The sequence below is a fragment of the Centropristis striata genome, chromosome 6 (assembly GCF_030273125.1).
Source record: "Centropristis striata isolate RG_2023a ecotype Rhode Island chromosome 6, C.striata_1.0, whole genome shotgun sequence".
In the NCBI taxonomy this organism is placed as follows: Eukaryota; Metazoa; Chordata; class Actinopteri; order Perciformes; family Serranidae; genus Centropristis; species Centropristis striata.
This window is the reverse complement of record NC_081522.1, coordinates 37224094-37368272: the sequence shown is the minus strand read 5'-3', so window position 1 is coordinate 37368272 and position 144179 is coordinate 37224094. Positions and strand designations below refer to the sequence as shown.

The following is a 144179-nucleotide window of genomic DNA, read 5'->3' as shown; positions in this document are numbered from 1 at the left end:
TTATTTCTCTTGATGATGAAGATTTTTTTTGGTTTTCTGGCACAAAATGGTTAATAAATAGCAACAGAAGCATAATAAATAACAAAAAAACAAAAAATGTGAAATTCTTGGCTGATTCCAATCAATGCAGCACTACTAGAAACTTTAATGATGTTGTGAAATATGAGGACAAATTAACCCTTTTATAGGGCACTCCTGGAAATTAAAAATGTCAACCCTGAAGTGTTATTGGAGGATATTACAAGACTTTTTGCAAAATGTTTCATTTTTATATTGCAAATTGAGGTCAATTGAGTCATTATTATTGATTATTTATTATATTATTCCCACAGCAACCCTAAATTGACAAAAACACATAATCTGCATCCATCACCACTTTATCTTTTACCTTTAAACTATTTATTATCTTTTTAGACTACTATCTACTTACTATGACCAAAAATACAATCATGTAAAAAAATGATTAGACCCTTTTTTTTCTTCAGTTTCTTGTTCATTTTAATGCCTGGTACAACTAAAGGTACATTTGTTTGGATAAATATAATGATAACAACAACAATAGCTCATAAAAGTTTAATTTAAGAGCTGATATTTAGACATTTTTTTATGGTTTTACTGATAATACCCAAAATCATGATCAAGAAAACCATGGAAAATGGCCATGACTGTATATTAATATGTAACTTCTCAGTCTTATCACCAAATTCTTATTTCCTGTCAGTCGAAACATAATCTGTTGAATCATACGCTGTCAGCTTTCGAACTGCAAGTACTAAAGAAATTATGCTTGATGGCAGAAAAAATGCTGTTTTTCTGTAACTGAGTATAATTTTGTGGCGCTGAATAATTTAAAATTCCTCCGTGACGTTTCATCAGGTGTTTCCCCAGAAGTTACAGCAACACGAAGAGTTAAAGTTTATCTGTCTCCACTGACGCCTGACCGAATGAAACGCTCCGTTAACTTAAATAAAATTACACATTTCTGCAGGTTTGAACATTCCTGGAGACAGTTGGGATATTGTAAGAACAGCACAGAAATCTAAAATATATTCTGGTGGTTTTTAACACCGTTTGATGTGTAAAAGTTACTGATAACACTTTTACATGAAGCTCATGCAAAGAAGGGAAACTCTGTCATCAGATAGCTGAAGAACGATTTCAGTTCCTGAAAGTGGCCCACGGGCACCACACACACACACATCCTGTACTTCTGTCTTTGTGGGGACCCCTCATTGGAAACGTGAATTCCCTAGCCCCTTACTGTAACCTTCACCATCACAACTAAATGCCCAACTCCTCACTTCTCAAACATGTCCTCACTCTGTTGGTTAAAAACGTGTTCCGGTCCCCACTATGTAGGGTGTACAAGAATGTAGACACACACATACACACACACATTCTTGTTCTTCTATCTGTGTGAGGACCCCTCGTGCACATGATGCAATAACAAGCTCCTTACCCAAACCACCACACTGTGAAAGTCCTGCATTCAAAACTTACTGCAGTAAAAGTACAAAAGTATCAGCATCAAAATGTAAAAGTACTCGTTTTGCAGATTGTTTTATATATTCCAAATATATTATTGGATTATGATTTTTGATGCATTTATGTAAGCAGCATTTTCATTTTCTCAAGGTAGGACTCTTTTTAACTACCTAATCTGCTGTTATGAGGTTTAATTATATAAGAAAAAGTCTAATTACTTTAAATGTAACGTGTTCTTTGTGTTAAATCTTGACCTTGAGAGTAACTAAAGCTGTAAAAAAAAAAAAATTGCCTCAAAAACGAGTCTAGAAGAAGTATAAAGTTACATAAAATGAAAATACTCAAGTAAAGTAAAGTATTTGAGTAAATGTAGTTAGTTACATTCCACCACTGCCTAAAGCTAATTATAATTTAAGCCTTCAAACAGACCTCAGACCAGCCGAAATGCCTTTATTCTCCAAAAGAGTCCTCACTTTGTGGTTAAAAACTACCAGTCCTCTCTACGTCAGAAGCACCAGATCACACACACACACACACACACACACACACACACACATCTCTCTATGTGCCACATGCTTTATTCAACCTCACACCCACAAACACACAACCTCTTAAAGTTTAACTATTCTTCTCTCTAATGTCTCTCTGACAGTGAAACATTTGCCTGAAAAAACACACAGCAGCCTCTTTTATTGTACCTGTCTCATTAACACACACACACACACACACACACACACACACACACACACACACACACACACACTTGTACTTCTTGTACTTCTAGTGAATTCCCTTGCAAGATTAAAATAAGTTTTGGATTTTTCATTAGTTTTAGTTTTAATTGGGTTGTGAATTTTTCTTCCTCTTCAAATTCAGTTAGTTTTAATGAGTTTTTAGAGTGAGTTTGCTAGTTTTAGTTTAGTGTTTTTTTTTTTTTTTTTTTAAATGCTTTAGTTTTAGTTGAGTTTTGATTAGTTTTAGTGTTGCCTCATCCATCTCCATTATGTATGGGAAAAAGTTGACAAAGACGAAAACGAAGGACATTTTCACTATAATTTTAGTTAGTTTTGTAACCACACAATACAGTTTCAGTTAATTATCATTATCATGTAACCTTTAACCCTTAAAACAAAGTCTGAAATCTCAAAAAAGCCTTTAAAGAAATGAGGAGCGGCCGAAATGTCCTCACTTAGCAAAAATGTCCTCACTCTGTTGTTTAAAAACGTGTTCTGGTCCTCACTATGTTGGAAGTACAAGAATACACACACACACATACACACACGTTCTTGTTTTTCTACCTTTGTGAGGACCCCTCGTGCACATGATGCAATAACAAGCTCCTTACCCAAACTACCACACTGTGAAAGTCCTGCATTCAAAACTTACTGCAGTAAAAGTACAAAAGGATTTTTTAAATATATTCTAAATATATTACTGGATTATTATTTTTTTATGCATTTACATAAGCCATGTTTTAATTTTCTCAAGGTAGGACTCTTCTGCAGAGTTGTGTGTCTCAACCCCCATGGTGTGTGTGTGTGTGGTGCAATCAAATAATTCTTGAGGAATCCAGGAAACATCTCAGAGTCTAAAATTACCTCTAAATTACAGTGGAGTGACTCTGTGAGAGGATGACTAGCAGCAGGACGGCTGGTGTGACGGTGCGGTGCGATAAAAGCGGAGCGTGCTCGTCTCTTGTGACAGTCAAGAGAACGTGGAGCGGTGAGAGCGCCGGGCACATGACACGGAGAACCTAAAAGTCTTTGTTTGGAGGGAATGGCCGCCGGTGAGATGAGTTCAGAGGCTCTAGATGTTTTAAATAATGTGCCTCTTGTTGCGTTAAAGGGCAGTGTAAGTTAAAGTAAGTGTTCTTAGGTGTTCTTAGTTCTTAGTCACTATAATAACTATATCGACTTATCGTTTAATTTATAAAAATGGACACAATAGTTTTTTTTCTGGACTTAATATATTGACTTTTTGTGCTTTTTTGTGTTGTGTTTAAAGTAAAAAAAAAAATTACCTAAAAAAAGACACAAAATGACCAAAAAAGACACAAAATGACTAAAAAAAGACACAAAATGACCATAAAAGACACAAAATGACCAAAAAAAGACACAAAATGACCAAAAAAGACACAAAATGACCAAAAAAGACACAAAATGACTTAAGAAAAGACACAAAATGATCAAAAAAGACACAAAATGGCCAAAATAGACACAAAATGACTTAAAAAAAGACACAAAATGACCAAAAAAAGACACAAAATGACCAAAAAAGACACAAAATAACTATAATAACCTTGCTCGTGACAAGCCAAAGTGTTTGTTTCCCTCACATGTGTGTGTGTGTGTGTGTGTGTGTGTGAGACTCAACCACTGAAATCTGTTCTATCACTTCATGAGCTTACTCTGGTGGAAAAACCAGCCAAAACAACAGGTTTTTTTTAGGTTTTGGTGCCACAGCAGTGATCTGTAAACCCCCTCTACTCGCTGAGCACAAACCACAACATCAAATGTTAACGTTTGGCGTGTCGGCACGCTGTCATGTTTGCTGTGAGTCACTGGTGACGGCGTCAAAACTTCCGTTATGGGCGTATTGTCTTTGAGATTAGTTTCATCCCTGTCCCAACAGCGTTTATTGTTCCATGCTGCAGGACGTTCATTCACATCCTGAGTCCTGCTGTCCCGCCCTGCAGGCTTTTTTCTTTTAAACTTTCTAATATTAATATTCTGCTTCACTGTTCGTTCTGGGAAGAGGCTTTAAACATCAGTCGGCATCAAAACGCCCCTCTGGTTTCCATTGTCTTTAAAAAAAAAAACCCTGGACAGCTTTGATGGCACTCTGAGAAAGCAAACAGTCTGATCAGAGTGCATTTCATCTTCTCCTAAAATAGTTTCTCTTCTCTCCTTACAGTAAATATCTGGTTTATCCTGTCCACACACAGACGTTTCCGCGTCTCTCATGTACGTATGGTGTCAAAACGAGGCGTGGAGGATTTGCATAGATGTAGTAAAGAGCAATGACTCACCATGCAACTAAATAAATATTGCTTAACCCTCTGGAGTCCATCTGTTTATTGAAAATACACATTTTATTTACACTAATATGATATAGGATACATAGGAGCTTTCACCAGTGGTGGAAGAAGTATTCAGATTCCTTACTTAAGTAAAAGTACCAATACCTCACTGTGAAATTACTCCACTACAAGTAAAAGTCCTGCATTCAAAACTTACTTCAGTAAAAGTACAAAAGTATCAGCATCAAAATGTACTTAAAGAATCAAAAGTAAAAGTACTCGTTTTGCAGAATGACCCCACTCAGATTGTTAAATATATTCTCAATATATGATTTGATGATTATTATTGATGCATTTATATAAGCAGCATTTTATTTTCTCAAAGTAGGGCTCATTTTAACTATTTAATATACTTTTATGAGGTCTAATTTAGAAAATGTCACTTTAAACTTTAAACCGATCATGTTTTTCGTGTTAAATCCCGATCTGAAAAGTAACTAAAGCTGCTGGCTAAATGTAGTGGAGTAAAAAGTACAACATTTGCCTCTAAATGTAGTGGAGTAGGAGTATAAAGTTACATAAAATGGAAATACTCAAGTAAAGTACAAGTACCTCAAAATTTTACTTAAGTACAGTACTTGAGTAAATGTACTTGGTTACATTCCACCACTGGCTTTCACAGTGTGCCGTTTATGTTTCTAGACCATTTTTAAAATGTGAATTTTCTTTCTACAATGAAAACTATTACTGTTTTTAATTTACATGCAAATAGACTGTTTTGTAGTTTTAATTTTTTTTATTTTGGTAACACTTTACATCATTTATAAATGGTAAACACAGTTTATTAATGTTTAATCATAATTTATAAACCGTATATAGGCTATTTAGAATGATAAATACATAATTTATTAATGTTTAACTAACATCATCATTCATAAATGACAAATCGATGGTATATTAATGTAAGTTTACTTAACCAATAACAAACAATTAAATTATAATTAATAGTTAATTAATAGTGTTAGTTGCACTCATTTTAACATTTTTAACACCGTATTAAGTATGTTAATGATTTTGAAATGACTCATAAACCTTTAAGAAATTGGTTGAAAACATTTAAAGATTAAAAATGTATAGCACTTTGTAAATGGTTAATAACTAGTCTATAAACCATCTATAAACATCATTTAGTTGTTATTGTAAAGTGTTACCATTATTTTTTCTGCTGTTTTTGTGTGCATAAATGGTAAAAAAAATGAATAACAAATGGTACATTTCCATAGAAACCTGTGTCTTTTGTTTGTATTCTGGGTTCCTGGCAGCTTTATACTTTGTTAATTAAAATAAAACTAAAAATCTGACTGATAGCCAAGTTTGTGTGGAGAAAAAGGAGCCATGCATGTGATGCTAAACAGAGACAGAAATTAATGCAGAGGAAGTTGACAAATTTAAACCAATATCTCCTGGACCTCAGAGGTTTAAGGTAAATTGTGTTTGCAGGGTGCAGAAATAAACAGAAGAACAAAGCACAGGATGGTGAGGTTTCTAACCAGACGGCTTATTGAGCCGCGCTATCTCGGCTTCTGAAGAGAGTTTTTGGTGCAGCAGGTTTTGGCTTCAAAGTGGTGCAGATGCAAGCTCAAGTGCATTGAAAATTATAAAGGATATACATGCATTACTGTGCAAAAACCCTCTCAGCTGCAGGGGAAAACCTCAGGGAGCAAAGAGGCACCAGAGAGACGTTCTGTGGCCCAGAAAGTCAGAGAAATCTCCTGAGGAGGCGAGGGTGAGGGTTTAAATTCCCCATGATACTGACAGGCCAGCTGCTGGAGTCTATAAATCTAACCATAAATCAATAAACCAATCAACCAAATCATGCTATAAGACTAGAGATCGTCTTAGATTTTAGCTGTTGTGATATCGTAAGTGTTACTTTGTAATGTATATGTGTGTATAAAAATGAAGACTTTTATTATTAGTCGTACAAATTACAAGTCTTGTATTTAAGCCGACTTTTAATTCCTTCTGTGATTGATTCTGGGCTCTATTTTGACAAAGTTAAAACAACGAAACATTCAAAGAAATCTTGTAGAACTTTACTTTTGATACGTGGCTCTATTGACTTGTTTTGGTTGGTACAGAAAGTGTTTTGAGCTTTGAATAAATATAAATAAATCTTTTTAGCACCTAAACAAAGAGTTGATTTATCGGTTTATTACTTACTTGACTCTTACTTGAAAATTCAGCGTTCAGAGCGCTGAACTCTCCACATAATCATTAAAGAGAATCTAATGTTATGTAAGTAAAATTAAAGCGATGATGCACGAACACACAGATCTGCCTCGTTTTAATCTAATTACAGAGGAACACAGCAGGTGACCAGAGCTGTTTAAAACAGAGCTGAAACATCACAGAGAGGACACACACACACACACACACACACACACACACACACACACACACACACACACACACACTCTTGAAGACTTTTCCTTTCAACTGACCAGATTTTAGTCTTGAAAAATTAAATAACAATCTCATTGTGTCTTTAATTGCTTTGAAATTTTTCTTTGATTTCTACTGATTAACACAGATTTCTGTTCATTTGTTTATTTCAATTATTTTTTTTATTACATTTTAAATATTAGAATTGAATTTCCCAAGAGAGAATATAATTTCTTGATTTTTAAAGGTTTTTTTTTAATTATTCTTACTAGTTTTTTTCATAACTAGTGTGTCATACCATTGTAATGGCCAATCCTACATGAGATTACATGACACACATCAGTAATAAATAAACAAAGGCTGGTTCTTGTTGCTCCGTACAGGGCTGGGCCACATGGTGGAAAAAAACACAATAGATTACTTTAAGGGATTACTTTATGATAACCTCCGCCAAGGAGGTTTTGTTTCCTGTTTGGTTTGTTTGTCAGCAGGATTACAGAAAAAACGACCTGCCTGAATTTTATTAAACTTGGTGGAAGAGTGAAGCATGGGCCGAGTAACTCCTATTTAAAATAACAGCACATTAGCACATACACACTGCAAAAAAGCCAACTTGTATTTTTTTGGCCTAAAACAGTGATTTAAGTTGGTAAAACTTGGAAATATGAATTATTGACATTTAGGGCAATAATGTAAGTTAGCACAACAAAGGAAGCCAGTTGTCTGCTCAAAAACAAGTTTGTGAGTTTTTGTTACTTATATCTTTAAGTTGGGGTTCACAACAAGGGACAATAGTTCTGCTAACTCTTATTTCTTTGTTGGGAAATGCGGGAAAGCGGTGAAATTCATTAGCGAAAGCTAGCAGCTAACTGATGCTAGCGGCTAACTGATGCTAGCGGTGCTGCTTGTTACAGCTACAAGAGTAGCCATAAGCGTATCAATGCTAACTCAAAACTGTGGTCGCAACATTAGCTAACATTTCATAGCGGCGTTACAATCGTGCCAATTCAGCACATTGCAGAAGTTAGCAGCAGTAAGGATTAAAAGTTATTACAATGTAAAATTATAAGTTAGTACAAGTTACAGTTGAGTTGACAGAAATCTGAATTCAGAGTTGAGCAAACTCAAAACAAAACTTTTTTGCAGTGTAATACATAATATGCTGGTTGTTTAAATGAGGGGAATTCCTTTTCAGTTTTCTTTACTGAGGTTTTTTCCTTGTTAACAGTATCTTGGGGACTTTTCCTCGTTTTTTAAACGATTGGATTATGATGGGAGCCATTGTTGTTGTTGTTGTTGTTGTGGTAAATAATGATGAATAAACTGGACTTGGATTGAGATTACATCCTGTCTGGACAACCTGTCTGACGTGGCTTCATTTAATCAGCTTTCTTGAGGCAGTTAATGTCTTTACATAATCTGCAGGTGAGAAGTGCATCACCTTCTCACCTTCTCACACACACACACACACACACACACACACACACACACAGTTGTACACACTGGAGTATTAAGCCTGTAGTGAGTCGTCGTTGTAAAAACACAACAACACAAGTCAGCGAGGTCGTTTCAGGGCATTGTGGGAAATGTGGTTTTGATTGATTGAGATTATTTTCTACACGTTGACAGCAGTTTTATATGTTTTATATATTTGTTGTGTTGAAATGTTGCAGCGTGCACGTCGACCCTGAAGGTCACAGAGACGCACTCCATCTTTTCTTTTCTTACACACACTAAAGATCGAATAAATACAAAAAAAAAAAATAATAAGATGAATAAGGACATAAAAATCAAGAGCCTACTTCAGTCATCTGTATATTAAATTTAAAAAAAGAAAATATGATTAAAAAAGGCAAAGGCAAAATCAAATGTATATGCCTAATTAAATATTCTGCATATGAAAATAATAATAAATAAAATAAGATAAAAAAAGGACATAGAAATTAAATGTATATGCCTACTTAAATATTCTATATAATAACAATAATAATAATAAATAAATAAAATAAGATAAAAAAGGACATACAAATCAAATGTATATGCCTACTTAAATATTCTATATAATAATAATAAATAAAATAAGATAAAAAAAGACATACAAATCAAATGTATATGCCTACTTAAATATTCTATATAATAATAATAATAATAATAATAAATAAATAAAATAAGATAAAAACGGACATCCAAATCAAATGTATATGCCTACTTAAATATTCTATATAATAATAATAATAATAATAATAAATAAAATAGGATAAAAAAAGACATACAAATCAAATGTATATGCCTCCTTGTTTGCACCATAATCTGATCTAATTGACTATTTTTCATAGTATTTCTTAACTTGTGAGACGTGTTGCGACAGGAACCTGCAGACTGTAAACTTGTGATGAAAACAGTCTGATTAAAGCTACAGGATCGTTTAACGAAGCTGACTTCTGCTATCTGAGTACAGAAATCTAATTCCTGGAACATTTCTGTGAAGAAAAAAAAAAAACTAAACCGTGATGCATCCGTCTCTATTCCTCCACAAGGCCGAAGCAGTGAATCACATGCATAATTGATGCTGTCCTCGTTTGTACTCTGTACCGACATATACAACACAGAGATGTGCCCAGACTTGTATCTCTATACTGTCAGGAACCAGAAGCCCTGTGCAGCAATCGTCTCTGCTCTTGAAGTGTTTCACCTCTACTCCGGCCCACAATGCACTCTGCTAAAGCTGCAAAGAGTCATTGATTAGTCTTCAGTTATGCTGATCATGGATTGATCGGTTTAAGTGATTTCTTATGGAAAATATAAGGCAAAAGTCTCTGATTCCAGCTTCTTAACCCTTTGATGCACAACATGGGGCTAAACTGACCCGATATGTATGAGTTTTTATGTTCTACATCTTTGTAATAAATTATTTTCATCATTCAGTATTCCAGGTTTTCCTCAGTTGGTTTGTTTCTGATCATCATACATCGTAATTTTATGTTTTCCTTTATTCATTTTTTAACAAAATCCCTTTTTGTGTCACTACGCTTCTAATACACAACATGGGTCAAAAATGACCCGTATCCGTTTTTTTTAGCTAAGTAGCTTGCTAAGCTAAGTACTTAGCTAACTTCTTGGCTAAGTAGTTCGCTAAGTAACTTGCTAAGCTAACTACTGAGCTAACTTCTTGGCTAAGTAGTTCGCTAAGTAACTTGCTAAGCTAACTACTGAGCTAACTTCTTGGCTAAGTAGCCTGCTAAGCTAACTACTTAGCTGACTTCTTGGCTAAGTAGTTAGCTTAGCAAGCTACTTAGCCAAGTAGTTAGCTTTGTAATAATACAAAAACGTTTTTTCTTCATAAAGTATGAGAGGCAAAATGGAACTAATGATCTGTTGTTATCAAAAACAAGATATTTAAAGAATACTCGGATTATTCAATCATAAAATAAGTATGAAATCAAAAGATAGAACACACAGCAGCATTAAATAACATGGGAAATGAATGCGGGTCATTTTTGACCCATGTTGTGCATTAGAAGGGGGGTCAATATGTTGTGCATCAAAGGGTTAAAGGTGAATATTTTCTTCTTCTGAATATTGTTGAGTTGTAATCAAAACAAGACATTTAAGGGCGTCTTCTTGAGCTTTGGGAAACATTTTCTGACATCTACAGACCAATCAACTTATCTGCTAACCAATAAAACAATCAAGAGATTAATCAACAATGACAGTAACCCAGCAAACTCGGGCCGCGAGTTTGAGACCAATGCTCTACATCCTACTTAAACATAAAAACACGATTAGCATTAAGTCATATATGTAATTATAATCCTGTCTTAAGCCTGTGGGGTTTCTAAGAGTCAAAAGTCTTATTGAAGCTGGCTTTGATTGCATACAGGATAAGTTTCATACAGAGATTTCTGCAGTAAAGTCTTGAGAAAGATACTTTGTGTTAAATATGTTGTGATTGTCTGTGTTTGTGGTGCATCAGTGGGTGAAACTTTCTGTTTTTAGAATGTGAGGTTTTATTTTCAGTTTTTATGACGCATAAAGCTGCAGTATGCACATTATGTTCGGAATTATTTTTGAACCACAACGGGACGTCTTTATTTGACATTCAAGCAAAGGTCATTAAATAATGTTTGCTGGGAATCATTTGTTGCAGCCCTATACTATTTGCATTTATTATATGATTTTAATCAGAATTTGCATCTGGCCCTGCTGTCATGTTTTGTGTATTGTGTGCATTGTTTGACAGCTGTTTGCATGTTGGATGGCTGAAATGCCAGTTAATGCTAATGTTGTTGATCTAGTAGCTGTATTTTCTGCTCCTGTACTCGGAAACTTCCCATTAATTACAACTTGAGTCTTGTTCTGATTGTTTTGGCCATCGTCTCTATTGGTAATAACACAGAATTCACCTTCTGAGATCTGATAATGTTGCTAAAAAGAAGTGAGACAGGATGAAACCTGAGTATTCATCACAGTTTAATGTGAGTTTTATATGAATGAATGGCACTTTACCGTGTTGTGTGTGGAAGGTCCCTTTAATTACTTTTTTTTTGTATTTTTGTGTCTTTTTTTGTAATTTTGTGTCTTTTTTAGTCTTTTTCTGTATTTTTCTGGGTAATTTTGTGTCTTTTTTGGGTAATTTTGTGTCTTTTTTTAAATAATGTTATTTCTTTTTGAAGTAATTTAGTTTTTTCTCTTATTTTGTGTCTTTTTTTGTCATTTTGTGTCTTTTTTAAATAATTTTGTTTCTTTTTGAAGTAATTTAGTTTTTTCTCTTATTTTGTGTAGTTTTTTTAGTAATTTTGTGTCTTTTTGTCATTTTGTGTCTTTTTTTAGTAATTTTGTGTCTTTTTTTGGTCATTTTGATACTGCCTCCAGCGGCCCCCAGGTAATTAGAGTTTGAGACCTCTGATTTAAAGGCAACAATCCTGCTGCAACTTTGACCGACTAGTTGTTGTTATTTTGGATGTGTCTCTTTCGGTTTCACCTCCTAAGAAAATGTGTGATCGATAGTGTTTCTCGCCTGTCTGGAATTTCTTATCGTGATGATTGTCTTGACTTTTCCAGAGAATTTCTTGTGAGTAACATGATGAAGACGATAAGTCACAACTATAAAAACAAGACCAATGTTCTAATAACACCTGCTGTGTACACAGTTGTGCAATTGTGAAGAAAATCCTAAACGGATTATTGGAAATTTAGTTTGATTTGTTCATAAATTTCATGCTATATTCATGCAATTCGATGCAATATGCAACATTTTTGTTTATTAATGTGTTGTTTGCATGTTAGAATGCTTTGTTTGACAGCTGTTTGCATGTTGGATGGCTGAAATGCCAGTTAATGCTAATGTTGTTGATCTAGTAGCTGTATTTTCTGCTCCTGTACTCGGAAACTTCCCATTAATTACAACTTGAGTCTTGTTCTGATTGTTTTGGCCATCGTCTCTATTGGTAATAACACAGAATTCACCTTCTGAGATCTGATAATGTTGCTAAAAAGAAGTGAGACGGGATGAAACCTGAGTATTCATCACAGTTGTCATTATTTTGGATGTGTCTCTTTGTGTCTCTTTCACCTCCTAAGAAAATGTGTGAATTTTTCCTTGTTTTTATTAACATCCTCATCATTATCTCTTCCTCTCATCCCGTGTGTTTGTCGTGATGATGTCACTTTTCCAGAGAATTTCTTGTGAGTAACATGATGCAGACGAGAAGTCACAACTATAAAAACAAGACCAATGTTCTAATAACACCTGCTGTGTACACAGTTGTTCAATTGAGAAGAAAATCCTAAAGGGATTATTGGAAATTTAGTTTGACTTGTTTATAAATTTCATGGTTTATTCATGCAATTCAATGCAATATGCAACATTTTTTGGTAATTTTGTGTCTTTTTCTAATAATTTTGTGCCTTTTTATAGTAGTTTTGTTTCTTTTTTTGGGTAATTTTGTGTCTTTTTAAAATAATTTTGTGTATTTTTGGTCATTTTGTGTCTTTTTTGGGTCATTTTTTCTGTTTTTTGGTAGTTTTGTGTCTTTTTTAGTAATTTTGTGTCTTTTTCGGTCTTGTTTTTAGTAATTTTGTTGCTTATTTTTGGTCATTTTGTGTCTTTTTTTAAATCGTAATTTAGTGTCTTTTTTTTGGTCATTTTGTGTCTTTTTTTAAGTAACTTAGTTTTTTCTGTCATGTTGTGTCTTTTTTTAGTAATTTTGTGTCTTTTTTTGGTCATTCTGATACTGCCTCCAGCGGCCCCCAGGTAATTTGAGTTTGACACCCCTGTCCTAAAGAGATTATTGGAAATTGAGTTTGATTTGTTCATAAATTCCATGGTTCATCCATGCAATTCAATGCAACATGCAACATATTTGTCTATTAACGTGTAGTTTGCATGTCATAATAATGTCACCCTTCAATATATTGAGTTATTCCTACAATCTCTGTGATGTTTTCTCGGTGAACTCACCCCCTCCGTTCTTCTGACACAGGTAGGGGAACCTCCAGACGTTGCCCAGGCCTACAGAGAAGCCCACCTGGGCCAGGATGTACTGCAGCTTGCTGTTCCAGGCCGGGCGTTCCTCCTCCTCGCCGTCCGAGCCGCCCTCCTCCACGTCGCACTCCTTCCCTCCGCCTTCATGGTTGTTGACGATCAGCGAGCTCTTCTTGAAGGAATCGTCGCAGGCGTCCTCGTTGGAAAGCAGGTCTTTGACGGACTCTGTGACATCGTCGTCAAGCTCTCTCTTGACGGCCTTGCTGTTTTTGGGCATTTGACAATGGTGCAAACGAGGGCGAGGGGTGGAACGTCTTTTTTTAATGGCGCAGGGGGCGGCCGGCGTCTGGGGCAAGAGTCACTGGGTTTATATAAAAAAACTTCTCGGCTGTGGAAAGATGACGGTGTTCAAGGGCTCAAAAAGGGTTTTGAGACAGTTTGTGGAGGTGGAAGTGATCAGGAAGTGGTTCAGCTTATTTCGTCATTATCACCAAATGTCTGTAGGGCAGAAAAAGACAGAAAACACTCAGTAAACAGAAACGACAAAGCAGTGGAGGACTCACACTGATGATAAAAGGGCACATTCTGCACAACATGGGGCCCCACCAGCATCAAAAAGATATGATGCATCATGTATGATGAAATATTTGCATTTATTTAACCCATTTAGGCCTAAAACGACTGGAAAAAATGCCTGTAAATCCTCTGGGTGATTTTAAAATAACCCCCTAAAACCTGAAGTTTTTCTGGAAATTCAACAGAAGTGTCAACTCTTCCTACTAAATAATACATTTTTCAGCCTCTGTAGCAGATAGAAATGAAATTCAAAAAGTATTTAAGAGCTTATAGCTGTTATATATATTATAGCTGTGCTATAGTCGTCTTCAGCCATGATTTCAGTTCTGGAAAAGTCCCATGATGCATTGCGACACTCCCACATGTATTCTCATTTTGTGTCTTTTTGTGTCTTTTTTTTAGTCATTTTGTGTCTTTTACTTAGTAATTTTGTGTCTTTTTTGGTAATTTTGTGTCTTTTTTTGTGTCTTTGTGTCTTATTTTGGTAATCAAGTTCTGGAAAAGTCCCATGTTGCATTGCGACACTCCCGCATTTATTCTGATGCATTTCATTGGCCAAGAGACCCAAAATAGGTGGAAAAAACTACAAAAACTACGAATACTACAAAACGACATATCTGCTTTCCCGGCTTTAATGGTAGAATAAAACAACAGTGCTCCCGGTTTTAATGGTAGAAATGCGGTAATGTTTTCCCGCCTTAAATGGGTTAAAAGGAGATCCAGATCAAAGAAATTAATGATATGATACTGACAATTAAAAGTATCGAACCAAACCATCTAGGGGGAGAAAATTTGTACATTTTTAAGTAAAATGCATCTATTTTGTGCACTTTGAGAGGTTAAATGAGAGCAAACATCTCACATAACATTATTCACAGTCGGGTGATATCGTATTATAGAATCTCTAGAGGGCACATCATCATAATTTATTATATAAAGGGGAACCCTAGAGGGCAATCAATACGTTTTTTCATGTGTAAAGGGCAGCCAATAAGGCACTTTCTCTCATTTTCACCACTCTAGAGGGAACTTTCGCGCGCTTTTCCCACCATTTTCCCACCATTTTCCCACCATTTTCCCACCATTTTTCAACCCCCTGAGTCAAGCCACTGCAACAAAGTGAAAAGTCTGGAAGAAGCTTCATCAGAGCTGTGTCACCAAGGAGTTGATGACTCGCTGGGAAGAGCGTAGTCATCAGTTTAGATTGTGACCTTCAGCCTCTAATTTCCCTTCATAAATTACTGTGTGACTGGTTTTTAACCCCGAATTAACTTTGTATAAGCAAAACCTGCTGACTTTGGGAACATTAAACCTCCAAAATGTAAAATTAGGACCCAAACTCAGACAGACGGATGAAAAAAGACACTAATTTGGCTGAAAAACTCAAACACACTGAAAAAAATTACTTTAAAAACAGCTAGGCAAGTTTTTCCACGCATTAAGTGTTTGTAATCTTTATTCAGGCTGTTTCTAAGTAATATTTATTTGATAGAACCACTTATTTTTTATGAAAATACACAAGTAAATTGCTGATTCACTGATGTCCCTCAGTTACATTTTACTTGGAAATATCAACTAATGAAGCCAATGAACTGGTTGAATGGTCAATATTACTTGGAACGAATGATTCATTTTACATACAAAACTGATGGCACATAATAACAAAAAATCACTGATTAATGCACGACATGAAAAACTGCTATTTCAAAGTAAAAGCACTGAATTCATATTTCTTTGTAGAATTTATAAAGATGATTGAAATAATAATTTATTTAAACATTTATTTGTATACATGCATATTTTATTTTGTGCGGGCAGTACATTTTACATTTTATTTTATTTATTTTTATCCCATTTTTAATGTATTTGATCTTATTGCATTTTACTGTTCTATTGTTTACTACATCTCTTTGTATTATGTTATCTATTTATTGTTTGTGCAGCACTTTGGAAACCTTGTGTTTGCTAAAATTGTAAATAGTAAAAGTGGATTGGATAGGACTGGAATAATTACAGGGCCAAAAAACATTTTTTCCAGTGCATTTAAGTGTAATTTTAACCTTTTATTGCAAATAATTCATAATTTTACACTCTGCACTTATTGCACACCATCCTATCTGCAGCAGACTATAATTCTGTGCATGCTCTGGCAGTCCATGCAGAGAATGATTGCTTTATCCGCGGGATGCAGAGTTATTTCTCACATGGAGATCACATGGCTGAGGCTGGAGCAGCGAAATCAATGAATGAATGAATGAATGAACGGGGATCCTTTTTTTTTATTACAGGGCTTTGTTGTCTAAAGGGGACACAAAGAAAATAAAAACAGAAGTAGAATAGCAGCCTGGCTGACAGGTCGAGGCATGGACAGATCACATTTCCAACCTGCTGAATAATTAAAGGGAGGAGGCCATTTGCATACGAACCCAAACACTGTTTTTTTTTTCTCCGCAGCTCTGTTGGGGAAAGCCCTCGAATATAAACTTCAAAAATAAAAAATATGAGCAGTTATGAGCTGCTCCCTGTAGCCAAACGCGTGTAGGAAGCACAGAGTGGCCTCTTTTTCCATTTAATCGCATTTAATTTGGTTTATTTCACTAATAAAATGAGTGGAAATGACTCAAGGGTGTGGACAGTGTCCATAAAAAAGCGCATGGCTCTCTTTTATGTCTCAGCATCCTGGGGCGTCTTCGATTTCACGCATTTTTTCCCCAAATAAATTCATTAGAAAACGCACCACCAGCGCAGAAAGAATATCCCGGAAATATTCCGCTACTCCCACCATGTTGCACTCACAAAAAAAAAGAAAAGAAAAGACACAACATGCCTCCCCCTCCTCTTTCACCACGCATTGGATTAAGTGATTAATAGATTTCCTTTACCGCTTCCAGATTAGCCTGGTTTGTATGAGGCAAAGGCCGTCGTTTCATAATCCAGTGAACGCACCACAGCTGCCAAAAGCAGCGCTGCTGATGCTGAGTAACCTTCACTGCAGTTATTCTAAGGGCTTAGAATAAAACATCGCGTTTATAGGGTGAGAATTAGGCGCGTAATGGCATTATTATAAGGATGATTTTACGCACAAAATCCCTTAAAAAATCTATTTCCCTCCCCCTTTGCTATGTCTCTGTCTGTCTGCATGACTAGGGATGACGAGTCAGTGAAGAGAAAAATGCGGATGGAGATTTAAAATTAAAAAAAAAAAAAAAAGCAACACCGGTGCCATGTGGCTCGTTGTTCTACCCAGGCACAATTTGTTCTCCAAGGAAAAATACGCATAAATTAATGTCCCCTCTCTCTCTCTCTCCCGCCCAGTCTGCATGACATCCATCCAAGTGTTTCATCATTCACCACATCCTGCGCACTGGTACCTCTCTCAGCCTCACACACACACACACACACACACACACACACACTCACACACACATCCATGCCAACCATGCCTTCTATTCTACCCCCTTTATTCTAATAATCCAGCAGTAAGGATGCCGGGTTGGTACTCACCAGTGTGGAATAACAGAAGTCCGTTTCTGGATCGTCTCAAGGAATGAAGTTGTGAGAGCACATGCATGGGGCAGACATTATTACTTGCTTCTAGTCAGACCGGTGTGTGTGAAGCAGCCACAGCCTGAGTCCTCTATCTGTATGAGGAAGCCAGGAGCAAGGCACCCGCGGAGGAGGGGTGCTGCGCCCGGTGCGCGCACCTCCAAAACCAGTTTCCCACTTTTATTTATTATTTATTTCACCCCATGCAGGTTATAAACACCTTTTAAATTACACTGAATTCTTATATAAGAGTATAATTTGTATTTTTTTAGCAAAATTATTTTTTTTTGTCCCCCTAGACTCCCCTGTTCCACTTGGTACGACCCACTACTATACGGAAAAGGGGGCAGGCTCATGGATGAATGCAATGTGCCTCTGTTTATAAACGCTAATTTCCTCTTCTGGATGTTTATACACTTGGATATTAAAGCGATTTGTTTTTATATTAGCCTTTGATATCTGACTGTACATTCTACATGTGTGTGTTTGGGGTTTTAACACGTTAAAGGCGGTTTTTTTTATCGGGTCAAGGTCGGCTTTTTCCGCGTCATGATGGTCCGTGGTCATCCACCAGCGCACCCTCTGAAGAAAGGATTTACATATAAACCAGACGGAGGGAAATGTTTTCTATTCTTTTTTTATCTAAATGAGGAACAAACAAAACAAATCAGAGAAATAGTCATTTTCTCCAGTTTGTTACAGTTCAAATGTATTTAATGCATTGAAAATCTATAAAAAAAAAACAAAGTTATGATTAATAATAAATATTATATTTTCGAAAAAACATACTGGACGTTAAAAATGCACTTTTTGAAAAAATAGTTGGTTTTTTTTTTTTTTAGATATTTTCCCTATTATTGTATTTTTTTTTAAATTATTTTCACTTTTATTATTATTATTATTATTATTATTACTACTACTACTACTATAATTATAAGTATTGTGAGGCTCTTTGCAATTTTATACAATGACATATTAACATTTTTAAAATTTATTTTTGCCTTATAACCCCAGTCTAAACCAAATAGTCATACAAAACCTTTATTTATTTATTAATTATTTATTTTACTATTGTTTTAAACATATAGTCATATGACATTTAAAAAATTATGTATATTTTACTTTAAAAAAAAGCCTGAGAAACAGTAACTACAGTTCAAACATATTAAATCAGTTAAAATCTTAAAAATGTATTTAATAATTTTTTTTTATTTTATTCAAGATATTTACTGTACTTTAAAATGCCATCAGAGCAATTTCAAACATTGGAATTTAAAATGTATTTAACCTGTAAACGACAAATAATCATGCAATGATTTTTTTATTTTTAATTAATTTATTATTTATTTAACCCAGAGAAATTATCTGTTTCTCCATAATGACAGTTGAAACATATTTAATACCTTTATGTCAGTGGAAATCTAAAAAAATATTTCATAAATATTCTTTTTTATTTAGGAAATGTTCTGTATGTAAAAATGCCATCAGAGCAATTTCATACAATGACATTTTTTTATATTTTTATTTTATTTTATTTATTTATTGAACCTTTATTTATTCATGTAATCTCACACTGGGTCTCATTCTCAGGAGAGACCTTTATGTAACAATGCCTGTTAGTATTTATTGTGCTCTCTAACAATCATACACATTCCTAAAGAACATAACTGAAACTATATACAACATTAAAGCACAACAACAACATTAAAGCACAACAACAACATTAAAGCTCTGTAAATACGTCACTAAAATAACAAATAAGCCCCTAATACTTCTGTAAGAATAGATGAAACAATAAAGGCTCAACAGACTGTTTATGTCTTTTTATAGAATAAAATAATAATCGGCCTTAGGGGGAAAAATCTCTCCTTAAATGAACTAAACAATAAATCTGTTACCTACAAAGTACAAAGTGATATAAAACAGTGGAGGAATGTAACTAAGTACATTTACTTTATTACAGTTTTAAGGTACATGTACTTTACTTGAATATTTCCATTTTATGTAACTTTATATTTCTACTCCAGGCAAATATTATACTTTAAACTCCACTACATTTAGCTGACAGCTTTAGAGATTTAACATAAAAAAAATAATCAATTTAAATTATTACGCATTTTTACAAATTAAACCACACAACAGTATATTAAGTAGTTAAAATGAGCTCTACCTTGAAGCAGTGATTTTTATGAATAATGATAATAATAACAATATTATTATTATTATTATTATTATTAATAATAATAATAGAAGAACTATGAATAATATAAATAATTATAAAATAAATATTATAAAATAAAATAATATATTAAAAAATATTTAAAATTAATGCACTATATTTTTGGGAATTAAAAAAAAAATATATATATTTTTTTTAACAGAACAGGAGACTCCCTGACATAGAACTTCACAATAATTAAAAAATAATAATAATTCCAATGACAATTAATAATAATAATAATAATAATAATAATAATAATAATAATAGTGAGTGAAGAATAGAAAAAATATATAAATATAACAGAATTTTAATTTCAATTAAATTTTTTTCCCCATTTCAAACATAACAGGACACACCCTGACATAGAACCACATTATAATAATAATAATAATAATAATAATAATAATAATAATGATTAGTGTGCTACTTTTGTAAGGTTATTACACATTTTAATATACTGTTAGAGGTTTATTTTTATTTTTTTAAAGTCTAAAAGTCCAATATTTCCCTCTAAAATGTAGTGGAGTAGAAGTATAAAGTTACATAAAATAAAAATACTCAAGTCAAGTACAATTACCTCAATTTAAAGTAAATGCACTTAGTTACATTTCACTACTGAGTATTAGTACTTATATCCATCACTGCATATACATACATAGATACTGTAATTAACACATTTTAATCATAAAATTTGCCTCCTACTAAACTAATGTGTATTGATATGATGATGATTTTTACCCTCATTCTAACAACACATGTGACAAAAGGACTATAAAGTGGCTCCCCGAGGACTCAGAGGTACACTTAATTTGCATATTGTATAAAAATAGACACATGATGAAATCTGTGTTTCTCTTTCAACACGACTGACTGTCTGAGTGTCTTTACTCCCTCTGATGATGTGTGATACTTTAAGGCTTTTAATGGAATATTATGACTGTTTATTTTTTATCAGTCAAATAAATCTACACTGCCAACATTTTGCAACAAAAGAATTGCCATAAAACTGAAATTATTAAAGAGCACTGAAGCCACAGTGTTGGTGGTAGTTGAACCACATGTTCCAGGACTTTCATGTGAAATTAAATGTCAAAAAAGTCCCCAATATGATGAAATCAACAGAGATACTGTAGCTCCACCTTCTCTCTGTTCAGATGTTTCAGAAATACACTATGACTGTGACAGAAATTTTTTTTAACTTAAAAAACAAAAACAGAATGACCAAAATAAGACACAAAATTACCAAAAAAGACACAAAATTATTAAAAAAGACACAAAATTACCACAAAAAGACACAAAATTACCACAAAAAGACACAAAATGACCAAAAAAAGACACAAAATAACCAAAAAAGACACAAAATTACTAAAAAAAAGACACAAAATGACCAAAAAAAGACACAAAATGACCAAAAAAGACAAAATTACAAAAAATACACAAAATGACTGAAAAAAACCCTAAATTACTTTAAAAAAAAAATAAAAACCAAAAAAATACACAGAATTACCAAAAAAAAGACACAAAATTATTTAAAAAAGACACAAAGCGACAGAAAAAAAATTACCTAAAAGCAAACAGAATGACCAAAAGAAGACACATAATTACCAAAATAAGACACAAAATGACAAAAAAGACACAAAATTATTTTAAAAAGACACAAAATTATTAAAAAATACACAAAATTATTTTAAAAAGACACAAAATTATTAAAAAATACACAAAATGACTGAAAAAAACCCTAAATTACTTTAAAAAAAAATAAAAACCAAAAAAATACACAGAATTACCAAAAAAGACACAAAATTATTTAAAAAAGACACAAAGTGACAGAAAAAAATAAATTACTTAAAAACAAACAGAATGACCAAAAAAAGACACATAATTACCAAAATAAGACACAAAATTATTTTAAAAAGACACAAAATTATTAAAAAAGACACAAAATTACCAAAAAAAGACACAAAATTACTAAAAAAGACACAAAATTATGTAAAAAAAAACCCAAAACCACCAAAAAAAGACACAAAATTACCAAAAAAAGTAATTAAAGGGACCTCACAAAACTAATATAAAACTTAATAACTAAAATAAAACTCACATTAAACTTTCATATCAAGGTGAGGGCCACAAAATATCATCACGAGGGCCGCAATTGGCCCGCGGGCCGCAAGTTTGAGACCCATACTGTAAATGGTTTTTTTTCATGTGAACTTCATGCACAGTAAACCACTTTTATGTTTATCAGGGTGTGAAACTGCCACACAGCAGCGCTGGTTAAAGCTCAAGTAACTCCGGGGCACCACCAGGTGTTTTTACACCTTTAGTGAAGGTCGGTATGAAGACTAGAGCTGAAACCACAGAGTGAAACAGGATGACTCAAAACCTGAAACCGAGTCGTGAGAGGAAACTACATGACTGTACTCCTCCACCTCTGCAGCACATTGTAGTTTCAGGGTCTCACTTCTATTGTGCCGGCTTCATAAAATCTTTCATCATTAATTCACTTTTTACTGCACGTGTAGTGACTGTGCTGTGTGTCCATTAAATCTAAATGTAAGGAGAATTTTCCTGCTTTTTATATATCATCATTTCTTTAGCTTGCCACAAATAAAAAGTGACTAAATGTACTGAAACTTGGTGGTGATGCAGGTTATTGCTTCATTGTTAAATGACCCAGATCGAGTCATAATAATAAAACAAGTCCAGACTTGATAAAATGTAGCGGAACGACTCTGTAGACGAGGAATCACATTCAAGAAGACATTACTGGGAAAAAGGTTGCTGTTGCCTCACAGTAATGAAAATAAATAGTAAATATTATTATTATTATTTTTATGTATTTGTTTTTTTTAATTATTATTATTATTACTACTACTACTATTTCTACTACTAATAATATATTATAATATAATAAATGATTATCATTATTATTAATAATAACAACAACAACAACAATAATAATATTTATAATAATTATAATAACAACAACAACAACAATAGAAAAAATATAAATAATTGAAAATAATGTAAAAATAATATAAAATAAATATTAATATAAAAATAAAATATTATAAAATGAATATGCTATACTTTTGGAAACAGAAGAAGACACTCCCTGATATAGAACTAAGAATTGATTATTATTATTATTATTAATAATAATAATAATAATAATAATAATAATAATAATAATAATGAAAATGTGAAAAATAAACAAATACAATAATAGAAAAAAAATCTAAAAATAATACTGTTTGCAGTAGAGCAGGTCAGTTGCAGAGGAACATAACTGTTGCCTTAATATTTTTTGGAATTTTTTATTTTTATTATTTTTTTTTCATTTCGAACAGAACGGGAGACTCCCTAACATAGACTCACAATACTTATAATATTAATAATAATAAATTAATTAATTAATTAATTAATTAAAACAATAATAATAATGAAAATGTGAAAAATAAACAAATACAAAAATTTAAAAAAATCTAAAAATAAATTAATAAAAAATAGATGTTTGCAGGAGAGCAGGTCAGTTGCAGAGGAACATGATAACTGTTGTCCTTTTTTTTTTTAGTAAATTAAAATGTCCATAAGTAAAATGTGTAAAAGCTGTCCTGTGAACCCTGCAGAGGACAGAGTGAAACCAGCAGGTCTTTGTCCTGAGTTGTCCCTGAGTCCCTTCAGGACATCATCACAGAAATCTCACACTCCCCGTCAGGTGCTCTTTTTACTTTCAGGCCAAAATGTGTGTGTGTGTGTGTGTGTGTGTGTGTATCAGATGTTCACACAAATCCGATCAGCTCCACTCCACTGCTCTCTGACTCTCCTGCAGGATGAGGAGAAGCTCACACACATTGTGTCGTGTATCTCTAAACACAGCCGGCGTCCTCGTCGCACAAAATGTCCCGGATATTTCCTGCTCGCTGCACGTTTTCCTGCTGCAGCAGCAGCTCACTGACCACTTATTGATCAGCTAACAGCTCCGTCTCATCAGCAGAAACCCTCAGAGAGAAGGTTAATAATGTTCATTCTCTCAGTGCACGTGTGTTTAGTTTGGCTGATGACACTGTAGTTCACTCATAAATAATTTAGGTGCACGCCACGACCCATTCAGAAACCAGGAGAGCTTTTATTATTACATAACAACCATCTGCTCCGAGCGGAGCACCGGATTATTGGTAGGAAAGCTGTAAAACGAGCTTGTTCTCTTTATCCTTTTTGAAGTGGATGTTTGAGCTAAATGCATGAATGCTAACATGCTGATTTTAAGGTGTAATGTAACCATCTTTGTTTAGTTTGTTAATATATGTTTATTAGCACTTTACCACTCTGGAGTCTCCAAAAGCTCCAAATAATCCAGACTTGTTGACTCCATCCAGACTAGAAAACAAAGCAGCGTGGAGCCCTACTGTAAATTTACCTCTAAAGTTCTGGCTGTAAACTCCATGAGGCCAGTTTCACTTTGATGATGATATACCAAGTAAAACTGGAGACAAGCTCAAATAGATTTAGTATAAAATGATAGAACTGGATGGAACCCTCTTATATGTTAGATTTGACACCTTTGATTACATTTGCAACATTTAAAATTCTTTATTGAGCATGATAGTGTTTTTAAAGTTAAAAAAAGATTCAAAATCACATTTTATGTTGGACTAAAGGAATAAAAAAGACACAAAATGACCAAAAAAAGACACAAAATTACACAAAAAAAGACACAAAATGACTAAATAAAGACACAAAATGACCAAAAAATAAAAAAAAATGACTTACAAAGACACAAAATGACCAAAATTGTTACTCTAAACACACAAGACACAAATAAAATCGAGTCCCACTAGAATAAAAACCAGAGTTGATGACAGGATCACACACAATCACAAGATCACATTTATGTTGGTTTTTATTTGTTTCTTTTTGGTTCTAAATGTTGATCCAGTAAGTCAGAATAAAAAAATAATTATTATCAGGTCATATAGGTGAAAAATATATACCAACATGAATGTAAACATTTTTAAGTGGTGTAAACAGGCAGGATTCAAAATGGACTTAATAGTCCCAGACTCCAGAGGGTTAAAACACGAGGAGTTCATTCATTAAATTCCTCTTTTTTTTTGACAGAGAAGAAAAAAATAAATTTCAGAGAAAGCAACCCGTTGTGGTTTTGTGGAAGAGGAATTAGGAAATGAAAGAGGATGTTGGTCTGGAGTCTGAAACAATCAGACCAGCTCCAAACCAGATCTAAACCAGATCTAAACCAGACCTGAACCAGCTCCAAACCAGACCTGAACCAGACCTGAACCAGACCTGAACCAGACCTGGTCCAAACCAGACCTGAACCAGACCTGAACCAGACCTGGTCCAAACCAGACCTGAACCAGACCTGAACCAGACCTGAACCAGACCTGGTCCCTCTGCTGCTGGTCCAGAGACACCAGCAGGTCTCTCTGTCCTCTCTGGACGCTCTAAAGCAGGGGTCTCAAACTTGCGGCCCGCGGGCCAATTGTGGCCCTAGTAAATCATTTTGTCTTTTTGGGTAATTTTGTGTCTTTTTTTTTTTTTTGTAATATTGTGTCTTATTCTAAAAAGTTTCTGTCTTTTTTAGTAATTTTGTGTCTTTTTAAAATAATTTTGTGTCTTTTTATTAGTCATTTTGTGTCTTTTTTTTAGTAATTTTGTGTCTTTTTGGTAATTTTGTGTCTTTTTTTGTAATTTTGTGTCTTTTTTTTTAGTAATTTTGTGTCTTTTTTGGGTCATTTTGTGTCTTTTTTGGGTCATTTTGTCTTTTTGGTAATTTTGTGTCTTTTTTTGTTAATTTTGTGTCTTTTTTAAATAATTTTGTGTCTTTTTGGTAATTTTGTGTCTTTTTAAAAATAATTTTGCGTCTTTTTTGGTAATTTTGTGTTTCTTTTCTGTCATTTTTTGTCTTTTTTTGGTCATTTTGTGTCTTTTTCTAATCATTTTGATCCTGCCTCCAGCGGCCTCCAGGTAATTAGAGTGTGAGACCCCTGCTCTAAAGAGACAGAGTGGATGAGGCTGAAGCTGACGAGTCTATGGTTTAACCCACTGGGCTGCAGTGGATTTACGGCGTTATGTAACATGGTGATGGTGAGTGATTCAGGGTTTCTGAGCTCAAGGATTCTGTGAAGTCATAAAGAAAAGAGCAGCAGGCTGACAGACAGACAGCAGCAGCTCAAGGTCTCTCACTTTACAGCTCGTTTTAATCTGGATCTGAAGGAGAATCCCTCCTTACTGCTGCTTCTAATGCTGTTCAAGTGTTGAAAGTCTCCAGTGTTTCAGGATTCAGGACATTATGATGAGTTATTATGAGTATATGAAGGTTATTTTCATACTCAATTATGTGTTTGAAGTTGTTGCAGACATTTGTTTGGATCTCTGCGTCTAATCTGCAGCAGTGGAGCGTATCAGCTGGAGCTCAATGTCCTGAAGACAAAGCAGCTCGTTAGTGTCACAGATAGAAAGATAAAGGTGATGATAATGTCGCACTCAGAGTCTCTAAACTGGACATTTGTTGAGCCATAAAATAGAGTCCCACTAGAATAAAAACCAGAGTTGATGACAGGATCACACACAATCACAAGATCACATTCATGTTGGTTTTTCTTTGTTTCTTTTTGGTTCCAAATGTTGATCCAGTAAGTCAGAATAAAAAATATATTATTATTATTTATTTTTTTATTATTATAGATATTATTTATTATTATTTTATTATTATTATACATTACAAAATGACTAAAATTGGTACGCTAAACACACAAGACACAAATAAAATAGGGTCCCACTAGAATAAAAACCAGAGTTGTTGACAGGATCACACACAATCACAAGATCACATTTATGTGTAAGTAAGTCAGAATAAATATCAATTATTATCAGGTCATATAGGTGAAAAAAAATATACCAACATGGCATTTAAACATTTTTTAAGTGGTGTATACAGGCAGGATGGAAAGGATTCAGAAATGGACAAATGACTGAAAAAACACTAAATTACTAAAAAAGACACAAAATTATTAGAGAAAGACAAAAAATTACCAAGAAAAAAGACACAGAATTACCAAAAAAAAAAAAAAAAGACACAAAATTACCAAAAACAAGAATAAAAACCAGAGTTGATGACAGGATCACACACAATCACAAGATCACATTTATGTTGGTTTTTCTTTGTTCCTTTTTGGTTCCAAATGTTGATCCAGTAAGTCAGAATAAAAAAATATATTATCATTTGGTCATATAGGTGAAAAAAATATACCAACATGGCATTTAAACACACAAAATGACTAAAAAAAGACACAAAATGACCAAGAAAGACACAAAAAGACACAAAATAACTAGAAAAAAGACACAACAAAAGACAAAAAATGACCAAAAAAGACACAAAATAACTAAACTGGACATTTGTGGAGACATTTTGAGCTTTAAGAGCAGCTTGATTTGCCATTTAAAAGACAGGAAGCAAATTAATAAACAAACATTAATAACATCTATTAGATAAATTGAATAAACTAGGCTCAAGGATTTACAAGATAATGAATTCTAGTTGTAAATTATTTTGGTTACATTTAAAATAGTTCATGTGACAGAATTTGAGGACTTAAGGAGCTCTAGTCAGACCTCTGCAAGACAAAAAATCTCTATTTTTATGTTTTTTATGCACTCATGCACCTTATTTACTTTAAAAGTACCAAAAATGTAATTTAAAAATTTAGTTCTTCTGCTTACTTAGAGTAGATATTTACTCTTTACAGTCTACAAATACCGGAGAAGTTTATTATAAAATCTGTTGTTTGAACTGAACTTCTACGAAATGACACAAGGTCACGAAAAAAAGTCAAAATAACTAGAAAATAGTCAAAATAATGAAAAAAAAGTTGAAATCACGAAAAAAAGGCAAAATAACGAGAAAATAATAAAAATAACAAGAAAAAATTGAGGTCAAGAGAAAAAAAGTCAAAATGAAAAGAAAAAGTCAAAGTCACAAAAAAATAGTCAAAATAACAAGAAAATAAATTTTTTGATTATTTTCTCGTTATTTTGACTTTTTTTTCGTGATTTAGATTTTTTTTCCTCATTTTGAACTATTCCTCGTCACTTCAACTTTTTTGCCATTATTTTGACTATTTTCTCGTTATTTTTACTTTTTTGTGATTTCGACTTTTCTTCTCATTTTGACTTTTTCTTCATGGCTTCAACTTTTCGTTCCCTTTTTAACTTTTTTCTCTTGACTTCAATTTCTTTCTTGTTATTTTGCTTATTTTCTCGTTATTTTGACTTTTTTTCTTGATTTCTTGACACAAGAACACTGTCATACTTCCTTTTGTCCTGTTAAATTTGACCTGTTTTCAAATGTTTTTGTATCAGAAATAGGGGGTTATTTCATGTAATTGGCTCAAAATAACACAGATGGTTCCTTTTAAAGTGAATGATCACGACTTTTATTGAATTTTGGATGTTTCATTTAATTTCACAGCATCTGTGGTCCTACCCGATCAAAAATGACCCGACAGAGCAAGTTACAGGTGTGTAAACATGATTTCAGCACACACACACACACACACACACACACACAAACAAACAAACAGCAGCTGTGACCGGCCTCAGTGGAACAAAGGAACTCATTTCTGCTTATTTTCTCCAAAACAAGAATTTCAAACAAGCATAATTTCCTGGAAATTAAATCTTTTGACCTGAGATTTAAAACAGAGGTGTAAAACTTTTGGTGATGAGTTGGAATGAAGGTGTAACAAAGAATTTAGACAATAATAATCATACTTTATGCTTTATTAATAGTCCATTTTGACCCACGAGGACAGAAGTTTCATGGTCGACGGGAAGAAAATCACAGCATTTGTGTGTTTCTTCTATTGAATGATTAAATCCCGTTACATTGAATTAACCCTCTGGAGACAAAATTATATTTGACACCTTTGTTCACATTTACAACATTTAAAATTCTTTATTGAGCATGATCGTGTTTTGAAAGTAAAAAAAAGATTCAAAATCACATTTTATGTTGGACTAAAGGACTAAAAAAGACACAAAAAGACTAAAAAAAGACACAAAATGCCCAAAACAAGACACAAAATATCACATTTATGTTGGTTTTTCTTTGTTTCTTTTTGGTTCAAAATGTTGATCCAGTAAGTCAGAATAAAAAATAAATTATTATTCGGTCATATAGGTGAAAAAAATATACCAACATGGCATTAAATACACAAAATGACTAAAAAAAGACACAAAAAGACACACAATGACAAAAAAACACAAAATGACTAAAAAAAAGACATAAAAAGACACACAATGACAAAAAAAGACACAAAATGACTAAAAAAAGACACAAAATGACCAAAAAAAGACACAAAATAACTAGAAAAAAGACACAACAAAAGACACAAAATGACCAAAAAAGACACAAAATGACTTACATACACCAACATGGTTTTTTAAATGTTTTAAGTGGTGTAAACAGGCAGGATGAAAAGGATTCAAAAATGGACAAAATAGCCCAAAACTCCATAGAGTTAATTTAGCATTGATCATTGATCATTGATCTCCTGCAAATCAGTCTTTCTGTGGTGACATATATATTCGTTGGTGTAATAATTGAAACTAGAAAATTTCCTCTGGGGAAATTCTGAAAGGGCCACGGGGGCTACTGCCGGTGTGTGTACACTATGATGAGATACTTCAGAGATTTATAACAATTAATACTAGTAATGATATGATACTATATAATATACAAGGAGCACACCTACAACAAGCATTCCTTTTCAAGTATTTATTTATACAGCAACCAATGACCTTTAACCTCAAAATGTGTGTGTGTGTGTGTGTGTGTGTGTGTGTGTGTGTGTATGTATGTATCTGGAGGAGTGTGCGCGCTTATGCACATGTATGTGTGTGTATCTGTAACTGTAATCACATCAAAGATCAAAGGCAATCAGATCAAAGCAATCAACAGAATTAACTGCCACCTGAATGTTCCGGCACAGTGACAGCAGCCAGAGGTGGACAGACTGGAATTTCTGGCCTTGAACAGAAAGCATTTTTGGCAAAACCATAATACCTATCATTGATTCGGCTTCACTTTGAGCGTCCCGAGTTCTTCCTGAACGTCTACATATGTTTTTTGTGAAGAAAAATGAAAAAATAGCTTTGTTAGAGCGATCTAAAAAAACTGTTACATCTCCCTTTTTCAGAAATCTTCCTGCGTTTTTAATATGGGAGCCAATGAGGCTGTTGATGCGTGTTGGTGGATCATCTGTGCGTCCTACGCCCAAACTATAACTCTGACAGCTTTACCAGAGGATTGTGAGGGAGAAGACAAATTTTCCTGCGTTTCTATGTATAAATTATTTCTGTAGAGTGAAATTTGCGGCCTGGAGCGCAGTTTTCAAATTTATTTTTTGACAGTTTTTTCTCTCCCTCTACACTCTGGCGATGATGTCACACACTGTGACACGAACATTCCGTGCAATACACACCCATTATAATCTCAGAATTTCTCCAAAAATGATCATGGTCATTGAACAGGGATTGATAAAAAACTATATGACCTATCGAAACGTGGATTAATACACCGATACACAAGACTTGTGTCTACTGTTTAAAGTTTAAATGGAGTCTCTAGGTGAAATTATGCCGGAGAAGTAGACGTTTGAAAATCTCCAATTATTGTTCTTTTTCGCTCATTTTTTTTCGTCCGTCCCATTCACTTTAATGCAAAATTTTGGGCAGTTTTACGTGACTTACGTTGCGAAAAATTTGTATTCTGTAGAGAAAAGTAATAGCACACCGATCCCGATCAAACCGCACGTTTTGATATATAATTTGTCCTTCAACTCTTTGAGTTGGACTGGTCCCTACAGCTATTGCCCTAATCAGTGACCTAAAAAGAGTCTTGTCTTAGTTTTTAGAAGGTCATAAATGTTTGATAAGAGCGTTTATCCTGAGTGGACACGCAGGCTTCGTGTCAGGGATGTTCCTGCTGCAGAGAGTAATGACGTGTGTGTCTTTTGTATTAATAGATGACGGTGCAGCAATCAACTCGTGCTTCGAGGAATCTGTGATGTCACGGAGTGGCTGGAAGAAGAAAGCCCCCCTTCTTGGTGCAGGATGATGACGATAAGATGACTCTGCTCATGAGACAGACGGACTGTGTGGCGTGCTGCATGTGAAGTCTGAAACATCAGATCGCCTCAAGGATAAAAAAAATAACCTCCCGTCACCCGAAGACAACAGCTGACACAACAGAGAGGAGGTTTGAAAGCTAAATAATACATAGTACAGCTGCAGTAATTTATCCACTCAAATCAGTTTAAACCTCTGAAGTCCAGGAGATTTTGGTTCAAATTTGTCAACTTCCTCTGCATTAGTTTCTGTCTCTGTTCAGCATCTTTCAGTCTGTCCTTACATCACATGCATGTCTCCTTTTTCTCCACACAAACTTGGCTATCAGTCAGATTTTACATTTTATTTTAATTAACAAAGTGAATGAATGGCACTTTACTGTGTTGTGTGTGGAAGGTCCCTTTAATTACTTTTTTTGGGTAATTTTGTGTCTTTTTTAAATAATTGTGTGTCTTTTTTTTGTAATTTTGTGTATTTTTTGGTAATTTTGTGTCTTTTTAAAATAATTTGTGTATTTTTTGGTAATTTTGTGTCTTTTTATTTTAGTAATTTTGTGTCTTTTTTTTGGTCATTTTGTGTCTTTTTAAAATGATTTCGTGACTTTTTTAAATAAATTAATATGATATGTAAGTTTAATGTGAGTTTTATATGAATGGCACTTTACCGTGTTGTGTGTGGAAGGTCCCTTTAATTACTTTTTTGGTAATTTTGTGTATTTTTTTGCTAGTTTTGTGTCTTATTTGGTCATTTTGTGTCTTTTTTAAGTAATTTTGTGTCTTTTTTTGGTCATTTTGATACTGCTTCCAGCGGCCCCCAGGTAATTTCAGTTTGAGACCCCTGCTCTAAAGTGTTGTTGTCTGCCTCTTTGTTGAAACTATCTATAAAACAGCTGTCTGAGATGGAGCTGCTGCATCACACAGCCCAGTGGATGAGTGTTAGAGTTATGAAGTAGAAAATAAATCCTTGTAATGAGAAATAGAATTAGATTTGAACATAAACTCGGACTGTAATTCATTCTCATTAGTTTTACTTTGATAAATAACCAACATGTGTTCAAATGAGCTTTATTTTGTTGTAATAATAGGCCTCAGGCTGATGAATCTGCAGTGAAGGACGTGGTGTTCCTGGTTGTGTTGTGATTTGCTGGTAAACACAGAGAGTCACAGATGGAGGCTGATAGCTGCTGAATTCTTCATGACCTGAGGCTGACTTCAGTAACACGACGCCATCCGGCCGTCACCAGGTCACCTGCACACCTCTGATGGAAAGTTACGGCGTATTGTTTTCACCGTGTCACAGAGACTCTCAGGCTGGCGGCCAATGGGAATCACCGGAGCTGCTGATTAGATCTCCTGATTCCTCACAGTGAGATAACATGCTAAGATACTGTTCTACAAATATTGTTTAAACCAAATTACCTGGGGGTCGCTGGAGGCAGTATCTAAATGACCAAAAGAAGACACAAAATTACAAAAAAAAGACACTAAATGACCAAAAAATGACACAAAATGACCAAAAAAAGACACAAAATGACCCAAAAAAGACAAATTAAATTACTTATTATTTACAATTAATAAAAGTATAATAATTATGATTAAATATAATTAAATATTAATATATACAAAAATAAAATAAATATTTTATTTATTATTTATTAATATATATATATATATAATGTATTATAAATAAAAATAAAATTGAATAAATAATTCATAATATATATTTTATTTATCAATATATATATATATATATATATTAATAATTAAAAAAATATATTATAAATTGAATTGTAATTTTATGTTTATTTTTGTACATATTAATATTTAATTATATTTAATCATAATTATTATACTTTTATTAATTGTAAATAATAAGTAATTTCATTTGTCTTTTTTGGGTCATTTTGTGTCATTTTTAAATCATTTTGTGTCCAGTTTTTTATTGAAATTGTTTTATAGAGCTGCTGTTTCAACTTTATGATAATTTTGCATGTTTTAGTTTGTAGTTCTATTGATTGTTTTGTGTTAAACTAACAGCTGTTTCTATTTTTTGTCCGACCCATTTACAGTTTATTGATGAGGTTAGGTTACATTACAAAAAAACACCTCATTTACACTAAAACTAATCTTTTATGATTTCTGTTATTTTCAAAATTTTCATCCAATTGAGTCAATTAAATCTGACAATAACCAAAACAAATGTACCATTTGTAAATGTTTTATTTAATTTCAATATTTTATTTATAATTAGACAAAATAAAACTGACAAAATGGATTATACGAAATTGATGTAACTATAGAAAATTATTAATAATAATATAAATAATTTATATCTTTGATAATATTTTGTATTTACTTTGCTTATTGTATTTAAAATTCGTTTTTAGGGTCCAGTTTATTATTCATATCCAATTGAAATGATTGAAAAAAAAAATGTGATTGACATAAAAGGTACTTTTGCGATTCATTGTTGAGTTATTTGGCTCAAATGGAAGGAAATGTTTTATGTAATTAAAATGAGTAAACCTGCATCTTTTTGAGTGTATAATGCAATAGAGCACAGTACAAAACTAAATATGAGTAACCTTCATTTATAGCACATTTTGATACGAGTATTGAGGGAAAAGAGACATGAACTGAAGGCAGAAACTCAGAGGAAGAAGATCTTTGAACTTTGAGGACCGGCGTTTAAAAACCTTTTGATTTTATGCATCCCAGGCTGATAAAGCTGCAGCATCCTGCCTCTGTGATCCAGCCTGTGATGTAAGTATATTTAGATTAACTATTTATAACACGTGAACTCCGTCACCTACACACCTTGGTTGTGTGCTATTGTCTTGAAAAGCTCCGTTTTTTATTTCATGTGCTGTCTGGGAGCTGCAGCTTGATAAAACAAGAGAAAACACTCCCAGCTGTTGGAGAGTTTAGGAGGAGAGGCAGCGAGGCCATGAGAAGTGAAACTAAATTACTTAAAAAAGACCCAAAATGACCAACAAAGACGCAAAATTACTTAAAAAAAAAAAATTACTAAAAAAGACACAAAATGACCCCAAAAAGACACAAAATTACCAAAAATACACAAAATTACTAAAACAGACACAAAATAATTTAAAAAAAGACAAAATTAACAAAAAAGACACAAATTTTTTTTAAAAAGACACAAAATTACCAAAAAAGACACAAAATTACTAAAAGATATACAAAATTATTTAAAAAAGACACAAAATTACAGAAAAAGACACAACATGACTTAAAAACACTAGTTTATTTAAAAAAAAAAAAACAAAATTACTAAAAAAGACACAAAATTATTTAAAAAAGACACAAAATTACCAAAAAAAAGACAGAATTACCAAAAAAGACACAAACTTATTAAAAAAGACACAAAATTATTAAAAAAGACACAACATTATAAAAAAACCACAGAATTATTTTAAAAAGACACAAAATTACCAAAAAAGACACAAACTTAACAAAAAAGACACAAAATTATTAAAAAGACACAAAATTACTAAAAAAGACACAAAATTATTTAAAAAGACACAAACTCATTAAAAAAAGGCACAAAATTATTTAAAAAGACACAAAATTATTTAAAAAAGACACAAAATTATTTAAAAAAAGACACAAAATTACCAAAAGAAAAAAGTAATTAAAGGGACCTTCCACACACATCCCAGGCTGATAAAGCTGCAGCATCCTGCCTCTGTGATCCAGCCTGTGATGTAAGTATATTTAGATTAACTATTTATAACACGTGAACTCTGTTACCTACACACCTTGGTTGTGTGCTATTGTCTTGAAAAGCTCCGTTTTTATTTCATGTGCTGTCTGGGAGCTGCAGCTTGATAAAACAAGAGAAAACACTCCCAGCTGTTGGAGAGTTTAGAGGCAGCGAGGCCATGAGAGAATGATGAGAAGTGCTGACGGCTGAAGCGAGGACTGAAACACTAGATGGTGATAAATGCTATCTGCTCCCTCCTTGTTGTGTCTCGTCTGAGTCAAAGTGTTCTGCTTTTTAACCGCGGGTCACTCAAGGATGAGCTTCTCTCTCACAGGAGGCAGATTCTGAGGCTTTTGTTTCCAAACTCTAACTTTTATTTTGTAGAACATCAAACCACAGAGCTGCAGGAAACATCCTGCCTCCTTTTCTCTCACCTTCCCAAAATGCATATGTACGTATGAACCCTGACCCAGAATCAGCTCGTCTGCAAGTGATTCTCCACAAACATGTTGATAGTGAAGTTTACAGTTAATTTCTGTAAATAATGGCTAAAAAAAAAACCTTACTTAAAAAAGACACAAAATGACAAAAAAAATAAATAAATACATAGAATTAAGAAAAAAAGACTCAAAATTATTTAAAAAAAGACACAAAATGACCATAAAAGACATAAAATGACAGAAAAAACTAAATGACTTAAAAAATAAACAAAATGACCAAAAAAGACACAAAATTATTTAAAAGAGACCAGAATTGCCCAAAAAAGACACAAAATTATTTGAAAAAGACACAAAATTATTAAAAAAAGACACAAAATTTCCAAAAAGACAAAGAACTACCAAAAGAGGCACAAAATTATTAAAAAAAGACACAAAATTACTAAAAAAAGACAAAATTATTTTAATATGACACACAATTATTAAAAAAAGACACAAAATGACCCAAAAAAGACACAAAATGACCCAAAAAGACATAAAATTTCCACAAAAAGACAGAATTACCAAAAGAGGCACAAAATGATTAAAAAAGACACAAAATTACTAAAAAAAGACACAAAATTATTTTAAAAAGACACAAAATTATTTAAAAAAGACACAAAATTACTAAAAAAAGACACAAAATTATTTTAAAAAAGACACAAAATGACCCAAAAAAGACACACACTTATTAAAAAAAGACACAAAATCATTTAAAAAAAGACACAAAATTACCAAAAACAGTAATTAAAGGGACCTTCCACACACAACACGGTAAAGTGCCATTCATATAAAACTCACATTAAACTTTCATATCAAAGTGGGGGCCACAAAATATCATCACGAGGGCCGTTATCGGCCCGCGGGCCGCGAGTTTGAGACCCATGCTTTATAACATTAAAACAGCAGAATATTTCACAGATTGACAGAGCGGCTGCAGCTGTTCTGCTCTGCTCTGTGTGTCCCAGAGTGACCTGCTGCTCTTATGTCATCCTGTGAGCATCATTATCTTATTATCTCTCCAAGGACCTCCATGTTAGAACCGACAATCTTTAAACGCTGAGGACAGAGAAGTGACGGCCTTTTATCTGGAGCTTTTATTCACAGGAATGTGTGTCTGTCCGTCACATTTACATGAACAGAAACGTCTCAGAAACGTCTCGAGGGAGTTTCTTAAAATTTGGCAGCAAAGTCGACATGTCAACTCACTAAATGTGTTTTTGTAGCCATAACTCAACATTTCATACACTAATTATAACAAAATTTGACAAAAATGTTGATGGTTTGATTTGAAGAAGTGATTTATATTTCATATACAAAAGGTCAAATGTCACCTTTACTGTCACATTTTCTGAACTCTTCTCTTCTTTAACTCAGGAACAGAATTAATAAGAATATTTCATATCTGGTTGGATATTGAATTGATTACTTTACATGAAGCTAGTGAATGTGTAAATCTTCTGAGCTGTCTGGATGAAGTTGTGTGTGAATCCATCCATCCATGTAAATAATTACCAAAATACAAAAAATGAGAAATAATTAAGAAAAAAATACAAAAAATGAGAAATAATTACAAAAAATACAAATAAAGAGAAATAATTGCAATACAATGAGAAATAATTACAAAAAATAGAAATAATAACAAAAAAGTACAAATAAAGAGAAAGAATTGCAAATAAATATTACAATAAAAGAAATAATTACAGTAAATGCAAATAAAAATGTCATGTAATCCACAAAAGTAAATAAATAAGCAAATAATTAAAAATGATCGGGAAAACAACGCTCTTTTTCCTGCATCACGTTGGCTAAAATTGCTATCTATCTATCTATCTATCTATCTATCTATCTATCTATCTATCTATCTATCTATCTATCTATCTATCTATCTATCTATCTATCTATCTATCTATCTATCTATCTGTGGTTACACCAACTCTGCATGTTCAAGTGCCTGCAGGAGGGTAAATTTGATATGATGATATATTTAGCAGCATTATTATTTTAATAGTGGTGTTAACAAGGTGGTGTAGTGAGGGATTAGTGGGCTGAATACAGACTGTCTGTCTGTTTGTTTCTCTCTGTGTGATTTTCCTCCAGGTGAAACAGTTTCCTTCCAGCAGGTGAAGTTATTAAAGAGACTCTCCTGTCAGTGTGAACAGTTGTGTGTGTGTGTGTGTGTGTGTGTGTGTGTGTGTGTCCTGTGATATCATGGTGACCTGTCCAGACCTCTACAACCCTGCAGAGGATGAACAGGTAAAGACAATGAATGGATGCAAAAGTTAATCCTTTGGGGTTTGGGGCTATTTTGTCAGTTTTGGGCTTCTTTTTTTCATTCTGTCTGTATAAACCACTTAAAAATCTTTACCATGACGTGTTGGTATCATTGTTTTCAGCACAACCTCACCTATATGACCTTTTTATTTTTTTATTTTGTATTGGATCAACATTTTGAACACAAAAAAACACACCAAAAAATGTACAAAAAACACCAAACACATACAAACACCACCAAAAGACACAAAAACACACACAAAATTACAAAAAAAACACACATAAAAACTCCTTCAACACACACACACACACACACACACACACACACACACACACACACACACACACACACACACACACACACAAAAACACAGATAAAAACACAATTAGAAAAATTAAATTACTTTTTTTTTGTAATTATGTGTCTTTTTTTGGTAATTTTTGTGTCTTTATTTAATAATTTTGTGTCTTTATTTATAATTTTGTGTCTTTTTTTAGTAATTTTGTGTATGTTATGGGTCATTTTGTCATTTTAAGTAATTTAGTGTTTTTTCAGTCATTTTGCACCCCTTTTTTTGGTCATTTTGTGTCTTTTTTAAGCAATTTAGTTTTTTCTGTCATTTTGTGTCTTTTTTTAGTAATTATGTATTTTTTTGGTCATTTTGTGTCTTTTTTTGGTCATTTTGTGTCTTTTTTTGGTCATGTTGATACCGCTCCAGCGGCCCCCAGGTAATTTGACTTTGAGACTCCTGGTTTACGGTGAAGTTCTGGCAACCACAGCTGCTGGTATTTCACCGTAAATATTTCACCGTGTAGTTTAGTTGTGTAGGAATGTGAATTATTAAAAGAAAAAAGGTTCTTGGGTAACATTGTGTGCCACAGCATGATTATACAGAGTTATAATAAACATAAACATTGAGTTATGGCCCACAGTATGGCAGTAAGGCAGTGACACACACACACACACACACACACACACACACACACACACACACACACAGGTCTGATCTCCAGCACATAATGGCAGTAATGTGGCTCCGGCTCACCTCTGGCCACCGCTCGCTGGCTGGAGATGCTTTTTCAAAGAGAGGATTATCTGCAGCAAAGCCTCCTCCGCTCTCTCACCAGGACCCGTCCTGTGATACCAGGCCAAGAACCAGTCATGGGACCCGACAGAGTGGATCACGGCACAAACTCCAGGCCAAGCGCTGCTTTACGGTTAGATTTTATCCTTCTTAGGCACCAGGTGGGTGGTGGATGTTGGAGAAAATCACAAAACATTATTAGATGTCAGGGATCTTAATGTTGGAGGCAGGTGAAACCCACTCAAACTTTAGGCAACTTTAATCCCAAGACTGCACAGAAAAAAAGACTAAAACACACAGTACATGAAACCTCTTCAGAACCAATGTGATACACTAATATATTGTTGGTTACCAAGCTACAAATAAGGCGTTTTATTAGAAATTAGTTGCACATAACAACAATCACAAACAAAAAACAGTGTTTATATCCTTAACCCTTAATAGGGCACTCATTGAAATACTTGCAAATTCTAGATTCCAACCCTAGAGAATATTGGAGGATTTTACATACTGACAGAATGTGTAAAAAAACATACGGACCCGGGGGAGGGGGTAATATTTTGAGAAAAAAGTTTACGAGATTAAAGTGGTAAATCTACGAGAAAAAAATGTGCAGATTTATGAGATTTAAAGTGGTGAATCTGCGAGAATTTTTTTTTTTTTTTTCACTTTTTCTCTCGTAAATCTGCAACTTTTTTCTCGCAGATTTGCCTCTTAAAATCTCATAAATCTGCACATTTTTTTCTTGTAGATTTGCCACTTTAGTAAATTTGCAACTTTTTTCTCGTAAATCTGCAACTTTTTCATCGCAGATTTGCCACTTTAAATCTCTTTTTTGCCACTTTAAATCTCTTAAATCTGCAAGTTTTTTCTTGTACATTTACACCGTAAATGTATATATCAGCCAAAACAGTATTTTTTTTAACAGTTTTTTTAATCTTTTAAAATACATTACTTCACTATAAAATACTCTGGCCCAGTGTTTGTAACAAAAATATACTGTAATATACAAGCCATCACTGTAATTTTTGTATTTATTTTTTGTAAAAATAGTTTTTCTCACTGTTAAATGTACTAAACACCATATATCTAACAAAAATATACCTTAATATTTAATGGTAAAATCTTTAATTTATGCAGCATTTATAAAGTATTTTCTTGTCAATTATATGGCAAAACAGTGTTTCTTTTGATGGAAAAACGTTTTATTTTTTATGGTAAAATATGGAATAAAATGGCGATCTTAAAAGTGAAATCAACAGTGGTAATATCATTTTACGGTAATATTAGAAAAAGTTGCACCGTATTTATTACAGTAAAGCTCTGGCAACCACAGCTGTCGAAGTTTTTTAGTTACATTCCACCACTGATGTCAAATTAATGAAACTGAATACACATCATTCTTATTAATATTCGACATGACACTGAAAAAAAAGATTTTTTTGGCCCTGTAATTATTATTTCAATCATCTATGTAAATTCTACAAAGAAATATGAATTCAGTGCTTTTATTTTAAAATATCAGTTTTTCATGTAGTGCATTACTTAGTGATTGTTTGTTATTATGTGTCCTCAGTTTTGTCTGTAAATTGAATCATTCGTTCCAAGTAATATTCACTAAACCAGTTCATTGGCTTAATTAGTTGATATTTCCAAGTCAAATGTAATTGAGGGACATCAGTGAATCTGCAATTTACTTGTGTATTTTAATTTTTTTTTTTTAAGTGATTCTATTAAATAAATATTACTTAGAAACAGCCTGAGTAAAGATTACAAACACTTTCTTTGTGGAAAGTAAATGTCACTTTCAGTGTACTGTGTGTGAAAACACTAATTAAACCGACTTTGTATTGCAGTTTTATAAATAGCTGCACTGTTCCCGAGTCAACAGATGTTCTGCCTTTATGTAGATTAACTTAGAACATATAACATGATACTACACACACAACACATACATTAGCTAGAGTTTCATCTAGATCAGGAAAAAAAGTCATTTTCATGTCATTTTCCTTTATTCTGCACAATTAAAGTATTCTTATGAGTCCAGCAGTGAGAGTCTGTGTTCACAAAGAGCCTTTCTGCCTCCACACACTAGAGGTATTTACTGCCTTTACATGAGATGTTCCTTATTAATGTATAGCACTCTGTTGCTTAGTGACAGAAACAAAAGAGCTCACATTTAACGTTGCCCCTGGGTGTCAATGTTACCATTGATCGCCCTGCAGAAACGTTCTCTTCTCATGTGGCTTTTATAGAAATATTTGAAAAGAAGACGTGTGCAAATGTGCACATTAACCCTCTGAAATCTTGGGCTATTATGTCCGTTAAAAATCCTGTTAAAAAATCTTTACCATGCCATTTTGGTATCAGTTTTTTCAGCGCAACCTCACCTATATGTCCTGATAATTATTTTTTACTTTGACTTACTTGATCAAAATTTTGAACCCAAAAGAAACAAAAGGAAAACATAAAAGCTGATCTTGAAAATTATGTTTCACACACCGAAATGTACATGTTGCAAAAATGAACACAAATATAACATCTAACAATGTAAAATGAGGATAATATCTAGTTTTATATTTTTATACTAAACATATTTGACATTATCTCCGGTTTTACTTGGCCGAATATCTTTAAAAAAAAAAGCTGGTATGTACAGTAGTGTTCAAAATAATATCAGTCCAATGTGACTAACCAGATGAATCCAGGTTTTTAGTAGATTTTTTTATTGCTACATGGCAAACAAGGTACCAGTAGGTGCAGGAGATTCTCAGGAATCCAACAAGACCCAGCGTTCACGATATGCAGCTCTTAAGGCTGTGTAATTGGGCAAGTAGTTGAAAGGGGTGTGTTAAAAAATATATCAGTGTGGCATTCAATCAGTGAGGTCATCAATTTAGTGAAAAAACAGGTGTGAATCAGGTGGCCTCTATTTAAGGATGAAGCCAGCACTTATTGAACATGCATTTCTCTTTGAAAGCCTGAGGAAAATGGGTCGCTCAAGACATTGTTCAGAAGAACAGCGTACTCTGATTAAAAAGTTGATTGGAGAGGGGAAAACTTATAAAGAGGTGCAAACAATTATAGGCTGTTCAGCTAAAATGATCTCCAATGCTTTAAAATGGAGAGCAAAACCAGAGACACATGGCAGAAAACGGAAGACAACCATCTAAATGGATGGAAGAATAACCAGAATGGTAAAGGCTCAGCCAATGATCAGCTCCAGGATGATCAGAGACAGTCTGGAGTTACCTGTTAGTGCTGTGACAGTTAGAAGACGTCTGTGTGAAGATAATCTATTTACAAGAATCCCCCGCAAAGTCCCTCTGTTAAAAAAAGGCATGTGCAGAAGAGTTACAATGTGCCAAAGAACACATCAACTGGCCTAAAGAGAAATGGAGGAACAATTTGTGGACTGATGAGAGTAAAATTGTTCTTTTTGGGTCCGAGGGCCGCAGACAGTTTGTGAGACGAGCCCCTCAGTACACAGTGAAGACAGTGAAGCATCATGATATGGGCATGTTTCTCCTACTATGGTGTTGGGCCTATTTATCTCATACCAGGGATCATGGATCAGTTTGCATATGTCAAAATACTTGAAGAGGTCATGTTGCTTTATGCTGAAGATGACATGCCCTTGAAATGGGTGTTTCAACAAGACAATGAGCCCAAACACACTAGTAAACCAGCAAAATCTGGTTCAAACAAACAACATTGATGTTATGGAGTGGACCTTAATCCAGTTGAGAACTTGTGGGGTGACATCAAAAATGCTGTTTCTGAAGCAAAACCAAGAAATGTAAATGAATTGATGAATGTTGTTAGAGAGTCTTGGAGTGTAATAACAGCTGAAAGGAGCCACAAGTTGGTGACTCCATGCCACACAGATTTTATTTTATTTTATTTAACCTTTATTTAACCAGGGAATATCCCATTGAGATTAAGAACCTCTTTTTCAAGGGAGCCCTGGCCAAGAGGCAGCAAACACAGAATACAGTTACATATTTACATAACATACAGACCTTAAACACATCATGAGAAACAAGTGCATGTTGTGGAATTGGCCTCAATAACTCTTAGTTTGGATTTAAAAGTGCTCAAAGAAACAAATTCAGTTAATTTCCATTCTTTCTGGTGCATATTCCAGCATAAGGTGTAGAACCTTACAACTAAACCTACAACTAAATATTAGTTTAGTGATTCACAGGATTGATAAATCCTAGAAACAAAAGCGTTTGTACAAAATAGTTTTGTGTTTGTAAAGTCAAAGGCAGACACTGCTATTTTTTTGAACACACCCCTTTCAACTAATTGCCCAATTGCACAGCCTTAAGAGCGTTGTTGGTTTTCTGAGAATCTACTGCACCTACTGGTACCTTGTTTTCCATGTAGCAATAAAAATATACTAAAAACCTGGATTAATCTGGTTAGTCACATTGGACTGCTATTATTTTGAACACTACTGTAATTTCAAGCCAGAAATTTAGAGGGAAGCTGATGGCTCGACGTTGCTTCATTTTTATGTCTTCACATCATGAAGATGAGATGTGCAGGTTGTTTCCTGGACTCCAGAGGGTTAAAACTTGAAATATCCGAGTTTACAAAACAAATGAGCTGCCTGAAGTGTCTGAATGAGGAGTCAGAAGTATCAGAGGTGTTACTGTAGGTCAGTGAACCTGCAGCAGACTCTCCCAGCTTGTTACGGGGAATCGTGATCGCAGTAATCCCACAGTCACTTGAAGCAGATTTGCGAGGTCACACTGGCAGCGTAATGATAACTTTGAAAGGGAATCCAAGTCTGTGTCCAAGTCCGACCGATTCACTGCTGAAGGAGCGATAATCTCTGTTAGGATGGAGGATGTTGAGGAGGAACTCAGTGAACTTCACTCATTCAAGACAGTGGACCACAAGGAAAGACCTTCGAATGAACAAATGTGCTCTTAAAGGATCTATATGAGATATTTAGGAGAGTTTGCAGCAGTGTAACTAGTTTTTTTTGGAATTTCTCTTTACCAGAAACACAATTTACAAGTTGTTAAGACCTGTTGCAGGAGTCAAGTGTAGTTTTTCGCTGATTGATTGTATATTTCATTACTTTTGCATTTTTTTTACTCTCTGTGTCCTTGTATTTCACTGCAATATTTAAAATCTATATAAATCTATAAATGCTGCAGCTCCATGGAATCAGCACAATTATGGCTAGAAGTGGGAACAACTCAAACATGTCTTTGTGCAGAATAGCATAGTTAGAAAGACAGAAATCATAAGAAAAGAAAAAACAAAAGCTGATTTATCTGATAAATATATATATTTTTTAATTGGTTTAATATAATCTCATTTATATACACAAAACTTTTCCAAGTGCCCACAAGTGTCAGGAATGTTGGAAAAAGAAATTGTGTCTCCACATATTGTACATATTGAAGCATTGTCATGTTTCCAGCCTCTCCTCTCCTGTCCTCTCCTCTCACCTCTGTGTAAACAGCCTCTCCTGTCCTCTCCTCTCAGCTCTGTGTAAACAGATTCTCAGTGAATATTTGTCACGTGACCGTTGGTCTCAGCAGAATCAATCATGTCTTCACAGAGTCTCTGAGGAGCAGAATTTAATGTTTTTAACAGGATCTGGTTAGTTATTAGGACACATATTAAATGACACTTGTAGAATAAAATGATTCTGGCAGAAATATCAACATTTTAAGCTTCATTTTGGCTACTTTTTTTCAAGTTGAAACAAAACCTGATCTATTCAAGGACCGTCAGAAAGTTCAAATTTCGACAATAATGCCTGTTTTTACAGTTTCTTTCTACATAAAACTCTGTATTTTTGGCGATCTTTTAAAGAAAACATACTTTTCAAACCCTGGCGGGGTTCGAAGGGTTAAATTATAAATAGGAGAAAGTCAAGATAAGAATATGAAAATGTTTTTGTATGAGGCCCAATGTCGTGCAGATATTACTTCTTGAATTTGCGAAGAACCGACACCAGATATGGGTTTTACAAGCAGGAATTTGATCTGACAGCAGATAACTCCAAGAATGCAACACAAGTGTGATTAGGCTTACAGCGGGCATTCGTGCAGGATTATCTCGCTTAACTATTCCCCCCCTCACGTGCACCTAATATACTAACTACCATCAGGTCTACATACAAGTCGTCTTACTCTCAGAAGCCTATAATCTGGCTCAGTGCATTGAGAAGAATCATCCATTTTCCAGCAGCTGGGGCTTTTGAAATGTCAGCCTGAGTTCATGCATGGAAAATATTTTCATTTTAGGCCCCTGTGATTGATTAAATCCATGATGACTAAATATGGGAAACGGATGTGAGACAAATTAACTTCAAAGCACAATTTAGTGATTCATATCATGGGTTTTCTTAGTATTTTATAATTGCTTAATCTGTGACTTGCAATGTCTGCATTCAAAAAGGGTAATAATAGAAAGTTAAAGGGTAGTTTTGGGGTCATTTTCCCCCCTCAGTCTTTTCTTTCGTCCAAGCCTCCAGATGGAAATGAAAGGCTTGATTGGCCCATTTGCTGCCAAGATAATAACCACAATTTCGTAATTAATATAACATTTTTATTATCTTGTAAAAGTAAAAACTGTGACTTGCAACCTGTGCATTCAAAAAGGGCAGTAAGAGAAAATTGGAGGGTGGTTTGGGGTAATTTATCTCTCAAATCCCTTCTTTCGTCAAAGCTACGAGATGGAAATGACAGGCTTTATGGCTGCCAAGATAATAAGCACAATTTAGTAATAAATATCATGCATTGCTAGTATCTTAAAATGACAAACATGGGCCAGTTCAAAACTATGATCAATAACTCTGCCTTTCACTGTAACTGTTTTTAATGATTTTGCATGTGTTTTGTCTGTACTGTTTCGTGTATTTTCTGTACTCTGTTTTGTGTTTTCTCCGTACTCTCGACATCATTGCAAATGAAGGGATGCCCTCAATGATTCCTCGAGAAAATAAATAAAGGATAAATGAAAAAATGAAAAAATAAATCCGTGATTTGCAACCTGTGCATTGAAGAGCTCAGTAAACCCTCTGGGGTCAATGATTGTGCCGTCATGATCAGATCACGTGACGTTTAACAAAAAAACATTCAACATTGACATTCCTAGGTCATATAAAACCAAAAATATGATAGTTTTAATTTGATAGTACTGAAATATTTGAGCGTTGGTGTAGCTCTCTGTGAAATTTTGCATTTTGTGTTTGCAGTTTGTTTTGAAGAGTTGCAGCTAACAAGGGAAAAAGCCTTTAAATATACATGTTTTAATGGACTTTTTTGTATATAGTTTTATTATATTTAAATTTTTACCTTTTTATATGTTCATATTTGCATCCTATGTTTATATTTTCAAGTTCAAAAACAGTTCATTGAGTATATTTGTGGTTTTTATTGTAGTAAATAGTATCATTTTTCAACTCGGATTTCATGTTTTTTGTGTATTTTTGGGCTCAATATGTTGATAAAGTAGGTTTAAGTGAAAAAATAATTGTCAGATCATATTGGTGAAGAAAAAATGGATACCAAATATGGGTATAGTAAACATTTTTTATGTGGTACATCAAAGTTAAAAGGTAGTTTGGGGTAAATGAAAGACATCATATGGCCAATGGCTGCCAAGATAATAACCACCATTTAGATATACATTTCATGCATTGTTGGCATCTAATATAACCTAATCTGTGTCTTGCAACTTGTACATTCAAAAAGGGCAGTAAGAAATAGTTAAAGCAAAGTTTTGAGTGGTTTTTCCCTCCAATCTGTTCTTTCATCAAAGCCCCCAGGTAGAAATGATTGATTGATGACTTGATTGGCCCATTGGCTGCCGAGGTAATAACCACAATTTAGTGATACTTTTCATGCATTGTTGTAGCTTAATCTGTGACTTGCAAATTGTGCATTCAAAAAGGGCAGTAAGAGAAAGTGTTTTTTGCCTCCAATCCGGTTCTTTCATCAAAACCCCAAGGTGGAATCAATTGGCTTGATTGGGCCATTGGCTGCCAAGATAATAAGCACATTTTAGTTATTTTTATCATGCATTGTTAGTATGTTATAATGTTATAAGTGAATATGCAATCCATGCATTAAGAAAGGGCTGTAAGAAATAGTAAAAGGGTAGTTTTGAGTGGTTTTTCCCTTCAATCCGTTCTTTAACCGAAGCCCTCAAGTGGAAATTGGCTTGATTGGCCCAATGGCTGCCAAGATAATAAGCACATTTTAGCTATATATGTCATGCATTGTTCAATGTGTATAATGTTAGGTAAATATGAAATCTGTGCATTCAAAAAGGGCAGTAGGGCAAAGTTAAATGGTAATTTGGAGTGTTTTTTGGCTCCAAACTCCTCTTTCGTCAAAGCCCTTGATCAGCCCAATGGTTTCCAAGATTATAAAATGAATTTAGTAATTCATATCACACATTTTAGTATTTTATAACAGTTAAATGTATGAGTTATTACCTGTGCATTCAAAAAGGGCAATAAGAGAAAGTTTAGGAGTAGTTTGGGATGGTGGTAGTACCAATCCATTCTTTCTGCCAAGGCTATTACCACAATTTAGTAATAAATGTAGGTATAGCTAATAATAGGTTAATCTATGACTTGCAACTTGTGCATTTGAAAAGGGCAGTTAGAAATGGTTAAACGTTAGTTTTGAGTGTTTTTTCCCTCCAATTTTTGGTGGAAATGATCGGCTTGATTGGCCCATTGACTGCAGAGTTAATAAGCACATTTTAGTTATTTGTATCATGCATTGTTAGTATGTTATATTTGTTATAATAGGTATATATAAAATCTGTGCATTCAAAAAGGGCAGTAAGAGAAAGTTAAAGAGTAGATTAGGATGGTAGTAATATTCCCGCCAATCCATTCTTTCTGCCAAGATAATTACCACAATTTAGTAAAAAATGTCATGCATTGTTGCTATCTATGACTTGCAACTTGTGCATTCAAAAAGGGCAGTAAGAGAAAGTTAGAGGGTAGTTTTTTGTGTGTTTTTTCCCTCCAATCTCTTCTGTCATAAAAGCCCCCAGGTGGAAATGATTGGCCCATTAGCTGCGAATAAAATAAGCACATTTTAATTATTTGTATCATGCATTGTTTGATGTTATAATGTTATAATAGGTAAATATGAAATCTGTGTATTCACAAAGGGCAGTAGGAGTGTTTTTTGGTTCCAAACTCCTCTTTCGCCAAAGCCCTTGATCAGCCCAATGGCAATTTGGTCATCCATATCATGCATTGTCGTTGTTACAATAGCTAAACCTGCACACTGTGCATTTAAAAAGGCCAATAAGGGAAAGTTAAAGGGTAGTTTGGGGGTAATTTTGCCCTCCAATCCCTTCTTTTGGTCAAAGCCCCCAGATGGAAATGATAGGCTTGATCGGCCCAACGGCTGCCAAGATAATGGCAACAGACGAGTAACAGAAAACCCTTGACAGTGTAAACACACGGCCGCTATCCAAACCGCCGCTGCGTTTGGGCCGGAGCCGCCATTGACTGGCGTAATCTGCTGTGTAAATCAGCAGCTTGGCCCTGTCTGGCTGCTGTCTGGGTTCCGTGCACTTGGACAAAAGCGACGGACACCTTGCCCACTGACAAAGGGCCTGGCCCTAATCGGAGTGGACAAGGCTTGCTGATGGAGCCTTTTTGAGCAATTGAACTTGGTCAATGAATCTTAGAGGACCTAATGAAACATAAGGGAACAGGCAGTTTGACTCCAACAACGGGGGGCAGCACCACAGTGTCCCGTTTCTGCCCGTCAGCCTCAGAACTGAAGTTGTGCTTTGACCCATAATGACCTGTGTGAAAGCGGACCTGAGAAGATTCTGGTGGCGTTTGACCCCAGTGGGCCACATAGGTGTTGTAGGTTTTCTCCCCTTTCATTGTCATTGTTGTGGAATTCGGTTTTGGCCTTTGAAGGAAAAAATGAGTCTGATGTGGCGCCATCGTGTTGTTTTGTTTTGGTCCGGGGACGTCACGAGAAAGGAGAACAGGCCGTAGTGTGTCTCCGGAGCAAACAGTTTGGGATGGAAGACATGCTGTTCTTCTTTGATACTTTGAGGAAGGAGACTGGGTTCCTTTTAGAAAGCCCTCGGGGAATGTGTATGGGAAAACCTGTGTGGGCCACTGGAATCTCCTCAAAGAGAAGGAGTACAGCACGAGTGCAGAGACTTCACGGCGGGAGAGAGGAACTGGTCTTTGTGATGGAAAAAGTGTGCATTGTTCGCAGCCTAACGCATTTTTTGTTCTTCTGGTCCTGTGATTCACCTACAAGGTCTAAGGCTCACTGACCCCTTGGAGCCAGTAGGCTGCCCAAAGTGCCCACACAGGTCCATGACACCACATTTCACTTACACCAAAAAGTGCTGCGGTCAAACAACTTCACTGTTCTCAGATCGCTTATTGTGTGAAAATGTTGGCGAGTGTAGAAAAGTATGTAGGAGAGTATTGACAGTAGACACTATGAAGTTATCGTATGATATCTGGACATGACCACGATAACTGTGTTTGTTTACATGCCCTTTTTTTTTAAAGCGCATAAGCATGTTTATAAAATGCAATATCATTTCTGTGCTGTTATTTTATTTTACATGTGTATGTTGTGTGAATATTCTTAAGAATTCAAAGTTTTTGAAAGGGTGTACTTGCATTATAATCCTGTTATATTGTCATTATATTGGTGGCATAAATTGGTCTTAAAATGACAATAATGTTGTTTTTTGCAATAATTTCACGGACAATATATCGTCAAACAGAAATAGTTATCGTGACAGGCCTGGTAGACACTAAATCGTTTCCTTTTGTAAAAATTGGCTATAACAGTATTGATCAATAAAATGCTATTTATCCTAAAAACTACAATGCTGAAGAGGTTCCCTTCTCCTTTTACTTGTTAAATTAACATCGAACAAACCACAATACAGGAAATAAAACAACAGAGTGTAATACATTCACTTGACAAAGAAAATGTTCTTTTTTTTTTTTAAATGAATGAACAATTTAATTGTCCAAGTTTTAAAAGATGTAATTAATAATAGTAATTTATATATATGAATATATCATTGTAAGAAACATCAATATTAAAATGTGAATTGCAAGGACATTTATTACGAATGATCTTCTATTTTTGCTTCGCTTTTTGCAAGGTTTGTCCCTTGTGAAGCGCCGTACTAGTGTTTTGTTTCCATGGAAACTAAAAGCTCATCAGACGCAAATGGATATTTTCGTGTTTTTCTGCAAACAAAGTTACATTTAACCGCTTATTGTTCAAACAAACAGTACTTTACCTATAACCAGAGATACTTGAGACACTTTTCTGACGACAAAAGGTGGTAAACAAATATTATAAGTTAAATGAAGAGTCGCTGACGTTTTAAAATGGATGCTAATGAGCTAAATGACACAGGTATGTTTGAGATAAATAACAAACTCTGTGATAGTGAAGAAAGTGAAGAAGAGCCGGAGGAGTTTTTATTTCACCATGAGGCGGTGAGTAGTCTGCTGCTGAGGCCAAAACACTATAAAATATGATTAAATTATCTTTTTTATTATTTTATTTGGAAAGATGATATTGGCAGCAAGCTAACATAACGTTAAATGTAGCGTTAGCTCGTCAAATTCAAATTGATTTACACCACCAGTCTAGTTTTGACACATTTTTAAAAGAATCATATACATTTAATCTCTACTGACATGCTGAACTTCTGCAATCTTCAATGCATCTTGAAGAGACAGTCAACATGCAGTATGGAAACTTTTGACCCACTGAAAATCTTTCCTAGTAAATAAGGCTGAAAAAAAATCTTTATTTCTTGGCTCTTATTTTGAAACAACCTTTTATGGAAATACAGTAGATACCTTGTTGACTAAACAAAAAATGAATAGTAACACAAAATAATATACATCTGTTTGATACAAAAATACATCTTTTTGGAGTATTTTTGTATCTTTTTTGGGTAATTTTTGGGGTAATTTTTTGTCTTTTTGTCATTTTGTGTCTTTTATTTTGGCAATTTTACATCTTTTTTGTCATTTTATGTCTTTTATTTTGGTAAATATACAACTATTTTATCTCAGCTAGAGTCAGTTTTAGCTCATGTTTCATATATTTCGGTTCTATGTTTTAAATGTTTTATTGTGTTTTATGTTTAGTTATTTCACCTGCCTGCAAATTTTACCTGGGTGGCACTAAAGTCAAAGGTGAAAGGTGAAAGTTGACACAGACTTTTCAAAATGTATTTTTTATTTTTTATTTTTTTTACAGTTTTAGTTTATATTGGTAGAAATATACTAGGGCTGCAACTAATGATTATTTTCATCATCGATTAATCTGTTGATTATTTAAACGATTAATCGATTAGTTGATTGGTCAATAAAATGTTGAAATATATCAATCAGTGTTTCCCAAACCACAAGATGACGTCCTCAGATCTCTTGTTTTGTCCACAAACCAAAGAGATATTCAGTTTATTGTCATAGAGGAACAAAGAAACCAGAAATATTCACATTGAAGAAGCTGAAATCAGAGAATTTCGACTTTTATTGTCTTTAAAAAACTGCTCAAACCAATTATTCGATTATCAAAATAGTTGACGATTAATTCAATAATCAATTATTGTTCGATTAATCGAATAATTGTTGCAGCTCTACTTTATATCAAATGCAATAACTTTGTTAAATTTGTAAATATTCAGACAGGATTCTTGTTGAGGGTTTAAGCCAGGGGTCTCAAACTTGCGGCCCGCAGGGTCATTTGCGGCCCTCGTGACGATATTTTGTGGCCCTCACCTTGATATGAAAGTTTAATGTGAGTTTTATATGAATGGCACTTTACCGTGTTGTGTGTGGAAGGTCCCTTTAATTACTTTTTAAAATAATTTTGTGTCTTTTTTGGTAATTTTTTGTCTTTTTTTGGTCATTTTGTATCTTCTTTTAATAATTCTGTCTTTTTTGGTAATTTTTTGTCTTTTTTTGGTCATTTTGTTTCTTCTTTTAATATTTTTTTTGTTTTTTTTTTGGTCATTTTGTTTCTTCTTTAAGTAATTTAGTTTTTTTTCTGCCATTTTGTGTCTTTAAAAAAACGTAATTTAGTGTTTTTTCAGTCATTTTGTGTCTTTTTTTGTAATTTTGTGTCTTTTTTGGTCGTTTTGTCTTGTTTTGGTCATTTTGTGTCTTTTTTTGTAATTTTGTGTCTTTAAAAAAAAACGTAATTTAGTGTTTTTTCAGTCATTTTGTGTCTTTTTTTTGTAATTTTGTGTCTTTTTTGGTCGTTTTGTCTTGTTTTGGTCATTTTGTGTCTTTTTTAAATAATTCCTTTTTTTCAGTCATTTTGTGTCTTTTTTGGTCATTTTGATACTGCCACCAGCGGCCCCGAGGTAATTTGAGTTTGAGCCCCCTGGTGTAAACCATTCACACTGGAATCATGGCCTTTATTGTTGTCTGTTCTCTGCATGTTGTGCTACTTGTTAAACGTATTGTAAAGCTGAAAGCAAATTCCCACTTGTGTGGACAATAAAAGTTATTATTGTTATTATTATTAAAAAGGGCACCAGCTGCACAACAAGTCCACCAGCACTGAACATAGACAATAGGCTGTTACTTTCTCATGTAACCAGTCAATCATTGCTTCTTTGTCCCCACAAGCTTAGTAGAAACACATTCTGGTTACGTAGATACAAAACTAAACATTACCCGTACCTGAACACTAAAATTGACCTTTTGTGATGAGATCAAACTAACATAAACCAACTTTCTGACCACAGGACTCAGAGGATATTCCTCCGTCTCTGCTCAGCTACTTTGAAACCTCAAAAAGCAGAGCAGCAGTTTGTGAGAAGCTCATCCTGGAGGAACTTGAAGGTATGACAAGTTAAACTTGAACAAGGTCAATTAGAGCTCATGTTTCTAATCTGGCACTTTTATCATTCTGCATACTGCATTTCCAGGTATTTAAAATAAAAAAAACCCTCAAAATGATGGTACAGTTGAGATGATTTCCTGTAATGATGGATAATATCTTTGTTTTCTTTGAATCACACCTCAGACTTTCCTGCATTGCATCACACTGAGGACATGATGAACTCGCCATTTGACCTCGATAAGAACCTAATGAGAGCGAATGAGCAGGTAAATGTCTTTATTTACACTCCAGTCTCAAGTCTCTTACTGTATTTCTCACCCAGAACCCACAAGCTGTGGAGAAATACTCTAAAGTTTTGTTTTGCCCCATATCAGATCATTTGTGACCCAGAAAATGAAGAGAACAACACTTCCACTGACACCCGCCTTCTGCCTGCACCCACAGACACTCACAATGTGTCAGTGTGTCTCAACAATGAAGGTACAGTGCATGATTACAAAAATGATGTAAAACAAAAAAAAGCTTGAGGCAGTGCAGCGCAAACCTCACAGGGTGACACAAATTCAAAATAAATCGACTGACAATTTAAAAAAATTAAAACATTTACAGTTTAAGACATTCTAGATCAGGGGTCTGAAACTCAAATTACCTGGAGGCCGCTGGAGGCACAAAATGACCTAAAAAAGACACAAAATTACTAAGAAAAGACACAAAATGACAGAAAAAGACTAAATTACTTAAAAAAGACACAAAATGACCTAAAAAAAGACACAAAATGAGTTAAAAAGAAAAGAAACAAAATGCCAGAAAAAAACTAAATTACTTAAAAAAGACACAATTGACCAAAAAAAAGACACAACATTTCTAAAAAAAGACACAAAATGACCAAGAAAAGACACAAAATGACTGAAAAAACACTAAATTACTTTAAAAAGACACAACATGACCCATTAAAAACACAGAATTACTAAAAAAGACACAACATTATTAGAAAAAGACACAAAATTACCAAAAAAAGACACAAAATGACAAAAAAAACTAAATTACTTAACAGAGACACAAAATTACTAAAAAAAAACGACACAAAATGCCAGAACAAAACCCATGCTCTAGATTGTGATAAAAGTAATATTTAAATTATCTTTCTCATGTGCATATTAATCAGATGAGTTCAAAAAGTTCAAAGTTTGACTCATGAATAACATGAACTTATTTATGAATATAAAACATGAATCATATAGTGTTGGTGCTCATGTAGTGATATCGTGGTGAAATATTAAAGGAGTAGTGTGATTTGGCGCCATCTAGTGGTGAGGTTGCAGATTACAAAAACAGGATCCTTTCAGGTGATGATACACCAAAATAAATTCCTAATTCATAACCCTTTGATGCACAACATATGTCTAAAGTGACCCGACTAAGATTTTATATTCTATATCTTTGCAATAAATTAATTTCATCATTCAGTATTCCAGGTTTTCCTCAATTAACTTGTTTTTGATCATCATACGTCCTAATTATTTGTTTTAATTTCTTACTTTTTGAATAAAAAACATTTTTGTGTCACTATGTTTCTAATGAAGGTCATTTTTGACCCATGTGTGTAAATATTTTTCTTCATAAAGAAAAAAAATGGATATAATGATCTGTTGTAATAAAAAACAAAAGATATTCAAACACACAGCCAGCATGAAATAAAATGGGAAATTAATGCAGGTCTGTGCATTAGAAGGTGTCTATATTTTGTGCATCAAAGAGTTAAGAATATATTCAATTTCTGCCAATAAATCCCCTTAAATTGCACTTTAAATACTCTTCTTAACTGCAAAGGTGTGATGGATGTTGATGCTAAAATGAATCTGTTTCCTCTCTGGTCCCTTTTCATCACACTGTTGAGGCCTTGGTGAAGGTCTCATAATGATAAGAACTGACATTTCTGCAGTGATTGCACTTTTGTCCACAAGCGGTCACTGTTGTCTTATTTGTTTGTCTCTCATTAATGTTTGAAGTGAAGTAGAGTGATGATAGAGTTGTATATAATTACACCTTTTGAAGAGAAAATAGAAAAGAAGGTTACATTTAACAAGTCTATCATTTCCTTAAAATTCCCATAAAAAAGACACAAAATGACCCATAAAAAAAGACACAAAATGACTGAAAAAAACACACTAAATTACTTAAAAAAAGACACAAAATGACCCAAAAAATACACAAAATTACTAAAAAAAGACACAAAATTATTAGAAAAAAGTTTGAGACCCCTGGCGAGTTTGAGACCCCTGGTGTAACGGAAATGTTCTTGTTAAAATTCAAATTGATTTACACCACCAGTCTAGTTTTGACACATTTTTAAAAGAATCATATACATTTAATCTCTACTGACATGCCGAACTTCTGCAATCTTCCATACATCTTGAAGAGACAGTCAACATGCAGTATGGAAACTTTTGACCAACTGAAAATCTTTCCTAGTAAATAAGGCTGAAAAAATCTTTATTTCTTGGCTATTATTTTTAAACAACCTTTTATGGAAAAACAGTAGATACCTTGTTGACTAAACAAAAAATGAATAGTAACATAAAATAATATACATCTTTTTGGAGTATTTTTGTATTTTTTTTTTGGGTAATTTTGAAAATTTTTTTTTTTTTTGGTAATTTTGTGTCTTTTTGTCATTTTGTGTATTTTATTTTGGCAATTTTACATTTTTTTTGTCATTTTATGTCTTTTATTTTGGTAAATATACATTTTTTTTAAAGTTGTAAAACATTGAGTTTGAATCTCATTAGCCTATCTTTACAAATTATTTTAAAGGCATGTTTTCCTCCTTGCTTGCAGAATTACTGAAAAATCTTTACATTTTGCTCTTGTCACAGATGAAGCTGGTAGAGATGAATATATGGAGAGTGAGAGGCAGTTTTTATTGGAGTTGGAGGCAGAGCGAGAGAAAGGACGCTGTGAGGAGATGAAGCAGGAGGAGCACAAGAGACAAATGGAAAGAGACTTCCAGACGGAGCTGAAGAAGATAATGGAGGCAGAGAAGGTGAGTCACTCTGGACTTCCTTTACTCATAACAACTACTTCATCATTTTTTAATATCGCAGGAGCAGGTTTTGGGAAGTTATCCCCCACAGTGCGGGAACTCGTCTCACATATGTCTTACTGAAATGAGGAAAACAGAACTTGATACTTTAACCCTCTGGAGTCCATCTATTAATTGAAAATACAGTTTTTATTTACAGTAATAACTTTATTTATAAATGATATGTAGACAAGCTGAGAAAGCCAGTTAAAGTTCAATCATAGGAGCTTTCACAGTGTGACATTTATGTTTCTAGACCATTTTTAAAATCTGAATTTTCTTTCTACAATGAAAACTATTACTATTTTTAATTTACATGCCAATAGACTGTTTTTCTGCTGTTTATAAAAGGTACAAAAATAAAATTAAAAAAATGGTACATTTCCATAGACACCTTTCCATAGACACCTGTGCCTTTTGTTTGTATTTTGGGTTCCTGGCAGCTTTATACTTTATTAAAATAACATGAAAAATCTGACTGATAGCCAAGTTTGTGTGGAGAAAAAGGAGCCATGCATGTGATGTAAGGACAGACTGAAAGATGCTGAACAGAGACAGAAATTAATGCAGAGGAAGTTGACAAATTTGAACCAAAATCTCCTGGACTTCAGGGGTTTAAATATCTTTTATAAATTCTATATATGTATGAGGAAAACAGAAAACCTGAGGAAACTACCTCCTCGCTTAGGAGCCTTGAGAAGGACACTTTGCCTTTTCAAGAAATATAATGCTTGAATGGGACATTAATCCTCTTGAATTTGATAAATACAACAAAAAGATTGACAAAAAGTTGGCAGGTTGTCAGCTGGTGAGGCATGTACTTAGATATCTAAGTGAAAAATGACAAAATGCACACCATTATTATATTTATTTCTTGATTTTTTGCTTTATGTATCCAGCTTTATCAAAAGGAACTTGAGTTGATGGGGACGAGAGCTCAGCAAAAACTGGAAGAGGAGTTGCTGCTTCAGCAGGTAGGCCTGAATCCTCCTGTTGTCATTCTCAAAAAACATCATTATTTCAACAACAGTGAGAGTTAATGGAAAAATATGAGCTCTTTTTGGGGCAAACCAGAGGTTTATTGACCTCAAATACCAGATTATCATCCAAATTTAGAGGTCATAGTTCCATATGGGTGATTCTCATAAACATGGTGAAGCTAATAGCAGAAATCAAGAGCATTGAATACATATTTTCTTTGACCCTTTATAACATATACAATCTAAAGTCACTGTTTAATATGAATTTATAATCTATTTTAAGGTATTTTCTGACATTTTTTGAGACACTGTGAGCAACAAAATTCATTACCGTAACACTTTTTTAAATAAAAAAAACATAGAAAGTTTTTCTTTTCTTTTTTTTCTTTAGCAAGCACTTAAATATTCTCAAGGGTAGCTGGTAGCACTAACATGTATTTTATTAAAATATACACATATTTTAATGCAAACAATTCTATCATTACCGTAACATTTAACCATTTTTTCTCATCAATTTTCATTCAGATTTGTTTATACATTGTTAAAAACCATTATGTTTGATTATATTCTGTTAAATTATACATTTTTAAACAAATGTGTATTTATTTTTTTATAAAGTTTATTAAATATTTATTGCATATAAGTATGGGGAAACCATGACATTTATCTGGACAGATTACTATAATGAATTTGTGAATCAAAAATATAGAAAATATTATTTTAGCACAAAACAATGAATTGTGCCTCATTATGGCTATATTGTTCTTTCATATAAAAGTGAAATATATTTAGTGTAATAAAGTATGTCCTTATAATCTTCACAGACAGAACTTAGGCTGGCTTCATGAGAATCACACATATTACCTAATATATTAATATATTTAGGTGTTTATGCTTTGGGCTGTTTGAAATTAATATGTTAATTGTTTTTTGTATTTGTAATTAAATGTTTCTTATCAACTTGCTTTGTTGTAACTTAAGTGAATGTCATTACCAAACAGGAAGTGATGAGCAACTTAAAGAAACGAGTGGAGGAAGAGAGGAGGATGATGGAAGAGGAGCAGAGGAGGATAAAGGAAGAGGAGGAGAAGAGGAAAAGAGAAGAGGAGAAAATAAAGATGGAGGCAGAGAGGAAAAGGATGGAGGAAGAGAGGAGGATTAAGAAAGAGGAAGAGAGAAAAATAGAGGAGATGAAACGTGAGGAAGAGGAAAAGAGAAAGAGAGAAGATCTGGAAAAGAAGAGACTGGGGGATGAAATGAGAATGATGGAAGAAGAAGAGAAGAAAAATAAAGAAGAAGAGAGGATAAAGAAGGAAGAGGAAGAGAGAAAACTAGAGGAAATGACACTTAAAAAAGAAGAGGAGAGGAAACGCGAGGAAGAGGAAAAGAGAAGGAGAGAAGATCTGGAAAGGAAGAGACTGGAGGATGAAATGAGAATGATGGAAGAAGAAGAGAGGATAAATAAAGAAGAGGAAGAAAGGATCAAGAAGGAAGAGGAAGAGAAGAGAAAAAGAGAAGAAGAAAGAAGAAAGATTGAAGTAGAAAGGAGGAAGATGGAGAAAGAGAAGAGAAAAGTGGAGGAAGAGATGAGCCAGAAGAAGAAAGAGGAGAGAAAAAAGAAGGAAGAGAGAAATATTATAGTCGAGGAAGAGATTGAGGAGAGGAAGAATCAGAAGGAAGAGAGGGAAAAGAAAGAAGAGGAGGGGGATCTGAAAAAGGAATATGAAGAGAGGGATAAAAGAGAATATGGAAATGTAAATGAAGAAATAAAACTTGAGGAGAAGAAGGAAAAGGAAGAAAGGGATTGGAAAAGGAGGGAAGAGGAAGCAAGAAGGAGAGAAAATGAAAGAAAAAAGACAGAGGAGAAGAAGGAGGTGAAGGAAGTGGTAAGGAAAAAGGAAGGGGAATATGTAATAATAAAAGAAGAACAAAGAACTGTTGAAGAGGATGAAAAAAGGAGAAAGGAAGATAAAGGGAAAATAAAAGAGGAAGAACAAAAAAGGAGGAATAAAGAAGAGATAAAACAAGAGGATGTGAAGTGTTGCAGAAAATTAGAAGAAGAAATAAATCTCAAGACGGGACATGAGAGCAAAATAAAAGAGAATAATGAGAAGAAACAAGAGGATGAGGAAAGAATTTTAGCCAAGGAGGAGCTGAGAAAGAAAGAGGAGGAGAGAAAAAGTGTCGTTGCAGAGAAGAAGCTGAACGAGGAAGAGGTAAAGAAAGAAACAGAAGAAGAAATAAGAGTCAAAATAAAGGAGGAAAAGGAAAAGAGAGAGATGCACGACAGGGAAACGGGGGAAATAGTGAGGAAAACAAATGAGCTGCAGGAGAAAAGAGAGAAAAGAGAAAATAAAAAGACAAAAACAGATGAAACAGGAAACACTTTGGCCTCACAGCGAGCAGACAGCTCCACCTGGAACTCCTCCAGCTCTGGACGTTTACACAGTAAACACAGTAAACACAGCACTGGATCAATAACACAACAACAGGAGCCAGAAGAGAGCTTCAGTCAGACCTCCACAGACCAAACTCAAAGTGAAGATGGAGCAGCGAGGCCGTCTACCGTGTCTGTTTCTTTAGCTGTGAGCCTCCCGGAGCACACAGAGGAGAAGAGGCTGTCATGGATGAAGGAGTGCACCTCCTGGTCCAAACTCTCCCTCCAGAACAGGAGGAGGCAGAGAGGAGGTGTCCGTGGTCGGAGAGGGCTGAGAGGAGCAGCTGAGGGCTGCAGCCTGCCTCCTCTCTGCTCACACACTCTGCTTCAGTCTGCAGCCTGCAAATCCCTGCAAGAGGTGAGATCTGTACAAATGCTGAGCCATGATACAGACACACTGATAAAAAAAAAGAAAGAAACTTACTGGATACTATATACTGGAGCACACAAACATGAGGCGACAAACTTTATTAGAGGATTAATGTTTCAATGTCAGGTGATTCTTCCTCAGAGTCAAACAGTACAGAGTCTCTCTTCCTTAATTAATAATAATAATAATAATAATAATAATAATAATAATTGTATTTATATAGCACCTTTCAAGAACAAGTTACATACGTGTGTTTTTATGTGGGTTTTTATGTTTTGTGTTTTTATGTGTTTTTATGTGTGTTTTTTGTGTGTGTTTTTATGCATTTTTATGTGTTTTTTGTGTGTTTTTATGTGTTTTTTGTGTGTTTTTATGCGTTTTTTGTGTGTGTTTTTATGTGCTTTTTGTGTGTGTTTTTATGAATTTTTGTGTGTATTTATGTGTTTTTGTGTTCAAAATGTTGATCCAGTAAGTCAAAATGAAAAAAATGATCAGGTCATATAGGTGAAGTTGTGCTGAAAAAAAAGACAGCAAAACTGCACTTTTTAAATGGGTTATACATGCAGAATGAAAAGTGAGAAAATACGCCTCACTGTGGGTTTTAGTTCTAACTTTTGGTATTATTAAAAGACCAGAAGACCTGAGGGTCCTCGAGGGTTCATAGGATAAAAGTAAATCAGATAAATAGGCCGGACTAAGACCATTAAGAGATCTGTCACATGTTATCCCTTTAACATGTGACAGACGCCAATTTAACCTTTCAGCATCCAGACAGACCTGAAGCAGCTTCATCTGTCCTGCAGGTGACCACAGTGACCCTGGAGGATCTGCCTGGCTGCAGCTTGTCCACTCTGGCTCAGTGTTCCAGACTTCAGTCCCTCACCCTCAGACGCTGCGGCCTCAGATCTCTGGAAGGCATCAACCAGCTATCACAGCTCTGCTACATCGACGTACAGGTAGAGTTCAGTCAATATGTTATCAGTTTACTGACTTATTATCACTTTTTCAAGGGATGTTAACCCTCTAGAGTCCATGAATCAACCTGCACATTACTTCTTACATAAAAATGAAGCAACATCGAGCCTTCCCTCTAAAATTCTGGCTTGAAACTCCATACCAGATTTTTTTCTTGATGATATTCAGCCAAGTAAAACCGGAGATAATGTCAAATATATTTAGTATAAAAATATAAAACTAGATTTTATCCTCATTTTACCTGTTATATGTTATATTTGCAACCTGTGTTCATATTTGCAACATGTACATTTCGGTGTGTGAAACTTTTCAGAAAATTTTCAAGATCAGTTTTCCTTTGGTTTTTTTCGGTTCAAAATTTTGATCAAGAAAGTCAAAGTTAAAAATTAATTATCAGGACATATAGGTGAGGTAACGCTGAAAAAACTGATACCAACATGGCATGGTGAAGATTTTTTTCACAGTTTTTTTTAACTGGCATAATAGCCGAAGATTTCAGAAGGTTAAATATTCAGATAGTGCTGTTCCTGATAGATATCATTTTATTTTATTTATTTATTTTATACTGAAAGTAATAATCAAACCAGGCAAAGTTCATTGTGTCCTAATATCTTCATTGTGTTTTGTCACAGGAAAACGACATCTCATTTGTCGACTGTGAGAATATGACTAGTCTACGAGTTCTTCGGCTTGGCCACAACAAGCTGACGTCCATCCATGGTTTGAACGGTGCTGAAAATCTGGACGTTCTAGACCTCTCACACAACTCCATCACACGCATTGGTAAGAACTGGAAAGATTATTATATATGCAATGAATTTAAGAACATTTGTTGTAAAAAACAAAGTATGTAATGTGTGATTTAGTCACGTCTGAGCTCTCAAGCTGCTTTTTCAGCTCAAGTCTGCAGAACTCCACAAGAGGGCAGCATCTGTCTTCTTTCCAGCTCTGGAATTTATTGACTTTACCACAATATGCATTGAAAAGTGATTTATTTACTGGAGTCAGCTGGAGCCCTGAGGATAAAGCCATAAATAGATATTGGCCTGGCGAAAGTTGAACACATTGAATTGTATATTCAGCTACTGTAACGTCATGAATCACCTATAAAACTGAATCTAATAGGAGGGGGCTTTTGGACTGGCTTATTTCAAATTATTATTATTATTCTTTCAAGATGCTTATGGTTTGTTTACTGCTTATATGCAGACTCACCCCTTTCTGTTTCTCAATCTGATTAAGCTGCTTGTCATTCACCCGTAGCTGGTCTGGAGTCCATGAGGAGACTGCAGAGGCTGTCGGTGGATCACAACCAGCTGATCAGCACCAAAGGACTGAGGGACGTCTACACTCTGCTGCACCTCAACTGCTCACACAACCACCTGGCAGGTGTGGAGGGTCTGGAGAACAATGCTCTGCTCAGCACACTGGACCTGAGGGGCAACAGCCTCACTGAGGTAAGAAACAAACCCCAACTACAGCTGATTACTGAAAGCCCTGGTTCTAATGTCTCATTACACCAGGGGTCTCAAACTCAAATTACCTGGGGGCCGCTGGAGGCAGTATCAAAATGACCAAAAAATAAAAAAAAAAAATTAAATTACTTTAAATAGGCACAAAATCACCAAAAAAGCACACAGAATTACCAAAAAAAGACACAAAATGACTAAAAAAGACACAAAATTATTACAAAAGACACAAAATTACCAAAAAAAGACACAAAATTACTAAAAAAAGACAAAATTACCAAAAAAGACACAGGATTACCAAAAAAGACACAAAATGATTAAAGAAAGACACACAATTATTAAAAAAGACACAAAATGACCAAAAAACGACACAAATTTAAAACCAAGTAATTAAAGGGACCTTCCACACACAAAACGGTAAAGTACCATTCATATAAAACTCACATTCAACTTTCACATCAAGGTGGGGACCGCAAAATATCGTCACGAGGGCCACAATTGGCCCGCGGGGTGCGAGTTTGAGACCCATGCATTACACTGTTGCAATTTTGTGACTGTACAGAAAACTGATTTGGATGTTTCAGGGGTGTCAGGTGCTTGTAACTCAACAAGTTGCATTCTGTTTTTCATCTTGTAGGGAAGGACATTTTTTCTATGTAGGATGTAGTGATTTTCAATGGAAAATCGTCAAGAAAAGCTAATTCAGCAGAAAACCCCAATTTATTAACATGCATGAAAACAAAAGATGAAAGACTTTTGTTTTCTGCATGTAACTAGATAACAAATAAAACATTCATTTAAATTATAAAACATTATTCCCAAACCCATAATTCAATTTCTGACAGGGATCGGTGTTTAAATTTAGTTCTAATGATTGTCTATGTGTGTCAAACCTTCAAAATAAAAGCTCAACATTTCCCAAATACATTTGAACTGAATAATTTAAATCAACAACTCATGGGAGGAAGCCAATTTGGGGGCTCATATTATCACCTCTAGCACATCACAGTTAAAGAGATTTATCACATACAAAACCACAGGCTGCTGTTTTGCAATACCCATTTTATTAAATGTCCTTATGACTCTACAACTTAATTTCATGGCCTCTGTTGGAACAAAAATATAAAATATAAACATGCAAACATCATACTCCTTACAAGCTCAATCCAGGGGATCTGAGAGTGGTGATACTAAGTGTAATATTGTACAAAACTCGGCAATGGTTAACTCTATTTTCCCACATGAGATTCACTAACAACAGATTGGGAAATTGAACAAACATGAACTTTGACCTGAAGGTCTCAGTAACATAAATCTGAAGCATGAAGTGCCTTTTTGAATGTATCAGTTGCACAGACTCCATTTGAGCCAAAAAAAAAGATGCATAAGTCATATAATAAAGTCATAAGTCGTAAGTCAGCATGCACAACACCAAGGCCCTGCCACTAGCACACAATAATAAAAGGCACTAATTGATGTTATTAGTTTAATTACAGTTACATTATTCAAAATTGTGCTTCACAAGGATACGCTACATTTAACAACTGGGAGAGAATATCCAATTACTGATGTTTATATTCCTTTCTTTCTTTGGTAGAGCAACTCTCTGGTAATTGCGTAATGAGGCAAAGTTAAGGAAAAGGAAAACATGCAAAATAAAGATACACACAGAAACTAATTAGTATAATAATGCAAATGTTTTGAAAATTAGATTTTTTTAAACCAGCTGTTGGTAAATCAACAAAGTCTGTTATGGCCTCTGAAGCAACAGAGAGATGTTTTCTAATAGTCAGGGTTTACAATGTTCTGAATGTATTTGAAAGTATTGTGTTTTACTCAAAAAACCAAAGTATTACAGTTTACAGAAGGTCTACCTACCTATAGGCTACCTGAATTTCTGAAATGTACTATATTTCTAAATATGCTATTGCTACACTTAATGGCAAAAATTGCACTGGTCTGTTGGACTTGAACAAAAATAAAGAATATTTTTGTAGCTTAAGCTTATGTATTCAGTCATTATTCAATGGTATACTAAAAATCCATGTGAAAAAAAATACTTCTCACTGTTCTCAGGTCAAATATTGATATGCAATTAAAATGCGATTCATTTCGATTAATTAATTACAAAGCCTCTAATTAATTAGATTAATCTTTTTAATCAAGTCCCGGCCCTAGTATTTTCTAAGGCACCCCTTGAGCGCGGCAGGGTTTAACTTCTGGTCGACACTGATGACTGGAAACACAGCCGGACTAAAACAACTGACACTGATGGATGAGGTCGTTTAGGCATCGCTGCACCAGCAGCAGGAACAGCAGCAGAAAGTTAGTCTAACCCCAAAGTGTGACCAGTGTTAACAGTCATTTTCACCCTGTTTTTCTATCAGCCCCCCAGTCTGAACAACCAGGTCCTCCTCGCAGAGCTGCATCTGGAGGACAACAGCATCTCCTCCCTGCAGGGCCTCACTGCCTGCTGGCTTCCCCTCATGCACAGTCTCTCTGTGGCCCAAAACAGGTATATTCTTTCAATACTACTAATATTTCTCAATAAACTTTTATTGAATCACATTAACAGGATCCCTATCCACTAAGCAATCTTTGGGTCCACAGCAGTGGTCTCAAACTCAAATTACCTGGGGGCCGCTGGAGGCAGTATCAAAATGCTGAGTTTGTATGATCTGAACTGTGTATATATATATATATATAAGCTATATATGTATATATACACTACTGGTCAAAAGTTTTAGAACACCAACTTTTCCAGAATTTAATTGAAAATTATGCAGTTTAATGTCTCAGTGTACTCTGAAATTAATGCACATTTGCAACATTTAAAATTCTTTATTGAGCATGATAGTGTTTTGAAAGTAAAAAAAAGATTCAAAATCACATTTTATGTTGGACTAAAGGACTAAAAAAAGACACAAAATGACCAAAAAAAAGACACAAAATGACAAAAAAAGACACCAAAAGACACAAAATGACCAAAAAAAGACACAAAATGACTTACAAAGACATGAAAAGAATTCAAAAATGGACAAAATAGCCCAAGACTCCATAGATTTAAGTTGTTAACCCACTTCTTGTTCCCTGAAAAAGGCCTACTTGTATAATTCTGAAATGTACATTATTTTTCAGTTTTGGTTAAGCTTACCTTTTTTTATTTACCTCTGGCAGTTCACCACTTACCTTTGTACCCTTTCAAGCTGTTCATTTGACTTGAACTGCTTGAATTTCAATAAAAAACTGGAAAAATTGGGGTGTTCTAAAACTTTTGACCGGTAGTGTATATTTATATATACACAGTTCAGATCATACAAACTCAGTTGATACGACGAATTTTGGACAAATAATGAACAACTAAAACATCTCTCTGTCTGTGCATTTATATGTTGTTTTATATTTTATTGTCACGGGATACGACTGTCATTAACTTGCATTGTAGCGAAATCCGTGTCAGTTTCACGGAAATTTGAGTGATTCCGTGGCTTTTCCACGGATTTTGAGTTAAGCGAATCTGTGGCTATTTCACAGATTCCTGTGAGACCAGGTTCTTATTTATATAGCCCCATATCACAAATACAACATAGCACCAGGGACCTTAAAGTTCTGTGCTGCATGTGACATAATCTGATATAAAATTACAATCTCCAATATTTTTTTTAGGTTTCTCATGATACCTAGAAAGCTCAATAACCAGTCACATAATTTCTGATTATGTCTGATTTTGTCTCTAACAGCAACATGAATATTAGCTTCAGATCTGGTGTAGCTTTCCAAATCTCTTACATTTTGTCTCTGTGTGTCCTAGAATCACCCAGCTGCCTTCCATGTCTGATTTCGTGTCCCTTGTGAATCTGGATCTTCGATATAACTGCATGTCAGGTAACAGATCGTCTCGATTAAAACCCATTTCCTCATCATAAAGACATACGAACCTCCACTGTGCATGTAAAGTGGACAAAATCTGTGTTGTTTCAGCTTCTTTTTCCTGACTTTGCTTAATCTCTTCAGTCCTTGACTCCCACTCAACCACAGGTTGATTTCACTAAACCCTCCGGAGTCTCCAAAAGCACATCCAGACTAGAAAACAAAGCAGCGTGGAGCCCTACTGTAAATTTACCTCTAAAGTTCTGGCTGTAAACTCCATGAGGCCAGTTTCAGTTTGATGATGATATACCAAGTAAAACTGGAGACAAGCTCAAATATATTTAGTATAAAATGATAGAACTGGATGGAACCCTCTTATATGTTAGATTTGACACCTTTGTTCACATCTGCAACATTTAAACTTCTTTATTGAGCATGATAGTGTTCTGAAAGTAAATAAAAGATTCAAATCAAATTTATGTTGGACTAAAGGACTAAAAAAGACACAAAATGACCAAAAAAAGGCACAAAATGACAGAAAAAAGTCACAAAATGACTAAAAAAAAAGACACAAAATTACTTAAAAACCCCACACAAAATGACAGAAAAAGACACAAAATGAGAAAAAAGACACAAAATGAGAAAAAAGACACAAAAAGACCATAAAAGACACAAAATGAGAAGACAGAATGACAAAAAAACCCACAGAGGACACAAGATGACAAAAAAGACACAAAATGACCAAAAGAAGACACAAAATGACAAAAAAAGACAAAATTACCAAAAAGACCATAAAAGACACAAAATGAGAAGACAGAATGACAAAAAACAACAACGCAGAGGACACAAAATGACCAAAAAAGACACACAATGACTTACAAAGACATAAAAAGAAAATGATTAAAAATGGACAAAATAGCCCAAGACTCCATAGAGTTAATAAAAGTTAAAGAAACTATAAATTTACATGCACCCAACTTATGATTTCATTATTTTATATGACACCACTGCATTCATATCAGCTCTATGTGTGCAGTATAAGACTTCATGGAAATAAATTCACAAGTTTGCTGGAACGCATATTTATTTCTTTCATCCAGTCAATGTAGCGCTGCATAACTAGATGAGACACTGGTGAGAATGAAAAGTAGAGTGAAAAATAGACACTGACAAGGCAAATATGTTTTTCACTTTTCTCTCAGAGCTCCAGAACGTGTGTGAGAGTCTGCAGGGATGTCAGTTCCTACGAGAGGTCCATCTCACAGGGAATCCTCTCCAGCAGGAGAGAGGCTGGAGGTAAGATAAGGCCTGTATGAAGGAGTTAAAAAACACATTATGTGTAACCGTTGATGATGATCTACATTCAGTGTTTATAATGTGGCTGCATCTGCAGTCATGCAGTGCTGTTTTATAAGGATGATGTGAATGTACGCTGTATGCTCTAATTTTCCCGATGCCGACCACCTTCTCCTCTACAGCAGTACACTGCAAAAAAAGAAAAGTTGGGTGAACTCAAATTTTCAAGGCAACGAACTTCGATAAAACGTTAAGTTGGACAATTAAACTAAATATTTTAAGTTTTGTTTTTGAGTTTGCTCAACTCTGAATTCAGATTTTTGTCAACTCAACTGTAAGTTGTACTAACTTATAATTTTACATTGTAATAACTTTTAATCCTTACTTCTGCTAACTTCTGCAATGTGCTGAATTGGCACGATTGTAACGCCACTATGAAATGTCAGCTAATGTAAAAGCATTGATACGCTAATGGCTACTCTTGTAGCTGTAACATAGCCTGGGTATACCCAGACTGCCTTGCGCTCGGATTTCATTTCGAACCTCCAGGCAGTCTGGCAACCAGGGAGGTTTCTTAGCCCTGTTTTAGGGATCCAATCACAGAGCGGGGAGGGACGGCAAGACGATGACGAGTACTACTCGGCACTTGGAAGCTTGTAGTTTTCTTACGGATCCAACATGGCTGCTGCAGACGTGAAACTCTCTTTAGCTGTAGATGGTGTTTTAAATAGTTTAGAGCGAAAGTTGAAAGGCGAAAGGTCTCTGGGCGGGGGACAGCGGAGCCCCCAGAGACCCGCAGCAGCTTGTTTATTGGCCATAAAATCAGTGGATGTGTGTGGCTGAATGACATGAGGGGGAATAAAGCGTGAAAATAAATAATCTTGCAGAAAGCGAGAACTGGAGAAGCAAAGCAGCAAACAACACTCTCACAGACACACACACAACAAACATCCATCTCTGTTGCTCTACTACGTCATCTGGTATAACTGATCTGATTGGCTAAGAGCTACCTACAGACGCTTTTGATAGACATTCTAAGCGTCCAATAAACGGCACAAAATGACCAAAAAAGGAAACAAAATGACCAAAAAGACACAAATTGACTACAAAATGATAAAAAAAAAAGACACAAACTAGAAAAGACACAAAATGACCAATAAAGACACAAAATGACAAAAACAAAAAAAACCACAAAATTACCAAAAAAAAAGACATTAAATGACCAAAAAGACTAAAACACATTAAACATGAACACTTTAACACAGTGGAGACAGAGCTAACTTCCAAAATGATTTGGCGACCCCCAGAAATCATCTCGGGACCCCAACTGGGGTCGGGACCCCAAGGTTGAGAATAGCTGTTCTACAGTACCTGCCACACAGTTTCAAATCAAGATAGTGTAATTAGAAATTTCCGTTGTTCTTTTCTGAAAATACTTTGGACTAAAGTGTCACTCTCTGCTTTCTTTTTGCCCTGAGATATCTCTCGCCGTGATGGATGTTCAAAGGAACATACCAGTGAAAAGCCAGTATTTCTTTATCACAAATTCAGTCTCCTGGCTCAGGTAGTGTAAACATTCCAGCAGAACACAGGCCTTCCTGTCCACTTCCCAGGATTAGCACTGTGATCCGCGTCCGCTATTAGATTACCGCGACGCGCCACCGACATCTGTGCTTACGTACGCCGCACTAAGTGCTCGTAATTCCCAAAATATTGATACAACAGAAAAATCAATTATCTTTTCAGTGTCAATTTGCTCATTCACTTACCGTGCCTAAATATTTTACCCGAGTTAAGACAGTCGCAGTGAGTTTATATAAAAAATATGCAATGACCTCTTTATATTCTTCATTCTTCTATTGGCCTGTCATGAGCGATGAGGTCAGCTGTTACAGGTTTCGAAAAGTTGTTTGGCTCCTCAGAGCGACTCACACCCATTTAGTAACACCAAAATATGTAAAACTATACTTTGCTTGCCCCTCCAAATGTTTCATTAAAAAAAAAAAGACACAAAATGACAGAAAAAAACTAAATTACTTAAAAAAGACACAAAATGACCAAAAAAAGAAATTACCAATAAAAAAGACACAAAAGTACCAATAAAAGACACAAAATGACCAAAAAAAGACACAAAAGTACCAATAAAAGACACAAAATGACAGAAAAAAACTAAATTACTTAAAAAAGACACAAAATGACCAAAAAAAGAAATTACCAATAAAAAAGACACAAAAGTACCAATAAAAGACACAAAATGACCAAAAAAAGACACAAAAGTACCAATAAAAGACACAAAATGACAGAAAAAAACTTAATTACTTAAAAAGGACACAAAATGACAAAAAAAGACACAAAATTACCAATAAAAAAGACACAAAATGACAGAAAAAAAACTAAATTACTAAAAAAAGACACAAAATGCCAGAAGAATAACTAAATTACCAAAGCCCAAACATATCCTCACCATAACCACAGAACCCCCACCTTTTTATTTGTATATTTTCTAGCTTAATGGGTTATTCCCTGTCCTAAAAACCTAAAAAAAACATGGGTTGATAGTCATTTTCCCCGTCTTAAGCCTTAACTGAAACATAACCTTAATATTTCATTGAACTTTACCTAACCTCCAATGCCAACAGTGGAATTAACCCTCTGTATTTCCACACTCATGCCCCGACCCTTTCATCCAGAGCCAGCGATAACACGGGCTAAATTAAAGCACCAAAAGGCAAGCGCTGAGAATTACACTCCCCGTAGGCAGCCCCTGATCCAGGAGATGTGGGAGAAGAAAACACACTGGGCCTGATTAATCAGGGCCACTTTGAGAGCATGTGGCTTGGAGGAAGTCTTCACTAAATGAAATACGGGCTTGTGCTCGGGCCGGGCTGGAGAAGGAGGACGATGGAATGTGAGCCAAGAACAGTGTTTCCCTCAGAAAGGAGGATGAAATTTATGTCAATCTAGGAAAGGTTCAAGTGGAAGTCCAAGCATAGTCAATATGTAGATTTAGCTGCAAGGAGAGAAACGAGAGATTAAATGCTTCCAGGGGCAAAGATGGGATTTTTGAACTGGGGGGGACCAATGATTTCAAGTCAATGAGTTATTTTCAGGGCCGGGACTTTAACGCATTAATTAAGATTCATTAATTACACCAAAATGAACGCGTTAAAAAAAATTGACGCATTTTAATCGCACTTACTTTTGCACCGCGGAACGTTTCTCACTGGATGAGTTTCAGGTGGACCGATTATACTGGAGCACCAACTAGCGTTGATGAGTTCAGACAACAACAAACCACAGTGAACATGAAGGAAGAAGCTGATGAGACCTTTGGTTGGCCCCGTGGATGATGGGACATTTAGTTACTAAAAACCAACGGATGGAAGCGTCCATAAGAGCATGGTTGTGTTGCTATGCAACAAGGAATTCACATATCACCATAGCACATCCAGCCTCAAGTATCACCTCAATGCTAAACATATAGCAGCTAGCGGCTAGTGTGGTATGGAAAATTTAATGTGAGTTTTATATGAATGTCTCTTTACCATGTTGTGTGTGGAAGGTCCCTTTATTGCTCCAACTGGAGCTTTGTTTCACTTGTTTCTATGACGACGTTAACAAAAAGAAAGGCAGCTGCTACCGGACCGTTTATTATCTGCCGTGTTGTTGTTACCGGAAGAAGTGGAAATGTTATGTAATGTCATTTTGTGTCTTTTTTAAGTAATTTTGTGTTTTTTTTTTCAAGTAATTTTGTGCCTTTTTTTTGTGTCATTTTGTGTCTTTTTTTGTGTCATTTTGATACTGCCTCCAGCGGCCCCCAGGTAGTCTGAGTTTGAGACCCCTGGTGTAGACTTTAAACGCACTATTAGCAGCCGGACTCTCTATGTGCTGCCATGTAAATAGTCTTACTAAAGGAACATTAATCCTCTGTTTTACCGGTGATGTTTGTCGCTGAAAGTGGGGGGGGCGGATCGGGATCACTATGAATCTGGGCGGGACATATCACCCCGCCCCTAGTGCCATCTGCACGCATGAATGCATCTTAATTGTCAAGCTTGTTTCATTTATTTGGTTGTATTTAACCAGTCTTTACAAAGTGAAGAGGTTAGCACCATAGACTGTATAAATAATGGACGTAGTCACTGTGACATCACTGGCATCATTGGTTTGTGGCCCGTTGAGCCCGTTGAGCCCGTTCAGCATTTCACTCGTCGCCATCTTGTTTCCGATACGCAGAACAGACCATATTTGGACTGTGGAGGAGGAGAGGGATCTGATCATTGACTACAGCCTCTCTACACCTCAACCTGACTGAGAGAAGCTGCTGCTAATTCATGTTAGCATTAGCTGGAGCATTAACTGGGATGTTAGTTTTGGCTAGCAAAAAACAAAAACAAAATGTTTGTTACTGACCTCAGAAAACTGAGCAGCGACTCCTTGGAGTGTCTGTTAGTCCAACCAAACGCTGAACAAGACATTTACTTAACAAAACGTTCAAATAAACAGTCATTAAGTGGAAATACAGTGAAAGGGTCAAAGTTTTGAGACCAAACCGCTAAACGTCCTCTTTTCTATCTATATAACGTATAACTTTATTGACACGTTGTCGTGGATACGCATTGCTCTGCTTCTCTAGCCACCTGTCAATCAAAGGTAGCCACGCCCAAATCATATGATTCTTTATTTTCTGGGGCCATTATTAGAACTATTTACATCAAATTGTCCTGAAGAGGATTTTTTACTAGTGATTGAGACCAAAGTGTTGTCCTGAAAAATTCTGAGGTAATAAATCATGTGAGAAGTTTTCAAATTTTACACTGAAATGAATGGGCAGATTTTTTTTGCAGTCAAACTTAGCGCCCCCTGCTGGAATTTTTGGTAGAATGCAGCTTAAGGCACTTCCTGGTTTGCCTCCCTGCTCAGACACGGAGGTTGCCGCCTGGTTATCACAGTACAAAGAGAGTCTTTCGTCTTTCTGAAAGTCCCCAATTATTTAGCGAGAGTCCCCCAGTGTAAACATCCACGACTGATGGCATCCAGTTATTTGTACATCAGTGTACTCTGCATTCTCCAGAGTGTGTCTAAGTGGCGACTTTTCTTCAATTGAATTACATTCCCCACCTCAATGAGCTCATGTAACCATCAAAAGATCCTTTTTGGGTTTGGAACTTCATTTGAAGACAGCCAGCCAGCCAGCCAGCCAGTCAACATGCCCAAAGGGCTGGAATCTAATCCTGATCCGTGTCGCAGAGACCAAGTGGGCCACATCAAAACCGAATCCCTCTGACAGTACACAGATCCCGTCCTCTGCGGTCATGTCTTTGTCTCAGTGTGGAGGAGAACTCTGCACACTATCAGAATACATGAAGCATTTATATGGCTTTAAATTCTCTGCAAGGGTCTGAGGAAAAGGGTTTATGATCCATAGTAAACTACCTGAGGCTAGGGGTGTGCCTGCCATATCGTATCGTTCACGATAATATCGGTATATTTTTTTTATGGTTAAAAAAATGCATATCATGATATTGCCAACATTCCTACTTCTTGATGTAGTGGCGTGAGGTTAATATTAGCTAACAATTAAAGTTGTTTTAATCACAAAAAGCTACTTACTCTCTGTCACTAAACACATGCAGCTTTCAAAATAAGAGCACAGCGTGTTAACAGAATCCACCACAGAACTCACAAAAGACTGTCAAAATAAGATGCCATAAATAAAACATGCAAGAACCTTTATTCTCCTTTACAAAATGTCATTAAAATATGCCCCCGAAACCCCTAAATAGTTATTTTTATTATTTGCTCATACTCAAGAGTCAAGAGTACATTTTTTTGTATTTGGCAATTGTTGAGATTTGCACTTTACACTACATTTTAGATTTTTATTTATTTATGCAGACTTAAAAAAAACAAAACATATTTTCTTTATCTTTTTAAGTATTTCGTAATATCGGCAAGAATATCGTTATCGCAAAAATAACCTGAAATATCGTGATATTCTTTTAGGGCCATATCGCCCACCCCTACTAGGGGTGTGCCTGCCATATCGTATCGTTCACAATAATAGCGGTATATTTTTTTTATGGTTAAAAAAATGCATATCATGATATTGGCAACATTCCTACTTCTTGATGTAGTGGCGTAAGGCTAACAATTAAAGTTGTTTTAATCACAAAAAGCTACTTACTCTCTGTCACTAAACACATGCAGCTTTCAAAATAAGAGCACACTGTGTTAACAGAATCCACCACAGAACTCACAAGAAGACTGTCAAAATAAGATGCCTTAAATAAAACATACAAGAACCTTTATTCTCCTTTACAAAATGTCATTAAAATATGCCCCCGAAACCCCTAAATGGTTATTTTTATTATTTGCTCATACTCAAGAGTCAAGAGTAAATTGTTTTGTATTTGGCAACTGTTGAGATTTGCACTTCACACTACATTTTAGATTTTTATTTATTTATACAGACTTAAAAAAAACCCAACATATTTTCTATATCTTTTTAAGTATTCGTCAAGTAATATCGTCAAGAATATCGTTATCGCAAAAATAGCCTGAAATATCGTGATATTCTTTTAGGGCCATATCGCCCACCCCTACCTGAGGCACCAGGATTTACTCTCTGTTTAATCTTCAGTCAGTTGTACACAGACTGTAGGGAAGTATTGGTGATTACAGTCAAACGGAGCTGTGTTTCAAGTAAAACATCTTGAGCTACCCATGTAAAGAGATCCAGTATGAAATAAGAAATGCTCGACTATTCATAAAAAACACCCATTACGAGCTGGTGAAATGAAAACTTTGCCCTCAGCACATGTTTTATCCTCCTCTGGTGACACAGCGAGCACAATTTAAGAGCATATGGGACTCTGGGAATCATTTTTTTGAAAAACCAAGTTGCTGAAAATGTTCGACTTTGTAGCCTGAAGCCTTGTGTTTTTACGGGGTTTTACTGTTGCAGTTCCCTGGTGTCCTGTAGAGTTTCCAGCTCCACATTTTCCCACTGAACACACAGACCACATTTGGCCTCCACTAGTGGATGCTCTGAGTCTGTTTCTCTGGCAGATAGTTGGGATTCCTCTGCTTGTACATCCTTAGCCTCAGGCAGCAGTTACCTCTCCCCCAGACTCACAGCAGCTCAGGCTCCCCTCCAGTTTGAAGGCTGATACTACCTCACATACACCATGGATAGAGTTTGTATCCAGAGAGGCTTTGTAACTACACTTTAAGAAACCACTGTTAAGTTAATTACACTAACTGTCTCAAAATACATTCACTGTAAATAGATTAGAGCGGAGGACAAAATGTACAGTTTAGTCAGCGCACAGAACAACATGTACGATCAGAAACAGGCTTCTCACACTCTTATTTGTCAACCTAAACAGAGAAAGATGCTCCGACCATTCAGTAAACTACAAACTGAGCCGTACAGACACAGTTTCTGTTCATGTGGCCCTTAAAAGCCTTTATCCTCTTTGAGTAGTTTGTTGTTTATAGAAACTTTAGGATTCACCACAGTGTTTGTAGTCACTGCAGTGGTGGAGAGTGCATTCAAAAATATGTAGAACAATAGTAGGAATGATGGAATAATTATTGAAAAAAGACCTCAATGTGACAGGATTGTGTCTGCTGAAAAGGTCTTAGTAGGTGAAAAATGTAAATATACTACTATAATACCAGTACTGTGCTTTTAAAAAACCCATTTAGGCCTAAAACGCCTGGAAAAAATGCCTGTAAAACCTCTGGGCGATTTTAAAATAAGCCCCTAAAACCTAAAAGTTTTTCTGGAAATTCAACAGGAGTGTCAACGCTTCCTACTAAATAATAGATTTTTCAGCCTCTGTAGCAGATAGAAATTAAATTCAAAAAGCATTTGAGAGCTTATTCATGTGGCTTTCATGAGAAGTTGAGTTTATTTGTCCAAACCTTCAATAAAGTTTTTTTAAAAATCAATGTGTTGCATTGCGACACTCCCACGTGTATTCTGATGCATTTCATTGGCCAAGAGACCGAAAATAGGTGTAAAAAACTATAAATACTACAAAAGGATGTATCCGCTTTCCCGGCTTTAATGGTAGAATAACACAACAGCGCCCCCGGTTTTAATGGTAGAAATGCGGTAATGCTTTCCCGCCTTAAATGGGTTAATCTAAATTTTCAAATAAATGCAGAAGTATTATTCAGAGCTGCTGCAGATATGATAGCTGATTTCATGGTTTTAATCATTTTAATTTTAATATAAAAGAAAGTAAGTGATATGAACGAGATTAGCATTCTGTGTTGGTTGAAAACAATGTTTTAAAACAGGGATGGGCAACTGGAGGCCCGGGGGCCACATACGGCCCGCACCCTCACTTGAAGTGGCCCTCAGTACAACTACATGCATTTGAGCATGACATTTTAAAAGTTCAGTGTAAAAATGCACAAAATGACTTCTTGCAATTAATGTTGGTCTGCTGTTCTAGCACTGAAAAAAAAGAAATCACAGTAAGTGGTTATTTTTTATTTATTCTATTCCTATTTATACTGTTATACATGCATTTGAGCATGAAATATGTTAAGTTACTGCACTGTAAACATATTTAAAATTGCAGTTTCATCATATCTGGTTAAGTGCACGCTCCTATATGTGGCCCTGTGGTCGTGTCGATGAAAATTTGTGGCCCCCTCCAGCATTTAAGTTGGCCATCCCTGTTTTAAAATAGTTGTTTTCCACTTTTTATTGATATTCCAGTTAGTAAAAATGAAGGCCATTACAACGCAGCCTAAATGACCTCTGATCCAGTTTGCTGTCCTTTTCCAGCTCCACTCTGCAGAAAGCGGTGCCCGGCCTGAGGGCCAGCGGTGACCAGCCGACAGACTCTCCTCTAACGCCTCCTGCTGCTCTGCAGGTCAGCTCGGCCTCAGGCAGCTTCCTGCTGTTCTGTCAGGATCAGCTTCAGCAGACTCGAGATCTACAGCAGCAGCACAGCAGGGAGCTCAGGTAAGAGACACATACCTGACTGCTCCTGTAGATGGACTGTCACTGTGCTGTGTTTCTAATGTGGATGTCATAAGACCATCAAGGATGACAAAACATCAGTGATTGGAGATGCTTTTTGTTGCCTCAAATAAGATAATTTTCTCTGAGGCCCCGTTCACACGAGGACGGTCTGAACAGAAGACGCAAAAGTGGCGTCACGTCTTCACTTTTTATTCCTCGTTTAGACGAGCGTTTTCGGGAGGAAATCTGCTGCATACGGTGACGCAAAAGTGTGTGAAATTCGATTGTATGCAGCCAGGCGGCATCACTTAAAGCGATAAGAGCATCTTTGGGCATGCAGAAGTTTTCACGCCACACATTTTCATCAGCTACTACTTCCACAAAGTTCTCCACCATCACTAGATCTCCCAGGTCTCGTTCACAGCCGTCTGGCTCGCCTCCGACGAATTGCTGCATCCAGAATGTGATGGAGGTAATTCCAGATCCTTCTCTGTTCACTAATACTATCTGTACATATCCTGTACATTTGGTGGAAAGACTCCTGTAAGTTTATTAGAGCTGCCAGAGCAGCTTGAAGGTCCCACCATGGAAATAATCCCACGTTTGTTTATTTTCCTGTACTGGAGCATGTATGTGACGTAAACACATACGTGACGTGAGCAGATCAGATCAGAGTTTTGTGTCTTGTCAGTGTAGACGACACGCTACGGAGGAGAGGATTCAACTTTTCCACTTTGGAAGGTGGTTTCTGATTTTTGCGTCTTTAAGCCCCAAAAACGCCGTCACCGTCTAAACGAAAGGCACTTCCGATAAAATATTTTGTCGCTTTTACCAGCGAGCGTCCTCGTGTAAACGGGGCCTAATACTGAGAATTTATATGTAACACTTTTCACTTGGTCAGATACACAGATGACAACGGTAAGTATCACACTGACTCACGCAACCTAAAAGCACTTTAATCCACGGCACTTACTCTTGGTTTATTTCTTGACTTCATCTTTGCTTGTTTTGTATTAACTCTCATTTGTACGTCGCTTTGGATAAAAGCGTCTGCTGAATAACATTGTAGTCGTTGTAGATACTTTCATCACCATGTTGGTGAACTGAAATGTCAAGAAAAGTGATTTCTGAAGCTGCTTGCAAGGAAAAGGAAAGAAACAAGGGAGGGAAATGTTTTACTCACATTTGTTCATTTAAATGTGGCTTCAAGATGTCCTAATAGGACAAGGGGTAATGAATGCACCATGTTCTGAATGTGCTCTAGTTCCAATATCACAGATAGCATGTTTTATTTCCTTTCATCTATCACCAACTTTGTGTCAATTTCTTAACCCTTTATAGGGCACTCATCGAAATACTTGGACATTGAAAATTTCAACCCTAAAGTGTTATTGGAGGAGACTTTTACTTTTGTAACGAATGAAGGTCAATTGAGTTGTTATTATTGTTATTATTATTATTATTACACTGATTGGTCAGGTGCCATGGTGTCACTATCTGTGACAGCCTGATCTTTGTTGATTAGTTGGGAGAAATCCTTGTGGTTCTTAAAATGGGAACCCCATTTTGGATGTTAGCTGAAGTTACCAAATATGGTTCTTTGCCATATAAAGGGTTAAAAGTTTTCCTCAACAAAAGTAAGTTTGTTCAATCAGTACTCTAAGTTTGATCAATGGGACTTTAAAGGAAAAGATAAAAAAAGTAGAGAAACATGCACGAGAGGTGACACCCTAAAGGGATTGTAACACACATGCAAAGATGCAAAGATAAAAGTGATCAAATGACAAACATGAATTAAATCGAACAAGATAAGATGATATATATGACTGCAAAAGCACTTAAAAGAGAAATGATCATCTGATCATCCTGCCAGACAGGCAGACACGAAGCAGTGAGGAATGTCAGTTATCCTCTTGTTATGTCTGATACACAGGGCGTAGAGAGCCTAGAGACAACGTCCATCTATTTTCACAAGTCCTTCGATGTCACTGGCCTTTGCACACGTTGACACTCCCATGCGAGACGGACCACCAACACTTAAAACAGTGGTCAACTTTCTGCTTATCTTCATGACCCTTCCAAATTACACAGCACAAAAGATGAAACGTGGCTGCGGCTACCCGCGTGGGTCACACCGAGGACTCCTATGGCTCGGGGGGGTAGCGTGGCGCTCCCTTTGCTTCGCCCCTCACTGTGTGCCCTCTACCCCTCTGGCCTCTGGACAATGAGCCATTCTGCAGGCTTTGCAAGGACCAACACAGCCATTTAACCCCTGGCCTGACCCTGTGTCTGACGGAGGTTTAGAGGAGGTGAGAAAAGTGCCACACGCCGGCTCGCTGGTGGCTGTAAGGTGGAGAGCCGTGGGTTTTATCAGGGGTTTGGTTTCACAACTTCTCTCGACAGGGTGTAGAGCAGGGCTCTCAAACTCTAATTACCTGGGGACCGCTGGAGGCAGTGTCAAAATGACCAAAAAAAGACACAAAATTACTAAAAAAAGACACAAAATGACACAAAAAAGACACAAAATTACCAAAAAGGGACACAGAATTACCAAAAAAGACACAAAATTATTTAAAAAAGACACAAAATGACCCAAAGAAGAAACAAAATGACCAAAAAAGACACAAAATTATTTAAAAAAGACACAAAATTATTACAAAAGACACAAAATTACTAAAAAAAGACACACAATTACCAAAAAAGACACAAAATTACCAAAAAAAGACACAAAATGACTAAAAAAGACACAAAATTACCAAAAAAGCCACAGAATTACCAAAAAAAGACACAAAATTACAAAAAAAAAGACACAAAATGACCCAAAAAGACACAAAATTACAGAAAAAAAACTAAATTACTTAAAATAGACTCAAATGACCAAAAATTAAAGCCAAGTAATTAAAGGGACCTTCCACACACAACACAGTAAAGTGCCATTCATATAAAACTCACATTAAACTTTCATATGAAGGTGGGGGCCGCAAAAATATCGTCACGAGGGCCGCAATTGGCCCGCGGGCCGCGAGTTTGAGCCCCATGGTGTAGAGGGAGGCTGAATCCCTCTACACCTCAGAAAAATGCCTCTGTTTAATACCCACAATGTACTTTATTTGATTAATTTTAGCAACTAGAATCTTGTTCTTTTATAACCACAGAAGTTTAGGAAAAACAAAGACTTCAGTGTCCCAGATTTAATGTGGGAAATGCATAAAAAATCCATGAAAATGTGTTGTTGTTTTTAATAGGAACTTCTCCTGGTTTTGTTCTGTATTCTGCTTGCATGCATCCCTCGCTACCAGACAGCACAAGCTGGAGGGTTAATGCAGTAGAATAGAGCGACTCTTTAATGTTCTATTCAGTATTCACATCAAAAATACTGTATATTGCCAGAGACACAAGAGTAATCCCATTTATCCAAAACATTTCCATATCTTGGATGTATGTAATTGTTGATCTAAGACAGAACTCATTCTGGCATGAAAGTCAGATGTTGTACACACCCACCCGAACTTCCCCGCCCCTACTTTCCATCTTTCTACATAAAGGGCTCCCTACTTCCTGCAGTGCCACTCATACTGCCCTTGATACTGCATGTTATTTGTACGCTGCAGAAGCATATGTTATGAATGTATCTCCTAGGAAAACTTGGCTGCTTTTAGGAAAAGTTTACAGCAGGGGTCTCAAACTCAAATTACCTGGGGGCCGCTGTAGGCAGTATCAAAATGACCAAAAATAAGACACAAAAAGACCAAAAAAAGACACAAAATTACACACACACAAAAAAAGAAAAAAGACACAAAATGACCAAAAAAGACACAATATTATTTAAAAAAGACACAAAATGACCAAAAAAGACACAATATTATTTAAAAAAAGACACAGAATTACCAAAAAAGACACTAAATGACCCCAAAAAAGATACAAAATGACAGAAAAAAAATGAAATTTCTTAAAAAAGACACAGAATTACCAGAAAAGACACAATTATTTTAAAGAGACACAAAATGGCAAAAAAAGGACACAAAATGGCAAAAAAAGACACAAAATGACCAAAAAAAGATACAAAATGACAAAAAAATACACAAAATTACTAAAAAACACACAAAATTGTTTAAAAAAAAAAAGACACAGTAAAGTGCCATTGATATAAAACTCACATTAAACTTTCATATCAGTGGTAATCAATTTTGCTCACAGTGTCTCTAATAATGTTAGAAAATACCTTAATATTTTAAATAGATTATAAATGTATATTAAACAGTGACAGATTTAGATTGTATATGTTATAAAGGGTCAAAGAATATATGTATTCAATGCTCTTGGATTTTTGCTATGAGCTGTACCATGTTCATGAGAATCACCCAAATGTCCATCTTTGAAAGGCCGAAAAAAGAACATTCTGCCATTTTTGTATGAAAAATCACTTTAACGATCCATCAAATCTTAAAGCGATTGTTTTTCTGTCAGTCAAACAATCGATTAGGCGACTAATCGTTGCAGCTCAATCAGAAACTGTGTTTTTTGGTCGTTCCTGCTCTCGTATATCAGTGGCATACATGTTGGTGGTGACCCTGCGGTGAACCAGCAGGTACGGGGTTAGAGGGTCAGCGGGGTCACAATCCTTTCGGACCTCCCGACTGCCCTCTCTCTTGTCCCACTGAGAGCGAAGAGCTGGGTCTTTGTAGAGCCGGAGCTGTACTACCTAAGGCTACTGGCCCTTCAGACTGGCTGGGTACTGAAGCGTCTCGGCCCCCTCAGGGCCAAAGAGCAGAGCCAAGCATTGCTAATAGATTAATTAAGTTTCCATTGAGGTGGCTTTGTAGTCAGTTTATCCCCTCAATGAAAGAGACATTATATGGGATTAGGACAAACACACACACATACATTCTTGTACTTCTATCCTTGTGAGGGCCCTCATTGTAATAGTGAATTCCCTTGCAAGGTGATAATAGTTTGGGATTTTTTCATTAGTTTTAGTTTTAATTTCGTTGTGAATTTTTGTTTTCAAATTCAGTTCGTTTTAATGAGTTTTTAGAGTGAGTTTGCTAGTTTTAGTTTAGTATTTCTTTTTTTTGACATTCTTTAGTTTTAGTTTAGTTTTTATTAGTTTTAATGTTAGTTTTAGTTTTTTGTAATGGGCTATTTGTTGGGTGGGAGATTAAAAGAGGTCACAGTAAATTTTGCCTTTATTTCCTTTGCCTTATCATCTTCATTATGTATGAAAAAAGTTGACAAAGACGAAAACGAAGGACATTTTCACTGTGATTTTATTTAGTTTTGTAACCACACAATACAGTTTCAGTTAATTATCATTATCATGTAAGCTTTAACCCTTAAAACAAAGTCTGAAATCTCAAAAAAGCCTTTAAAGAAGTGAGGACCGGCCGAAATGTCCTCACTTTGCAAAAATGTTCTGACTCTGTTGGTTAAAAACGTGTTCCGGTCCTCACTATGTAGGAAGAACAAGAACGAACACACACACACACACACACACACACACACACACACACACACACACTCAGTTCATTCACCTTACCTCGGATGAACTGGTCCATAAAACATCAGCAAAAATTTGTCAAGAAATGAAGAATGAGGAAGTAAGCCATTTCATAACAGTATACTCCAAACTAAACTACTCTAAAAGTCAGAAATACTTCAAAATAAACACAATACTTACTCAGAATTAGGTTATTCTGCCTATGTGGTTTATTGATTATACGATTATTTTCTTATTTTATTGTGTGTTTGTGAAAAAATGCAGCAAACATGTCTGCCATTTTTTCAAGATGGCCGCTATTTCAGGAGAGAGGAATCATGTTGTGGGAGAGACAAAAAGTGGTTAAAAAAAACTAAAAATGTTTAGAACTTGAAATGAACTTTCTTCTGTTGATTGTTGTTTTTAAGACATCATAATTCCAACCCTCCTCCTTTATCCGGGCTTGGGACCGGCGAAAGTGACCCAAAGGAGACACTCTGGCGGAGTTATTGGGATTTTTTTTTTTTGGGGGGTGGAGGGGGGGGGGGGGGGGATTTTTTTTTTTTTTTTTTTTTTTGGGTGGGGGGAGGGGGGGGGGGACTTTTTTTTTTTTTTTTTTGCTTGAGTTTTTTTTTTTTTTTTTTTCTCGAGTTTTTTTTTTTTTTTTTTCCCGAGTTTTTTTTTTTGCTTGAGTTTTTTTTTTTGGTTTTCTCAAGTTTTTTTTTTTTTTTGCTTGAGTTTTTTTTTTTTCTCAAGTTTTTTTTTGCTTGAGTTTTTTTTTTTTGCTGGTTTTCTTGAGTTTTTTGAGATCATCTGTAGTTATTGATGTTGTTGTTATTGTTGATGTTGTTCTTGGTGTTTTTTTAATGTGTTTGTCTGCTGTTAAACTTCAGACGTACGGGAGAAACCGGAGAACCCCGGAGAAAACCCAAAAGTTATGATGATCTGTTGTTATTGATGTTGTTCAGGATGTTTCACAGATGACAGTGTGACTTGGGTGGTGGGAGGGAGAGTTAAGTTAGTCCAGGTCCAGGTCCTTCAGGTTCCTGTTCCTCCTCCACTTGTCTTTTCTCCTCACCCCCAGACGGCAGACTCTTCTCAGGACAGGTGGACTGGGGAGGGACGCCTCCTGCTGGCACGGCTCCTCGTCTTGCTGGTCCTCAGGTGGATCTTCAGTCCTGGGCCTTTTTCCCATGGGAGGAGAGTTGTCAACGTCTTCAGCTCTGTCAGCTCTTTTAGCTTTGATCGGAGATTGATTGGAGAGCTCAAAGTTGAGCGCCAACTGGACACTGAGCTGAGTTGCCAGCTTGTCCACCTCCTCCTGGAAAAGGCTCTGATCTTTAATGGTGTTTTGTTGTAGAGTCCTGAAGTCCTCCTGCATCTTTGAATAGACCTGGTCTTGCTCTGCCTTCAGGTTCTGGATCAGGGTCTGGTCCTCTGACGCCCTCTCTGCATTCATCTTGAGTTGATGGTCTAGCTCAGTCTGAAGGAAGGTCGCCTGCTGTTTGACAGCGACCACATCAGCTTCGTACTTCAGGCTGAGCTGGTGCTGGGACTCCTTGGCCTTCTCTAGTTGTTCTTGGAGCAGCCGGTTCTTCTCCTTCTCTACTTGGAGTTCAGTGGTGAACTTTTCCTGCAGCAAAATATGAGCGACTCTCAGCTCCTCGTAATCTTTATGAAGCTCCTTCTTCTTCTTCTGCCTGGTGGTGTCCCTCACTTGTGTGGCAATTCTTGCAGTGCTCAAAGTTGCTGGATCGACGTACTTCTCGAGTCTTTCCAGGTCTTTCTTGTACTCTTTCCCCCTGTTGATGAACATTTCTTTAAGGGTCTTCTGACGAGCAAGTTCTTGCTTTGTTGCATCTAATTCTTGGATGAGTTGAGCTGACCTGTTCCTTTCTTGGAAATGGCCAGCACTCTCTCTACCAAGAAGGTTCTTTAGATGTTGAACTTCCTGGCGAAGAGCATACAGCTCCGACATGTTGGGGTTCGGAGCCGGACGGTTGTTCTGCTGTCTAAAGGCTCTGTTTCCTCTGGGGTCTCTTGTTGGAGGCATTTTCTAACAATGTTGGATTGTTTGATCAATGATCTGCTTTGGTTTTCTAACAAAGTGTTCTCTTTCTCACAGTGTAAAAACTAGTTGAGTCAGGGATATGAGACCATCAGATCAACCGTGCAAGTATATATAAACTTCTGTGAAGCGAACTGATGATGTCATGATGACATCATCTAGCATTGCTTTGATCTTTAATTCTATTTTTCTATTGATCTTTGGAGCAGTTCCATGGTTCCATTGATGATGACATCACAGAACTAATTCTCTGATGTCCTAAAATAACTGATGATGTCATGATGACATGGTTCCATTCAAACATTTTTTTATTTTCAATTTAAATAACTTTATTTGTATAAACAAAACATGTTGACAAAGAATCTTAAAGATGTATATACTCCTTAGCAGATAAATACAATACAATATTTCTTCATACGTATATTTGTAAATGTAAACACAAGCACTGCCCCGTTATGAATTTGATTGATAGTTGTAAGATAACTATAATCTACACACAGTAGGAACATTGTTTTCAATGGGTTTAGAATTACAAAATGCACCATTTTCATTAAGATGTCCAACTCCAGCCTGTTCTCTCACAGCTGCAATGCACCCGCCGCCATGTTGCTGACGTAGTAGTGATTGATGACGAACCAGATTTAAAAAGGTGGATTTCCGCCTTCGGTTGGAGGAAGTGTCAAACAAACAGCAGACTTTCACCCAGGAGAGATTTTACAACAGAAATCCACAGAAAATGCATTTTTTTTACAACTGCAGATCGTACGAGTGTGCTACTTTAAGAACGGGCCGCTGTGAGCGAAAGTGAACCGCAATACCTACATACGTGTCGTAATGTTTGGTACTGACACACAACATATTCTTCATATTTAGGTTGGAGATCTTGTCAACTCAGTCAAATTCCAGATGAAACAATTGGAATAAAAAGCATGAATGTCAAATGTCAATATCAATTTACTCCTGTTACATTTTATTTATAAAATCTTTGAACTTCCCTGTCACGTCAAAGATTCCTCTGACGTGAAGGTCTGTGCTATATGATGAAAGAACTTTGACGTTGATTCAATCAGTATGACTTTTCCTTGGTCATTATTACAGAGATATGACAGTTAAATAATATAGAGGATTTTCTATGTTGTAAACTTAGTCATATGCAGTAGTGGGATATAACTAAGTACATTTACTCAAGTTTTGTACTTAAGTACAATTTTGAGGTACTTGTACTTTACTTGAGTATTTCCATTTAATGTAACTTTATACTTCTACTCCACTACATTTATCTGCCGGTTTTAGTGATACCAAAGTGAACGTTTTTTTTTTTTTTTACTAATCTGCTGAACTATTATTTTAAAAATAGGAGTAATTGAACAATAGTGACAGTAACAATACCAGTTTTTAGGATTGTAAGTTTAACCCATTAAACTACACTTTAAATCCAAGTTAAAGCTTGTAAAAAATATGTTTTTAGTCTGCTTTTAAAAGAAGACACTGTTGTACCAGACCGTAGTTCACTAGAGCAGGGATTCCCCACACACACACACATACAATAAAGACGTGTTATTAATTAATTAATAAATACAGGCTATTCAATTTTGTGTCATTTTTTGGTCATTTTTGCATCTATTTTGGTCATTTTTGCATCTATTCTTTGGTTGTTTGCTAATTTTTACATGTATTTTTGGTCAATTTGTGTCTATTTTGATAATTTTGTGTCTTTTTCGGTCATTTTTACATTTTTCACTTCATGTTTGAAGTCAATTTCAAAATGCTCTTCATCTTATAATGAAGCGTAGAAGAAGTTATCTCCTTCCATTTTTCCAACCTGTGTTGCAAATTTGCTCCAATCTTTGTTCAACGCAGCTCAAAATATTATAACATTTTCCCAACTCATGTGCTTTCTGCCTCTGATCCTGAGCCTGTCATCATCCTCTTTGCTCTGAAAAATGGAAGCTTGTTCATAACTTTGTTGCATTATATTGAAACTGTGTTTCAGATTAATACAAATAAGAGAGCGCATTGTTGTGATGGTGATTATCTAATTATATGTGTGGTCTGGTCATTTGAGCATGATTAAACATGCCACCTTTAATATGGCTATAAAAAAGCTTATTGCATTTTGGTTTTACTGAAGGTGTGGGGGATTGGGGGTGCGTCAACATGGCTGGGACATAGAAGGGATGCGCGGCTAAAAAAGTTTGGGAACCGCTGCACAAGGGGCAGAGGTGCCAAATTTGGCCCGCAGTATAATTATATTTGGCCCGCAAGGAAATACCAAATGACAACCAGAGCTGGCCTGCCGGTATTATACAGCGCAAATAATACTACAAATCCCAGAATGCTCTGCTGGTGTTTTGGCTTGAACACAGTAGATCAGTGTGTTGCAAACTGAGCAACAATTAAAGTTGTCTTTATGCTCTTTTTCTTGCTAGTCCAAGGCTTGAATGGTTGCACATTCATTGAAGGATATTATTATTAGTCATTTGGTTTATTATTGTTATTTTATTCTCACATTTATTCTTAGCCTGTTGAAAAAGATTACTGTTAAATTTAAATTTAAAGAAGGCCGCTTATAAAATAAAGGGACATACGATTTTTATTGGAATTTTATTTAAGAAATGAATGACATTGATGTGTTTTATTTGATATTCGATTTTGCATGTTTGCAATATTAAGTTATATCAAGCTTTGCTTGTTCCATTTCGTTTGAACTTGTTTCGGTCAGTTTTTTCCTTAAATATCAATGTTGGCCCGCAACTTTGTCCAAGTTTTAAATTTTGGCCCACTGTGTATTTGAGTTTGACACCGCTGCACTAGAGGCACCATAACCTGATTTATAATTTATTCTAGGTATTGTGAGAAACCCAGTTAGCACGCTGTTTAATCTGTGCTGTGGGACCAAACCTGAAATTGTGTGTTTTTGTGTGTATGTTCACAGTAAAGCCTCCTCTGCCCTGGATGCTGTAAAAACCTCCTGCCGACACTTCACCGAGGCTCTGCAGCTGGCCAAGGAGCAGAGATTTGCCCATGAATATGGTGACACCACCGTCTGCACTAACCCTACAGCTCAAACATCAGCTGAAGGAACACTGGACACGGACAGAGCAGATGCTGAGAACCATACCGAGCATGCAGAAATGGAGTTCACTAGAAACGTCCAGCCTGTTCTTACAGACAGGGACGAATGCAGCTACAGGACTGTTGAGGAGAAGTTAGCTTTGGAGACTCAACAGGACACATTTGACACTGTTGCAACAACTCCAAAGACTCCAAAAACGTCTTCCTCCAGTCTTAAAAAGTCACCTGTGTCCAACCATCAAGACCTGGTCATCCAAAAGTAAGTCACCAACATGTTCTGAGTCAATAGTGTCCACTTCTCTGCATCAAGGTTATAATAGTTTTGGATTTTTCATTAGTTTTAGTTTTAATTTTGTTGAGAATTTTTGTTTTCAAATTCAGTTAGTTTTAGTTAATTTTTAGAGTGAGCTGCTAGTTTTAGATTAGTTTTTATTTTTTGAAAATGCTTAGTTTTAGTTTAGTTTTTATTAGGTTTAGTTTTTTGTAATGGGGTATTTGTTGGTTGGGAGATTAAAAGAGGTCACAGTAAATTTTGCCTTTATTTCCTTTGTCTTATCCATCTTCATTATGGATGAAAAAAGTTGACAGAGACGAAAACAAAGGACATTTTCACTATAATTTTAGTTAGTTTTCTAACCACACAATACAGTTTCAGTTAATTATCATTATCATGTAACCTTTAACCCTTAAAACAAAGTCTGAAGTCTCAAAAAAGCCTTTAAAGAAGTGAGGACCGGCCGAAATGTCCTCACTTTGCAAAAATGTTCTGACTCTGTTGGTTAAAAACGCGTTCCGGTCCTCACTATGTAGGAAGAACAAGAACACACACACACACACACACACACACACACACACACACACACACACACACACACTCAGTTCATTCACCTTACCTCGGATGAACTGGTCCATAAAACATCAGCAAAATCTGGTATTCCATTATTGACTTTTTCATTTTTCTGTGCAGAAGTGGTTGAATTTGTCAAGAAATGAAGAATGAGGAAGTAAGCCATTACATAACAGTATACTCCAAACTAAACTACTCTAAAAGTCAGAAATACTTAAAAATAAACACAATACTTACTCAGAATTAGGTTATTCTGCCTATGTGGTTTATTGATTATACGATTATTTTCTTATTTTATTGTGTGTTTGTGAAAAAATGCAGCAAACATGTCTGCCATTTTTTCAAGATGGCCGCTATTTCAGGAGAGAGGAATCATGTTGTGGGAGAGACAAAAAGTGGTTAAAAAAAACCTAAAAATGTTTAGAACTTGAAATGAACTTTCTTCTGTTGATTGTTGTTTTTAAGACATCATAATTCCAACCCTCCTCCTTTATCCGGGCTTGGGACCGGCGAAAGTGACCCAAATGAGACACTCTGGCGGAGTTATTGGGATTTTTTTTTTTTTTGGGGGGGGGGGGGGGATTTTTTTTTTTTTTTTTTTTTTTTTTTGGGTGGGGGGAGGGGGGGGGACTTTTTTTTTTTTTTTGCTTGAGTTTTTTTTTTTTTTTTTTTCTCGAGTTTTTTTTTTTTTTTTTGATTTTTTTTTTCCCGAGTTTTATTTTTTTGCTTGAGTTTTTTTTTTTGGTTTTCTCGAGTTTTTTTTTTTTTTGCTTGAGTTTTTTTTTTTCTCGAGTTTTTTTTTTTTGGTGGTTTTCTTGAGTTTTTTGAGATCATCTGTAGTTATTGATGTTGTTGTTATTGTTGATGTTGTTCTTGGTGTTTTTTTAATGTGTTTGTCTGCTGTTAAACTTCAGACGTACGGGAGAAACCGGAGAACCCCGGAGAAAACCCAAAAGTTATGATGATCTGTTGTTATTGATGTTGTTCAGGATGTTGTTCAGGATGTTTCACAGATGACAGTGTGACTTGGGTGGTGGGAGGGAGAGGAAAGTTAGTCCAGGTCCAGGTCCTTCAGGTTCCTGTTCCTCCTCCACTTGTCTTTTCTCCTCACCCCCAGACGGCAGACTCTTTTCAGGACCGGTGGACTGGGGAGGGACGCCTCCTGCTGGCACGGCTCCTCGTCTTGCTGGTCCTCAGGTGGATCTTCAGTCCTGGGCCTTTTTCCCATGGGAGGAGAGTTGTCAACGTCTTCAGCTCTGTCAGCTCTTTTAGCTTTGATCGGAGATTGATTGGAGAGCTCAAAGTTGAGCGCCAACTGGACACTGAGCTGAGTTGCCAGCTTGTCCACCTCCTCCTGGAAAAGGCTCTGATCTTTAATGGTGTTTAGTTGTAGAGTCCTGAAGTCCTCCTGCATCTTTGAATAGACCTGGTCTTGCTCTGCCTTCAGGTTCTGGATCAGAGTCTGGTCCGCTGACGCCCTCTCTGCATTAATCTTTAGTTGATGGTCTAGCTCGTTCTGAAGAGAGGTCGCCTGCTGTTTGACAGCAACCACATCAGCTTCGTACTTCAGGCTGAGCTGGTGCTGGGACTCCTTGGCCTTCTCTAGTTGTTCTTGGAGCAGCCGGTTCTTCTCCTTCTCTACTTGGAGTTCAGTGGTGAACTTTTCCTGCAGCAAAATATGAGCGACTCTCAGCTCCTCGTAATCTTTATGAAGCTCCTTCTTCTTCTTCTGCCTGGTGGTGTCCCTCACTTGTGTGGCAATTCTTGCAGTGCTCAAAGTTGCTGGATCGACGTACTTCTCAAGTCTTTCCAGGTCTTTCTTGTACTCTTTCCCCCTGTTGATGAACATTTCTTTAAGGGTCTTCTGACGAGCAAGTTCTTGCTTTGTTGCGTCTAATTCTTGGACGAGTTGAGCTGACCTGTTCCTTTCTTGGAAATGGCCAGCACTCTCTCTACCAAGAAGGTTCTTAAGATGTTGAACTTCTTGGCGAAGAGCATACAGCTCCGACATGTTGGGGTTTGGAGCCGGACGGTTGTTCTGCTGTCTAAAGGCTCTGTTTCCTCTGGGGTCTCTTGTTGGAGGCATTTTCTAACAATGTTGGATTGTTTGATCAATGATCTGCTTTGGTTTTCTAACAAAGTGTTCTCTTTCTCACAGTGTAAAAACTAGTTGAGTCAGGGATATGAGACCATCAGATCAACCGTGCAAGTATATATAAACTTCTGTGAAGTGAACGGATGATGTCATGATGACATCATCTAGCATTGCTTTGATCTTTAATTCTATTTTTCTATTGATCTTTGGAGCAGTTCCATGGTTCCATTGATGATGACATCACAGAACTAATTCTCTGATGTCCTAAAATAACTGATGATGTCATGATGACATGGTTCCATTCAAACATTTTTTTTATTTTCAATTTAAATAACTTTATTTGTATAAACAAAACATGTTGACAAAGAATCTTAAAGATGTATATACTCCTTAGCAGATAAATACAATACAATACAATATTTCTTCATAAGTATATTTTTAAATGTAAACACAAGCACTGCCCCGTTATGAATTTGATTGATAGTTGTAAGATAACTATAATCTACACACAGTAGGAACATTGTTTTCAATGGGTTTAGAACTACAAAATGCACCATTTTCATTTAGATGTCCAACTCCAGCCTGTTCTCTCACAGCTGCAATGCACCCGCCGCCATGTTGCTGACGTAGTAGTGATTGATGGTGAACCAGATTTAAAAAGGTGGATTTCCGCCTTCGTTTGGAGGAAGGGTCAAACAAACAGCAGACTTTCACCCAGGAGAGATTTTACAGCAGAAATCCACAGAAAATGCATTTTTTTTTACAACCATGGATCGTACGTGTGTGCTACTTTAAGAACGGGCCGATGTGAGCGAAAGTGAGCCGCAATACCTACATACGTGTCGTAATGTTTGTTACTGACACAACATATTCTGTCGGTTAGGTTGGAGATCTTTAGCCTGGCTAACACCAGACCAAATCTCATTGGAGATTAGGTCTGGACACCTTCAATGCTTTTCTCCGTAAAGGAGGTGTGGTTTACGATCCTCCGGAGCCGTTTATTGGGAGCTTAGAATGTCTATCAAAGCGTCTGTAGGTAGCTCTTAGCCAATTAGATCAGTTACACCAGATGACGTAGTAGAGCAACAGAGATGGATGTTTGTTGTGTGTGTGTCTGTGAGAGAGTGTTGTTTGCTGCGTTGCTTCTCCAGTTCTCGCTTTTTGCAAGATTATTTATTTTCTCGCTTTATTCCCCCTCATGTCATTCAGCCACACACATCCACTGATTTTATGGGCAACAAACAAGCTGCTGCGGGTCTCTCGGCGGCTCCGCTGTCCCCCGGCTGGTAGCCAGATCACCGGCGGTGCGGCGCTAATAGCCCCGCTACCGGTGATCTCGCTACCAGCCGGGGGACAGCGGAGCCGCCCAGAGACCTTTCGCCTTTCAACTTTCGCTCTTAACTATTTAAAACACCATCTACAGCTAAAGAAAGTTTCGCGTCTGCAGCAGCCATGTTGGATCCGGAAAGCTTCCAAGTGCCGAGTAGTACGCGTCATCGTCTCACCGTCCCTCCCCGCTCTGTGATTGGATCCGTAAAACAGGGCTAAGATTCCTTCCTAGTTTCCAGACCCCGCCGCAGTTCGAAATTAAATTCGAGCGCGCAAGGCAGTCTGGGTATACCCAGGCTAGGAGATCTTGTCAACTCAGTCAAATTCCAGATGAAACAATTGGAATAAAAAGCATGAATGTCAAATGTCAATATCAATTTACTCCTGTTACATTTTATTTATAAAATCTTTGAACTTCCCTGTCATGTCAAAGATTCCTCTGACGTGAAGGTCTGTGCTACATGATGAAAGAACTATGACGTTGATTCAATCAGTATGACTTTTCCTTGGTCATTATTACAGAGATATGACAGTTAAATAATATAGAGGATTTTCTATGTTGTAAACTTAGTCATATGCAGTGGTGGGATATAACTAAGTACATTTACTCAAGTTTTGTACTTAAGTACAATTTTGAGGTACTTGTACTTTACTTGAGTATTTCCATTTAATGTAACTTTATACTTCTACTCCACTACATTTATCTGCCGGTTTTAGTGATACCAAAGTGAACGATTTTTTTTTTTTACTAATCTGCTGAACTATTATTTTAAAAATAGGAGTAATTGAACAATAGTGACAGTAACAATACCAGTTTTTAGGATTGTAAGTTTAACCCATTAAACTACACTTTAAATCCAAGTTAAAGCTTGTAAAAAATATGTTTTTAGTCTGCTTTTAAAAGAAGACACTGTTGTACCAGACCGTAGTTCACTAGAGCAGGGATTCCCAAAGTTTGGTTGTTTGGTAATTTTTACATGTATTTTTGGTCAATTTGTGTCTATTTTGATAATTTTGTGTCTTTTTCGGTCATTTTTACATTTTTCACTTCATGTTTGAAGTCAATTTCAAAATGCTCTTCATCTTATAATGAAGCGTAGAAGTTATCTTCTTCCATTTTTCCAACCTGTGTTGCAAATTTGCTGCAATTTGTATTCAACGCAGCTCAAAATATTATAACATTTTCCCAACTTATGTGCTTTTTGCCTCTGATCCTGAGCCTGTCATCATCCTCTTTGCTCTGAAAAGTGGAAGCTTGTTCATAACTTTGTTGCATTATATTGAAACTGTGTTTCAGATGAATACAAGTAAGAGAGTGCATTGTTGTGATGGTGATTATTTAATTATATGTGTGTTCTGGTCATTTGAGCATGATTAAACATGCCGCCTTTAATATGGCTATAAAAAAGCTTATTGCATTTTGGTTTTACTGAAGGTGTGGGGGATTGGGGGTGCGTCAACACGGGTGGGACATAGAAGGGATGCGCGGCTAAAAAAGTTTGGGAACCGCTGCACAAGGGGCAGAGGTGCCAAATTTGGCCCGCAGTATAATTATATTTGGCCCGCAAGGAAATACCAAATGACAACCAGAGCTGGCCCGCCGGTGTTATACAGCGCAAATAATACTACAAATCCCAGAATGCTCTGCTGGTGTTTTGGCTTGAACACAGTAGATCAGTGTGTTGCAAACTGAGCAACAATTAAAGTTGTCTTTATGCACTTTTTCTTGCTAGTCCAAGGCTTGAGTGGTTGCACATTCATTGAAGGATATTATTATTAGTCATTTGGTTTATTATTGTTATTTTATTCTTACATTTATTTTTAGCCTGTTGAAAAAGATTACTGTTAAATTTAAATTTAAAGAAGGCCGCTTATAAAATAAAGGGACATACGATTTTTATTGGAATTTTATTTAAGAAATGAATGACATTGATGTGTTTTATTTGATATTCGATTTTGCATGTTTGCAATATTAAGTTATATCAAGCTTTGCTTGTTCCATTTCGTTTGAACTAGTTTCGGTCAGTTTTTTCCTTAAATATCAATGTTGGCCCGCAACTTTGTCCAAGTTTTACATTTTGGCCCACTGTGTATTTGAGTTTGACACCGCTGCACTAGAGGCACCATAACCTGATTTAGAATTTATTCTAGGTATTGTGAGAAACCCAGTTAGCACGCTGTTTAATCTGTGCTGTGGGACCAAACCTGAAATTGTGTGTTTTTGTGTGTATGTTCACAGTAAAGCCTCCTCTGCCCTGGATGCTGTAAAAACCTCCTGCCGACACTTCACCGAGGCTCTGCAGCTGGCCAAGGAGCAGAGATTTGCCCATGAATATGGTGACACCACCGTCTGCACTAACCCTACAGCTCAAACATCAGCTGAAGGAACACTGGACACGGACAGAGCAGATGCTGAGAACCATACTGAGCATGCAGAAATGGAGTTCACTAGAAACGTCCAGCCTGTTCTTACAGACAGGGACGAATGCAGCTACAGGACTGTTGAGGAGAAGTTAGCTGTGGAGACTCAACAGGACACATTTGACACTGTTGCAACAACTCCAAATACTCCAAATACTCCAAAAACGTCTTCCTCCAGTCTTAAAAAGTCACCTGTGTCCAACCATCAAGACCTGGTCATCCAAAAGTAAGTCACCAACATGTTCTGAGTCAATAGTGTCCACTTCTCTGCATCAAGGTTATAATAGTTTTGGATTTTTCATTAGTTTTAGTTTTAATTTTGTTGAGAATTTTTGTTTTCAAATTCAGTTAGTTTTAGTTAATTTTTAGAGTGAGCTGCTAGTTTTAGATTAGTTTGAAAATGCTTAGTTTTAGTTTAGTTTTTATTGGTTTTAGTGTTTTGTAATGGGGTATTTGTTGTTTGGGAGATTAAAAGAGGTCACAGTAAATTTTGCCTTTATTTCCTTTGTCTTATCCATCTTCATTACGGATGAAAAAAGTTGACTGAGACGAAAACAAAGGACATTTTCACTATAATTTTAGTTAGTTTTCTAACCACACAATACAGTTTCAGTTAATTATCATTATCATGTAACCTTTAACCCTTTAAACAAAGTCTGAAGTCTCAAAAAAGCATTTAAAGAAGTGAGGACCGGCCGAAATGTCCTCACTTTGCAAAAATGTTCTGACTCTGTTGGTTAAAAACGTGTTCCGGTCCTCACTATGTAGGAAGAACAAGAACACACACACACACACACACACACACACACACACACACACACACACACACACTCAGTTCATTCACCTTACCTCGGATGAACTGGTCCATAAAACATCAGCAAAATCTGGTATTCCATTATTGACTTTTTCATTTTTCTGTGCAGAAGTGGTTTAATTTGTCAAGAAATGAAGAATGAGGAAGTAAGCCATTTCATAACAGTATACTCCAAACTAAACTACTCTAAAAGTCAGAAATACTTCAAAATAAACACAATACTTACTCAGAATTAGGTTATTCTGCCTATGTGGTTTATTGATTATACGATTATTTTCTTATTTTATTGTGTGTTTGTGAAAAAATGCAGCAAACATGTCTGCCATTTTTTCAAGATGGCCGCTATTTCAGGAGAGAGGAATCATGTTGTGGGAGAGACAAAAAGTGGTTAAAAAAAACCTAAAAATGTTTAGAACTTGAAATGAACTTTCTTCTGTTGATTGTTGTTTTTAAGACATCATAATTCCAACCCTCCTCCTTTATCCGGGCTTGGGACCGGCGAAAGTGACCCAAAGGAGACACTCTGGCGGAGTTATTGGGATTTTTTTTTTTTTTGGGGTGGGGGGGGATTTTTTTTTTTTTTTTTTTTTTGGGTGGGGGGAGGGGGGGGGACTTTTTTTTTTTTTTTTGCTTGAGTTTTTTTTTCTTTTTTTTTCTCGAGTTTTTTTTTTTTTTTTTTTGATTTTTTTTTCCCGAGTTTTTTTTTTTTGCTTGAGTTTTTTTTTTTGGTTTTCTCGAGTTTTTTTTTTTTTTGCTTGAGTTTTTTTTTTTTCTCGAGTTTTTTTTTGCTTGAGTTTTTTTTTTTTGTGGTTTTCTTGAGTTTTTTGAGATCATCTGTAGTTATTGATGTTGTTGTTATTGTTGATGTTGTTCTTGGTGTTTTTTTAATGTGTTTGTCTGCTGTTAAACTTCAGACGTACGGGAGAAACCGGAGAACCCCGGAGAAAACCCAAAAGTTATGATGATCTGTTGTTATTGATGTTGTTCAGGATGTTGTTCAGGAAGTTTCACAGATGACAGTGTGACTTGGGTGGTGGGAGGGAGAGGAAAGTTAGTCCAGGTCCAGGTCCTTCAGGTTCCTGTTCCTCCTCCACTTGTCTTTTCTCCTCACCCCCAGACGGCAGACTCTTTTCAGGACCGGTGGACTGGGGAGGGACGCCTCCTGCTGGCACGGCTCCTCATCTTGCTGGTCCTCAGGTGGATCTTCAGTCCTGGGCCTTTTTCTCATGGGAGGAGAGTTGTCAACGTCTTCAGCTCTGTCAGCTCTTTTAGCTTTGATCGGAGATTGATTGGAGAGCTCAAAGTTGAGCGCCAACTGGACACTGAGCTGAGTTGCCAGCTTGTCCACCTCCTCCTGGAAAAGGCTCTGATCTTTAATGGTGTTTTGTTGTAGAGTCCTGAAGTCCTCCTGCATCTTTGAATAGACCTGGTCTTGCTCTGCCTTCAGGTTCTGGATCAGGGTCTGGTCCGCTGACGCCCTCTCTGCATTAATCTTTAGTTGATGGTCTAGCTCAGTCTGAAGGAAGGTCGCCTGCTGTTTGACAGCGACCACATCAGCTTCGTTCTTCAGGCTGAGCTGGTGCTGGGACTCCTTGGCCTTCTCTAGTTGTTCTTGGAGCAGCCGGTTCTTCTCCTTCTCTACTTGGAGTTCAGTGGTGAACTTTTCCTGCAGCAAAATATGAGCAACTCTCAGCTCCTCGTAATCTTTATGAAGCTCCTTCTTCTTCTTCTGCCTGGTGGTGTCCCTCACTTGTGTGGCAATTCTTGCAGTGCTCAAAGTTGCTGGATCGACGTACTTCTCGAGTCTTTCCAGGTCTTTCTTGTACTCTTTCCCCCTGTTGATGAACATTTCTTTAAGGGTCTTCTGACGAGCAAGTTCTTGCTTTGTTGCGTCTAATTCTTGGACGAGTTGAGCTGACCTGTTCCTTTCTTGGAAATGGCCAGCACTCTCTCTACCAAGAAGGTTCTTTAGATGTTGAACTTCTTGGCGAAGAGCACACAGCTCCGACATGTTGGGGTTCGGAGCCGGACGGTTGTTCTGCTGTCTAAAGGCTCTGTTTCCTCTGGGGTCTCTTATTGGAGGCATTTTCTAACGATGTTTGATTCGATGTTGTCTGAATCAATGATCTGCTTTGGTTTTCTAACAAAGTGTTCTCTTTCTCACAGTGTAAAAACTAGTTGAGTCAGGGATATAAGACCATCAGATCAACCGTGCAAGTATATATAAACTTCTGTGAAGTGAACTAATGATGTCATGATGACATCATCAAGCATTGCCTTGATCTTTAATTCTATTTTTCTATTGATCTTTGGAGCAGTTCCATGGTTCCATTGATGATGACATCACGGAACTAATTCTCAGATGTCCTAAAATAACTGATGATGTCATGATGACATGGTTCCATTCAAACATTTTTTTATTTTCAATTTAAATAACTTTATTTGTATAAACAAAACATGTTGACAAATAATCTTAAAGATGTATGTATTCCTTAGCAGATAAATACAATACAATACAATATTTCTTCAGAATTATATTTTTTAATGTAAACACAAGCACTGCCCCGTTATGAATTTGATTGATAGTTGTAAGATAACTATAATCTACACACAGTGGGAACATTGTCTTCAATGGGTTAAGAATTACAAAATGCACCATTTTCATGTTTGAAGTCAATTTCAAAATGCTCTTCATCTTATAATGAAGCGTAGAAGAAGTTATCTCCTTCCATTTTTCCAACCTGTGTTCACTCCACGCTCATTTAAATTTGCTGCAATTTTTGTTCAACGCAGCTCAAAATATTATAACATTTTCCCAACTTATGTGCTCTCTGCCTCTGATCCTGAGCCTGTCATCAGCCTCTTTGCTCTGAAAAGTGGAAGCTTGTTCATAACTTTGTTGCATTATATTGAAACTGTGTTTCAGATTAATACAAATAAGAGAGCGCATTGTTGTGACGGTGATTATTTAATCATATGTGTGTTCTGGTCATTTGAGCATGATTAAACATGCCGCCTTTAATATGGCTATAAAAAAGCTTATTGCATTTTGGTTTTATTGAAGGTGTGGGGGATTGGGGCCAGAAAGTTTGGGAACCGCTGCACTAGAGCAGAGGTGTCAAACTCTGGCCCACGGGCCAAATTTGGCCCGCAGTATAATTATATTTGGCCCGCAAGGAAATACCAAATGACAACCAGAGCTGGCCCGCCAGTATTATACAGCGCAAATAATACTACAAATCCCAGAATGCTCTGCTGGTGTTTTGGCTTGAACACAGTAGATCAGTGTGTTGCAAACTGAGCAACAATTAAAGTTGTCTTTATGCACTTTTTCTTGCTAGTCCAAGGCTTGAATGGCTGCACATTCATTGAAGGATATTATTATTAGTCATTTGGTTTATTATTGTTATTTTATTCTTACATTTATTTTTAGCCTGTTGAAAAAGATTACTGTTAAATTTAAAGAAGGCCGCTTATAAAATAAAGGGACATACGATTTTTATTGGAATTTTATTTAAGAAATGAATGCCATTGATGTGTTTTATTTGATATTCGATTTTGCATGTTTGCAATATTAAATATTATCAAGCTTTGCTTGTTCCATTTCGTTTGAACTTGTTTAGGTCAATTTTTTCAATAAATATCAATATTGGCCCGCAACTTTGTCCAAGTTTTAAATTTTGGCCCACTGTGTATTTGAGTTTGACACCGCTGCACTAGAGGCACCATAACCTGATTTAGAATTTATTCTAGGTATTGTGAGAAACCCAGTTAGCACGCTGTTTAATCTGTGCTGTGGGACCAAACCTGAAATTGTGTGTTTTTGTGTGTATGTTCACAGTAAAGCCTCCTCTTCCCTGGATGCTGTAAAAACCTCCTGCCGACACTTCACCGAGGCTCTGCAGCTGGCCAAGGAGCAGAGATTTGCCCATGAATATGGTGACACCACCGTCTGCACTAACCCTACAGCTCAAACATCAGCTGAAGGAACACTGGACACGGACAGAGCAGATGCTGAGAACCATACTGAGCATGCAGAAATGGAGTTCACTAGAAACGTCCAGCCTGTTCTTACAGACAGGGACGAATGCAGCTACAGGACTGTTGAGGAGAAGTTAGCTGTGGAGACTCAACAGGACACATTTGACACTGTTGCAACAACTCCAAATACTCCAAAAACGTCTTCCTCCAGTCTTAAAAAGTCACCTGTGTCCAACCATCAAGACCTGGTCATCCATAAGTAAGTCACCAACATGTTCTGAGCAACGTTATTATAGTTAACGAAAACTAACGAAATAACGAAAACTAGAATTGAAAACACATTTTCGTTCACTGAAATAAAAATAAAAACGAAAGTTTTTAAAAAACCATAACTAACTGAAACTGTATTTTGTGGTTACAAAACTAACTAAAACTAACTAAAATTATAGTGAAAATGTCCTTAGTTTTCATCTTTGTAAATTTTTTTCATACGTAACCCTTTTTGGTTGATATTAAATCTATTTCATCTATCTGGTTTTATGACTTAATAAACTTATTGGGGCTGAGATGGATCAGACAAAGGAAATAAAGGAAACATTATTTGTGACTTATTGAATCTGGCACCCAACAAATACCCCATTACAAAAAAATAACACTAAAACTAATAAAAACTAAACAAAAACGAAGCATTTTCCAAAAAATAAAACTAATCAAAACTAGCAAACTCACTCTAAAAACTAACAAAATTTGAAAACAAAAATTGACAACAAAAAATTGACAACGAAAACTAATGAAAAATCCAAAACTATTATAACTTTGGTTCTGAGTCAATAGTGTCCACTTCTCTGCATCAAGGTTATAATAGTTTGGGATTTTTCATTAGTTTTAGTTTTAATTTTGTTGTGAATTTTTGTTTTCAAATTCAGTTAGTTTTAGTTAATTTTTAGAGTGAGCTGCTAGTTTTAGTTTAGTTTTTTTTCGTTTTAGTGTTAGTTTTTTGTAATGGGCTATGTGTTCGGCACAAGATTCAATAAGGTCACAATAAATGTTGCCTTTATTTCCTTTGGTTTATCCATCTCAGCCCCAATAAGTTTATTAACTCTTACAGTTCCAGGTGAATTTTGGTTGGAGTGTAGACATCCCAGTCTCAATAAACATATTCACTAATGTGTCCCTGCATGTTCACTAACAAATCCTCTTAATAGAAACACTGGATTATGTATGAAAAAAGTTGACAAAGACGAAAACTGAGGACATTTTCACTATAATTTTAGTTCGTTTTAGTTAGTTTTGTAACCACAAAATACAGTTTCAGTTAGTTATCGGGTTGTTTTCAAAACTCGTTTTTTTTAAATTTCAGTTAACGAAAAATGTTTTTTCAATTCTAGTTTTCGTTATTTCGTTAGTTTTCGTTAACTATAATTTTTTTTTTTTTTCATTTCATTTTTCATTTTTATTAATTCTTCTTTTCGAACCGAAAAAAAATAAACAACATAAACTAAAACAGCGTAGGCTAGATGCATACATATTCATACACATACTCACATAGACACCATTAAACAGATGTACATAAACATATAAACATTTACACACATACAGTATATAAAGCCCTATATATATACATGCATCTGCCCCGTTTAAGTAATAAGATAGAAATAAAAACCAGTTAACTTAATATTCAATACGCATTTCCTTCTTTCATTTTGGTTCAAAAAAAAAGTGAGTAGGCTGAAGTATAAAATACTTCTCTAGGCCTCTCCCCTGGTACTCAACACTTCAAAAATAAGAAATTGTATCTCTATATGTAGCCACTTAATGTCAAATAAATATGTATTATTGTTTTTATTATTATTATTATTATCATTATTTATTTACTTATTTTCTTATTAGTCAACCATAGTATATCAAACAACTTAGATCTGAGAATTTCTATTACTCCCGCAAAGAAAACAAACAAACAAAAAAACAACAACAAACAAATCAAAACACTGAAGGCAGTTACAAGAACGTCCTCATCCAGCTTGCGAGCTGTACTTTTTTAGCATATCATTTTTCATAAGCCTTTTTAACTTAACAATTGTTGTGCATGATTTCATTTCATAATAACCTTGCTCTGCAACTATTCCACGCAACACCAAGCTGCAAATTCTTTCAAGCTACACAAGTACCACACACTGCTGCCTTACAGTAAAACAAACACCCTCTTCTTTTTTTTATATATATATATTTCTTTTTATAGCAGTTCAACATTTTATTAGTTTCTGCTGCAGAGCATTTGTCATCATTGGAGCCTCCTCTGTGTGATTTACAACAGTTGAACATCTTATTCATTTTAACACGCAGCTTCATCATTAACATCGCACTATCTTTGGGAGGACGATAGATCTTTGATATGAGGGGTGGCTCTGGACAGGCTGCAACTCCCCACAGTCCTGCTCTCCAGATGTCTGCCCAGAAATAAATTTGATGTTTTGAAAGACAAAGGTGCTATGACATCATGTATATCCCTCACTTTGTGTATGTGTGTGTGTATTTGTCTCTATGTGTGTCCTTTTTGGAGCAGCACAGCAGCAGTGGTGATTCAGCAGCTGTGGAGGAAATATAGACAGAAATGTGGGAACATCAGCAGCCTTTCCACAGCTGAGAGGAGAGGGGGAGGAGAGCCAAAAGCTTTCTATATTAACGGGAGCGTTGTTGGCAAGGATTACGCAGCAACTGTCATCCAGGTAAAGATGGCGGAATTTTGTCGTTTTTACCCCCGAAGCTTAAATGATATTTAGTTTCCGTCTGAAACATTCTCAGCTGAACTAGTTCCCCTCTGGTGCTGTTTTAAAAGGACACTGTTTTGTTCAGGAAATGAAGCACTTCCTCATGTGTAGAATGACAGCTACGTCAGAAAATAACCATCCGGTCATAGTAGATCAGGGGTCTCAAACTCGCGGCCCGCGGGCCAATTGTGGCCCTTGTGACGATATTTTGTGGCCCCCACCTTGATATGAAAGTTTAATGTGAGTTTTATATGAATGGCACTTTACCGTGATGTGTGTGGAAGGTCCCTTTAATTACTTTTTTTGGTAATTTTGTGTCTTTTATGGGTCATTTTGTGTCTTTTTTTTTTAATTATTTTGTGTCTTTTTTTTTGTAATTCTGTGTCTTTTTTTGGTAATTTTTTGGTCATACTGTCTGTATAATTAAGGACGTCACTACAACAGCTTAACTTTTCCAGTAATGTGGCTGTAGACAGAAGATACTTCCACACAGTGGGTAGCTGAAAAAATTTACATTTTCACCCCTGAACATCCATCTTCAGACCTCATACGTGCTATGGAGGCTTATTCGGCTAATCCTCCACATATAGGTTAGAGCCATGGGTCTCAAACTTGCGGCCCGCGGGCCCCCACCTTGATATGAAAGTTTAATGGGAGTTTTATATGAATGGCACTTTACCGTGTTGTGTGTGGAAGGTCCCTTTTATTACTTTTTTTGGTAATTTTGTGTCTTTTTTGGGTCATTTTGTGTCTTTAAAAAAAAAAAATTGTTTCTTTTTTGGTCATTCTGTCTTTTTTTGGTAATTTTGTGTCTTTTTTGGTCATTCTGTGTCTTTTTTGGTAATTTTGTGTCTTTTTGGGTAATTTTGTGTCTTTTTTGTCATTTTGTTTCTTTTTTAAGTATTTTTTTTCTGTCATTTGTGTGTTTTTTGGTAATTTTGTCTTTTTTGTGTCATTTTGTGTCTTTTTTAATAATTTTGTGTCTTTTTTGGTAATTCTGTGTATTTTTTTTGTCATTTTGTGTCTTTTTTTTGTCATTTTGTCTATTTTTTGGTAATTCTGTGTCTTTTTTTGGTAATTCTGTTTCTTTTTTGATCATTTTGTGTCTTTTTTTCAAATTTTGTGTCTTTTTTCAAGTAATTTTGTGTCTTTTTTGGTCATTTTGTGTCTTTTTTTAAGTTATTTTGTGTCTTTTTTTGATACTGCCTCCAGCGGCCCCCAGGTAATTTGAGTTTGAGACCCCTGCTTTAAGCTGCTGTTCTGAAAAACATGCTACTCAACACTTCTCCAAAATCCCTTCTCAATACAAAAAGTGTTTGATGAGTCCTTTAGGGCTCTCTGAGGGAGAAGGTGGGGGCGGTGGAGCGCTACAGAGTGATTAATCAGATTCCAAAGAAATGCGGTAGTAAGAGTTGTAGGATTCCTGCTCGGCTCAACTTGAAGTGAAGTGTGCCCCCCGCAGCCCGTTGGGAATTGGAGGATTTAGAGGCACACTGGAGCTCCATTTGTCTCGGAGCAGCCCGGAGTCACGCAGAGTTCAGACAGCAGAACGCTCAGCAATTAAAAGAGAGGTTAACATGTTTTATCTCTCTAATGGGATAACACACAATATTTACGTTTGTCTCGTGATTCATGGAGGGTTTTCTACCATTTCTTCTTCTTCTCCGGGTACCTCCAGGCGTTGTGGAGGGGCTTCGCTCTGAGGAGGAGGCTCGCATCTGCTCTGGCTGCCGTCACGTGCTCCGACAGCGGAGAGGACGACACCTTTGAGGAGGTAGACGTGGATGAATTTGTCTTTGATGAGGTATGCACACAAGCTCATGTGCTCCCTGTGTTCTTGGTTCACTCATTTTTCACCCCACGCCCTCTCAGACACACAAACCTGCAGAGAGGACCATACAACAATCCAGACATATACATATGTATGGATACATATATACATATATATACATATCCACACGATACAGTTTCAGTTAATTATCATTATCATGTAACCTTTAACCCTTAAAACAAAGTCTGAAATCTCAAAAAAGCCTTTAAAGAAGTGAGGACCGGCCGAAATGTCCTCACTTTGCAAAAATGTCCTCACTCTGTTAGTTAAAAACGTGTTGTGGTCCTCACTATGTAGGAAGTACAAGAACACACACACACACACACACACACACACACACACTCCTGTCATATAGCCCGTAACGTTTTCTGACTCATTCATATGTCACAATTTTTAAATATTTTTAAGTTACAATGATTCTTCTGTCATATTGTGATGTGTATGTTTTTAAAAAAACATGTATTTGGTTTAAATGTCAGTTATAAAATATGCATCTTTTTGCAAACCGGGGGAAAAGTTCCAGGGAAGTTCCCTCCAGCTGTTCCGTGACAGCCCCCCCACACACACACACACAGACACACAATCCTGCACACATGCAAATCTGCAAAGATGCATACATACACATAAACATGCTCACCTGCACAAAATCGGTTCATGTGCAATGAAATCTAAAGAAATGCAAATTTGGATGCACGCACAAAAAGAGACAAACAAACAAAGAGACACAATGCACAGACACTAACCTGCACATGCACTGATATACCAACACACATGTAACACATTTTAAACACAATTTTAACCTGTTTTGGACACTCTTACCCTTATACAGTCATGGAAAAAAAATTGAAACCATTGTTTTCTTCAATTTCTTGTTCATTTTAATGCCTGTTACAACTAAAGGTACATTTGTTTGGACAAATATAATGAAAATAATAAAAAAAAGCTCATAAGAGTTTCATTTAAGAGTTGATATCTAGACTTTTTCCATGGTTTTCTTGATAATAACCAACATCATTATCAAGAAAACCATTGAAAATGGCCAGATATCAGCTCATAATTAAACTCTTATGAGCTAGTTTTGTTGTTATCATTATATTTGTCCGAACAAATGTACCTTTAGTTGTACCAGGCTTTCAAACGAACAAGAAATTAGAGAAAAATATTGTAGACACTATGATATTATATACTGTAAGCAGTGTTTGTTTGGTTGAAAAGACACCTTCTTTGTTGTGTGTCACCTTTTGCTGCCTTTAAATATATTTATATCTATATATATACTTTTATTTTTCAAAAAGGCAACAATAGAGAAACCCTGGACTTTGTCGTTTTCTGAGGACTCCCCTCCCAGACGTTACACTGCGTCACAGCTACTGCCGTCCCTGAAGGTAAGGAACCTGTCCTGGGACGTTCTCTAATATTTATAAAACCTGGTGGGCTAATATTATAGTGCATTTTGGGAATTACCAGCCCCCGTGTGATGTCATTGAAAGAGTTATTTTGTTGCCCTGTCTCTTTCTCATCTTGGTTATCGGCCCCTCCAGGATTTGTCTCACTCTCCCTGATTGTTCTTTAAATTTACTCTCTTGAAAAACAACATTATTTCCTGGAGGGCTGAAGGTTGCTCCGCACCAGCAGATGTCATTTTTCACGCCGGCGGTCTGTCGTGCTGTTTTTTTCCCCTTCATTTACCTCTCGTTGGATCTTTTCTTTGGAGCGTGCTCAGCGCTGTACATCATGGTGGCCGGTTTAGGGGCAGCTGATGCGCTGCAGCTGCCGTCGTGGCCTCAATGTGTTGACACTGAGGTACACATCAAAGGCGGGGATGAACAATTTAGCGCTTCCACAAAGAGAAAATGGAATCTGGAGAGTAATTAAGCTTTTATTATGACTTACATATGAGCATTCTTTGAGTGTGAAAACTGTGTCAGCCAAATTCAACTAAAAAAAACAAAACATTCACTTCAACTTCAAGTGCTTCAACTTTATTTTTCTATTTCGAGCAGGGGTCTCAAACACAAATTACCTGGGGGCCGCTGGAGGCAGGATCAAAATGACCAAGAAAAGAAACAAAAATACTAAAAAAGACACAAAATGACCAATAAATACACAAAATTACGAAAAAAAGACACAAAATGAACAAAAAAAGACACAAAATGACAGAAAAAAAACTAAATTACAAAAAAAAGACACAAAAAAACAAAAAAGACACAAAATTACTAAAAAAAAGACACAAAATGACAGAAAAAACTAAATTACTTAAAAAAGACACAAAATTACTAAAAAAAGACATAAAATTTCAAAAAAGACACAAAATTACAAAAAAGACACAAAATGACCAAAAAAATACATAAAAATTACAAAAAAAGACACAAAATCAACAAAAACAGACACAAAATTACTAGAAAATACACAAAATCACCCAAAAAATACACAAAATTACCAAAAAAAAGACAAAATTATTAGAAAAAGACAAAAATACCAAAAAAAAAGACACAGAATAATTCTTTTTCAAAAAGACACAAAATTACAAAAAAAAGGACACAAAATGACATTACATAACATTTCCACTTCTTCCAGTAACAACAACACAGCAGATAATAAATGCTCCGGTAGCAGCTGCCTTTCTTTTTGTTATCGTCGTCATAGTCGTTCATACCAAGGTGGGGGCCACAAAATATCATCACGAGGGCCGCAATTGGCCCACGGCCCGCGAGTTTGAGACCCATGATTTAGAGCGTCAGCCACCAGAGGATTAAGTTTCTACTCTGGGAAAAGTTTCTTTAGTTAAAATGGAAAATCTAAAAGTAAATAATTTCTCCAGTCAACGAGAGACCACTCTGAGGCCAATATAAAGATTGGCTGCTGTTTCTGTACTTTTGTCTAAAGTTAAAGCAAGCTATTAAAAATCTAACAGAGCTGTAAATGATTACTGACACTGATTCATGCATGTGTTTCAGCCTCCTGTGCACCTTCCTGAACCCTCACAGTTCATTCTCCCACCGCCGCTCGTCAGGAGGACCAAGCAGGCATGGCTGCCTGAAGAACAGGTGAACTCTGCTGGAGCCAGAGTTTCCCCAGAGAACTCCAACAGGTAGAACAACACAAAGACTAATTACTGAGTGTCACTGACAGCAGGGCCGGCACTAGCCCATCTGGTGCCCTAGGCGAGATCCATTCGTGTTGAACAGCTCCGCTTGCTGTTTCACGGAGGGTGGAACTCCCGTTTTTGTTTGCCCATGGTGCCAACCAGGCTATATAATACAACTGTCTGTCTATATAATTATTAACTTACAAGTAAATTTGCAAAGAAGCACAGCTGGAGACCGCTAATAAAGTTAGAGACAAGAGAGACGATGAAAGTGCAAAGCCCGCGAAAAATGTGCTTAACTGTCTTAAGCAAGCGTTGCTTTATTTCAACCTAGCTAGCAAGCTAATACAAATGAAACGTCTTCACACAAAAAGACTTCTTCTCCTCCTCCTCTTTTCTTCTCTTTTGATACTGTGAACCAGAGAGCTTTGATGGCCGTTTCATCTTGCACAATATACCAAAACATAACGTGTCTGTCACTTGACGTGACCTCTGTGACAGCGGTCTAACCGTCTAAAGGGGGGCAAGGCAATGACCACACGTCACGTGACTCAGCACCACAACTGAGAAAATGTCATAATTTATCTGTTTCTTTATTTTGCTAATATTTGTTATTTTCAAGACAGAACACGAAGCGAGGGCGACAATGGGCATCGAAAAGTATCATTGTTTTTTTTTTTTTTATCCCTCGAGGGTGAGTGGTGGCGCCCCTCCAGCAGATGGCGCTCTAGGCGACCGCCTATTTTTTTTCCACAAAAGTAAAATAATTTCTGCTATTTTGTAACATTCATGTGTGAATATTCTTAAGAAAGTTTATTATAATCGTGTTATTATCATTATACCAGCGACACACATTGGTCTTAGATGACAATATCGTTTATTGCAGTGATGTTGACATCACAATACTGCTGTGTGTTTTTCTACTGTTTACAGACTTGGATTCAAAGTCAAATTAAGTTGGTGAACATACTGTAGGTGTTAGCCATGCGTCCGAACTGGTCCCCTCATATTATCCCTTTTAGTATACTGTACCCGGATTATTCTGACATTCTTACAACACGGACAATTTAACATTCTATATGTTTTCAATCTGAGAGAGAAGAGAGGAGGAGACTGTTCTTATACTTTAAATTCAAGAAGACGCTTTCTGTGCTTTATGTTTTCAGTTGTTGCCATTATTATGTGATGGTTTTTAAAATCTAAGTGGTAAAATTCTAAAATATGAATCTGTAAATTTGTGCATGTCACGTTGTTAAGGGCAACAATCTCTTTATGATTTCAGAAGCAAATCTCCTGCTTCGACGCCGGTGCTCAGAGGTCTCGCTGAAAGATCAGAAAAGATTCTGGAAGAATGGTAAATCATATTCTTATCATGTCATTGTGTCTCCTGTTTGTGTGTTTTGCTTTTTAATTGAATGGGATTGCTGTCCTCGTTGTCTCCAGGGGCTTCACCGACAGCCACACGGCTCTTCAAATGCTCAAGAGAGCTCAGAACATGAAACCAGCAAAGCAGCAGCAGAAAAGACGTAGAGGTGAGTTTGTGCACAGTAGAACCTACATTTATTTGCCAGTTTAATGGGACACCTTGCTAAAACCAAACACAGTTTATTACAAAAAAATCTGCAATAAATTCTACCTCAATTAAGTTTGAGATGTTTAATTTTTACTGAAGGTGCATTTTTCTGGTGCTTGTGTATAATACTTTAGGTTTAAACAGAGTCATTTCATATATTATTAGCAAACTGCTATAGGAAATAAATCAGAAACTTTCATGTTCCTTATTCCTTAACTCTCTGGAGTCTCCAAAAGCACCAAATCCAGACTTGTTGACTCCATCCAGACTAGAAAACAAAGCAGCGTGGAGCCCTACTGTAAATTTACTTCTAAAGTTCTGGCTGTAAACTCCATGAGGCCAGTTTCAGTTTGATGATGATATACCAAGTAAAACTGGAGACAAGCTCAAATATATTTAGTATAAAATGATAGAACTGGATGTGACCCTCTTATATGTTATATGTTTTGAAATTTGAAAAAATATTCAAAATCACATTTTATGTTGGACTAAAGGACTAAAAAAAGACTCAAAATTACCAAAAAAAGACACAAAATGACTAAAAAAACCCTCAAAATGACTAAAAAAAGAGACAAAAAAAACCACAAAATGACTAAAAAAAGACACAAAATGACCAAAAGAGGCACAAAAAGCCACAAAATGAATAAAAAACGACAAAAAATGACTTAAAGAAAGACACAAAATGATGAAAAACAGACACAAAATTACCAAAAAAGACAAAATGATCAAAAAACCCCACAAAATGACCAAAAAAAAGACACAAAATGACCAAAAAAGACACAAAGTGGGAAGACAGAATGACCAAAAAAAACACAGAAGACACAAAATGACCAAAAGAGGCACAAAAAGCCACAAAACGACTAAAAAACTACACAAAATGACTAAAAAAGACACAAAATGACTAAAAACAGACACAAAATTACCAAAAAAAGATACAAAATGATAAAAAAAAAACACAAAATGACCAAAAAAAGACACAAAATGACCAAAAAAGACACAAAGTGAGAAGACAGAATGACCAAAAAAACCAAGAAGACACAAAATGACAAAGAAAAGACACAAAAAGACACAAAATTACTAAAAAAAACGACACAAAAGACTAAAAAAAGACACAAAATGACTTACAAAGACAAGAAAAGACATCAAAAGGATTCAAAAATGGACAAAATCGCCTAAAATACAAAGCTTCCTTTGTTCAGCCATCCTTCTGCACCTGAACTAATGTGTCTTCCTGCCTACTCATTCCTAATCTTTTAACACCAAATATCCATCACTATATGGAACGAACTGCTGCCAGGACATAAATCCATTTTCTAAAATGGAAAAAAAAAAATCCACACTCATTTTTGCCTGTTTTCATTTTTGTCTTTGTTCCTTTAACCGTGCTGCAGCAGCAGCGAAACCTTTCCACCCCGTGTATGCTAACGAGCCGTAACAGACAGCAGAAGCCAGGACCTGTCGCCTCTTATTGGGCCTTATTTGAGAGGCTGCAGAGGAAATACCGATTGCCAAGAAACCTCTTGACAAGTCATCCCGTGATGACTTTCATTCAGGTTCATTGTGGTGGTTGAGTGCGGCTGCAGTGAAAGGTGACCTCACCTCCGCTCTGCACCGAGAACTAGTCGTCCTGCCACGTCTATCATGCCACGGTCGTGTAGAGGAGAGCTGCTCTTTGATCACAATTGTAAATGCATGATTCCAATAGCAGGGCTCTTGTCATGTTGCTCCAACGACACACAGGTCAATGTCTGCACTAACTCCTAATGGCATCTGCCTCAGTGGAACCAGAGCGCTGCTCTAAGATTTTCCGAATGTTAGGTCCTGGTTTTCTGCTTCTGGTTTTGGGCCAGCCTTGTCCTTCTTTGACCCTAAAAAATTAAAACAAAGTTTGATGATGATATACCAAGTAAAACTGGAGACAAGCTTAAATATATTTAGTATAAAATGATAGAACTGGATGGAACCCTCTGATATGTTAGATTTGCAACCTTTGTTCACATTTGAAACATTTAAAATTCTTTATTGAGCATGATAGTGTTTTGAAATTTAAAAAAAGTTTCAAAATCACATTGTATGTTTGACCAAAGGACTAAAAAAACACAAAATGACAAAAAAAAGACACAAAATGACCAAAAAAAGACACAAAATGACAAAAAAGACACAAAATGACCAAAAAAGACACAAATTGAACAAAAAAAGACACAAATGACCAAAAAAAGACACAATAATGACCAAAAAAATACTAAAAAAGACACAAAATGACCAAAAAAATACTAAAAAAGACACAAAAAATGACCAAAAAAAGACTAAAAAAGACACAAAATGACCAAAAAAGACACACAATTGCAAAAAAAACACAAAATGACCAAAAAAAGACACAAAATGACTAAAAAAGACACAAAATGATCAAAAAAGACACAAAATGACCAAAAAAGACACAAAGTGAGAAGACAGAATGACCAAAAAAACACAGAAGATGCAAAATGACAAAAAAAATAGCAGGGCTCTTGTCATGTTGCTCCAACGACACACAGGTCAATGTCTGCACTAACTCCTAATGGCATCTGCCTCAGTGGAACCAGAGCTGCTCTAAGATTTTCCGAATGTTAGGTCCTGGTTTTGTGCTTCTGGTTTTAGGCCAGCCTTGTCCTTCTTTGACCCTAAAAAATGAAAACAAAGCAGCGTGGAGCCCTACTGTAAATTTACCTCTAAAGTTCTGGCTGTAAACTCCATGAGGCCAGTTTCAGTTTGATGATGATATACCAAGTAAAACTGGAGACAAGCTCAAATAGATTTAGTATAAAATGATAGAACTGGATGGAACCCTCTTATATGTTAGATTTGACACCTTTGTTCACATTTGCAACATTTACAATTCTTTATAGAGCATGATAGTGTTTTGAAATTTAAAAAAAGATTCAAAATCACAATATATGTTTGACCAAAGGACTAAAAAAAGAGACAAAATGACCAAAAAAAGAGACAAAATGACTAAAAAAGACACAAAATGACTAAAAAAAGACACAAAATGACAAAAAAAGACACAAATTGAACAAAAAAAGACACAAATGACCAAAAAAGACACAAATTGAACAAAAAAAAGACACAAATGACCAAAAAAAGACACAAAATGACCAAAAAAGACACAAAATTACTAAAAAAGACACAAAATGATTAAAAAAACACAAAATGACTAAAAAGACACAAATGACCAAAAAAAAAAGACGCAAAATGACAAAAAAAGACACAAAATGACCAAAAAAGACACAAATTGAACAAAAAAAGACACAAATGACCAAAAAAAGACACAAAATGACCAAAAAAGACACAAAATGACCAAAAAAAGACACAAAATGACCAAAAAAGACACAAAATGACCAAAAAAAGACACAAAGTGAGAAGACAGAATGACCAAAAAAACACAGAAGACACAAAATGACAAAAAATAGCAGGGCTCTTGTCATGTTGGTCAATGTCTCAGGTCAATGTCTGCACTAACTCCTAATGGCATCTGCCTCAGTGGAACCTATTTTATACAGTCTATGAGTGGAACCAGAGCGCTGCTCTAAAATTTTCCCAATGTAGGTTCATGTTTTTTGCTTCTGATTTCAGGCCAGCCTTGTCCTTCTTTGACCCTCTTCTCTCTCTCTTACTCCCCCAGATCCCTCCGTCCGTCTTGCCTTGTTCAGAAAGTGCAGTTACCCGCTGGGTCCAGTGGAGGCACCAAACAGGCCGGTACAACACAACAGGAATAACATACAAGGTAGGATTTGAGACTTGTAAATATTGTGTGTTTTTTTCTTTTGTTTTTTTTGGTCTGATATGAACATCTGAACAGAATGAAACTTCAGAAGATGGGAGAGTTAAACTTAACCCATTTAGGCCTGAAACGCCTGGATAAAATGCCTGTAAAACCTCTGGGCGATTTTAAAATAACTTGCTTTTTTCCTGGGAATTCAACAGTGTCAATGCCTATTGAATAATAGATTTTTCAGCCTCTGTAGCAGGTAGAAAATGAAATTCAAAAAGTATTTGAGAGCTTATAGACACTCCCACATGTATTCTGATGCATTTCATTGGCCAAGAGACCGAAAATAGGTGGAAAAAACTACAAATACTACAAAACGACGTATCTGCTTTCGCGGCTTTAATGGTAGAATAACGCAACAGCGCCCCCGGTTTTAATGGTAGAAATGCGTGGCCGGGTCAGAGCGGAGCCACCGAAAGACCCGCAGCAGCTTGTCTATTGTCACACACACACACCCGGTAGACTGTGAGCTGAAACTAGAGAGCAGCCAGAGTCAGAACATGCTGCAGAAAAACGCTGCAGAAGCAGAATTGAGCATTTTAGCCCCAAAGTAGAGATGGGCTAGTCTGGCTATGTAAACATCAATTTCTGTCGCTCTACATACGTCATCTGGTATAACTGATATGATTGGCTAAGAGCTACCTACAGACGCTTATGATAGACATTCGTAGCGCCCAATAAACGGCTCTGGAGGATTGTAAACCACGCCTCCTCTACGGAGAAATGAATAGGTGTTCTCCAGACTATATCTCATTTGTGATATAGTCTGACATTAGCCATGCTAGCACAAAACATCAAAAAATGGCCTAAGTTTGCAGAGTTATTTCAACAACTTCCCGACATGATATCCTGACACACATGGTACCTTTAGGTTCCTAGATCTTCTAGTTACATATGATACCACTATCTCCAGTATTTTCCTAAAATTGAGCCCGTCTCTGGAACGCTGAAAACGGCGGGCCGCCAGAACGCTAATTATCCATACTTGCAGTTATGAATCAAATTCGCGATACTATGCTATATCGATTATTTCCCCCACCTCTAGTAAGTAAAGTACATTACGCACTGTAAAAAAGAATCTGTTTAATTTACAGTAAAGTACCAGCAGCTGTGGTTGCCAGAACTTCACCGTAAAAAATACAGTGAGTTGGTTTTCTACTGAATAATCCCGTTATTTTTAGGGTAAATGTGTCTTTGTGACATTGTGGTATTTCTCCATTAATTTTACATGAAAATGTTATATTACTACAGCAAAACGGTGTGTTTCCTACAGTTTATGACTTTAAAAGTTTGTGATATAGTCTGGCGTTAGCCAGGCTACTAATTTCCAGGTTGGCCTTCAAAAATAAGTCATTTTATTTCCTCTCTATTAGTGGTTTTGCATAGCCAAACAGGTTTTTAACTTATCACAGATGACATACTTTGTTCCTTAAAACTTTATTGTTACTGTTATAAATAGTAAAACGATCTTCAAAGAGTGTGCTGGCTGTGGTGTGAAGTAGTCCGATAGTCCTGGAAGAGGCAGACTTCTCTCTTCTGCGTCTCTCCTGCTGTGGCCTCCTGCCCTGCCCTGAGGTGGAGAGATGATTTGGCATTGTGACGTCCACAGCCAGACTTAAAAGGGAGGGAAGAGCTGGAGGGAAGGCATGAGGGAGGACAGGGGAGGGGGGGGGGCTGCTTTTATCATGCCTGTCTCCATCTTTCCTCTGCACCCCAACATCACCCCCACCCAGCGGGGTCAAGGCCTCACATCCAGAGAGCACCACGCTCGCGGTCATCCAGCAGTCACGGGGACGCTGAAACAACAAGCGTTTGCCAACAGCCAGTGAAGTGACTGGTCCAAGTCCAATGCTGCCATAAGCATGAAATACCCCGTAAATTAGCTGTGGAGAAATCCAGCATGTTTGCTTGTCATTTCATGTTAAAGGGAATAAATCCTACCTTCAACTTTGGGATGTTTTTCATTCCACTTTATCTTTCTGGGCGGATCGCTTTAGTAATTTGTTTGTAGAATCGTTGTGAAGGAGTTGCCTCATTTCCCTTTAAAACTGATTCATTGCCGAAGCAGCCAAAGATCGAGCAGCAACGTAATTCAAATTTAAAAAGACACAAAATGACCCCCCAAAAAACTAAATTACTTAAAAAAGACACAAAATGACCAAAAAAAAGACACAAAATTTAAAAAAAAGACACAAAATGACTGAAAAAACACAAAGTTGCTTAAAAAAGACACAAAATGACCAAAAAAAGACAAAATCACAAAAAAAGACACAAAATGACCCCAAAAAAGACACAAATTACTTACAAAAGACACAAAATGACCAAAAAAGACACAAAATTACAAAAAAAGAGACACAAAATGACTGAAAAAACACTAAATTACTTAAAAAAGACACAAAATTACAAAAAAAAAAGACACAAAATGACTGAAAAAACACTAAATTACTTAAAAAAGACACAAAATGACAAAAAAGACACAAAATGAGAGAAATGAAATACCCTGTAAATAAGCTGTGGAGAAATCCAGCATGTTTGCTTGTCATTTCATGTTAAAGGGAAAAAATCCTACCTTCAACTTTGGGATGTTTTTCATTCCACTTTATCTTTCTGGGCGGATCGCTTTAGTAATTTGTTTGTAGAATCGTTGTGAAGGAGTCGCCTCATTTCCCTTTAAAACTGATTCATTGCCGAAGCAGCCAAAGATCAAGCAGCAACATAATTCACATGTTTTTAAAGGATTCTTATATAAAATCCTTTAGAATTTCTGACAGCAGCAAGTGATTTGCCAAACAGTGACTGACAAGCTCCACTTGAGCATTTTGGAAGTGGTGGCAGTTGTTTTTCCCCACTAATAACTTTTTGTCGGATAATATATTTGTAACGTGAAAAACTGAGTTTGAGTTTGACAGCATCATTATGTTATCAAGTGTCTATTATGAACTGCAGGTGCTTTACTTTCCAACTCTGTGATTACTGACGCTGAAGTTGTTTCCGAGCACAGTGTAGCTGTGGATAAGCTCTCAGCCAACTGGCAGTCGAGGCTCGCTTCCATCCAAATGACCTATTACGTTACAACAATATTTCCAGTTCTGTTTCTTTCCAATATCCTTATCTCTCCTCTCCACCCTTGTCTCAATAATTCATCAAACGGGACTGGTGTCTTCGAGTGAACAGCTACATCAGCTGATAAAGTAACAGGGGTCACTGGTTAGAACAGGGGTCTCAAACTCAAATTACCTGGGGGCCGCTGGAGGCAGTATCAAAATGACCAAAGAAAGACACAAAATTACTAAAAAAAGAACATAAAATGACAGAATTTTTTTTAAATGACTTTAAAAAGACAGAAAATTACCAAAAAAAAGACACAAAATTACTAAAAAAGGACACAAAATGACAGAAAAAACTAAATTTCTTAAAAAATACACAAAATCACCAAAAAAAGACACAAAATTACAAAAAAAGACACGAAATGACACAAAAAAGACACAAAATGACCCAAAAAAAGACACAAAATTACTAAAAAAGACACAAAATTGTTAGAAAAAGACACAAAATTACCAAAAAAAGACACAAAATTACAAAAAAAGACACAAAATAACAAAAAAAAAGACACAAAATTACCAAAAACGACACAAAATGACATTACATAACATTTCCACTTCTTCCGGTAACAACAACATGCACTTATCTAGCACTTATTGATGCACTAATTATTATTGCACTATACCTTGATTGTTTGCTTTACTCTTCCTGTAAGTCGCTTTGGATAAAAGCGTCTGCTAAATGACTAAATGTAAATGTAAACATGGCAGATTATAATAAACGCTCCGGTAGCAGCTGCCTTTCTTTTTGTTAACGTCGTCATAGAAACAAGTGAAACAAAGCTCCAGCTGGAGCAATAAAGGGACCTTCCACACACAACATGGTAAAGAGACATTCATATAAAACTCACATTAAACTTTCATAGCAAGGTGGGGGCCACAAAATATCATCACCAAGGCCGCAATTGACCCGCGGGCCGCGAGTTTGAGACCCCTGGGTTAGAACATCACCCTTCCCTTTTCCGCTTAATGTCCCCAGTCTTTTACAATAATTCAACTGAGAAGAATCCTGTAAAATGCGAAACTCGAACCAGTTCGGTTCTGGTGGAGACGACTCCTGCTGCCTTTTTACAGGCTGACCGTGAAGCGGCGGCGGTGCCAGCAGAAGGTGGCGTGTCTCTGTAAACGGGCCCGAGCCAGCCTCAACTCCCGCTCCCCTGGTCCTGACCTTGTGGGAGGCACCCCCTCCTCCGGATCCATCCCCAGTGCCCGGGGACTAGCCAGCCCAGCCCGGCCCAGCCAGCGCTCCCCGGCAGGGGCTAACGTTTCAGGCTTGGAGTCAAGCCCCTTCTGGAGGTGATTAGCCCCAAACCCATGACAGATTCTTTCCAAGATATCCGACGCGGCGTGTTTATTTTATCCGGGCTCTTTGTGTGGATGTGCTGGACATGAGTAACCCACTTGAAATGGGTATCAGCTTACATACCCGGAGTGGGAGATAGAGAGGGAGAGAATGGAGCAGAGCCACAAAACATTTTCTTTTACAGGCAAAAAATAGAGAAATACACTGTCCTTTTTTCTTTTTTTTTCTTCCCTTGTATCATCAAGTGTCTGAGTGCTGCAGATGTTGAAGATGTTGTATGCCCCCAAGCGTTTTTTCCTTGTTTCTCCACTTACTTTCCACCAACGCCTTCCACAGAAACCCCCCCAGGCACGCTCACCCGTTCCAACCTCCTTCTTCCATCCAAACTGCGATCCAACCTCACCAAACATCCGTCCCTATGTCAGAGGGACACAAGGGTATATATTTTTATTTCAGCCTGGAACCCCTACCTCCTGAGCACTTAACTCGATTTCACACTTCAAGTCATCTACAAAGTCCAGCTGAAACACAATCATCTTGTTTATCATCCATCATCCAAAATACCTTAATGTCAGACTATTTACCACCATTCATATGCATTCAATTTCACCCCCGTAATCTCAGCGCTTCTATTTATCTCAGGCAGCCGAGCTCTCTCCTCATAGTGTATATGTTTGATGCACTGGCACACTTAAGGAAGAAACATACAGAGTCGCTCACAGAGACAGTCACCCAACTCAAAACATGTTAGGATCCTCAAATTTCAGACACGCTCTGATTCTTCTTCCACTCTGCAAATGCCATGAAAAACAGGGCTCTCAAAAATGGTTTTCATTATGCAATACAAAACAAGGTAATGGTTATCCGTAGCTTAGCTGTTTTTAAGTCTAACAGGGCAAGTTTCAAGTCTGTCAGGGCCAATCTAAAGTCAAGTTTCACGCTATTTAAGAAAGATTTAGTACAAGACTTTATAAACAAATTGCAAGCCAAGATTCAAGTCTGTGAAATCTCTGAGAAATGACCATTAACATGACACAGCATTTAAACATTTTCTTTTTAAAAGCTGTGTTAGTTGTTAATTTTTCGTTTTTGCATAGTTATTTGTCATAAACCATGCACAATATCACTCCCAACTGAGTGGCTTGTGTGTCATATATGTCACTCCACATAATCCTCTAGCGTAAGTTTTGCATGTGCAGGGCAAAGAAGGAAGTCAGGTGTCACAATATAAAAACAAACTTTAAACCAGGAGACTGTGGGTCGTACCCCATGTGAAACAAAAAGTCAGCAAGTATTTCAACTTATGTAATGTACTTTACTTAGCCTGGGTATTCCTATACTGCCTTGCGCGCTCAATTTCTTTCTAACTGCTAAAGTGTCTGGTGTCCATGGCCATTTCTTAGCCCTGTTTTAGGGATCCAATCACAGAACGGGGAGGGACAGCAAGACGATGACACGTACTCTACAGACGGAAGCTTGTAGTTTTGTAGTTTTCTTACATGCTGCAGACGCGAAGTTCTCTTTGGATCTAGCTGTAGACAATGTTCTAGATAGTTTAGAGCCAAAGTTTATTTTAAAAGAAGAACAACGTTTGACTTTACACTCCTGTTTCACCACCAAAAAGAATGTTTTAGCCTTGCTTCCGACAGGATTTGGCCAAAGCCTAATCTACCAACTAGCCCCGCTACCGCTCGCTGCTGTAACCACGGTGATCTGGCTACGAGCCGGGGGACAGTGGAGCCGCCAGAGACCCCCAGCAGCTCGTCTATTGACCATAAAATCAGTGGATGTGTGTGGCTGAATGACATGAGGGGGAATAAGGCGTGAAAATAAATAATCTTGCAGAAAGCGAGAACTGGAGAAGCAAAGCAGCAAGCAACACTCTCTCACGGACACACACACACACACACACACACACACAGACACACACACACACACACCACACACACACACACACTCTGTGAGCTGAAACTACAGAGCAGCCAGAGTCAGAACATGCTGCAGAAAAACGTTGCAGAAGCAGAATTGAGCATTTTAGTCCCAAAGTAGAGATGGGCTAGTCTGGCTATGTAAACATCAATTTCTGTCGCTCTACATACGCCATCTGGTATAACTGATACGATTGGCTAAGAGCTACGTACAGACGCTTTTGATAAACATTTGTAGCGCCCAATAAACGGCTCTGGAGGATCGTAAACCACACCTCCTCTACGGAGAAATGAATTGCTGGTAACCAGACTAGATCTCATTTGTGATTAGTCTGACGTTAGCCAGGCTAGTTTAGAGTCCTATATAGGGTCAGTTTTTCCCATTTCATGACCAGTTGTGCTTCATGTAGCCTCAATATGTGTGTCAATTTTCCCATTAAAAAGATTTCTTCCACCATTGTTATCCATTGATCTTTGGTTGGTGGTGTTTCCTTTCCCCAGTTCCTAGTGCAGCAGTACTTTGATCAGGTATTCATCATGAGCGATATCAATCTCTTATGTGAATTTACATAAATAAAGCACTAAACAAGTAACAGATACTCCATATCCTAATATTTGCTGTAACACCCTACATACCATTTCCCAGAATACAGTTATTTTTTGACATTTTGCTCACTCTTGTTTTACGTATAAATAAATAAAAAGTTTGGATAACCTGGCCAAACTTTACAACATGACTGTCTGACTGCTCGTGTTTCTTGCAGCTCGACTCATTCACGGCACAGTGAGGCTCTGATCTGGTCCTGATCTGTTGCCTGACCCTGTGTTGTTTGTTTCTGCAGTGAGTTTGGAGGGGAGGAGGCTCCGGAGTGCCAGAATTGTCTCTGCTTCAGCTTTTGGTTTGCTTCGGGCCAAAGCCTCCACCCTCCTCCTCCTCCTCCTCCTCCTCCTCCCCAACTCTCTGATATCAAGTCAAAGCTCTCCCCTCCTCAGTGGAGACGAGATCGCTTAATGTGCTTAAGAGCGCCTCTTAACAGGCGTGACTCCTCCAGGCCCCCTCCTGATGTCCTGGAGGAGTACTGGAAGGGGATTGAGGAGGTTGAAAGGGGTCAGGAGGGGACTATAGTGGAAGGTTCAGAGTGGAAAGACTCTATGAGCTACTGGAGTAAACCTTTTAAATGTTGCTCATCTCAGTCAATATCACCATAAGGTGTCTTTGAGACATCCCCATTTAAAAAAAAAAAAAGTTCAGATTTTCCATTTAACTCTCAGGACTTTGGGGCTATTTTGTTGGTTTTTGACTCTTTTTCATTCTGCCTGTATATGCAACTTAAATAATAATCACCATGCCATGCTGGTGTCATCTTTTTCAGCACAACCTCACCTGATTATTATTTTGTCATTTTGACTTACTGGATCAACATTTTGAAGCAAAAAACACACAAAAACACAAAAAATTACAAAAAAACACATAAAACACATAAAACATGAAAAAAAACACACAAAATTACAAAAGCAACCAAGTCAAAAACCAACAAAGTAGCCCCAAACTCCAAAGGGTTAATGCATAGGAAGTTGACAAATTTGAACCAAAATCTCTTGGACTTCATAGGTGTAACATGGATGGACTTTCAGTTAGTAACATTACTCAGTTAGCAAGTTGACTGTTACTGTTTAGAAAATATATTTCAGATTTCAGAAAGCTTTTTATATTACCTGATATTTCACTATGACAGGGTTGACACCACATAGTGTGATGAAAATGACTAAATATAAGCGTAAATACTTATTTTGCAACTAGCCACTGTTTTATTCTCCATTAAAGAACGACAAATTGACGGGAAAAGTGTCACTGAGAGCGTCAGAGGGGTTCTTAAAGGGCCAGTGTCCCCATAATGACAGGGTGGACTGCAATTTCAGGGTCACATGAAACATGTTTGAAATGATTATGAAAATAGAATATATATGATCAAAATTTCTCATTTTATCAAATAACTTGTTGTGGACAATATTACTATGTAATTGTTTTTCTGAATTAGTATCATTTACCACTAATTACACACACCGAAGTAGGCGGAGCAGTGTGTGGGACATGCTGCCAAAATCACGTACATCCAATGAACAAAAACAGTATAAAATGAAGGAAACACATTTTAGGAGACTTTTCATTGTACTGATATGTGTGTAAATGTTTGGCCATTTATAATAACACCTCAGAGTTTCATTATTTTGCTCCATTTTCATGATGACGGAACAATTCTGATACACATTCGAGTACAGTACACTGCAAAAAGAGAAAAGTTGGGTGAACTCAAAATTTCAAGGCAACAAACTTCGATAAAATTTTAAGTTGGACAATTAAACTAAATATTTTAAGTTTTGTTTTTGAGTTTGCTCAACTCTGAATTCAGATTTTTGTCAACTCAACTGTAAATTGTCCTAACTTATAATTTTACATTGTAATAACTTTTAATCCTTACTTCTGCTAACTTCTGCAATGTGCTGAACTGGCACGATTGTAACGCCGCTATGAAATGTCAGCTAATGTTGTGACCACAATTTTGAGTTCGCATTGATACGCTAATGGCTACTCTTGTAGCTGTAATAAGCAGCGCCGCTAGCATCAGTTAGCCGCTAGCATCAGTTAGCCGCTTGCTTTCGCTAATGACCGAATTTCACCGCTTTCCAGCATTTCACAACAAAGAAATAAGAGTTAGCAGAACTATTGTCTCTTGTTTTGAACCCCAACTTAAAGATATAAGTAACAACAACTCATAAACTTGTTTTTGAGCAGACAACTGGCTTCCTTTGTTGTGCTAACTTACATTATTGCCCTAAATGTCAATAATTTATATTTCCAAGTTTTACCAACTTAAATCACTGTTTTAGGCCAAAAAACACACGTTAGCTTTTTTGCAGTGTATATGAGCAAGTTAACATATTCCTCTGAGTGTTTTTCTGTGCTCTGCCCCTCTCTCTCTCTTTCTCTGTATTTTCAGCTTTGGGAAGTCCGAGTAGCCATTTCCTGGCCTTGGCTGCCCCGGGGGGAAGCATCTATCACTTGACATTTTTAGTGGGGCTTCTCAATTAACCCATGAAAACTGTAAAGCTTTTCTCTCTCCCCTTTTACTGCTCCGCAAAAGCAAGTAAATGGCTTAAATAAATGCATCATTAGTTCCAGCATTGAGCTGTCAGAGTTCATTATCAGTTTACACCCTTCCACGGCAGCATTACTGTCAGCGCAACATAAATGTTTACTCTGAATTATGACCTTATTATGGGATTTCAGCATAACTCATAAATCAGCAGCCTTTCACATTTCTGTCTCTTAACACACTGTTAGAATAAAAAAGAATGCTTGGATTGAATTTTACAAAGAACAACAAGCTTCAGAAAATTGTTTTAAAAAAGCAGATTCTCTCTTGTTGCATCTTTCAGCAACTTTTAATGTTTTATAGCAACGAACTTCCAAACAAATACGCCACCTTAAGCCCAAACATACACGCTGGGAGCTCTGACTGATGTCTGATGTCTCCCAGTGCTGGGAACTCTAGCCGGCTGTAATTACAGTGAAACAGATCAGGCCCGCAAGCTATTTATTTGTTAAACTCGTACTTTGGTGAGCGTCTGTTAACACAAATCCTTCGCTGCAGTGTTGATTACGCCTCTTGTCATTTTAGGAACATTCGCCGCAACTTTCGCTGATTTAGCAGCACTCTCATTCTTCACTAACATTGTTAGTTTACCGACAAGAAAGAAAATAATCGCCTGTGACATTTATTTGGTGTTTTCTGTCGAGTGCAGTCCGCGAGGCAGAGCCGGGCCTTCAGCAGACGGAGGTGGCTGAGAGAGGGAAGCAGGAACCAGATCAGCAGTGGCTGCACACCCACTCAGAGAGGTGAGACACTTCATGAAGAGGGAGAAATCTTCTCTCAAGCAGTTTAACTTTTGTAGTTAAAAATATGTGCATGTTCAGCATTTTTTCCATTATTCAATTAGGTAAAATTAAAGAGATTTAAATTTTTTTGAGGCAATTTAGGCAATTTAAGTGTTCTTGGAGGGGGGGAAACCCATGTAAGAAAAAATATTATTCAGCATCTATCTATCTATCTATCTATCTATCTATCTATCTATCTATCTATCTATCTATCTATCTATCTATCTATCTATCTATCTATCTATCTATCTATCTATCTATCTATCTATCTATCTATCTATCTATCTATCTATCTATCTATCTGCAGTTAATTAAAGGATCAGTTCACACAAGAAGAAAAAAACATATTACTCCTGGTGGCATATAGCCATGCAAATAGTCTGGCTTCACTTTGGAAGTGAATTTATGGTGCTCATATATATGTATATATATTGAGTTTTATATATATATATATATATATATATATATATATATATATATATATATATATATATATTTATATACATATATATATATATATATATATATTTATTTATATATATATATATATATATATATATATATATATATATATATTTATATACATATATATATATATATATATTTATATATATAAAACTCAATATATATACATATATATGAGCACCATAAATTCACTTCCAAAGTGAATATATATATATATATATATATATATATATATATATATATATATATATATCACTTTGAAGTCACAGAGGCAGATATTTCAAAACCTGACCTGATAAAAGCAAAACTATGCATGCTTAGATATTACGGGGGTAAATTAAAGAAGACATTATTCTGCAATCTGGTGAACAGAGCCTTAAAAGCAATTTAGCTTCCACACACAGCAGCTCATGACCCAGATTAAACCTCTGAAGTCCAGGAGATTTGTCAACTTCCTCTGCATTAATTTCTGTCTCTGTTCAGCATCTTTCAGTCTGTCCTTACATCACATGCATGGCTCATTTTTCTCCACACAAACTTGGCTATCAGTCAGATTTTTTATTTTATTTTAATTAACAAAGTATAAAGCTGCCAGGAACCCAAAATACAAACAAAAGACACAGGTTTCTATGGAAATGTACCATTTTTTCCATTTATACACACAAAAACAGCAGAAATAATAATAAATAATAAAACTACAAAACAGTCTATTTGCATGTAAATTAAAAATAGTAATAGTTTTCATTGTAGAAAGAAAATTCACATTTTAAAAATGGTCTAGAAACATAAATGTCACACTGTGAAAGCTCCTATGATTGCACTTCAACTGGCTTTCTCAGCTTGTCTACATATCATATATAAATAAAGTTATTACTGTAAATAAAACGTGTGTATTTTCAATAAATAGATGGACTCCAGAGGGTTAAAAAGTGTGTATCGAGTTTACAGATCACACTTGTGTAAGTTGCTTTCCGGTCCACAATAAGATTACAGACTCGCTGTGATGCCACAAACCTTTACTTGTACTTTCACATGTTCGACTCAGATTTACGGTGAAACTTCTTTTTACCTCTTTTAGCAGATGAAATTACAAAAACAGACTTCTAGAGTCAAACTGCACAAATCATTCTGCAGAAACATCCATTGAAGTTACAACAAGTAAAACACATTATTGAGTCAGGGGAGACTTTGATTTTTTAAATTCTAATAATCGCTTTTTAGAATAATAAATAAGAACTTTAACACATTAAATAACATTAAAACTAAACTGGACACAAACAAACATCAAACATAATTACCACATAAAACATACAGTATATCAGTCAACTTAATAACCAAAGAGAAAATAATAAAGTGTTAAGTTAACTTCAATAAACCTTTCCCACCTTCCCAAATACCGTCCAACATCACCATTCCTATTGTGTTAAAGTTCTTATTTATTATTGTCGTTTTATTTATTTAGGTTGGTTTTGTGATTTTGTTGTTGTTGTTCTTTTTCTTTTTTTCTTTTTTTTCCTCTTTTTTTTGCACTGCGTTTGTCCATTGGTGATTTATGTTGTGTTTTTTTAAATTAATAGAAAAAAAAATCACTTTTTAACAGTAGTGGTGGGTCTTATTGTTTTTATTTGCACTCTTATATATTTATCCAAACATATTCTACTTTACTAGTAGCTGCTAATTTAAAATGTGGTGCAAATCAAATTATTCTTGCATTTCAGAATATATTTTTGTGTTTAATATTTTTATTGATGTGTATACAAAAAAAAACAGAGGGACATACCTATATCAAGGTACATTGGTGTCGACATTAAACATGTTGCACACATCCTTAAATTTAAAATTTGTATAATGTTAAGAACAAACAACGGTCACATAAAACGAAACCAAATAAACTATACAATATTTAGATATTTAGACACAGTCTGTATAAAATGAATAAACTGACCACATAAACATAACAGATACAATATATAAATAATAGTATAAGAGAGAGGGGAAAGAGGAGGAAGTAAAAAAAACATCGTCACAAAAAAGTACATAATAGAATATATTTTTAATGCCGAATGCCAAAGTATTATAATAAAAGAACCCTGCAGAGTAACTTCTGTATATTGTGTGTAACAGTGAGCGTGCCGGCCTGTGTTCCCCTGCCTAACAAATAGACATTAAGATTATCAGACATGGCATCTGTGTTTATGCTATAAGTCAGTGGTAATTGCATTGAATTGAAGAGGGGAAACTGCTGAATTGATTTGAAATATGCCGAGCGCTAACGTCCCAAATGTTTTGCCTTTTTTCTTTTTTTGTTATCTTATCCTCAGCGAGCGTTTCTTACCGGAGATCAGCTCAGACATTCTGAACGGAGGCAGGGTGCAGCTCGTGGTGAGTACACTCCCCTCCTGCTTTTTCCCCTTATTCACTTCATGAGATGACAGCGAATCTTGATTTGAATCTTTTCTTGGGGGGCAGTTGCATGCGTGTGGAGGTATGCAGTATTTACATTCAGCAGTCAGAGTCGTGTCCTGCGCTGGAGGTTCCCTCTCCCGCAGCCTGTCTCATCAGCTTCCATTTAATCCTTACAAGTCTAAGCATTCACATGACTTAACCCTTTGGAGTTTGGGACTCCTTTTCATTCTGCCTGTATAAACCACTTAAAAATCTTTACCATGACGTATTGTACCATTGTTTTCAGCACAACTTCACCTATATGACCTGATTATTTTTTCATTTTGACTTACTGGATCAACATTTTGAACACAAAAACACAAAAAATTACAAAAAAACCCCACATAAAACATGAAAAACAAACCAAAAACACACACAAAATTACAAAAACCACATACAAACACTCTCAAAACACACCAGAAACACACATAAAACATTAAAAACACTATAAAAATACAAAAAAGCACACAAAAATTGCAAAAAACGCACATAAAACACAAAAAAATTAGGCAAGGCAAGTTTATTTGTATAGCACAATTCAACACAAGGTGATTCAAAGTGCTTTCCATAAACATTAAAAACAGCAAGACACAATTGAAAACAGTAAAAACAGTCAATTAAAACAGGGAAATGGAAATAAATTACAAAAAATACAGATAAAACACAAATAAATTACAAAAAACAACAACAACAAAAAAACGATAAACACAAAAGATTTTATTACAAAAGCTAAATGCACAAAGCTAAATTAGAAAAATTTGCAAAAAAAGTAAAATCATGTTAATACACTTTGTTTTTACCTTTGCTAAAAAAGGGTTAATGCATTAAATTAGACATGGAAACTTGTGGAAAAGCCAAAACTTTAGAGAAAAGCAGGGGGAGGTTAGTCTGAGGCTTACAGCTCCTCAGTGACACTTCCGATTGGATCAACTGGCTGCAATTTCTTCATTTTACTTGCAGAAATCCCAGTGTCACTTTGGAGCAGTTTGCCCAGACCCGTGAACGATCCTGATGCTGGTGAGGTCTTTGAAGTGGGGAGCTGCAGGTCTCCCTGTGCTGTTAAAGAGCAGTTTGAGTTATGATCACTGGCCCCTTCCCTCCTTTCTTACATATGTTCAGACGGCAGAGACGCTGCTTGTTGAATGTTTTTCAAAATGCTGGATTGCTTGCGTGAGACATGTCATGTTGGGCCTCATTTATGTGTGTGTGTGTGTGTGTGTGTGTGTGTGGTGCGTGCAGGCTGACCCAGGATACTCAGAACGTCGACATCACGCCAGTGGACTGCAGGCCAACAACAGTTTAGCTGCCCAGCCTTGCAAAGAGAACAATTACCCTCGCAGAAACTCTCTGGGTCATGCAAGTGAGTCTTGTGAACTTCACAGTTGTTTTTCTACACAAAATCGGCATTTTTTTTTACTGAAACCTGAACAAGATCAGAAACAAACTGGCATTAAATGTTTTAACATAAAATTCAAATTATTTCTGTCAAATACTGAAGGTTTCTAACCTTCTCTCACATAATTAGAAATCAGGGTAAATGGTAAAGACGTTTATTGCCAATGCTTAATTTGAAGTATATTAAATAATGTTACTAGTCAGGCATTACTGTTCAGTTTTTACTATAAACATGGAAACCAGGGGTCTCAAACTCACGGCCCGCGGGCCAATTGTGGCCCTCGTGACGATATTTTGTGGCCCCCACCTTGATATGAAAGTTTAATGTGAGTTTTTGATTCACTTGTTTCTATGACGACGTTAACAATAAGAAAAGCAGCTGCTACCGGACCGTTTATTGTCTGCCGTGTTGTTGTTACCGCAAGAAGTGGAAATGTTATGTAATGTAATTTTGTGTCTTTTTTTGGGGTAATTTTGTGTCTTTTTTTGTAATTTTGTGTCTTTTCTTGGTAATTTTGTTTCTTTTTTTGGTAATTTTGTGTCTTTTTTTAGTCATTTTGTGTATTTTTTGTGTCATTTTGTGTCTTTTTTTTGGCCATTTTGTGTCTTTTTTTGGTCATTTTGTGTCTTTTTTTAGTAATTTTGTGTCTTTTTTTAGTAATTTTGTGTCTTTTTTGGTCATTTTGTGTCTTTTTTTTAAGTAATTTAGTGTTTTTTCAGTCATTTTGTGTCTTTTTTTTTGTCATTTGATATATGATACTGCCTCCAGCGGCCCCCAGGTAATTTGACTTTGAGACCCCTGATTGAAACTGAATATTATTATTTTACATGCATCCATAAACACACATTATATATATGCACTGAATGATAAACAGGTTGTAATTCCATGCATATATTTGTGTGCACGTGTATACAGGCTACATACCTGTACATTAAGCACATGTCTGTGCAGATGTTTCTGTGTTTGCACACTTGCACCCATGGGCGCCGAGTCAGGGATAAAGACGGCTGCTTATTCAGCCCAGACTGAGTCCACCGGTCGGCTGTTTCAGGGGGGAGGGGGGGGAGGGGAGGGGAGGGGAGCCATAAGGTCGGGCCGGGGACAGAGTGCCGTGAATTTCTCCTCTGACAGGAAACGGGCAGAAAAGGGAGAAAAAAAAAGTCCTTTCAGTGAAGAATGACTGGCCCTTCTGTCAGGAGAAGTGGGGCTCAGGAGTTTGAGTGACAAAGATGCTACTGACAGCCTGACGGCAGATGACCACATTAAACAAGTGAAGGAGAGCCCTGTCCCGTTAACGAAGCCTAATTGGATTCCGGTGACGGTTTGAAAATGATTTCCACGAGGTGCAGCAGCAGCAGGAGCGAGTGTCGTCGTGCTCAGCAGGCAGACTGTTGTTCTCCACGGCCGGGAGCAAAGAAAGACTCTTTGTCTGCAACGATGAAAACACCACTTATCGAAAATTGCGAAGGGCAAATTGAAATATGAATGTATGTGTAAGGCTAGAGCATTTCTCAAAAAGCCAATTAGGTATTTCATAAACATGGAAAGGCCATCTAATGGTCATCCAAAACTAGGGTTGTCACCATACTAAAATGTTCAACTCGATACCGATACTCAGGAAAATATCCGATACCATTTTCGATACCACAAGGATAAAAACAGAGACCCCTAAATTTAACAGAAATATTTTTATTAACAAGAAAAATGCAACATGTAAAAATTAACAGAACCACAGATTAAATATTTATAATAAAAAACAGTTGCGCAAAAAGAAACTGCAACTATGATAACAAGCTTCAGGTCTGAGGTCGTGCAAAAAAAAAAAACAGAAATATTGGTAACACTTAATACACACAATAACCATCATTTATAAATGGTAAACAGATAGTTTATTAATGTTTAATCATCATTTATAAACCGTATACAAGCCATTTAGGATGGTACATACATCATTTATCAAATACATCCTTTATTAATGTTTAACTAACTAAATCATTTATAAATGGCTAATAGATGGCATATTAATGTAAGTTTATAGTTAAAAGCTTCAGGTCTGAGGTAGTGCAATAAATAAATAAATACAATAAACAATAACAATTTGAACAATATTTTGAGGTTGTATGCTGTGCACAATATTAGGCAAGCTTGATAAAAAAATAACAATAACTTAACTTAAGTGTTCATTCATTGGCTAGGTATCGACACTTTTGAAAATGAGTATTGTATCTAGATACAACGTTTTAGTATCGATACTTTTTTTGAGTATCGATACTTTTGACAACCCTATTCAAAACTCATCATGACACCATGACACCTGACCAATCAGTATGATAATAATATAATAATATTAACTTTATTGACCTGTACCGCCAATGTAAAAATGAAAAATTTTGAAAAAGAATCTGCAAGAAACAGTCGTACAAGCAGAGTTATTCTTCAATGACTTTGCAAATTGACTAGATTAAAGTGTCAAACCTACAAGTAAAAAAGTCGAAAAATTTAAGAGATTTAAAGTGGCAAATCTTCCAAAAAAAGTCGCAGATTTACGAGAAAAAAAGTGGAGAAAAAACAACTTTTTTCTCACAGATTCATCTCTTTAAATCTCATATATCTGCACATTTTTTTCTCGTAGATTTGCCACTTTAATCTCAACAACTTTTTATCCATTAATTTGAGATTTTTTGGTCACAAATATAAGATTTGACAAATATGTAACTTTTTTTACCATTAATTTGAGTTTTTTTTTCTCACAATTTTGTGACTTTTTTTAACCGTTAATTTGAGATTTTTTGGTGACACCATGACATCTGACCAATCAGTATGATAATAATATAATAATATTAACTTTATTGACCTTGTAAAAATGTAAAAATGAAAAAAAAAATATAGATACTTTTGACAGCCCTATCCAAAACTCATCATATCAGAGGAAATGGGTCACTTGGATGAAATCAGGAAAACAGAAATGCTATAAAATCTTTTTATAGTCAGCCTGCATGAGTCAATAAAAGTCAGACTAAAAAAAAAAAACATTTATCAAAATATTGTATATCTTTTGCCTGTGAAGTGGCATTCATACTTCAAAGTGAGGCTTTAAAGTGGGAAGGTTCACTTGGTTTGCCATTGCAGTAAAGACGACATAAATACTCTATAACCTATTGCAACATGATACTCACCACTTGCTGGGACGCTGCCATAAAATGCGTTTCCAGGCCCACAAAATATTTTCATTACGTGTGCAGAGGAAACCACTTAAGTTGCATATCTGCTCCCTCAATTTTGTCTGCTGTTCGACTCTAATAGGAGGAAAATGATCGAAAACAATTTATTTGGTCATGGCGGTCGGGTCAAACGTGTGGCCATGTTGTTATCTGCGTACACTTTATAGCATGACTGCACAACCTGCGTTCAGATCAGCAACATGTGTGCCAGGTTTCTGTTTCAGATTTAGAACAGATAATTGGACAAAAGCCTTTAATAAAGTAAATTCAGCCACCAAAGCTGGCCTAAAATGTTTAAAAATAAACACAAAAGACTGCGGCGGTTTATCTTCAAACTACATTACACAAATGATGAAGAGAGGAAAAGCAGAGTTACAGAGTGGACATGGGTAAGAAAACAAGCAGAGGTGTGATTAGGTATGACTTAACCCTTTATCGGGCGAAGAACTATATTTGGTAACTTCAGTGGATATCTAAACTGGGTCCCCATGTCTCTCTGTTGGTCGTAGAACCACATGGATTTCTTCCAGCTGATCAGCAAATATCAGGCACCATGACATCTGACCAATCAGTATGATAATGATATAATAATATTTACTTTATTGACCTTATTCTCCAATGTAAAAATGAAAAATTTTGAAAAAGAATCTGCAAGAAACAGTCGTACAAACAGAGTCATTCTTCAATGCCTTTGCAAATTTACTAGATTAAAGTGTCAAACCTACAAGTAAAAAAGTCGCAAAATTTAAGAGATTTAAAGCGGCATATCTGCGTGAAAAAAGTCGCAGATTTACGAGAAAAAAGTGAAAAAACAACAACTTTTTTCTTGTAGATTCCCCACTTTAAATCTCATAAATCTGCACATTTTTTCGAGAAGAAAGTTGCAAATCTACTAGATTAAATTGGCAAATCTGCACGAAAAAAGTCGCAGATTTACGAGAAAAAAAGTGAAAAAAAGCAACTTGATCTGCGCTAAAAAAGCAACTTGATCTGCGCGAAAAAAGTCGCAAATTTACGAGAAAAAAGTGGGAAAAAAAGCATCTTTTTTCTTGTAGATTCCCCACTTTAAATCTCATAAATCTGCACATTTTTTTCGAGAAGAAAGTTGCAAATTTACTAGATTAAAGTGGCAAATCTGCACGAAAAAAGTCGCAGATTTACGAGAAAAAAAGTGAAAAAAAGCAACTTGATCTGCGCTAAAAAAGCAACTTGATCTGCGCGAAAAAAGTTGCAGATTTACGAGAAAAAAGTGGAAAAAAAGCATCTTTTTTCTTGTAGATTCCCCACTTTAAATCTCATAAATCTGCACATTTTTTTCGAGAAGAAAGTTGCAAATTTACTAGATTAAAGTGGCAAATCTGCACGAAAAAAGTCGCAGATTTACGAGAAAAAAAGTGAAAAATAAGCAATTTGATCTGCGCGAAAAAAGTTGCAGATTTACAATTTTTTTTTTTTAAAAAGCAACTTTTTTCTTGTAGATTCATCACTTTAAATCTCATAAATCTGCACATTTTTTCTCATAGATTTGCCACTGTAATCTCGTAAACTTTTTTCTCAAAATATTACCCCCCCTCCCCTGGGTCCATATGTTAAAGTTGCAAATTTACTAGATTAAAGTGGCAAATCTGCGCGAAAAAAGTCGCACATTTATGAGAAAAAAGTGGGAAAAAAAGCAACTTTTTTCTCGTAGATTCACCACTTTAATCCCGTAAACTTTTTTTCTCAAAATATTACCCCCCTCCCCCGGGTCCATATGTTTTTTTGCACACATTCAGGCAGTCTGTAATGTTCTCTAGGGTTGAAATTTGGAATTTGCAAGTATTTCAACGAGAGCCCTATTAAGGGTTAATAAAGTAAATTCAGCCACCAAAGCTGGCCTAAAATGTTTAAAAATAAACACAAAAGACTGCGGCGGTTTATCTTCAAACTACATTACACAAACGATGAAGAGAGGAAAAGCAGAGTTACAGAGTGGACATGGGTAAGAAAACAACCAGAGGTGTGATTAGGTATGACTTAAGAGTGGGAGGATATTCTATACAGTGTGCCAGCTGTGCAGATATTTGGGCCCTCCCCGCTGCTGGGCTCTGTGTGTGGGGTGGCCGGGAGGCGGCGGTCCTGGGCTCTACACGTGGAACGCATCATGCCCGGTAGAAGCGCTGCCTTTGTACTGTGTGTTTGAAAAGCTTTGCAGTGATCCCCAGGTGAAATGGAAGGGCCTCTGATACAGCACGCGGCGCTCCTGGGAGTCACACAAACACCAGAGTCACCTGCTCAGACTTAAGTCTTTACAGTCAGATTTCATATTGTGTTGTCTTGAATCTCCCGAGGCTCCTGAGACTGAACTTAACTCAAGATCTTATTAATTCAAAGGTCAGGAGCTGCAAGTTATTGTTCGGTTTAAGCAAAAATCCCCTTGTTTTCTGTTTAAAATCAATAGAAAAGCTTCCAGATTTAGTGATGCAACATCTTCAACATCTGTTGTTTTAAAAGATTAATTCCCATTTTGTTTTGTTTTGTTCATCACAAAGGAGTTCTGGTAAATAGCAAACATTACTCAAATCAAAGTTAAATTGTCAGGAGTTGCAAATTATTGTTCAGTTTAAGCAACAATCTCTATTTTAGCTGTTTGAAATCAATAGAAAAGCTTCCAGATTTAGTTGTGTAACATGAAATAATGTTTCAACATCCAACATCTATTGTTTTAAAAGCTTAATTCCATTTTTTTTGTTTTGTTTACCACAAAGGAGCTCTGGTAAATAGCATATATTGCACAAAATTTACACTGTGCAGATTATACACAGTTCTCTTAGTTCAAGATTTTATTAATTCAAAGGTCAGGAGTTGCAAATTATTGTTCGGTTTAAGCAAAAATCTCTTTGTTTGCTTCCAGATTTAGTGATGCAACATCTTCAACATCTATTGTTTTAAAAGCTTAATTTCATTTTATATGTCTTGTTTACCACAAAAGAGTTCTGGAAAATAGCAAACATTACACAAAATCAAACTTACACTGTGCAGATTATACACAGTTCTCTTTCTTCAAGATCTAATTAATTCAAGATCAGGAGTTGCAAATTATTGTCCGGTTTAACCCTTTTTCTGGTGAAGAACTATATTTGGTAACTTCAGTGGATATCAAAATGGGGTCCCCATGTCTGTAGTTGCAAATTTGTAGTTGCAAATTTACTCGATGAAAGTGGCAAATCTGCGTGAAAAAAGTCACAGATTTACCAGAAAAAAGCAACTTTTTTCTTGTACATTCACCACTTTAAATCTCATGAATCTGCACATTTTTTCTCGTAGATTTGCCACTTTAGTCTCATAAACTTTTTTCTCAAAATATTACCCCCCCTCCCCCGGGTCCGTATGTTTATTTATTTTTTTTACACATTCTGTCAGTATGTAATATCCTCCAATATTCTCTAGGGTTGAAATTTGGAATTTGCAAGTATTTCAATGAGTGCTCTATTAAGGGTTAAGCAACAATCTCTATTTTAGCTGTTTAAAATCAATAGAAAAGCTTCCAGATTTAGTTGTGTAACATGAAATAATGTTTCAACATCCAACATCTATTGTTTTAAAAGCTTAATTTCATTTTTAGTTTTGTTTACCACAAAGGAGCTCTGGTAAATAACATATATTGCACAAAACTTACACTGTGCAGATTATACACAGTTCTCTTTGTTCAAGATCTTATTAATTCAAAGGTCAGGAGTTGCAAATTATTGTTCGGTTTAAGCAACAATCTTTATTTTAGCTGCTTAAAATCAACAGAAAAGCTTCCAGATTTAGTTGTGTAACATGAAATAATGTTTCACCATCTAGTGTCCTGGAGGAGTTCTGGTAAATAGCATATATTGCACAAATCAAACTTACATTGTGCAGATTAAACTCTGTTCTCCTTGTCTGAGGTAGAAAGTTCGAATTTGCATGAATTCCATGAAAGACAATATGAAAGCACATTTTGATTTGATCCTTTCAGAGGGAAATCCTCAGGTGTACCAGAACTGATACATTCCTATTAGGACAGCTGTAGCAACAGTTTGTTTTGGAAGGCATGTAGTCCTTCCTCTAGAAACCTTTTGTATTAAATCGATTATTGATAACCCGTAAAAATAGCTGAGCAGACAAAAAACCCAGTGAAATCATGAACAAACACCACAGTGATGAGCGCTGAACATCAAATATGTCATTTAGACAGTAAAAATCTTCTTCAATGCCATTTAACCCTTAATAGGGCACTCATTGAAATACTTGCAAATTCCAAATTTCAACCGTAGAGAATATTGGAGGATATTACATACTGACAGAATGTGGAATGTGTAAAAAAAAATATGGACCCGGGGGAGGGGAGGTAATATTTTGAGAAAAAAGTTTACAAAATTAAATGGGCAAATCTAAGAGAAAAAGGTCGCAGATTTATGACATTTAAAGTGGTGAATCTGCGAGAAAAAAAGTAGCTTTTTCCTCACATTTTTCTCGTAAATCTGTGACTTTTTTTGCGCAGATTTGCCACTTTAAATCTCTTAAATCTGCGACTTTTTTTCTTGTAGATTTGCCACTTTAATCAAGTAAATTTGCAACTTTTTTCTCGAAAATATTACCTTTACCTTTAACTTTTGATATCTACTGAAGCTACCAAATATAGTTCTTCGCCTGATAAAGGGTTAAAATGAACAAGAAATTGAAGAAAACAAGGGTGGTCTAATATGTTTTCCATGACTGTAGTGAACATACAAGATATTGATGCATTTTTTCCTTCTGTGTCTGCAGGAAAAGAGGTTCCATCTCCTCAGCGAGTCAAGTCCGCTCCGTCAAAAAAGGAGCGCATCTCCTTCCGGGACGTCCCCGTCCAGCTGAGCGACGGCTGGGGAGGCGGCAAGAAAAGAGACAGAGTTCACAAGTAAAACACAAACTCTTCTACAACCACCTTGTTTCAACACCCAGAGAGACTTATAGGCAGATGCATTTGTCTTCTTCTGATCCAGAACCAGACCAAAAAGTGAATCATTTTTTAATTATATGTGCATATAGTTCAGGAAATAATACTTAAGCTTCCTTTGGGTGCAACATAAAGCTAATAATGTGGTTTTACCATGCATTTGTCCCTTTTTTGATCCATATTCTGACCAAAAAGTGACGCAATTTCAAATTATATGTGCATATAAGTTCAGGTAAGAATACTTAAGCTTCCTTTGGGTGCAACATAAAGCTAACAATGTGGTTTTACCATGCATTTGTCCCTTTTTTGATCCATATTCTGACCAAAAAGTGACGCAATTTCAAATTATATGTGCATATAAGTTCAGGAAAGAATACTTAAGCTTCCTTTGGGTGCAACGTAAAGCTAACAATGTGGTTTTATTATGCATTTGTGCAAAGTGACCCCATAGATTTCACTCTCACAAGGATAATTCTTGCCTCCACGAAGAAGACTTTCTTTATTTTTGTTTATAATGCTATTTTATCGCCTGTGCCGAATCCCCCCGCAGCTGCTCCTTTTTTCAAACTCAGCTGAAAACTCGAGCTCCCTGTCCTGAAAATTAATCAAGACCAATATGACCCGGATCAGCCCAAATATCTCCAGGCGCTTCCATTATGTCGACTCAGCTCAAGTATCAGTGCCTGAATGTGATCGCGGCCAACCAGCAACAAAACACATGGAACCAAATGACACGCTTCATATGCAAATGATGGCAGGAAATCAGAACCAGGACCTTTAATACCTGCGGATTCATGTTTCTCTGGACGCCGAACTGTTGTTTCTCTGCTGATTTACTCTCTCGACGAAGAAATATGGTAATTATAGTTTGCAGCCATGGGAAGAGACTTGCTTTTTCCACTTCTCCTGCTTGCTTAAAGAGTAAAGTTTAATAAAGCCCAGAGATTTAAGTGCAATTTCCACATTCTGGGGCTATATTTAGCTCCCGCTCGCCAACAGCGGGCTTGAAATTACTGCTTTTCATGAGCCGAGCACAAACATTGGTGTTAGAATTAGAAAGATGTTTTCTTTATTTCCAGTTGTGGATTATAATAGCTTTGTCTGTGTGTTTGAATTTGGAGAGCTAAGGCGTCCGTCCGCAAACACTGAGTGCCCTGCAGCGGAGGCGGTGAACCTTCTGGGCTCGGAGGTTCCTCTCTGGACGGCCGCCTGGAAATGATAACTTAATGAACGTCAAAACAAATAGTCGGAGCTGCAGAGTGGCTCCCTGGCAGGAAATGCACGTCTGTCTATTTATTTTCCTCCTATCTTGCACTTGCACATGTCTGGAGGGTGTGTTTTGACTGTATACGAGCCGATGGGGGATTTTTTTCTTGTCTGGGAGAGTGGCGTATGCCAGAGATGTGGTGGTCCTGCCCACTCGGGGGCTGTTGTGAAACCCAAGAGCACTGTCCTCCTGCAGGGGGAAACTGATTCTCCAGGCTCTCTGGGGGACATCAAGGGGGTTATTTAACTTTCATTAAGCAACTGTAGCGCTGGAGAATCCACATTTTTATTGCACATACAGTAACAGACAGGTGGTGAATATATTTTGTCACTAGTGTTGTTTTTTTGTTTTTTTAAGTATGTCTTTATTAGTAATTATTAAGGCCAGGACTTTAACACTTTAATTAAGATTAATTAATTACACAAAAATTAACGGGTTAAAAAAATTGACGCATTTTAGTCGCACTTATTTTTGCACCGCGGAACGTTTCTCACTGGATGAGTTTCAGGCGGACCGATTATACTGGAGCACCAACTAGTGTTGATGAGTTCAGACAACAACAAACCACAGTGAACATGAAGGAAGAAGCTGATGAGACCTTTGGTTGGCCCCGTGGATGATGGGACATTTAGTTACTAAAAACCAACGGATGGAAGCGTCCATAAGAGCATGGTTGTGTTGCTATGCAACAAGGAATTCACATATCACCGCAGCACATCCAGCCTCAAGTATCACCTCAATGCTAAACATATAGCAGCTAGCGGCTAGTGTGGTAGCTAGCGTGGATTGTGTTTTACTTCAAAAACCATCAAAAACCACAAAAAAAATTAATCTAATTAAGTAGAGGCTTTGTAATTAATTAATCGAAATTAATCGCATTTTAATCGCATATAAATATTTGACCTGAGAACAGTGAGAAGTAATTTTTTTCACATGGATTTTTAGTATACCATTGAATAATGACTGAATACATAAGTTGTTCAAGTCCAACAGACCAGTGCAATTTTTGCCATTAAGTGTAGCAATAGCATATTTATAAATATAGTACATTTCATAAATCCAGGTAGCCTATAGGTAGGTAGACCTTCTGTAAACTAGAATACTTTGGTTTTTGAAGTAAAACACAATCCAAGCTAGCTACCACACTAGCCGCTAGCTGCTATATGTTTAGCATTGAGGTGATACTTGAGGCTGGATGTGCTGCGGTGATATGTGAATTCCTTGTTGCATAGCAACACAACCATGCTCTTATCGACGCTTCCATCCGTTGGTTTTTAGTAACTAAATGTCCCATCATCCACGGGGCCAACCAAAGGTCTCATCAGCTTCTTCCTTCATGTTCACTGTGGTTTGTTGTTGTCTCAACTCATCAACTCTAGTTGGTGCTCCAGTATAATCGGTCCGCCTGAAACTCATCCAGTGAGAAACGTTCCGTGGTGCAAAAATAAGTGCGATTAAAATGCGTCCATTTTTTTAACACGTTAATTTTTGTGTAATGAATTAATCTTAATTAACGCGTTAAAGTCCCGGCCCTAATAATTATGTTTCACAACTTATTCACATATACAACATTTTCTCTTTTTTTTTGTTTAAACATTTATGGACTTGAACAAAAATAAACAATATTTTTGTTGCTTAAGCTTATGTATTCAGTCATTATTCAATGGTATACTAAAAATCCATGTGGAAAAAATTACTTCTCACTGTTCTCAGGTCAAATATTTATATGCGATTAAAATGCGATTAATTTCAATTCATTAATTACATAGCCTCTAATTAATTAGATACATTTTTTTAATCCAGTCCCGGCCCTAATTTCTAGTCTTATTGGACTTATAAAAGGCCTCATAGAATCTTCTTCCTATAGCTTTATTGTTATGTATTTTGTATAGTAGTTGTTCAATTGGTGACATTCCCAAAGTAAATTTATGCCAAATTGGATTCTATATAAAGCTTCTGACTTGCAGGAACCTAAAGAAATGTGTGTGTGATAGTTTATATTTCAATCTTAATTAGTCAAATGACATCATTCTGTCTCCTTCTATAAGTCTTAAGGTTGTGATTCAGCACCTAGTGTTGTTTTGTTTGACACAAGTTCAGATTCACTCAGACTTTTAGAGTCATTCTCCACAACTACTGCTTCTGGAATTATATTGCTAAACCGTCGTCCACCAGCCTTCATTAGATTTGTTTACTTTTGGTTTATGGGTAAATTATATGTAACCTAAGACATCCAAAAGCCATCGCCTGGTGAAACGAGGGCTTCACCGCACATTTAGATAAGACGAAGAATGTCCCTCTGAGCCCAGACGGCCCCGCCAGCCTGACCTCAAGTCAGCAAATGTTGTCAAATGGAGTCTGGCAGCATCCAAGTCCCTCCAAGTGCTCTCTTCAAACCCATTAAAGGACCATTAGCAGTGTGCATTGCAGGTTTTAGCTGCAGCTTTTTGTATACTGTCAATTTCTGCAGACCATTTTTAAATGCATGCTGCACAGTTTTAGATTTTTGGACATTTTGTTTTTGGTAAACAATCCCAGACAGGAATGAATCAGAAGACTTGTGAAACTTGCTTTAACATCAAATCTGTGTTATTTTGTTAATGTTTTATTATGATAAATACAAACAAAAGTACTAAGAAGTTAGGAAGCTGTGTAAAACATAAATAAAAGTATAATTCAGAGTATATATTATCAAAACAAAGGTTTGAGCATCTAGTAAAGTGTCTTTGTACAGTTTTTATTTTATTTTATTTTTTATCCCACAATTTTGTAACCCATTTATTTACTTTGTACAGTTTTTAATCGAATATATGCCACAAAGGGTGAGAATGATATTGCATTCTGTTTTATTTAAGTTTTAGATTTTTGGACATTTTTTTGTAAACAATTCCAGACAGACATCACTTTCCATTCATTTGTGTTTGAAAATTGCTTTAACATCAAATCTGTGTTATTTTGTTAATGTTTTATTATGACTTTACATACAAACAAAAGTACTAAGAAGTTAGGAAGCAGTGTAAAACATAAATAAAACATAATTCAGAGTATATAGAGTATATATTATCAAAAACAAAGGTTTGAGTATATAGTTAAGTGTCTTTGTACAGGTTTTTTAATTGAATATATGTCACAAAGGGTGAGAATGATATTGCATTCTGTTTTATTTACGTTTTAGACAATGTCTTAACTTTTTTGGAATCGGGGTTGTAGTGCAAAAAGGATGTACCTTTATCAATAATAATGCATTTTATTTATAAGCACCTTTCAAAACACCCAAGGACACTGTACAACAAAACATGAAATGATTAACCTTTAATAAAATGAATGCAGACTGACAGCTCAAACAAGTTTCAAGAGTGATTTTTAAATCATATAAATGAATGGAAGCCAGTTGCAGCCTGGAAATATAACAATATTTCTCAAACACTGATTATCTGTGATATAAATGTTATACTGAAGCATGAGGACAAGAGGACAGTGACTCTATATCAGGGGTCTCAAACTCAAATTACCTGGGGGCCGCTGGAGGCAGTATCAAAATGACCAAAAAAAGACACAAAATGACTAAAAAAAGACACAAAATGACAGAAAAAAACCCTAAATTACTAAAAAAAACACACACAAAATGGCCAAAAAAACCTGAATTACTTTAAAAAGACAGAAATTGACCAAAGAAAGACACAAAATGACCAAAAAAGATACAAAATGGCCCAAAAAATGCACAAAAATACTAAAAGAGACACAGAATTATTAGAAAAAGACACAAAATTACAAAAAAAAGACACAAATTTACCAAAAAAGACATAAAAATGATTTAAAAAAGACACAAAATTATTTTAAAAAGACACAAAATTACCAAAAAAGACACAAAATTATTAAAAAAAGACACAAAATTATTTTAAAAAGAGAGAAAATTACCAAAAAAGACACAAAATGACAGGAAAAAAACCTAAATTACTTAAAAAAGAAACAAAATGACAAAAAAAAGACATAGAATTACCAAATAAAGTAATTAAAGGGACCTTCCACACACAACACGGTAAAGTGCCATTCATATAAAACTCACATTAAACTTTCATATCAAGATGGGGGCCACAAAATATCGTCACGAGGGCCACAATTGGCCGCGGGCCGCGAGTTTGAAACCCCTGATCTACAGTGTGTGTGTGTGTGTGTGTGTGTGTGAAATGCAGCTGCACTAAAAAGAAGTATAAAGCAGATTTGAATGTCAAGTAATGTGCTTTTATATTTATTATTCAGTTAAAAACAGTAAATCATGATGAATGTGATTTGGATTGGAGGGAAATCAGTTAAAAAGAAAGTTATGGTTGCATCATTTTAAAGAGATATATGGTTTTTAAAACGTCTGAATATGAAGAAAGTAAAAATAACCTTAACTCAAAACTCTCGACATAAAAATGACATAAGGCGAGGTTCTTTTTCTGTATTTATTTCTGTGTCAAATATACACAACTAGCCAGCTCTGTTAGCCAAAGCAAAGACGTAGGAAATGGATATAAACTGTGAGGAATGTGCAAACGCTCCTGGAAATGTGAAACCAACTTATAAAGAATTCAGGAATAAAGTCACACAAGCAGAAAGCGTTGTGCAGCGGACCCTTTTAAAAGTCAAAACTGGTTTATTCCCCCAACGACAACTGCTGGCTTTTAATATCACAGAGACGAAAACTGGTCACAGTCAGTTCTTTCATAGGAGTATATGCAGGACTGATGTCACAGGCAACAAATCACATCTGGAGGGTTTTTTTTATTAATTAAAGGAGAACAGAATCAGTGAAATCTGTCAGATTTTAGAGAGCTTGTTTTTGGTTTTTGTGACATAAATATACAGATGCATGGCAGTAAGTGTATCTCTAAGCATATAAATATATATTATTTGTTATAAAATGTGCAGAATTTGAATTTACAGTCAATAATGTATCATAAAATGTGTGTTTATATACACAACACATCTCTTTTTATACACATTTGTTATGATAATCCATACTTTAAATTGGGTTTTTATAATAAAGTCTGTTCCTTTGAGATACTGCATTATATTTTTATATTGCACTGACATTATTAGCTGATTATATCTGGAGCTAAAGTGCCTTCTGGTTTGTCTTATTGGTGTTAAAATGATGAACAGCATTTTCTTTTTGCTACTGGATTAAAAAAAAAAAAAAATCTAATTTGTTCATGACCCTGTATTGTTATATATACTTTATTTGTTTGTTCATCTCTTTATAACTGTTATTTGACTTATGCTAAAATGCTAAAACCAAGTGGTCATGGAGCCTTTCAGCTGTTTTCTGTCTATTTTTATGGTTAAATCTAAATGTGTTGTGTATTTTAAAATTAAAAACAGCAAGAAAACATTTTAACAATGTGTGTGGGCTCATCTGGTCTTTTTTGTTTGCTGCTGTTTGCTCTGTTAATATTAATTCTGCCAAAAAGTTTTAAGTGTTTATATGAGATAAAATCTTCTTATGATTATTGTGTTGTTATTAAAATGAGCTTCACAGCATCTGGCTTCAGTCTGAGCGACGCTGCTGTTTTTAACCTTTAATAAAATTAATGCAGACTGACAGCTCAAACAAGTTTCAAGAGTGATTTTTTTATCATATAAATATATGGAAACCAGTTGCAGCCTGAAAATATAATGATATTTCTTGAACAGTGATTATCTGTGATATCAATTTTATACTGAAGCATGAGGACAAGAGGACAGTGACTCTAACTGAAATTACATGGGAGGCAGTATCAAAATAGCCAAAAGAAGACACTAAATTACTAAAAAAGACACAAAATGACAGAAAAAAGAAACAAAATTATAAGAAAAAGACACAAAATCACCAAAAAAGACACAAAATTACTAAAAAGGACTCAAAATTACAACAAAAGACACAAAATTACAAAGAAAGACGCAAAATTATCAAAAAAGACGCAAAATTACAATAAAAGACACAAAAAGACCAAAAAAGACAAAAATGACCAAAAAAACCCCAAATGACCCAAAATTACTAAAAAAGACCCAAAATTATTTAGAAAAAGACACAAAATCACAAAAAAGACACAAAATTACAAAAAAGATACAAAATTACAAAAAGATGCAAAATTACAAAAAAAGACACAAAATTACATAAAAGACACAAAATTACCAAAAAATACACAAAATTATTAGAAAAAGACACAAAATTACTAAAAAAAGACACAAAATTACCAAGAAAAGACACATAATTACAAAAAGGACACAAAATTACTAAAAAAGACACAAAATTACTATAAAAAGACACAAAATTACAAAAAAAAGAGACACAAAATTACATTACATAACATTTCCACTTCATCCGGTAACAACAAGACGGCAGATAATCTAGCTGCTCTGTTAATATTAATTCTGCCAAACTTTTTTAACATTTAAAGTGTTTATGTGAGATAAAATCTTCTTCTTATGATTATTGTGTCGTTATTAAAAGGAGCTTCAGCATCTGGCTTCAGTCTGAGCGATGCTGCTGCCGGCTTCCTTCTGCTTCCACTCGTAGTGACTTGTGTAACTTGTGTAACTTGTGTAACTTGTGTAACATGTGTACGTGAACCCAGATGACTTCAAGTCAAGTGACTGGGAGCTTTGTCAGCGTGCAGGAATGCCTGACTTCTGGAAAAACAAAAAGACAAACAAACAAAATGAAAACAAACTTTTTAAAGCACGAACGCGCAGCTTTCACCTTTTGATATTCGGCTTCAGGAGCCAAATGTTCTGCAGACTCCAATGACATTCATAAGCTCCACAAAATTTGTGCTTTTGGGGAAAATAAACTCTGGAGGTTTTTTTTTTTTTTCTGTGTTTCATGGCAAGTTTGAAGAAGTTTCAACAGATTGAATTATAATCGAGGGTGGCTTCGGGCTTCATGATGTCATGTTTCTGCCTTCTGAAGTGGCACGTTTTGGTTTTCTTTGCTTGTGTTGGACTGTGATCACACAATGAGGCTGGAATGAATAAGAGTTAGCTCAGTTCAGTCATATTTTAACCATGATGAGTGCTGATGCTATAACAAACTGGCATGTTTTTTATTAAAAGTGAAAGTGAAGATGTTTCCAGGTGGACGACACATGAGATATTGGCAGAATTAGTTCGACTCTTTGGCCTAAAAGTAGAGTTGTTCCGATTCCGATACCAGTATCGGAAATTGCTCCGATACTGCTGAAAATGTTGGTATCGGAATCGGCGAGTACTGGAGTCCAGGCACAATTAGTAATCTATTTACTGGGTCGCTCCTTTAAGATCAGGCTTAAAACAGTGGTGCTTGATTTATTTAAGTTGCTGTTGGACTGTTTTTTATACTGTACCTTCATTTTACAATATTGTGGCTGCACTTTAATTTAAATATATTCCTAGATTTATTTATTTAAGTTGCAGTTGCACTACTGTTTTGTATACTGTTTTATTTAACTCTATGGAGTCTTGGACTATTTTGTCCATTTTTGAATCCTTTTTATGTCTTTTTGTGTTTCTTTTTTGTGTCTTTTTTGGTCATTTTGTGTCTGTTGTTGTGTCTTTTTTGTCATTTTGTGTCCTATTTGTCATTTTGTCTTTTTTTGGTCATTTTGTGTCGGTTATGTCTTTTTTTTTGGTCATTTTGTGTCTTTCTGGTCATTTTGTCTCTTTTTTTTTGCCATTTTGTATCTTCCGAGTCTTTTTTGGTCATTTTGTGTCTTTCTTGGTCATTTTGTGTCCTTTTTGTCATTTTGTGTCTTTTTTGGTCATTTTTGTGTTCAAAATAATTGTCACAATAAATGACTTGAATCTGCTGTTTTTATTCATGTTTTACAAAGGGTTTAACCTGAGCCAGGCCTTACCACAATCATAATCATATCACAGTCTGGCAGGTGTAGGATGATATTTTTTTTATAACATACTGGTATCGGATCGATACCCACAGCACAAGTATCCAAATCGGTATCGGATGGGAAAAAATCAACCTGGTCTCACAGGAATCCGTGGAATAGCCACGGAATCACTCAAATTTCCGTGAAACTGACACGGATTTCAATACAATGCAAGTTAATGACATATGTCATATGTCATATCCCGTGATTCCAGATTTTGAGCTAACCCTTTATAGGGCGAAGAACTATATTTGGCAACTTCAGTGGATATCTAACTGGGTCCCCATGTCTCTCTGTGAGGTCGTAGAACCACATGGATTTCTTCCAGCTAATCAGCAAAGATCAGGCACCATGACATCTGACCAATCAGTATGATAATAATATAATAATATTAACTGTATTCACCTTGACCTCCAATGTAAAAATGAAAAATGTAGAAAAAAATCTGCAAGAAACAGTCGTACAAACAGAGTTATTCTTCAATGACTTGTATGAGGAGAACTTGACTTTTAGAGTGGCATTTACTAGATTTAGGTGGCAAATCTACAAGAAAAAAGTCGCAGATTTAAGAGATTGAAAGTGGCAAATCTGCGCGAAAAAAGTCGCAGATTTATGAGAAAAAGTGGGAAAAAACTACTTTTTTCTCATAGATTTACCACATTAATCTCGTAAACTTCTTTACCCTTAATTTGAGATTTTTCGCCACAAATTTGAGTTTTTTTTCTCACAAATTTGTAACTTTTTTACTGTTAATTTGAGATATTTTTTGTCACAAATTTGAGATTTTTTTTGTCACAAAGATTTTTTTCTCACGAATTTGTAACTTTTTTTTTTACTGTTAATTTGAGGATTTTTTTCTCACGAATTTGTAACTTTTTTTTTTACCGTTAATTTGAGATTTGTTTTGGTCACAAATTTGAGATTTTGTTCTCACAAATTTGTAACTTTTTTTACCATTAATTTGAGATTTTTTTGTCACAAATTTGTAAACTTTTTTCTCAAAATATTACTAATATTTTTTTTTTACACATTCTGGCTGCAAGTCATATCCTCCGATATTCTCTAGGGTTGAAATTTGGAATTGCAAGTATTTCAATGAGTGCCCTATTAGTGGTTAAGCGAATCCGTGGCCATTTCACGGATTCCTGAGTATCGGAACATCTCCACCTAAAAGTGACCAAACTTTACGAGCCCATGCTGCATCTATTGTGGCAGGAATTTCCAGCCGAAGCCTCGACCAGACCACAGTGAACTTTTCACATTTTCTCCTCAGCGTGAGCT

At 35.9% G+C, this 144179-nt stretch overlaps 2 protein-coding genes across 3 annotated transcripts in view; one reads left to right on the top strand and one right to left on the bottom strand.

Annotated features, from left to right (window-relative positions):
* slc6a15 (solute carrier family 6 member 15) overlaps positions 1–18129 on the bottom strand; it is a 49609-nt gene extending 31480 nt beyond the window's left edge. Inside the window, exons 1-2 of one of the 2 annotated variants that reach the window (XM_059335372.1) lie at positions 17514–18129; positions 13410–13931 (exon numbers count right to left, since the gene is read on the bottom strand). In XM_059335372.1, the coding sequence (XP_059191355.1) occupies positions 13410–13710 (301 nt within the window). In that variant the 5' untranslated portion in view covers positions 13711–13931; positions 17514–18129. Of the gene's footprint in view, positions 1–13409; positions 13932–16891; positions 17078–17513 lie in introns of those variants that run through there. The other variant, XM_059335373.1, reaches the window with a different exon arrangement.
* Positions 18130–57604: 39475 nt separating this feature from the next.
* On the top strand, positions 57605–135274 carry lrriq1 (leucine-rich repeats and IQ motif containing 1). Its single transcript, XM_059335375.1, has 21 exons — positions 57605–59216; positions 60032–60184; positions 60836–60986; positions 61467–61660; positions 64060–64187; positions 65484–65557; positions 66745–66838; positions 75648–75827; positions 86307–86705; positions 92957–93364; positions 100497–100659; positions 102380–102505; positions 103828–103917; positions 105490–105623; positions 106903–106974; positions 107064–107152; positions 110855–110956; positions 121138–121231; positions 124057–124117; positions 125420–125540; positions 133574–135274. The coding sequence occupies exons 1-21, from the start codon at positions 57612–57614 to the stop codon at positions 133705–133707; spliced, it is 4572 nt and encodes a 1523-aa protein (XP_059191358.1). The 5' UTR covers positions 57605–57611; the 3' UTR covers positions 133708–135274.
* The last annotated feature ends 8905 nt before the right edge of the window (positions 135275–144179 follow it).

Bases quoted from the DNA above. Each gene is read 5' to 3' on its own strand.
- lrriq1 (XM_059335375.1), top strand. From the start codon at position 57,612: ATGAAACGTGAGGAAGAGGAAAAGAGAAAGAGAGAAGATCTGGAAAAG. The intron at 59,217-60,031 runs GTGAGATCTGTA...TCTGTCCTGCAG, and splicing joins CCTGCAAATCCCTGCAAGAG to GTGACCACAGTGACCCTGGA. The intron at 121,232-124,056 runs GTGAGACACTTC...TCTTATCCTCAG, and splicing joins CTGCACACCCACTCAGAGAG to CGAGCGTTTCTTACCGGAGA.